This window comes from Palaemon carinicauda, chromosome 25, assembly GCF_036898095.1.
Source record: "Palaemon carinicauda isolate YSFRI2023 chromosome 25, ASM3689809v2, whole genome shotgun sequence".
NCBI lineage: Eukaryota > Metazoa > Arthropoda > Malacostraca > Decapoda > Palaemonidae > Palaemon > Palaemon carinicauda.
In genome coordinates, this window is record NC_090749.1 from 16,905,845 (window position 1) to 17,022,245 (window position 116,401).

The 116,401-nt window shown below is 43.1% G+C and overlaps 2 protein-coding genes and 1 pseudogene across 2 annotated transcripts; 1 reads left to right on the forward strand and 2 right to left on the reverse strand.

Moving 5' to 3' along the window:
* Positions 1-33,412: 33,412 nt before the first annotated feature.
* Positions 33,413-34,935, reverse strand: LOC137618894 (zinc finger protein 83-like; annotated as a pseudogene).
* Positions 34,936-37,725: 2,790 nt separating this feature from the next.
* Positions 37,726-108,457, reverse strand: LOC137618895 (uncharacterized). The gene is made up of 2 exons (XM_068349096.1): positions 108,408-108,457; positions 37,726-38,497 (listed from the first exon to the last, which is right to left on the reverse strand). Exon 2 carries the CDS (start codon positions 38,362-38,364, stop codon positions 37,726-37,728), a length of 639 nt encoding a protein of 212 aa, XP_068205197.1. The 5' UTR covers positions 38,365-38,497; positions 108,408-108,457.
* Positions 52,797-55,163, forward strand: LOC137618896 (uncharacterized). Its single transcript, XM_068349097.1, has 2 exons — positions 52,797-52,821; positions 54,847-55,163. The coding sequence occupies exons 1-2, from the start codon at positions 52,797-52,799 to the stop codon at positions 55,161-55,163; spliced, it is 342 nt and encodes a 113-aa protein (XP_068205198.1).
* Positions 108,458-116,401: the final 7,944 nt, after the last annotated feature.

Sequence of the window (116,401 nt, forward strand, 5' to 3'; positions counted from 1 at the left end):
TTTGAAGAATGCTAAACGTTATTAAGATTACACTGCTTCCTTATGATGGCAGAAATAAAAGAGGATAACATATCATAAGAAAAGAGCAAGAGACTTTTATATCAGAAGTGTTGTAGTGAAACATGAACGAAACAGAGTAGGAGTCATCGTCCTCAAAAGCACATCAGACAACACAACTAAAATAGTCTTTTGTGAGAAGGTTTTTGCTCTGAAAGATGCAGTTGGCGTTGAAGGATCTTGAGAATGATTGGCGTCAATATTGAGATGAAAGCAGAAGGGAAAGCGAGGGAAAGTCTCCCTCTGGGTCCTGACAAAATTTGCTTTCACTTCTCTGCTTTCTTTGCTCGATGGATTTTCTATTTTTGGCTATGAAACCCAAGAGAGCCTTTTCTGGAAGGAAGCTAGACATCCACTAAATCTAGAGTTTCCTTTGAAGTCTTCCGCAAGACTTATTGGAAAGACTTTTAATAGTCGTGAACGCATTTTCATTAGAGTTGATGTAATACTTGTTGAGGCCTCAACGTACTGCTGATATTTTCTTTGAGTAAATATTTGTGTAAAACAACTGACATTGTGGAAGTTTTCTTAGCCTGAGTTCCATCTGTAATAAATCAGGTCTTTTAAATTAGCCTCATTTGATAAAATCTTTTGCTTGTAATAATTAACACTATAAAATTCTATCTCTTGCAAGTTTACTTACTTTATTTTATCATTGTTATTATCCATATTATCATTACTAGTAGGGTAGTATTATAGAAGTTTTTCTAGAATTACAACAGACGCTAATAGTAATAGGAAAATCATGACATTTAGCAAACTACAAACTAAATAAAAAAAACTCTCAATAGTGTGACTGAAAACGGAAATTATTTGTGACTGATTAAATGGAAAAGTGACTACAAGTTATTCTTTTTAATCTATTTTCCCAATCGAGAAATCTATTTGAAAATAAGTTTCTGAAACGCTTTCACTCATAAGATATTGAATATAATCTTACAATCATTCATTGAGTTATTCCTTTGACTTTTCTGGTTACTTCATTACTCATTATCACCTCATGTCGTCTGCAAAGGTCATCTGAGTACTGACTGACTTTGTCCCAACGTCGCTTAATTTCCAGCATTGAGAGGTATTCTTTAGTTTCCTTAAGAAGGAATTATGTGGTGGGACTATTTTTAGTTATAATTTTCAGTCATTTAATGTATATATTAACGTCTTTGATATTAGACGATATTCTTCATTGGTTGAAGTTTTACAATTAAGGAGGATAAATCATATCCCAGATTTGATGGGCTGAAGTTTATCGTTTATTCAATTGAAGGGAAAAAATTTGCTTAACTTCTTTGCCTTCCAACCTTTTCGTTCAGTTTACTATGAGATTAAACGGTTTTGCGTTTCCTCAACCTCTATATTAATATCCAATCGGAACAAAGTAAGCAAATAGCAACAGGAGCAAAACAATGACAGTGACAACAGTATTTGAAATAACACTTCTGGATGATGAAATAAAGAAGCAAAAAACCGGATGTGTCACCGATCTCATCAAACGAAAAATAAACCAAAATTCTGACGTCTTTCTTAACACTGGGTCATTTTCTTCTTGGAAGCAGAAAGAAGATAAGATGTCCTTTAATGTAACCTTTCATCCAATGAGGCTCTTTTCTGTTGTTCTTTCACGATCTTAAGTCGAAAGTCATAAATGTAGAAAATATTAGTTGTCCAGATGGAAGGGAGATGGAGATTAAGTGAGATTCTTGATGGGATTTAGCCAGAAAACGACAGTTAAATATCAAATTATTCTTTACGAGTGAAAAGATCTCTCTCTCTCTCTCTCTATCTCTCTCTCTCTCTCTCTCTCTCTCTCTCTCTCTCTCTCTCTCTCTCTCTGCGTACTGTACCGTGAGTAAAATATGTTTCTACAAGACATTATATGCCAAGGAAAAGAGTGACTGGAGTCAGAGAGATCTTTCAAAATGGTTTATATAATTATATGTGTTATGGGAATAGAGGCATTGTCCAGTTACTCTAGAGAGAATCCCTATCACAGCAACAGGCCCAATTCAGATGATCTTCCTATTCTATAGGTAGTCAGTTGGGAAGGGCACCATCCACCCGTCGAGATACTACCGCTAGATAGTTATTGGGTCCTTTGACTGGCCAGACAGTAGCCTTATACATTGGGTCCCTCTATCTGGTTACAACTAATTTTTTCCCCTTTGCTTTCACATACGCCCATTCTTTTCTGTCCTCATTCACCTGACAACACTGAGATTACCAAAAATTTCTTCTTCTCTGAAATGGTTAACTACTGCAATGCAATTGTTCAGTGGCTATTTTCCTCTTGGTTAGAGTAGAAGAGACTCTTTAGCTATGGTAAGCAGCTCTTCTAGGAGGACATTCCAAAATCAAACCCTTGTTCTCTATTCCGGGGTAGTGCCATAGCCCCTGTACCATGGCTTCCACTGTCTTGGATTAGACCTCTCTTGCTTTAGACTACACTCGGGCACGCTGATCTATCTTATTTCTCTTCCTCTTGTTTTTTTTTTTTTTAATTTTTTTAACTTTTTATAGTTAATATATGAAAGATCTAATTTAATGCTGTTACTGTTCTTAGAATATTTTATTTCCATTGTATATTACTTCTCTTGCTTTTTAATCATATCCTACTTTTCTTTCCTCACGGGGCTATTTTTCCCTATTGGAGTCCTTGGGATTATAGCATCTTGCTTTTCCAACTAGGACTATAGATTAGCTTTCAATAATAATAATAATAATAATAATAATAATAATAATAATAATAATAATAATAAGGGTTGAATGTTACTTGACTGAGTGGTGCAGCACTTGGCTTAGGTACTGTAGGTCTATGATATTCCGATATCACTCTCCACCCATTTTACAAAATTGTATACAATATACACATGTACCATTATCCTTTGTGGTGATAATAAAGGTGTAAGTGACGCAGTCTCACCTTTATGAAGCTTTCATGTTATGATATTAAAATCTTTTCTTATCTACAGTTTTGCAATATTGTAAAATTGATTCCACTGAAAGAAAAGAAAGTATTGTACAGTTGGGGATGGTGGAGAAGGATTGGACTGGGTTGCTAACAAGAAATTAGCTGGCCTAGAGTATGCTGATGACGCTGTCCTTATTAGCAGAACACCACAGGATTTGTAAATCTTCCTTACCAGAATGCATGAAATATCACATATGGCTGGGTTTAACATAAGTAAAAGAAAGATAGATGATAATAACGTAATATGCAATGGAAGATGAGATATTGCTGGAAGGAGAAAGGATTAATGAGGTGGAATCATTTCAACATTTAGGAGCTATGATCTCTAATAAAGGATCTTTTGAAATTGAAATTAATGAAAGATTGAAAAAAGCAAATCAGACAACTACTAGGTTAAGTAAAATTTGGAAATCGAATCACCTGAAATTACAAATAAAAATCAGGTTATATATCAGTTCAATGAGTATGGTGTTATATGTATGGCAATGAAACAATATCCAACAGATTTTGTAGATTTGGAACAAAACCCTCCAAATAAGATTGGAGATTAAATGGCAGGACAGGATTAGAAATAAAACTATAATAGAGATTACTGAAATGTCATATGTGGAGGAAATCCTGGTGAAGGGTAGTTGGAGATGGTTTGGGCATGCTCTTCTCACTCCCCAGGAGATATTAGGTCACCAAACTTTCAACTGGGTTCCACAAGGCACTAGGAGAGTTAGAAGCGTGAAGTAGGAGTTGATAAATAGAAAGGTATTGATTTAAAAGCTCAAGATAAAGATGACTGGGGAAATCTAACCGAGGCCCTTTGCGTCCAAAGCGTAGATGATAATAACGTCCGAAGACGTTATTTTCACCGTAGAATTTAGAGCTAAATTCAAACTAACGAAAAATCTTAATTTTTCAAAATTTTGAAAAATATATATATTTTTATCCATATTTCTTGATAAAAATTAGATTTCGATGAAATCTAAGTCTATGCTATTGAAAATAGTACTAAGCTTTATTCATAATTTCTTTTTCCTTTTTAACCACGTGTTCTTGCTAAAAAACAGCTGATTTAGATTTTACCAACGAACATTTGCAATGTACCTATTTTAATATATCGTGTTTTAAAGGTGAACTGAGAATTATTTGTATAAAGTTTATACTAGTAGTGATTTTAAAGACTCATTAACTACATATTCTATAAAAAACAACATTTATTGAGCATAATTTAAGGGCTTATACAATAGGTATATTACAAGCAAGTTAACATGTGCAATTTTAGCAGTTTTAACTGTTATGAGGTGTCCATAGCATAGCGGAGTCCATGATTTTGGTTTTAGACACCAATCGTGATATATATATATATATATATATATATATATATATATATATATATATATATATATATATATATATATATATATATATACATATGAATATATATATATATATATATATATATATATATATATATATATATATAGATATAGATATAGATATATATATATATATATATATATATATATATATATATATATATATATATATATATATATATATATATATATATATATATATATATATATATATATATATATACATAGTTAATTATAATAAATATATAGGAAATATGGAAAAATTTAATATTGCTAGTGTTTGATAGTTATATTCAGCATTTAGACATGGTTTTTAATTTGATATTTTGACTTTAGGCTTGTTGACTCATAGATTCTTATTGCTCTTTCTGTCATGTCGTCTGCTTCTTGGGAAATTGTCCTCAAATTCGGAAAATCTGGTAAATTTAGGGGAGTTTGGTTTAATTAGTATGCTGCATTAATCCAAATCTTAGTGTTTTTGGTTACAGGAAAAACACTATGAAATCAATTACAGTGTAACTATTCGCTACAATAGTCTATATTAAACATGTTTTACATTAAGGGGAAGACTGCTAGGGAAAAAATTGCTTCTTATTTCTAAGAAAACTTGATGGTTAATAAATTGAGAGATCAAAGTAGTGAGCAGAGTTATAAGAGTGCAAAAGCCTAATAGTGTCACTAGATGGCTGATAGTATTTTTCAGGCAGCCCAAGGGAAAAAAACTTGGATATCTGGTTTCAAAGTTTGGATATATATATATATATATATATATATATATATATATATATATATATATATATATATATATGTGTGTGTGTATATATATATATATATACATATATATATATATATATATATATATATATATATATATATATAGATATATATATATATATATATATATATATATATATATATATATATATATATATATATATATATATATATATAATGTATATATATACACACATATATATGTATATATATATATATATTTATATATATATATATATATATATATATATATATATATTTATTTATTTATATATATATATATATATATATATATATATATATATATATATATATATGAGAGAGAGAGAGAGAGAGAGAGAGAGAGAGAGAGAGAGAGAGAGAGAGAGAGAGGGGTTGGGGGGAACTCGGGAAGGAAGAATTGAATAATGAGTAGATTATGAAATAGTATTTTAAATCATAATTTATCTTACCTTGCATATCGTTATGTATTTTAGAATGATATGATATTTATTGTCATCTCCAAGATGGCAATTTTAGGAGTATTAGAGTAGTCAGACATAAATCAGAGTTCTTTTTATTGGTTATCATCAAGGAGTATCAGACACATATTAGAGATGAGATTGTTCATCTTCGTGTGCATCAAACTTATATCAGAAATAATTCTATCATTCATCTCCATGTGCATTACAAACTTATATCAGAATTAATTTTATTTTTCCGCTTCATATGCATCAAATTTATAAAAAAAATATTATTTTTGATCTTCAGGAGCATCAAACTTAAATCTGAAATAATAATATTGTTCGTCTCCATGTGCATCAGATTTATATCATATAGACCATTTTATTGGTCAACTTTATGTGTACCAGATTTATATATATCCGAGTTCAGGTTATTTATCATAGATGGGTCATTTCCATATCGTAGCAGTGCTTGTCTGTCATCAAACATCTGATGTGAAGTAGTCCTGATATTGTATTAGTAGACAGGCGATTCCTGGTATTTGTCTTCATTCTCTTGTTAGACGAAAAAAAAAAAAAAACCTCACTGCTGCAGCACTAAAATAGGACAAACAACAGCAGTGGAAGCATGAATTCAGCTAGATCAGGAAAGAGAGGGGGTTCCATCCCCCATCTTAAATGTCTTCAGCTTCATCAAAAATTTGTTAGCGGTCATATTTCAATCATGCGTCAAAATGCGCTTGTTGACAGACTAAGTCCAAGATGGCGCTCTGAGAGAGAGAGAGAGAGAGAGAGAGAGAGAGAGAGAGAGAGAGAGAGAGAGAGAGAGAGAGAGAGGAGGGTAAATATTTAGATATGCACATACACAGATTCAACTCTTCCCACCCCATCCCCTTCTTAACTGTAACCCCTCTCACCAGGGTATGACTACTCTCTTTCTACCTGCTCTGTGTATGTGTGCATGAAACTGTGTAAACACACCTGCTTACCTATTATCTCAGAATTCTCAATGTAACTGGTGTCATCACAAAATAGTAAAATTAGTTACTTTTTCGACATTTGTGTTAATGCTTCTGTCATCCACTTTAGTTATTCCTTTTTATGAATTTTATCACATCTCCATGAGTTTTACTTTATATCTGTTCTCTTATAAATTTCAAATAAAATCAGAACACAAAATTGATAAATTATTTCTTTTTTAAAGTTAAACTTAAACTCGCTACTATATTGATGTAAATCTACTATGAAAGAACGCAACTTCCCTCCTTGAAAGCCTTGGCAACTCTGACTGAGACTCTGTGAGTCTGTGACTGTGCCTGGGAGTTTCTTATTACCAAAGCATTTATTACCTGAGGAAATGTGAGCAATTCAACTGATTACAAAAGGACTTGGAGCCACTTTAAATGTAAACAAACCAATGACACTTACTAAATTAAGTTTGATAGAAAATACATAGGCTATATTTTGAAGTTACTTCTGAGTTTTTTAATCGCTATTATGACTCATTCTATTATAAATGTTTATTTACACAAATTTGTCCAGAATTAAACCATGGGTTTAGTCAGGAGTTTAGGGAACCCATAGAACTCTGGCATAACAAGATCATGGTCAGCCTTCTCCTTTGTATATTTCCCGTCCTGAATAATTGGAGATTCTAGAAGGTTCCAGCAGATCCTTTTTCCCATTTAATACTGTAGTTGACTTACCAACTGGTCCAGGCTATCAGCAATCTTGACTAACTAATCTAGGTCTTCATACTCTCTATAAATTTAGGGTCATTATTAAATTTATAAAAGTTTCTTTTACCACTACAGAAAGTTACTGTGGATACAAAATATATTTCATCAGAATTTTTTTTACCCTTAATTGCTGTGTCCTGTCATTGGCCTTACAATCAGTTGGGCTGTATCACCAGGAAGGACCTAACCTGGGCCTTACAATTGCATAGGCTTTATCGTTAGGAAAAGCTTTAAGTCAACTGTTTTTTGTGTTATCGAGGGAGCAATTTAAATCGTGATGGGAAAGTCCTTATGTCATCTAGAATAATTGAACCCTACATTTTAGGGAAGAATTGATTATAACTGAATCAAAGCTATGCCCTTTCATAATAGTGTAGCACTGCCTTGCACCATTGACACTAATAAACTCTTTTGTAGGAAGTCTTTAGCGTATAGTGTCACACACTTTTTGCATTTGGCTTTTTGTTTCAACTTCCTTATTTACATCTTTCTGTTCACCTTCCAATAATATTCACTTAACAATACTACTCTAAGACTTCACCCTCTTGCACCATAAAAGACCAAATTTCATAAAGCTCAATGGGTCATGCTTGGATTTCGAGATGCCAAATACTCATGCAAAATTAACAATGGTTGCCTTAACTACTTGTTCTATATTTTTCATTACTTACATGCAAAGGAGTAATAGATGCTTACTTAAGTTGTAAAAGTTTTAAAGGTTTCTCATGAATGGCAGAGGCAAGGGACAGTGACATTCCCCTATCAAGCCGGACAGTGTCCTAGAGAATGACCATATATACATAAGATCAACACCAAAGTCCCCTCTCAACCCAAGCTAGGACTACGTAGGGACAGGCAATGGCTGCTGATGAATCAGCAGATAGACTTATAGGCTCCCCCAAATCCTCCATCCTTAGCTCATAAGGATGGTGAGGTTGCAGCGACCAATGGAACTAATCGAGTTCGAGTCTGACAATCACCTGGCAAGGGCATTACCAATAGGCCACCACAAAGCCCCTTGAGAAACTGAGGAGAAAAACATTATAATTAGCTGGACTAGATGCAAATTCCCGTGGTAAGTGACAAGAGAAAACATATTTCTCATCAATCAAGTAGAGAACATCAATATTAAATGTATATGATTATATGGCCTTTTGCTTGCCACAAGAATCTTTAACTCATTAAAGTTTACATGGTAATTTATTGTTTTTCTTAAGCTTAATAACATAGGTAGGCTATTCTAGAAGTTGCAAAATAGTCTTTCACTCATTTCAGGAAGCAACAGAAAACCTTCATGAACATTGATCCCGATACTCTATGCTGAGGTTTTCAAAAGCCATCTTGACCTACTGTACATAATATGATGTCAGTACCGTAGTGACACAGTGTAAGTACCTTTTATTTAGTCTCTTAATGTTGTTGATATACAATTTTGAACTGCCTTTTTTATCATTGTAATATTGGAATGAATTGACATGAATTGCAAAATATTGCACCTTCCTGATCTGGAATGGAAGTCAATCATTTTGATGCCTGGGAAGTATGTATTACAAGAATGGCCAAACCATAACTTCAAGTAAAATTATATAGTTGTTAATAAATGTGAAAGGTACTGACACATCCTTAAGAAGATAGAAATATAAAAAAAGGAAAAATTTTTATTTTCTCTAACTATAAAAACAAGCTCTTTATATAGGAGTATTATTTCTGCGATAGCTGAAACCTGCCGTTGAAGCTTTTGCGAGGTGTAGCCTACCTATCCTTCGCTAGTTAGCGGAAGGGGGTAGAGGGGTAGATCAATCACAACCCCCCACCCTTCACAAGCACTAGTAAACAAACATCACTTTGTAATTGTGGTAGAACTTTTGGGGGAAGGTGACAGCAGCACCAGTATGTGTAAAGAGCTTCAGGTTTCCATAATTAGGAAAAATACAAATTACAGGTATTCAAAATTTGTCCTTTGTTCCGGCACTATAAGCAAACCTTATTCTATTTACATAAAAAACTCACCCCTTGATGGGTGGAAGTGCCTAAAACCAACTATCTGGAGACTGTCCTGGAGTGCCACTCTGTGCCATACACGAGCCATTTAGAGGGCACCCTGGCACCTCGTAATCCTAAAGGGCAATCTGTGCTAGTATAGAATTTAGCAATGTGACTTGACCAGGTATTCATAAAATTGGAGCTAAGTCCCTCACTTAACCTAAACATTGCCTGACTCCACTTCCCTTGGAAAATGGGAACATAAATATATACACATGCACCAGTTTTACAAAGAGTATGGTATCCACCTGTAGTCTGAGGAGGTCAGCTTGCAGAGTTTCTCGGATGCTGAGCCCAAGAGAGGGGAGAATGAAATAGGAAGGGGCCAGTCACTCACACATTCATTCTAGACTTACTCGCAGGTAACATCTGCCCTCAACCAACTGCTACTTATCTTACAAGGGAGCCGAGGTGTTAATTGACTAGGTTTTGCACGGCCACCACAGGACCTAAGGTATAATGATACAGGCCGGAGATTCTCAAACCAGAAGGGCCCGAATCTACGATCTGCTACCACCGGATTTTGAGTCTTAGCTACGAGCTTGGGGACGAAACCGAGAGTCACTTGCCCCATCCCCATTTCAGAGAACAGAAAATGAAGCTTATTGAACCTCTTTGCAGAGGCTAAAGCTAGAGGGAAGACCGTCTTCAGGGTCAAGTTTTGATCTGAGGCTTGACGAAGAAGTTCATAAGGGGCTCCTCTCAGAAAACGTAGAACCTTGACTACGTTCCATGGAGGAAGGCTGACTGACTGAGGGCAAATGCACTTAAAATTCCGTATGAGAAGAGACAACTCCAAAGAAGGGGACCTCTACTCTCTACGTTCCTCCAGCCTAACCAGGGACTCTGCCGAGTTCAGCTGGTACTGCTAGGGTGCCACAGCCCAACCTCCCACATTATCCACCACAGATGAAGCTTCATAATGCAGAATCCCCTACTGCTGCTACCTCCGCGGTCATCTAAGGCACTGGAGGAAGCAGCAGGGCCAACCGGAACTGCGTCACAATCGCTCGCCATTCATTCCTATTTCTAGCATGCTCTCTTGCCTCTCTCACATCTATCCTCTTTTCACCCAGAGCTTTCTTCACACCATCCATCCACCCAAACCTTGGCCTTCCTCTTGTACTTCTCCCATCAATTCTTGCATTCATCACCTTCTTTAGCAGACAGCCATTTTCCATTCTCTCAACACGGTCAAACCACCTCAACACATTCATATCCGCTCTAGCCGCTAACTCATTTCTTACACCCGTTCTCTCCCTCACCACTTCGTTCCTAACCCTATCTACTCGAGATACACCAGCCATCCAGCCTAACCAGGGACTCAGCCGAGTTCAGCTGGTACTGCTAGGGTGCCACAGCCCAACCTCCCACATTATCCACCACAGATGAAGCTTCATAATGCAGAATCCCCTACTGCTGCTACCTCCGCGGTCATCTAAGGCACTGGAGGAAGCAGCAGGGCCAACCGGAACTGCGTCACAATCGCTCGCCATTCATTCCTATTTCTAGCACGCTCTCTTGCCTCTCTCACATCTATCCTCTTTTCACCCAGAGCTTTCTTCACACGATCCATCCACCCAAACCTTGGCCTTCCTCTTGTACTTCTCCCATCAATTCTTGCATTCATCACCTTCTTTAGCAGACAGCCATTTTCCATTCTCTCAACACGGCCAAACCACCTCAACACATTCATATCCGCTCTAGCCGCTAACTCATTTCTTACACCCGTTCTCTCCCTCACCACTTCGTTCCTAACCCTATCTACTCGAGATACACCAGCCATACTCCTTAGACACTTCATTTCAAACACATTCAATTTCTGTCTCTCCATCACTTTCATTCCCCACAACTCCGATCCATACATCACAGTTGGTACAATCACTTTCTAATATAGAACTCTCTTTACATTCATGCCCAACCCTCTATTTTTTACTACTCCCTTAACTGCCCCCAACACTTTGCAACCTTCATTCACTCTCTGACGTACATCTGCTTTCACTCCACCATTTACTGCAACAACAGACCCCAAGTACTTAAAATGATCCACCTCCTCAAGTAACTCTCCATTCAACATGACATTCAACCTTGCACCACCTTCCCTTCTCGTACATCTCATAACCTTACTCTTACCCACATTAACTCTCAACTTCCTTCTCTCACACACCCTTCCAATTCTGTCACTAGTCGGTCAAGCTTCTCTTCTGTGTCTGCTACCAGTACAGTATCATCCGCAAACAACAACTGATTTACCTCCCATTCATTTGCTGCCGACATCAAATAAAGTTTCCCTCCCCCCTGAGGTATAGTAAGAACTGTACTATCATTGGAATAGTGGCACTGAGAGGAGTGATACTCCGTCGATGACACCAACTAAAATAGGCAGACCTCTTTGCCTGATATACAGAACTGGGGCAGATGTCGCCCGGAGGTACACTGCCCTTCTCTTTGCAACTGGCTTCGAAAAGCCATTCTTCACGAGCTGTTGCTAGATAACTGCCAGGGCAGAGAGCAAAGCAATGGGATGGCGTGATGGAATCTCTCTACATGTGGTTTTTGAGTAGATCGGGAAGAGTGTTGAGCTCTCTTGGTGACTCTCTGAGCAGATGTAGAAGGTTGGGAAACTATTCTACATGATGCCACAGCAAAGCTGTTGATATTATCGACAGATTTTGATATGTCCTGACTTTGTTTAAGAGCCTCCTTACTAGGCAGAAGTGGGGAAAGAACGCATAGACGTCAATTTTGTCCCATGTATGTTGGAAGGCGTCTTGTTAGAACGCCTGGGGATCTGGTTAAGGGATGTAAACAGGTTGATTGTCCTTGAGCCTTCCAGAGTCAAGCTCTGTTGGCTATCTATTATCTCCGGGACCATTCGGTGCCAGCTATCTGAGTCCCCCTGCTTGAATTGTTCGACAGCCCATTTTTTTTTTATTCGGGATGATACTGACTGAAAGGCCACCAAATTGTTGTCCTCCCCTCTGAGGATTTCACAGCTAATTTTCTGAGGTACCATGAAAAGTTTGGGGGTGAGAAAGGCTGACCTTATTCCAGGAGGTTCTTGTGGCACTGTCGCTCCGATCTGTACCAAAAGTCCGGAAGCTGTGAGGCTTCGACAGGCGAGTGCCATTCAACCACATTCTTTCGATGCGTCAATGAAAATAAACAAAACAAGGGGAGGAGAGAGAAGGTCTACTCCTGTGAGCACGTTGGTGTCTGACTCCCACCACCCAGGTGTTTGCTGGGTCGAGGTGCTAAGGCCAAAAGGTGGAACTGTCGGATGATGATCGGTCGATCCTAGGGCAGCCTGTTTTACCGCTTGGACAAGGTCCAGGAATTAGTGGCGCCTTTCGAGAACGAGACTGTTCCTGATTGAACCCAACGGTCCTGTTTTTTTGGCTTAGGTGGAGTGCCAAGGAAAGGGAGGGCACACGATGATGTCGCCTCATGCCCTTCCTTGTGCTTGACTTCTATAAGGAAATGGGAGACGTCCACTTGTCTGTCTGAGTGATTGGTATGTGAAGGAAAAGCTACATTCATGTTGTTCCTCTCACAAAGTAGACCGACTGCGAATAGAGTGCAGGCAAGACGAGGTGTGCTAGAGGTAAAATGTAATCTACCTGTGTGCATCCTTCTACCTGTGCGCTGAGTGCACCAGCAAAGTAGAAGTCACATTTGCTCTGGACAAAGTCTCTGTTCTAGATGATGCTTCCTACATGCGCGAGTCTCGATGGGAAGACTCACCCAAGAGAGCACCAAACGTAGCAGAGGTGGGTCATGCATCTGCATCAGGCTGTCGAGCTTACCCACTCACGTCACTAGGTGGTAGGGTGACCCATGCTGCCCAAGATTCATCAGCAATATATCAGTTGGCATGCTCCCTGGATGTAGGGTCAGGGGAGGGTGAGAGACCATGAATGGAGCTATGTATCCCAGTTTGAGTACAGATCTCGACCAAGGTTCGGGCCCATGAAGAATCCATTTCTATCATTAAAGTAGCGGGCAACCTATGTCGGACATGGACCTTTGTTAGAGGCAGTAGTTCACCTACCACCTAGCTGGTGCTCGGTGAATGGATGCACAACTCTACACAACCTCCCTCGCAAGAATCGGGCTTGTGCTCATGCATAAGTGAAATGGACCAGAGCACTCTCGTATGACCTGCCTACTCCAGCGGCCAGGTTGGTAGCCTTATGCGCTCCTATAGGAGGAGGCATTTGCTCGTAAAAGGCTATTAATGCTGAAGGAGAAAGGTTGTACCGGCAACTTATCCGCGAGGAAAATTTTTCCCTTCCGACTTGGAAAATAGGATAGACTCTGATCTACCTGGTTAGCCAACTACCCAATAGGATAGCCAACACTTCTTAGGGATTGTTACTTTTGTTTCCCCCTGAAGGGTTGGCAAGTTCCACTGAGAGGAACAGAACCTTGACTCTCAAGTGAAAGGCCAATTCTCATTGGTTCCTTCTGAGGGGCCTAGAAATTGCCTAGCCAGTAAATATCTCAAGATGATTGATGTTGAGATGAGCATCTAGTTGCAAGTACTGTAATCAGTTGCAAACAACCATTTGCCAGCAATTACTCTGTAGGGGAGACTAAATCCTGTCCCCCAACTGCCTTCAATCCATTGGGAAATGGCCGTGTAATTATGCTTATAAATCGATAATACCAGAGTAACCAGTACTCCCTTGAAGAAGAGACCGATCGCCCACTACTACTTTCGAAAGGCAACATTGAGACAAATCTTCAATCCATTGTTGGACAGTTAATTCATGTATAAGTCCATCTACAAACCAGTAAAACGGACCGACAAGGTAGGATGAAAATATGAGCACCTCTCGATTGATTCGTTGCATCCAGAACTTGATTGGAGAACATTGATCAACGCTCACAATCAATACCTACTTCTTCCTATGACCTAGATCCCTTAGAAATGACGAATACGTTCGTATTTCGTTGCCTATGATTGGTAAGACTAGCAGAAGTTTTGAATGTGTCCTCCCAAGGGACAGATTTGTTTACGCAAAGTTTCGGAGTCTAAATATTTTAAATACAAAGATGGCCGATCCCAAGGTTAATTAGGAACTGACTGGAACGAAGGAAGAGTCTACTCGAGGGTAAACTGTTTATATCTGGCTACAGGAAGGTAGGGGGTTAATGCATAACCTGATTTCCTGTAAGGAAGATAACCATCAAAACTAATGATTTATTTAAACGAAGTTCTAATTGTACGAATGATACCTAGTCCTTGTCAGCAGAAAAGATCGCTTACCTGCATGCGGTTGTGCAAACATAACTTCTTTGCCTTTGGGGGAGTGTTGGAAAACAAGCCTGAGCCCACTTGCGTGAATAGTGTATGTGCGACGAATCAAAATATTATTATCCAAAGAAATTGATTGTCAACTTGCTGTAGCCTTGTCAACCTGTTCATGAGCATGTGTACGTTCAAGAAAAGTACATGCAGCTACCGGAGCAATCAAACTTATGTCGGTATTACATGTTTGTCTGCCTGCCATGTGGGCAGGAAAAGCATTCCCATAATTTATTACTTGCTTGCTCTTGTTTGTAAAGGTAAGCAAAAGGTGACACTATTCACTTGGGGATAGAGGCTTTCAGAAAATAAGCTTACAAATTTATTTCTCACCACCCCGTTGTATGAGTACTCCGAAGAGCACTCCATTCTGTAGGGAATACAAGCAAGAGCAAGTAACCTTGAAGGATTACGTTTCACGGAACTCAAAACTGATGGAATGCAGCAGCTGCAAGCGATCGGCAGTAATCTGTATATGCATCAATAACCCTGAGGTTTTGTCTTGGCGAGCGAGCAGGCGCAACAGAAAGTGTTGTGTACACCTGCTCAGGGAAGGGAGTTTCTCACGAAGCGCAGTCTCGCATGTTGCCCCAGATCGCAAAGAACACAAACACTAGGCCGGTTTGTCCAGGATTGCCAACGAACGCCAGCAAGTATCAGCGAGGGGTGGCGATTATCAGCGGGCACTGACGAGAGTTAGCGAGCGCTGACGGGTATCAGAAAGTGCTGGTGAGCATTAGTGAACACTAGCGAGTGTTAGTGAATACTACTGGGTATTAGGGAATGCTGGCGAGAGTTAGGGAACGTTGGTGAACGCTGCCGGGTGCTAGCGAACACTGCCTGACTCTAGCGAATGCTGCCGGACTCTAGCAAACGCTAGAGAGGAAAGAGTTGAATCTTACCTGTAAGGATGGATAGAGGTAATTTGGTAGCGCGCATTTGAGGCAACAGTAAGCTAAAGCTCTGTGCCCTACCGAAGTAGGGTCTTGCAAACTCACAATGGGTAGTAAGTAGCGCAACCCGAGTTGCTTGCAAACCTTCGTCAGGCAGATGAGCTTGCCCACCCACCTCGATAGAACTCAGTGGGCGGGTGCCCAGTACTGTGCATGAATTTTCAGCGAAACTGTCTTACCAAAGTACTCATGCTCAACTTAACCCCCACAGGGGGTTAGTAAGTACTGTAGCCTTATGTCTTCCCCTCAGAAGGGAACAAAAAACGCTGTGCTGAGCTTGAAGAATAAAAGTTTCTCCCTCGTAAGATATTCAAACCATGAGGCACAGTGTCTGAAGGGCTTGGCCTCACAAAGCTCTAAGGGCTTTGTTGTACCCAAAGGCACGATGTTGGCAATAACACCGAAGAGTTAACGCCTACGAGACTTGTCGTTGGGAGAGGCGGCAGCCGCAAGTGGCCTGCAGTTATCACCATCTGCGGTAAAGACCCCACAGGGAAGTTGCAAACAAAATTTGTTTTGTACCCTGAGAGTATGGCAGTGATGAGCAGGAACTACAAGCAGTCACCTAACTCCTTTGTTGCCAAGCTCCAAAGGTCTTTGTTCCAAAGAGCAGGAGCAAGGCATGGACAAACCCAGTTCTCGCTGAAGGAATTCCCTGAGGTGGGAACCACCAGGATAAGACAGTCTCTCTCCCAAAAACAGGAAAGGCGATCAACCCCTGTTGCTGCTGTCGGCAATTCTCCCCACAAGCGGTAAGATTGCTACATAGTGGCTGGTGGAGGGTAACTCTCCCCCAAAAGGGGAAATTGCCCAACACCTGGTGGAGGATAACTCTCCCTTGGAAGGGATTGTTGTCCAATACCTAGAGGCGAACCTCTGGGCGGTGTCTCTGCTTCCCCTCAACGAACTGAGCTCAAGTTGAAGCTTGACACCGAGTGCTGCCTGAAGTTCCCGGGTTCACCCCGAAGGGATCACTTCGACTGGAAAACTCTGAAGGGAACCTGTCTGTAACTGCAGAAGCTCTAGGAACGAAGGTGGGCAGAAGCAGAGAGTTTTGCAGTAAACTGTAATACTTGGAACCCTTCCTTAGTGGGGAGATCTTAAAGCCTCAAGTTAAGTAGGAGTTGCCGCAAGAGGCAATTGAATAGACTTCCCTCGGAGGTGGTAGGCATTGCTTTGCTAAGGGATGTCCGTTCGTCCAGGTTCCCCCAAGGGAAGTAATGGAGTTCACACAAATGGGAAGTCTTGATCACCACCTGAAAGAAAATACGAATCTTTTTAAAACTTTTAAGCCTGTTACTTTTAATTATAATCTGGTTAAAAGGTTTTGATGGGAGAGCAACACTACGCCTTTACTCTACTGAGCCGAAATAAAAAGTGACGATTGTTTGATAATGCTTGTGTGAGACCCCGCTGTCCCCCTTCGCTAACTAGCTGATGGTAGTTACCCTTCGTTAAAGCTTTAACGGCTGGTTTAAGCTGTCACCAAAATAATACTCCTATGTAAAGAGTGTAAGGTTAGTATATGGTCCTGGAACAAACAATCTAATTCTTACCAATGCAAGTATGAGTTTATAGAGCTTTATTTATTATATTTTGTAATAGTAGTGCAAGAGTTTTCTGAAAATAAAAGATATGTTGAACTTAACCTTGCAAAATTCCATAGTTATGTATAATATGGAAGAATATTGTATATGGTATTCTAAAATATGTCTGGTTTATGAGACGAAAGCCAAATTTAACCATATGTAACTCACGAAACAGTATTCTAACATTCAATGGCATAACACTGATCCTATGGCAATTTGATCTTTCCTTTTTTGTATATCAATTCAAGATTTAAAGATTGATCAGTAGAGACAGTTACTTGTTTACAGGTAGGCCTACTTGGAATATCAATACATCTTTTTCTATCTCTTCCCAACCTATTCTTTTTACTGACCTGACAGTTAAAAAATCTTTTTAATATTTCCTTTAATTTCAAGGAAGACATTGGGAGATTAATTAGTTATATTTGCTGAGTGAATTAATAACAGAAGAAATACTGTACAAATTCTTACAGTGTTACTTTTTTAATGATTCTGAAAATTCTAGTAAATACTGCCTTCCTAAAGAAGCATACACCCAGTGTAGTTTACAGTATTTCCTCTAAATATAAAGATTGAGTTTTTAAACATACTGTACATATATGTCTGATTGTAGTCGCCTGAAGAAAAGTTCCAGCTTTAGCTTGAAAAGCAGAATTTTACAAGTCTAAAGGCCCCAATAAGGAAATTAGCCGGGTAAAAGTAAACAATAAACAATAAAATAAGATAAAAATAAGAATTACAAGTAAACAACAAATAAACAATAAAGAGAGACTTATGTCAATCTGTTCGATATACAACGAATAGTCTGGCATATTCTTTCCACATACTCCTCTGTCCTCATACATCTGACAACACGGAGATTACCAAACAATTCATCCCTCAAGGGATTAACTGCTACACTGTAATTGTTCAGTGGCTACTTTCCTCTTGGTAAGGGTAGAAGAGATTCTTTAGCTATTGTAAGCAGTTCTTCTAGCAGAAGGGCACTCCAAAATCAAACTATTATTCTCTAATCTTTAGTAATGTCATAGCCTCTGTACCATGGTCTTCCAATGTCTTGGGTTAGAAGTCTCTTGATTGAGCGTACACTGTTCCATCTTATTTTTCTTCCCCTTGTTTTTTTTTTTAAGTTTTTATTATTTGTTTATGAAAGAATTGTTTTAATGTTGTTACTGTTCTTAAAATATTCTATTTTAATTGTTCATTACTTCCAATTCATTTCTTTATCTCTTTTCCTCTCTGGGTTATTTTTCCCTGTTGGAGCCCTTAGGCTTAGACCATCCTGCTTTTACAACTAGGGTTGCAGCTTAGCTAGTAATAATAATAATAATAATAATGATAATAATAATAATAATAGGGTAGCAAGTATTCAAGGGTTTTTACTTTCTCCTCTACTACCTAAAACCCGGAAAAAGTGCAGGCTGGTTGTATAACCGCGCTTTGGTTGGAGACGAGAGATTTGTGGCTGTGACAATGATTTGGGACTACTCCATAAACAGTGGGGCATTTTAAATTAAACAAGTTTCCATTTGATTATACAACTAAGTTTCAAATAAGATTATTATAGTGATCTTGCTGAAGTATATTTTCTTTGTGTACTTTAAACAAGAAATTGAATAAGTTGCAAATATCACTATTGTTTGGAAGACCAAATCGCACAAAATCTACACAGAAACTGACATGCGGTAAAACACACTTGGCTTGTATCAGAGTACAATATTGGTCAGTAGTTCATCACTTATTAGTAATTTCAGCTTTAATTACCCAAATTGATGTAGTTTAGGTCAGATATGTCATGAATTAAGTTTGATTTTAGTAGCTTTAAAAAGTTCATCGGACTTGGTCAACCTTTCTCCGACAAACTGAGGATATTAAGGCTTGCATGAAGTTGAAGACTTCCTTCTTTTGTAAGTATTTTGATAACTCGAGTTTGACAATTAACGCGGAATACCTAAGAAAGTATACGAAAAACTGATCTTGTAGGTCTAAGGCACAGGGTTTCCACATGTGATAGGACCATAAAAACAACCCTTAGAGAAAAGTATCAACAGTTTCTGGTTATTTAGTAACAAAATACATTACAGAATAATTAAACTGTACAGCAATTTAAAGCATTGCAGAATAAAAAAAAAATAACTAAAACTGATTGTAATGTGATCGAGCATCAAACAATAGAAAACCAGGATATAAATTTTCAATACACAGTAGTTCGAGTTATTACACTGAAATCTACAGAAATTTTCTAAATATTGGGCACAAAAAAAAGGAAAACTTAAAGGTTTTTGAATTTCTATCATTGGTCATACATTAGTTCTAGAGGGAGACGGGCCAATGGGATCCTTGGCAGAAGCAGAAACGTTCTACTGAAACACGACATTCACTAGCCTGTCCTTTGAAGGGATGCCCTTCAGACCCAAAGAAAACCACAAAACACGTAACGTGTTCTGGACGCCTGACTCCCCTTAACCGGATGCTCCAACCCTTTTTTAAATTTATATCATTGAGCATTCAATCTTGCTTGACCTCATCAAAGATTACAGATTCAATAAATAAGGAAAATTTGTCTGTTTTTACAAGCTAACTTCAACACGATCAGGTTACATATAAAAACCAAAACAAAATACTTTAATTTCTAGGAATAAACATCATCATCATTACCTCTTACGCCTATTGACGCAAAAGGCCTCCGTTTGATTTTGCCAGTCGTCTCTATCTTGGGTTTTTAGATCAATACTTCTCCATTCATTATGTAATTCATGTTTCATAGTCCTCAGCCATGTAAGCCTGAGTCTTACAACTCTTCTAGTGCCTTGTGGAGCCAAGGTGAAAGTTTGGTGAAATAATCTATCTTAGTGAGTGCAAAGAGCATGTCCAAGCCTTATAGTGTCAACAAATCACCTAAATTGTTTGCCAAGGTGGAGTAAACAGTGACACAAAGTATTATAAAGGAATCTTAATACAATCAAACTTTCACCCACTTGCCCCTGTGAGTTCAGAACTGCATGGCTTATGCCCTTCTTCTTCTCCTTTGAATACTTGTTTGTTAACTAACAATCTCTCAGATCTAGAAGTAAATATCTCAAATTCTAAATGCTTTTTTTATTGAGACCTTTTCATTTCATAATAAGGAAGTGTGAAAGGAACAAAAGTGTAAATAAAATACGAAAATTGTTATAAAGATTATTTATTAAATTGTAAAATGCATGTAAAAAATACAATATCTCAAATTAACAATCATTTGTTATGGTATAAGAATATTAATAAAATAAACTTCAGTTACACACAAACAAACATGGAAAAATTAGAACAAATATTCAAAGTCAATTTACAATTTTACAGACAAAAACATTCCTCTTTCTTTATAGTCCATCTGACAAAAATATCAATTTAAGAAGAACTTCAAAGTAATATAATGTTTTGCACTTGGGAAGTCTGAACTGTCCCTCTTAATTCAAATTGAAATGGAACCTATCTATCAGCAAGGACAAATTGGGTAAGAAAACTAGTGCCAAAGTTTGACACATTATCATTGCACAAGAAGAGTATGCAAGATAACTCACAGTGTCTTTTGCACCGCTAGCTTTGGCACAACCTGTCCCATGCTTGTCAGCCGGTCAAAGATGGTTCGGTTGGCTGGAAAGATCATTGATTAGTTTGAAAGGTATGAAATGATGATCATGAGTAGTCAGAATGGAGAAGTGCACAATATGTACACCTGATCACTCAGTCCACATAGTAATGTTAGAGTATCACTGTAATTTGGTGTTAGAGAAAATTCCGTATTAGGAAACACAGGGAATGAATAAGCAACAAAAGACACCAGTGGTGGGGACTCGAGGAGGACTTACTGGCTTGTCTGTATCAACATGGAGCTTAACCCCTTCACTACAAGGCCGCGGATCTGTCCTCAGCAGCTACATACAAGATTTGTCACTTACTCTGATACCTTACATTTGTATGTTCCTTTGTTTTTTATTTTTCAAAAGCTTGTGCTATTCTATATTGTATTTCACTCTAAACAAACAAAAATTCCTTCTATTCATTATGATGTTATTATAAGAAAGAATGTGAATAATTAGAGAGGTACAGTATAGTAGGCAGCAAAACTGGTGATACTTTTTTTTATTTTGGCTTCGGCCAAACGTTGTTCTTAAGTTGTCAATTAGTATTAAATCTTATATTTTACTCTGTAAACATGTGTATGAATGAGACATCGTTGGTCACTTGTCATGGGTAATTTTATCACTGAATAATGTTAGATTATGAAAAACTTTCATGCTAGAATGATATTTCAGAACAAATATAAATTATGTTACTGTAGCACGAATCCCTTTGTTAACGTAGCTCAATGAGTCAGTGAGAATAGTCTTTGAAATGTCTGTTGTCTGTCTGCTTATGACAAATTTGTAGATAATTTGTATTTTTCCTAACTATACAAACCTTAGCTATTTAATAGGGGTATTACTTTTAGTGTAGCTAAAATGACGAGCCATTAATTTTTAACGAGGGTTAACTATCCTCACCGCTAGTTAGCGGGGGTAGGGAGGGTAGTTTGTTACCGCTCCCCCTCACACACCTGTGATTGAGCTCACATTGCTTGGAGGTAGGACTTCACGGGGGATAGAGCTGGCGGGCAAGTTTGGTTAAATAGCTAAGGTTTGTATAGTTAGGAAAAATACAAATTATCTACGAATTTCTCATGTGTTCCATAACTGGAATACAAAACACTCAATTTAATAGGGGTGACTCACTAATAAGGAAGGGTGGACGTCCCAGCCAATATGGCTTTTGGCTTTACACGGAGCTCCTTATCTGAGTGTTAGCACTCAAGGAAAAAGGAGTCCCTGCGCCTCACTAAAACCTTGCTGTACATGGTTCGCGGTCTACGCAAGCTGTGTGTGAAGGCATGTAGAAGTGTGACTTGTCCTGGTAAAGTTATTCAGACTTCTCCAGATGGAAAAAGTGTGCATCAGGACTTTCTGAATACTACCTCGTCAGGGTATGGGGATGCAACAGTATTAATCTTAATACTAGGTACACAATGGAGCATGGTTTGCCTGCAGTGGTTTGAGGTCAGCTATGCAGAGAACCCAGAATGCTGCTTTCCCCAAGAGAGTGGAGAATGAAGAAAAGAATAAGGGCCAGTCAAACCTTTTTATTCATGAAGACTAAACCCCGGTAACAATGCCCTCAACCTTCTGCTACTTGTCAAATAAAGAGCTTGAGGTTTTAGACCAGCTGTTGTGCAGCCACCATAGGACCGATAGAGAACGTATCGAGTCTCCTGTGGGTCACGTCTTAAAGGTACTGGGATTTGAACGTGTTCTGACGCTTCCACACCCCAGCTTGAAGAACCTTCGTCACTGAGTAGTTTCTTTTGAAGGCAAGGGACGTAGCTATGCCCCTGACATCATGAGCTCTGGGGCGACATGCCGGAGGAGAGTCTGGATTCAGTGCATGGTCAATGAGCCTGCGAATCCACGCTGAGATGGTGATCATGGTGACCCTCCTCTTCGTCCTTCCTGTGCTGACGAATAGTGCAGGCAGACAAGGACGGGCTTTGGCTGTTTTCTTAAGGAACAGCCTCAAACTCCTTACTGGGCATAGTAAGAGATGGTCTGGGTCATCTGTTACAGTACGGAGACTAGAAATCCAGAAGGAGTCGAATCGAGGATCCGCTACTCCCAGATTCTGAGTCCTAGCAATAAACTCAGGGACGAAGCTGAACGTTACCTCTCCCCATCTCCTTGAATGGGCAATGTCGTATGGGAGACCATGAAGCTCACTGACTCGCTTGGCCAAGGCCAAAGCTGGCAGGAACGCCGTCTTCCAAGTCAGGTGGCGATCTGTTGCCTGGCGTAAAGGTTCAGGTCTCTTAAGAGACCTGAGAACTCGAAGCACGTTCCATGGGGGAGGTCTCACTTCTGACAGGGGGCAGGTGAGTTCATAACTCCGTATGAGTAGAGCAAGTTCTAGCGATGAGGAGAAGTCCATTCCTTTCAGCCTGAAGGCAAAAAGGCTTAACGCTGAGCGATACCCTTCCACTGCCAACACTGGTAGGCGCATTTCTTCACGCAATACACTAGGAACTCCGCTAGTGCTGGAATAGAGGCATCGAGTGGAGAGATACCTCTTCCATGACACCAACCACAGAAGACTTTCCACTTTGCCTGGTAGACTGCTGCTGATGATTTTTGCAGGTATCCAGACATCCTGATCGCAACTTGTTGCGAAAATCCTCTCTGAGAGAGGAGATGCTAGATAGTGTCCAGGCGTGAAGTCGTAGCGAAGATACGGCTTTGTGGAAGATGTTTACATGTGGCTGTTTGAGTAGATTGTGTCGTGGAGGGAGTTCTCTTGGAGGCTCCGTTAGGAGTTGCAGAAGGTCCAGAAACCATTCTGCGTGATGCCATAGTGGAGCTATAAGGGTCATTGAAAGATTGACCCATATGTTGGAAAGCATCTTGCCAGAGAGCCTTAGGGTCTGGGACTGGGGAACAGTATAGCGGGAGCATGAAGTTCAGGGCCATTGCGAAAAGGTCCACAGTCGGAAAACCCCACAAAGTCAGAACTTTGTTGGCTACTAGATGATCCAAAGACCACTCAGTACTCACTATCTGAGATGCTCTGCTCAGGTTGTCGGCGAGCACATTCCCATTTGCCGGGAATGAAACGTGCCGATAGTGGTATTGAGTGGATTTCGACCCATCTCAGTATCTCTACTGCTAGATGGGATAGTTGCTGCGAAAAAGTACCTCCTTGCTCGTTGATGTAAGCCACTACTGTGGTGTTGTCGCTCATCACAACCACTGAGTGGCTTGCCAGGAACTGTTGGAACTGTTGAAGGGCCAGAAGGATGGCCTTCAACTCTGGGAGATTTATGTGGAGCTACTTTTCTGACTCTCACCAAAGGCCTGAAGTCGTGTGGTGCAGCACCTGCCCCCCCCCCCCCAACCCTTTTTTTGAAGTGTCTGAGTACAGCATCAAATCCAGGGGGGAGGACAAGAAGGTTCACTCCCTTTCGTATATTCTCGTCTGTTACCTATCACTGAAGGTCCATCAGTTTCGCAGGTCCCATGGAGATCTAGATGTCTGGAGAGTCGTGGGCTTGATTCCACCGGGACTTGAGTCACCACTGGAGGGATCTCATCCTGAGGCGACCATTGGGGACTAGACGAGCAAGCGATGAAAGGTGACCGAAAAGACGTAACCACGATTAGGCTGGAAGCTTTTCTCATTTGAGAAAAGGTCTTGTGACCTTTCTCAGCCTTGTTATCCTGTCGTCTGATGGGAAGGCTTTGTGGAGATTGGTGTCTATAATCATGCCTAAGTATACCAGTCTCTGAGTAGGAAGCAGAGAGGACTTCTCGAGATTTACCATGATTCCCAGATCTTGGCAATTCTCAGAAGTTTGTCTCGGTGTTGAACAAGGGTTGACACCGAGTCTGCTAGGATTAGACAGTCATTCAGATAACGGAGGATATGGATGCCAACCCTGTGTGCCCAAGATGACACTAGGGTAAAGACTCTGGTGAAGACTAGTTGTGCTGTGGAAAAACCGAAGCAGAGCACCTTGAACTGGTGTATTCTGTTGTCAAGGCTGAATCTTAATTAAGTACTTCCTTGAAGATGGATGGACTGGGATCTGGAATTACGCGTCCTTTAGGTCCAGTGTGCACATGAAGTCTTGCGGTCTTACTGCTAGTCTGACCGTGTCTGCAGTCTTCATGCTGAACGGAGTTTGTTTGACAAACTTGTTCAGGGCTGAGAGGTTGATTACTGGTCTCCAGCCTCCAGACACCTTCTTTACAAGAAATAGTTGACTGAAGAAGCCTGGAGATCCGTCGAGGAACTTTTGAAGAGTGCCCTTTTTTAACAGGGTCTGGACTTCTGCCTGAAGGGCTTGCCCCCTTGCCGATCCCATGGCAAGGGAATTCAATGACACTGGATTCCTGATCAGGGGAGATACAGATCTTATGAACGGGACGCGATATCCTAGACTGATCACAGAGATTGTCCTGGAATTGACCCAGAGTTGCTTCCACCTGTCTGCGCAACTTTGCAGGCATCCCCCCACTGGTGGAAATGCAGGGGGCTGCCCATCCTAGCGTTTGCGGCCTCGGCTGCTCCCTCTGGGATTTTTCCCTCCCCTGGAGGACATTTGGCCTTTCCTGTCTCTCTTAGACACCATTATCTTCACTGCTGTTTTTATCATCGTCGTGGTCTTGGTTGGACGGGACTGCCGTGGTGCTGGAGGTTTATAGGGCTTTGATGTTAAAGCCCTAGGGAGGGGGAAGTCTTGATGAGACGTCCTCCACCTCTCTGCAGCAAGTTCCATATAATTAGGCTCAAACAGATAGGACCCCTCTATAGGAGGAATGTCTGAACCTATTTATCTCGACGCTTGGGACCTTCTGGTGGAACCTCTCAAACATTGCATCTCGACGTTTCAAGATGGTGTTTGCCCACAAGTTCGAGACTTGGTGGGCAAGAAACTCGATTGTGCGAGTGCCTGAGAGTAGGAAGGTTTCCATAGCTTTCCTGGTATGTTCTTTGGAAAAATCCTCAGATCGTATCAGGATACCTAAGGTCCCTAACCAGATATCCAGCCACAAAGCAGCTTGTATAGCATACTTTGTGACCTGATTAAGGATCTCGGTTGCCGGAAACGAGACCTGCCGGTAGGAGAGTCTCTCAAGAGGGATTCCCCTGGTTAGCTCTTCCAGAGAGTGGTGAAGAGGAAGAGCTGAACTGGGTTCCTCCAGGATCTCGAAGCACCTCCTCTGCTGAGGAGATGGGAGGAGCTTGTTTGTGGTACCAGCACAGAAGGAGGAGGCAAACTCAGAGAGCTATTGGGAGATCTTGTCTCTGGTACTCTTCACCCCTTGAGACCACGGCAGTGCTGCACTTGTCTTTGAGGCTTTCTGAGTACCAAAGACGCAGTCTTGGACCGTGTCTTTGTCCTCTCGAGGGGGTATCTCTGAGTTGGAAAACCCGTTGAGAACCCTCTTTAGAGACAGAACCTGCCAGAATGCGTGCTCTGACTCTTGCTGGTCTCCTCCTGCTGTAGGACTTGCAGCGAAGTCTCCTTCTAACCCCAAAGGCTCTTCTTGGGGCAAGTCACCGACATTCCCTGAGTGGCTGGCTGTCTCCATTCTAGCCCTAGTGGAGGACTTCGTCAGAGTTTTGTAGTCTTTGGATTCCTTCCCGGGAAGGAGGTAAGACTCCAACATCGAAGACCTTTGTGGCATTTCCCTTCTGATCTCATATTGTGGGGAACTCTCGTCGTGGAGAAAGATTTCCTCCACTGGTGCGATGGGGGAGTCTCTCTCTCTTCGAGTGGTTCCCTACGTGATGGGAGATCTTCGTCAGGGATGGGGAGTTTCTCTGAGAAAGAGGAGGAACTTACCTCGATGTTCTGCATGGAGAAAGCTTCGCCCTCGGTGAAGTGACCGAGTCAGAAACTCCTCTTTTCATCTTTAGAGGGGTAGAGGAAACCGTGGTTCTCTGCCTTAGGTCTAGAGCTATAGGTCAATCTGATGAGCAATCAGACACAACAGGCTTGAAAGCCTTTGTTACGGCTTTGACCAAGGCACTGAACCAGGGCTGCTGGCTGACAGACGCACTGTCAGACAGATTCCCTGAAGGGAAAAGGACCGACGGTTCCCTACGAGGAGTTACTGTGATAGGTGTGTCCGCCTTAGAAGGCAGTTTAGGGATCCTGAACCCCTTTGCATGAAAGTATTTCCCTTCTCCCACAGTGCTCGATGGTATACACTTGCGGGGAGGGGAATGAGGTGATGGCAACCCTGCCGGATGACGTATCTTTGTTCGTGCCTGTTGGTGCGAGCACTCGTGCGTGGGAGAATTTTGGCGCTCGCGTGCAGGAAAATATTGGCGCTCGCAGGCGGGAAAATGTTGGCGAGCGCGTGTGCGCGCAGGAGAGTATTGGCGCGCGCGTCCGTAGGAGAGAGATGGCGCGCGGGATCACGGCGCACGCGCGAATCTCTGTGAGTGAGTGCAGGAGATAGATGGCGCGCGGGTGAGCGCAAATGTTCTGGCGAGCACTGGTGCGCTGGTGAAAGTTGGAGCGTTGGAAAGGGTGGCAACGTGGTTGTCATCTCACCTACAGACTAATGCGCTGGGGAGTGATGCCGCGCAGGTATCTGTTGGTGCGCAAGATGGCGCGCAGGTGATGTATGGTGCACATGCTGGCGTGCAAGAGAGCGCTGGTGCGGGGGAGGGCGCTGGCGCGCAGGAGGGCATTGGCGCGCAGGTGAATGCTGGAACGTAGGTGAGCGCTGGTGCTCAGGAGAGTGCTGGTGCATAGGCAAGCATTGGCGCGCAGGTGAATGCTGGTGCATAGGTGAGTGCTGGCGCGTAGGCGAGCGTTGTTTCTTATGTATGACTCGAGTCCCACAAATGATCGTATATTGATTTTTTCGACACAGAAAAACCTCGATTTACTAGCACACTCATTTGTACCAGTTTCCAAGGTCGAAGAAACATTTGAATATTTAATTGAAAATGAAGTTTTTCCGGTGGAAATTCAAAGTGTGGTTGACTATTTTGAAGATACATGGATCGGGCGGCCGCATAGAAATAACCTTAGACGTGCTCCTTTCTTTAAACATGAATTATTGAAGTTTTGATTATTTCAAGGAAGAAATGCCCAAGACGAACAATGCAGTTGAGGGCTGGCATTACGGTTTTGAACAGCAATTAAATGCTTGTCATCCATCCATCTGGAAATTTATGCAAGGATTACAACGAGAACAAAGTGTACAATATTTGGGAGGTGTTGGTATTCCTGTGCGCAAAAAGAATTATCGTGACTGTGCAAAAAGGTTACAAACCATTGTAATAAATTATGACGAAGAGAGGCCTGATGAAGAATATCTACAAAGTGTAGCACCACATCATTTCATTTTGACTGATTAAATTTTAATACTGTATTTCATTCTGAATGATGATATTTTTATACATACAATAAAATTATAATTTTTGTAATTTTTCATTCCTTCATTTACAATAAATTTCTAACATTTGTGTTTGTCAACCCAAAAGGATATATTTTTCCTTGAAATACATGAAAATTTTTCCATCCAATTTTCTCGACAAAATAGATATTAGTTTTCAAGAAATATGGGATTCGAGAAAATGATAGTTCAAGAAATTTTTTTTCGAGCAATTAACTTTGAGAATTTGACTTTCGAGAAATTGCATTCGAGAAATTTACCTAAAATCACCGATGATGAACTTGGTTTCCCCATCGAAGGATGGTCAGGAACAGGGGAAACTAAGTCAGCAGCTACAGCTGTAGAGATTGGAGTGGCAGGGGAGATGGATGATGCCGTATGAGACACCTCTGACACAACAACGTCGACAAGAGTCAGGGGATCTACCTCTGACTGCAACGACGATTGCTTAACAGAAGCACCCATGCGGATGAACTGTAGCAGGGCCTCCTTGGAGGGCGAAGCCGTGAGCCCCAAGGAGGACCACATATTAAAAATTTGAGTTATTGACAAGGCCTCACGTGCGGGGGGGGGGGGGGGGGGAGGTGGTGTTGCTTCGCCAGGGGAAGCAACCTCATCTCTCGAGATCCTGGGTTGGTTGGAAATAACTTGGTCTACGCTACTACTCGACGGTCTCTCGTAAGAGACCGAGTAGGAGAGACGGAAGAAGAGGCCTTGGGTTTTTCTCCCTTCAAAGGAACTTTTGAAGGAGAAATATCCCGCTTGTACTTCTTCTTCCGCCATCGTGAAAACCTCTCCCACTGGGAGGAAGACCACTCCCTACACTTGTTGACACTATCAAACTGTTAACCTCTGCAAGTAGGACAAAGGACGTGAGGATCAGTCTCAACCGCCGACATATATGTTCAATAACGACGGCAGGAGAGTCCAGGCCAGGTGTGCATGGTCGCAGACGTTAACTTCACACACACTCTAAGAGAAAAAGAGAAAAAAGTGTTAATGGCGGCCATAAGTCGGCGAGGATGAAGAGCAGCAACGACCATTAACCATCCGAGCCGAAAGCAAAGTGAGCTCAATCAGAGGTGTGTGAGGGGGAGCGGTAGCAAACTACCCTCCCTACCCCCCGCTAACTAGCGGTGTGGGTAGTTAACCCTCGTTATGAATTATTGGCTCGTCATTTCAGCTACGCTGAAAGTAATTCCCCTATTAACCCTGGATAGGTACGGTGGGTCGTTTGCGACCCCGAGCGTAAAAAAAAAACAGGTTTTTCTCACGTGACTCACCCCCGTGACTGAATTTGTGGGTGATCGACCTGCAGGAGGTGTCTCCCCTACACGCTCTAGTAGTGTCCAGATGTGCATTGCTGTAGCTGTACTCCTTCCCCGATTTCTGAGACGCGTCGGGGTCGTTCGCGTCCGAGTTTACCCTTCTAGGGTAGTTTGCATAATTATCAAAGTTATTACGTATTATGAAATTGTCGTAGAATGGTGCAACTTGTATAGGTTATCAGTTGTGGAAAGTCTTGGTGGATTGTTTGGCTACCATGTGCATGTTTTTTTTTTTAGTTAAAATGTCGTTCATCACCACGAGGACCATTTTACCGCGAGTGCCCCTTTTTCATTTTTTTTTCATTTTTTTGCCAAGTCATTTTTCCGTAAGATATTGCCAAATAGTGTCGTAAAACTTTTGCTTGTTTAGTGTTGGAAAGTGTGTCTAGATGATCTGGCTACCCATGCATGACTTTGTTTTTGTCAGATACGACGTAGTTATTGGTATATTGGGTATTTAACTGCGGTTACCAATTTCTGTTTTTTTTCAATATTTGTAAAAATTACTACGTAGTAAGGAATTGCCGTATATTATTCATTTTTTTTTCATGTTTATGTGTTAGAAAGTGTGCCTTGATGGTTGGGCTAACACGTGCATGTCTTTTTTTTTATCTGAGATGTCGTATATTAGAATGTCGGGCATTTTACCGCGAGTGTCCCTTTTTCCTTTTTTTTCATTTTTTTGCCAAGTCATTTTTCCGTAAGATATTGCGAAATAGTGTCGTAAAACTTTTGCTTTTTTAGTGTTGGAAAGTGTGTCTAGATGATCTGGCTACCCATGCGTGATTTTGTTTTTGTCAGATACGACGTAGTTATTGGTATATTGGGTATTTAACTGCGGTTGCCAATTTCTGTTTTTTTTCAATATTTGTAAAAAATTACTACGTAGTAAGGAATTGCCGTATATTATTGATTTTTTTTTCATGTTTATGTGTTAGAATGTGTGCCTTGATGGTTGGGCTAACACGTGCATGTCTTTTTTTTTATCTGAGATGCCGTATATTAGAATGTTGGGCATTTTTCCGCGAGTGCCCCTTATTATTTGTTTTGCATTTTTTTGCTTAGTCATGTTACCGTAAGGAATTGGCAAGTAGTGTCGCAAAACTTATATTTTTATAGTGTTGGAAAGTGTTTTTAGATGATCTGGCTACCCATGCCTATTTTTTTTTTAGCCAGATATGGCGTATATATAAGTATGTGTTCGATTTTCCTGTGATTGCCATTTTTTCGTTTTTTCCCATTTCTTTCAAAATTACTACGTACTAAGGAACTATCACAGAGTAATATTTCATTTATATGTTTATTTGTCGGAAAATATGCCTTGATGGTTTGCCTAGCACGTGGCTGAAATTTTTTTTTTTCTGAAATGCCGTATATTAGAATGGCAATTTTTCCACGAGTGCCCCTTTTTATTTGTTTTGCATTTTTTTGCTTAGTCATGTTACCGTAAGGAATTGGCAAGTAGTGTCGCAAAACTTATAATTTTATAGTGTTGGAAAGTGTTTCTAGATGATCTGGCTACCCATGCCTATCTTCTTTTTTTAGCCAGATATGGCGTATATATAGGTATGTGTTCGATTTTCCTGTGATTGCCATTTTTTCGTTTTTTCCCAATTCTTTCAAAATTACTACGTACTAAGGAACTATCACAGAGTAATGATTCCTCTAGATGTTTATTTGTCGGAAAATTTTGTTTACTTTTTTTTTGATTGAATATCATCAAATTTTTTTAGCTAAAATATTGTTTTACATTTTTTTTTTCGATTTTATTTCCCTTCAAAAAAATTTTTTCGGGTCAGAATTTTAATTTTATATTCGTAAAATAATCGACAATTATCCAGCAACCCACCATACAATTTTTATGCATATCCAATAATAATTAGATTAGTAAATAACACCTTGAAATTGACATACCCTTCCTACATTTCAAGTGGCAGATTAGGGAGTCTGAGTCAGTGTGGTTGGCGGCCATTTTGTGGACATATCCGAAGCGTAAGCTGCCCTATCTATATATATTCTTGTTCCCTATAGAATTTGTGATATTTTGGTATATTTTTACCTGCATAAATATCATATTATATATTAAATATATGTATTTTTTTACGGAATTTCTAAGTACTCAAAAAATTACCTTTAGATATGGCCCCTGATATAAATGTAATTTACAAAATAATGAAGATTTTTTTACATATTTCTATTTTAGGATAACATATGTTTATTCCCTAAAAAAATTAGCCACTTCCTATTTCATTTGGGTACCCAAAAAAATTCATGAAATTTGGACAAATTTTTTTGGCCAAAAAAAGTTACCCTTTTTTTCTCATTTCAGATCTTCACCTCCATGGGTCTGACTTCATCCAAAATACATCAAGATGTGTCCTAAACATTCAAGAATCAATTCCTAAAAGGATTTGTGTATATATGTATAAACTTTTTTTTTATGAATTTTTATGTCAGGTCTTTTTTTTTTCTACTTAATTTTTTAAAATATTTATAATAAATAGTTTTTCTGCAGATGAGTAGTATTTATCTATACAGTTGTTTTAAGCATTCATTGAAGTTTTTTTTGGCAAAAGAAAAAAGGAGGTTACTGCAAAAACTGATTTTTCAAGAATTTTTTTTGGCGTCGGGGTCGTTCGCGTCCGAGTATACCCTTAAAGGGGTGTCCGAGGACCGTACCTATCCAGGGTTAAATAGCGTGGTTTGTATTCCAGTTACGGAACAAAGAAGGATTCAAATTGGGAAAGAGGGGGTCTAGATCGAGAAAAGTTTAAGCAGCTTCCTATAGTCTATAATGATAAGAATTTATGCATTTGGGGTATGATTTCTAAGTTATTAATTATTATTTGCTTATCTCATTTTGTGTATGAAACAAACGTTAGTTAGGATCGTGATTTCAAAACTTGCAATATATTATTACATGTCATAGCTTAGACGATAATGTCATAGCTTAGACTATAAGTCAATGCTACTTACATAATTCCAGTCTCCCAATGGGTTTCTTCACTTTGAGGAAAAATAAATAAATGAATAAATAAATAAGCGAGGTGGTGAGTTATTTTCACTATTAGAAATACAATTAATTCTAGTATTCTACTTTTACTTTACAAACATAAAATTATAATCAGGTCAGACATGATCAGTCACATGTGTTATGTGCAGATTTTATAGAAATACAATAACAACGTATCTCAAATTAATATAAAAATAAAAATATTAATAATAATAATAATAATAACAATGGTGATGATGATGATACGATGGCTCTGGAGTCTAGACCTATGCTATTGGTTTTATAACTCTTCAGCTTCTTCTGCTGTTGTGAATCAGTGAGGTCTTTCACCTCCTAGGATGGTTTTTCAATTTTTCTCCTTCACTGCATCATTAACCCTTCTATTAACAGTTGTTTTGTTGATGTTAAGAATATTGGCTATATCAATATTTTATAGAGAATGTAGTGAAACAAGCTTAACTAGAGTTACAGTTATCCTATATCTGTTGGGTAGCTCTAACCATATTTGACAGATGACTTGCTTGTGAGAGTGCCACTGTGAGGCTGCCAGTTGATGTCCGGTTAGACCTCACCCACAACTACATCTCCGATGCATTCTTTATACAGTATTAGATACATAACTATGGTGGCTATCATAATTAAAGATTATTGGATTAAATTTTCCATAATGATCTAGAGGATATTTTGATAAAAAATTAGCATAATTTCTCAAAAATCTTGCTTAATGAACTGTATCTTCCCCTGAGTGAAATTTCAAAATGCATTGTCCCCAGAACCTAGTCTCATTAGAAATGTGAAGAATGTCGAGCTGCCAGTTAGTGACTTTCAAACGATAATCACTGAATTCAGGTATCCCAGTTTTGTTGTATACTGTATAACAAGGAGGTGCAAAACTAGTTAACAAGAGATGACAACATCACAAGCAACTGAACATTGCCAAGGAACCATGGAAGATCTCATTCAGTCAAACATGTTTTACTTGCTTGATCAAAATTCCATTCAACTTGTTTTTAAACATCCCACAAAGAATCATTTGCAAAGGAACTGACTCAATTCCAGGTGATTAAACTAACAAAAGAGAGTACAACTAGAGTCTAGCAGGTATGGTAATTTAATAGCTTTGTAAAAGAACCCGACTTCCCCAATTCCTTAAAAATTTCCTAGGGCACAAATCTTCATATGATTTTTCACATGTGATTTCTAGTTAAAAGCCTTATTACAGAAATTGCTTTCAAATGGCTTCTCACTAGTATGAATGCAACGATGATCTGTAAGACTGCGTTTCTGAGAAAATGTTTTATCACAGAAACTGCATTTAAATGGCTTCTCCCTAGTATGAATTCTATGATGCTGTGTAAGATGAGAACTCTGAGAAAAGGCTTTGTTACAGAAACTGCACTTAAATGGCTTCTCCCCAGTATGGACTCTATGATGCATTCTGAGATGATGTCTCCGAGAAAATGCTTTGTCACAGAAACTGCATTTAAATGGCTTCTCCCCAGTATGAATTCTAAGATGCTCTGCAAGACTGTTTTTCCGAGAAAATGCTTTGTCACAGAAGCTGCATTTAAATGGCCTCTCCCCAGAGTGAATTTTATGATGCTGTGTGAGATGACCTATCTGAATAAATGTTTTGTCACAGAAACTGCATTTAAATGGCTTCTCCCCAGTATGAATTCTAAGATGCTCTAAGACTGTTTTTCAGAGAAAATGCTTTGTCACAGAAGTTGCATTTAAATGGTGTCTCCCCAGAGTGAATTTTATGATGCTGTGTGAGATGAACTCTCCGAGAAAATGCTTTGTTACAGAAACTGCATTTAAATGGCTTTCCCCCGGTATGAATTCTATGATGCTGTCTGAGATAACGTCTCAGAGAAAATGCTTTGTCACAGAAACTGCATTTAAATGGTTTTTCTCCAGTATGAATTCTATGATGCTCTCTGAGATAATGTCTCAGAGAAAATGCTTTGTCACAGAAACTGCATTTAAAAGGCTTCTCCCCAGTATGAATTTTATGATGCTCTGTAAGGTTGTCTTTCCGAGAAAATGCTTTGCCACAGAAGCTGCATTTAAACGGCTTCTCCCCGGTATGAATTCTATGATGCATTGTAAGATGACTTCTCTGAAAAAATGCTTTGTCACAGACACTGCACTTAAATGGCTTCTCCCCATTGTGAGTTCTTAAATGTATTTTGAGATTATTTTTCCAAAAAAACCCTTTGCCACATTCACTACACTTGAATGACCTCCTTCTAGTGTGAGTCCCATAATGTGCTCTAAGACCAATTTCGTTAGAAAATTTTTTGCCACATTCTTTGCATCTGAAATGGCCTCCAGTGGGAATTAGCTTGTGAGTGTTGGACGGTTTAACCCTGGATAGGTACGGTGGGTCGTTTGCGACCCCGAGCGTCAAAAAAAAACAGGTTTTTCACACGTGACTCACCCCTGTGACTGAATTTGTGGGTGATCGACCTGCAGGAGGTGTCTCCCCTACACGCTCTAGTAGTGTCCAGATGTGCATTTCTGTAGCTGTACTCCTTCCCCGATTTCTGAGACGCGTCGGGGTCGTTCGCGTCCGAGTTTACCCTTCTGAGGTAGTTTGCATAATTATCAAAGTTATTACGTATTATGAAATTGTCGTAGAATGGTGCAACTTGTATAGGTTATCAGTTGTGGAAAGTCTTGGTGGATTGTTTGGCTACCATGTGCATGTTTTTTTTTTTAGTTAAAATGTCGTTCATCACCACGAGGACCATTTTACCGCGAGTGCCCCTTTTTCATTTTTTTTCATTTTTTTGCCAAGTCATTTTTCCGTAAGATATTGCCAAATAGTGTCGTAAAACTTTTGCTTGTTTAGTGTTGGAAAGTGTGTCTAGATGATCTGGCTACCCATGCATGACTTTGTTTTTGTCAGATACGACGTAGTTATTGGTATATTGGGTATTTAACTGCGGTTACCAATTTCTGTATTTTTTTCAATATTTGTAAAAATTACTACGTAGTAAGGAATTGCCGTATATTATTCATTTTTTTTCATGTTTATGTGTTAGAAAGTGTGCCTTGATGGTTGGGCTAACACGTGCATATCTTTTTTTTTATCTGAGATGTCGTATATTAGAATGTCGGGCATTTTACAGCGAGTGTCCCTTTTTAATTTTTTTTCATTTTTTTGCCAAGTCATTTTTCCGTAAGATATTGCGAAATAGTGTCGTAAAACTTTTGCTTTTTTAATGTTGGAAAGTGTGTCTAGATGATCTGGCTACCCATGCGTGATTTTGTTTTTGTCAGATACGACGTAGTTATTGGTATATTGGGTATTTAACTGCGGTTGCCAATTTCTGTTTTTTTTTCAATATTTGTAAAAATTTACTACGTAGTAAGGAATTGCCGTATATTATTGATTTTTTTTTCATGTTTATGTGTTAGAAAGTGTGCCTTGATGGTTGGGCTAACACGTGCATGTCTTTTTTTTTTATCTGAGATGCCGTATATTAGAATGTTGGGCATTTTTCCGCAAGTGCCCCTTTTTATTTGTTTTGCATTTTTTTGCTTAGTCATGTTACCGTAAGGAATTGGCAAGTAGTGTCGCAAAACTTATATTTTTATAGTGTTGGAAAGTGTTTCTAGATGATCTGGCTACCCATGCCTATTTTTTTTTTAGCCAGATATGGGGTATATATAAGTATGTGTTCGATTTTCCTGTGATTGCCATTTTTTCGTTTTTTCCCATTTCTTTCAAAATTACTACGTACTAAGGAACTATCACAGAGTAATATTTCATTTATATGTTTATTTGTCGGAAAATATGCCTTGATGGTTTGCCTAGCACGTGGCTGAAATTTTTTTTTTCTGAAATGCCGTATATTAGAATGGCCATTTTTCCACGAGTGCCCCTTTTTATTTGTTTTGCATTTTTTTGCTTAGTCATGTTACCGTAAGGAATTGGCAAGTAGTGTCGCAAAACTTATATTTTTATAGTGTTGGAAAGTGTTTCTAGATGATCTGGCTACCCATGCCTATCTTTTTTTTAGCCAGATATGGCGTATATATAGGTATGTGTTCGATTTTCCGGTGATTGCCATTTTTTCGTTTTTTCCCAATTCTTTCAAAATTACTACGTACTAAGGAACTATCACAGAGTAATGATTCCTCTAGATGTTTATTTGTCGGAAAATTTTGTTTACTTTTTTTTTGATTGAATATCATCAAATTTTTTTAGCTAAAATATTGTTTTACATTTTTTTTTCGATTTTATTTCCCTTCAAAAAAAATTTTTTGGGTCAGAATTTTAATTTTATAGTCGTAAAATAATCGACAATTATCCAGCAACCCACCATACAATTTTTATGCATATCCAATAATAATTAGATTAGTAAATAACACCTTGAAATTGACATACCCTTCCTACATTTCAAGTGGCAGATTAGGGAGTCTGAGTCAGTGTGGTTGGCGGATATTTTGTGGACATATCCGAAGCGTAAGCTGCCCTATCTATATATATTCTTGTTCCCTATAGAATTTGTGATATTTTGGTATATTTTTACCTGCATAAATATCATATTATATATTAAATATATGTATTTTTTTACGAAATTTCCAAGTACTCAAAAAATTACCTTTAGATATGGCCCCTGATATAAATGTAATTTACAAAATAATGAAGATTTTTTTACATATTTCTATTTTAGGATAACATATGTTTATTCCCTAAAAAAATTAGCCACTTCCTATTTCATTTGGGTACCCAAAAAAATTCATGAAATTTGGACAATTTTTTTTGGCCAAAAAAAGTTACCCTTTTTTTCTCATTTCAGATCTTCACCTCCATGGGTCTGACTTCATCCAAAATACATCAAGATGTGTCCTAAACATTCAAGAATCAATTCCTAAAAGGATTTGTGTATATATGTATAAACTTTTTTTTTATGAATTTTTATGTCAGGTCTTTTTTTTTTCTACTTAATTTTTTAAAATATTTATAATAAATAGTTTTTCTGCAGATGAGTAGTATTTATCTTTACAGTTGTTTTAAGCATTCATTGAAGTTTTTTTTTGCAAAAGAAAAAAGGAGGTTACTGCAAAAACTGATTTTTCAAGAATTTTTTTTGGCGTCGGGGTCGTTCGCGTCCGAGTATACCCTTAAAGGGGTGTCCGAGGACCGTACCTATCCAGGGTTAAGTACTTCAATAAATTGTTTTTCTTCATAATCCCCACCCAATATCATACCAACATCAGTGTGAGATTTAGAATCACTTTTTTTACAAAGAGGTTTTTCAGAGCCACTATTTTCAATATCCTCCTCCTTATTCTGCAAACATTCTTTCCCTCTTCCTCTTCCCTTTCCTTTGTCCTCTTTCTTACTGGATCCCAACTGTATAACACAATCCTCTTTCACACCTGTCTTTACAATCTCCTCCTCCTCTTCATCGACTTCCCTTTTGCTGATTTGTAAATCCTCCTCACTCACTGATGCATCAGAGTGCAAAGGATATTTCATGTCACTTTCACTTGACTCAAATATTTCTAGCTCTACTCTGAATTCTGTCTCTTGCTCTGTTTTGAATTCTATTTCTGACTCTACTTTGAATTCTATTTCTGGCTCTGCTTTGAATTCTGGCTCTGCTTTGAATTCCATGTCTGGATCCATGAAAAGAGAGTCATCTTCAAATAGCCCGGCAATTTCAACCACATCATTATCTTCCAAATTCCCTGCAGTGTGTGAAAAGGATTCTTCCATTTCGCTTTTTATTGGAAATTCTAATGATTCAGAGTTTTTCATCCTCTCCTTACCACTGGATGACATCCTCTTCCTTTTTCCCAATCCTGTATCTTTTCTTCTTCCTTTTTCCCAGTCCTGTATCTTTTACAGATATCTTCAGTAGTTTACACAATCTTGTCACAGGAAGTGGATGATTATTTCCTTTGGTATGAAAAGTCTGAAATAACAGAGAACACCTATCATGGGAGTAGGGCAAAATTAAAATGTTGGAGTTTCTGAAATAAAATAACCAAGTAATTTGTATTTTTCCTATCTATAAAAACCTGAGTTCTTTAATTCGGGAGACTCACCGATTACATAATTGTTAGTCACCTTGAAACCAAATCTGGAAGGATCTGTAACTTCCCTAGAAGTGTTCCAGTCCTGATCTGTGAAGAAGCAAGCAGAGGCCACTATTGCCCCATATCTGTTTTAATAAGAGAAAGTGATAGGCCCTGGGTCATATATTATTATTATTATTATTACTATCCAAGCTACAACCCTAGTGGGAAAGGAAGATGCTACAAGCCCAGGGGCTCCAACAGGGAAAAATAACCCAGTGAGAAAAGGAAATAAGGAAATAAATAAATGAAGAGAACAAATTAACAATAAATCATTCTACAATAAGTAACAACGTCAAAACAGACATGTCATATATAAACTATTAACAACATCAAAAACAAATATGTCATAAATAAACTATAAAGACTCATGTCCGCCTGGTCAACAAAAAAGCATTTGCTCCAACTTTGAACTTTTGAAGTTCTACTGATTCAACCACCCGATTAGGAAGATCATTCCACAACTTGGTAACAGCTGGGATAAAACTTCTAGAGTACTGCGTAGTATTGAGGCTCGTGATGGAGAAGGCCTGGCTATTAGAATTAACTGCCTGCCTAGTATTATGAACAGGATAGAATTGTCCAGGAAGATCTGAATGTAAAGGATGGTCAGAGTTATGAAAAATCTTATGCAACTTGCATAATGAACTAATTGAATGACGGTGCCAGAGATTAATATCTAGATCAGGAATAAGAAATTTAATAGACCGTAAGTTTCTGTCCAACAAATTAAGATGAGAATCAGCAGCTGAAGACCAGACAGGAGAACAATACTCAAAACAAGGTAGAATGAAAGAATTAAAACACTTCTTCAGAATAGATTGATCACCGAAAATCTTGAAGGACTTTCTCAATAAGCCTATTTTTTGTGCAATTCAAGAAGACACAGACCTTATATGCTTCTCAATATAGAAAATAAATGATGATCCAGTCTTCTTTGCCATGAATGTTAATTATAAAAAGTTTTTTGCAAGGGATGAGGAAATGGCCCTTTGGCAGTGGGTGGCTTGTGTCGGTGCTCATTAAGACATGTATTTCAGTGTTTAAATCTTTCGGTATGTGTTGCTTCACTGGGGGCTCATATATCTGGCAGCAAAGGTGTAAATTTTCCAACAACGTGAAGTAGTAGGCACTGGCAATTGTCAGAGGAAATTGCAGGCAGAAAACATTCAGCACGGACGACCAACGGGTCACCATACATCATTTCAGCTGCCTAGACATCAAGGGTGTCCTTACGAATGGTCCTTAACCCCAGGAAGACCAGGGAAACTGAGTAAACTAGTTGGAGCCATTGCAGTGGATTAGTACTATTATTATCATTATTATTATTAATATTATTATGATTATAATTATTAATACTAGCTAAGCTACAACCCTAGTTGGAAAAGCAGGATGCTATAACCCCAAGGGCTCCAACAGGATAAAAAACAGCACAGTGAAGAAAGGAAATAAGGAAATAAATAAACTATATAAAAAGTAATGAAAAATTAAAATAAAATATTTTAAGAACAGTAACATTAAAAAATTTAAATATTTTAAGAATAGTAAGAACATTAAAAAAGATCTTTCATATATATGCATAAAAAGAGGCTTATGTCAGCCTATTAAACATAAAAACATTTGCTGCAACTTTGAACTTTTGAAGTTCTACCAATTTAATTACTCAATTAAGACGATTCTTCACAAAGCTGGAATAAAGCTTCTAGAATACTGTGTGGTATTGAGCTTTATTATGGAGTAGGCCTGACTATTACAATCAACTGCATACCTAGTAATACGAACTAGGTGCTACTATCCAGGAAGATCTGAATGTAAAGAATTGTCAGAATAATAAAAAATCTTATGGATCATATATAACAAACTAATTGAACGATGGTGAAGGAATTAACATCTAGATCAGGAATAAGATATTTAATAGACCGTAAGTTCCTGTCCATCAAATTTAGATAAAAATCAGCAGCTGAAGACCAGACAGGTGAACAATACTCGAAACAAGGTAAAATGAAAGAATTAAAACACTTCTTCAGAATAGATTCATCACCAAAAATTTTGAAAGACTTTCTCAATAAGCAAATTTTTTTTGTCCAATTGAAGAAGACACAGATCTAATGTGTTTCTCAAAAGTAAATTTGCTGTCAAAACAAAACAAATATGGAAATTTGTATTTTTTCTAGCAATACAAAACTGGAGCTCTTTACTATGGAGTATTTATTTTGGCGAAGCTGAAACCAGCCGATAGTCTTTTTGTCAGAGTGTAACTACCCAACCCTAATTAGCGGGAGAAGAGCGGGGTAGACATCTAAGGTCATTGACACCCATATCATATGTTATAATTAAGGAATAAAAGGAAATTCTATTTAAAAGAATAAAAGAAAAAATATCCTTATAGAAGTTAAATAGCTTTCAGAAGACCTGCTCCTGAAGTAAATGTAAAAGTACTGCTAGCATTGTACGATACATCATGTTAAAGAACCTTGGCAAGAATGAACCTGCCATCCTCACTTTGAGCCTCCGACAGATATTCATTTCTTAAGGTGCTAAAAGTGGGGCATTCTATCAACAAATGCCTCACTGTCAAGGGCACCAAACAATCATAGCAATATGTCTGGTGTTCTCTAGTCATCTGAAACTCATGTGTTAAACTTGTATAAACAATGCGGAGACGACGAGTAGGAGACGATAAAGAGAAGACTCCTACTACTCTCATCTTTTTTCCATCTAGACTCTCCCAATGCTGTTGCCAATTATTATAACACAAACTCTTAATGCTGTGTAAAAATATCATAGATTAATTTCAAAGTACTGCTGTGTACTTGTACTTTGATATACTTTATCCAAAATGTTATAGAGTCATTATTTCCAAGTTTGGTCAAAATCAGTTGAGTAGCTTTTGTGTAACATTTAAACCAAACTTCTTTTATGCTCCCTTTTAGAGATTTTATACCAGTAGCCTTTTGCTTAAGTTCCGACCTTTACACTAGAGGAAGTGCACCTCTACAATTAAAAACTTTACTATATACTCCAAACCCAACCTCAGCATCAGATTTGGAGCCATCAGTATATAAAAAAATCAATTCCCTATGTTCTGCAACACCTATCTATTTACCAAGGCCATTTCCCCAATTTTGCAGGATAACCAACATAAAAAAGCAACAAAATTTGGAATTTTCCTCTCTTCGCTCCTCCCAGACTGATGATGGATTCAGCCGAGTTTGGTTGGTATTTCTAGGGAGCCAAGGGCCACCCTCCTCCGTTACCCACCACAATGAAGTTTCATGTGCTGAATTTCGCCACTACTGCTACTACCTCAGCGATCACCAAGGCGACCAGAGGAAGCAGCTGGGCCTACCGGAAATGCATCATAATCGTTTGCCATTCATTCTTCTTTCTAGCACGCTCTTTTGCCTCTCTCACATCTATCCTCCTGTCACCCAGAGCTTTCTTCATTCCATCCATCCACCCAAACCTTGGCCTTCCTCTTGTACTTCTCCCATCAACTCTTGCATTCATCACTTTCTTCAGTAGACAGCCACTCTCCATTCTCTCTAAATGGCCAAACCATCTCAACACATTCATATCCACTTGAGCTACTAATTCTTTTCTTACATCCGTTCTCAACCTCAATACTTCGTTCCTAACCCTATCTAATCGAGACACACAAGCAATACTCCTCGAAACATCATCTTGAACACATTCAATTTCTGTCTCTTTGTAACTTTCATTCCACACAATTCCAATCCATACATCACAGTTGGTACAATCACTTTTCCATACAGGACTCTCTTTACATTCATTCCTAACCCTATATTCTTTACCAATCCCTTCACAGCCTCCAACACTTTACATCCCTCATCCACTCTCTAACATACATCTGCTTCCACTTCACCATTTGTAGCAACAACAGACCACAAGTGCTTAAACTGATCTACTTCCTCAAGATACTCTCCATTCAACATAACATTCAACCCCGCACTACCCTCCCTTCTCATGCCTCTCATAGCCTTACTCTTACCCACATTAACTCTCAACTTCCTTCTCTCAAATACTCTTCCAAACTCTATCACCAATCATCCAAGGTTTTCCTCCGAGTTTGCAACCAGTACAGTATCATCCGCAAACAACAACTGCTTTACCTCCCACTCATGATCACTCGTTTATCAGTTTCACTCCTCGACCATGCACTCGAGTATTCACCTCTCACCATTCCATCAATAAACAAATGGAACAACCATGGCAACATCAAACATCCCTGTCTCAGCCCCACTCTCAATGGAATCCACTCGCTAACTTTATTTCCTATCATAAAACATGCTTTACTGCCTTTATAGAAACTCTTTACTGCTTGTAACATCCTTCCACCAATTCCATATAACCTCATCACCTTCTACATCGCATCCCTATCAATTCTATCATACTCTTTCTCCAGATCAATAAACAAAACATACACCTCCTTGCCTTTTGCTAAATATTTCTTTCCTTACTGTAAAAATCTGATTCATACATCCCTACCTCTTCAAAAACTACCCTGTACTTCCAAGATTCCATCCTGTTTTATGCTTGATCCCATTAATTAGTACTCTACCATACACTTTTCCAACCACACTCATCACTCTAATATCTCATGAATTACAACACTCATGCACATCTCCCTTACCTTTATATGGTGGTACAATACATGCACAAACCCAATCTACTGGTACCATTGACAACAAAAAACACATATTAAACAATCTCAACAACCGTTCAAGTACAGTCCCACCCCCTGCCTTCAACATCTCAGCTCTCACACCATCCATACCAGGTGCTTTTCCTACTCTTGTTTCATCTAGTGCTCTCCTCACTTCCTCTCTTGTAATCTCTCTCATTCTCATCTCCCATCACTGGCACCTCAACACTTACAGCAGCAATTATATCGGCCTCCTTATCATCCTCAACATAGTTATTTTTTCAAAATATTCTGCTCTCCTTTTCCTTGCTTCATCTCCTTTCAACAGCCTTCCACTTTCATCTCTTACTGTCTCTTAAATTCTCAAACCAACCTTCCCCCACTCTCTTCACTTCTTTCCAAAACTTCTTATTCTCTTCATATGAATGACCCAATACTCATGTTCCATTAAAAAGAGACCTGGCTGTCAGTCATATTCCTTTTAGTACTAATAAAATATTTACAGAAAATATATCTCTGGTCATTTCCATGGAGGGGTTGGATATATCCTAAATGGAAGAACTATTTCTTGCTATATCAAGACTGTTTATCAATTGTTTTAACCCAAAGCCATAAGGTTGAGGAGATTTTGGGTGCTCAAAATATCTACAATGCCTTACAAGGTTTGCAGTCTAATACAGCTTCTCATGATATTCAATCATCCAAGAATTCCTTATCTTGTCTTCCAGGCCACAAAGAGATATGAAAGTTGATTACAAGTCCCCATACTTATTCCTGTTGAATTCAGGTTTCATGTACTTAGAATCCAAATCAACCAATCTCCAACATTTTAGCCAGTTTGGAAGTTTGCAATACTTGGCCATGATTAATGATAATTTTGTACATTTATACAAGTTTTCATATATATTCCTATAGAATTAAGAAGTTTTTGCAACATAAACCAATACCGAACAATAGAAGACTTTCAGTAAAGAACTAAAGGGAATTCTCCAACCTCGACATGGAGGCTTGGGATAGGTGGTTCTAAATGCTCCATTATGGTGTATAGAATCTGAAATATTCAATCAGCCTGGGGTGGCTGAGGAGTATATTTCCCACCCATGGCTAATATGTTTAGAAAAAAAACTTTTAAAAGATTCAGTCTGCAGACATTTTACTCTTGAACCTTTCAAGGGAGGAATCCATGTAAGCCCGCAATAAAATATTAATCCTAAAAATCTAGCTTCACATACACATTGGATCCATTGACCTTTGATGTATACCTCCGGGTCTGGATGTACTCCCTGGATATGACAAATATACAAAAACAGTTTTGCTTGTCAAAAACTTAAATCCATTCATATTTGCCCATTGAATAATTCTATCAATTTAGAGTTGTACTTTTCTCTCAACTGTCGAGATTCTAGATCCAGCAAATATTATGGAGAGATCATCTACAAATAATGTTGTGACAATATCTTGGTGAATAATGGTGGATATCCCATTAATGGCTCGTAAAAATAGGGTCACACTTAGCACACTATCCTGGGAAACTCCTTCCTGGCATTTCCTCTCTGATACAGTTTCCCCCACTATCACTTGAAAATAAACCTATGTGAAAAAAAATGATTGAATGAACAATGGTACCTCTCCTCTCAATCCCAATTCATGAATGGTTTTCAGTATACCATATCCCCATGCAGTATCATATACCTGTTTGGAAGCAAAGGGTTCACAGATAGAGGGTTCCAGTCGTATCAACACCTCAGTCGTTGGGTGCATTTTTCTCAATCCACACTGGATAGGTGATAAAATACCCTTCTTTTCCAGGTACCACATGTCTTGCATTGACCATCTTCACCATGATCTTACATAAGCAAGATGTCAATGCAATTGGTTGATAGTTTGCAGCTAAAAATTACAAATTTAGAAGTAATTTGTATTTTTCCTAACAATACAAACCTGTAACTATTTATAGGGTAATTACCTTTGGCAAAGCTGAGAGTTAACCACCTACCCACTAGTTAGCGGAGGGTGGAAGATAGTAGCTACCCTTCTCACACACCTGTGACTGTAATTTACTTAGGTTGGTGGTAGGACTTCAAGGGGGACAGGGCTGGCAGGCCAAATTTGTATAAATAGCTACAGGTTCATATCATAAGGAAAAATACAAATTACTTCCAAATTTGTCAATTGTTCCATAACTGGAATAAACACTGATGATATTTACAGGGGTTGACTCCTCCATTAGGAGAGTGGACATCCATGCCAAACTGGCTTTTAGGATTTGACCCGGTGATTCCCCTCTATGTTTGTTAGTACATAGTTAAAATCTTGCTATGCATGGTCTGTGACCTACACAAGCTGTGTCTTAGTGATACTAGCAATGGGACTGTCAAGGAATCCTCCAAGGTCACCAAGACATACCCAATACCACCTCGCCAGGGTATGGGGAAGCAACAATACTGACACAATAAAAAGATTACACAAGGGAACAATGATTTACCTGCAGTGATTGAGTTCAGCTATGCAGAGGAACCTGGATGCTGATTTCCCCAGGAGATGGAAGGATGAAGATAAGAAAGAGCCAGTCCTTCTTAATCATTCACTTACACTAAAACAGGTAACCAATGCCCTTAACCTGCTGCTACTTTTCCATCAAGGAACTTGAGATGTTAAAACAGTTATTGAGTAGCCACCACAGGATCGACAGAGACCGTACCGAGTCTCAAGTGGGTTACATCTTGCAGGTAGTGGGTAGTGAAGGTTGTTTGACGTTTCTACAAGGCTGCCTGTAGAGCCTGCGTCAAAGAGTAGATAAGTTTTAACGCCAGGGATGTAGCAATTCCCTTGACATCGAGTGCTCTGGTCAACGTGTTGAAGGAGGATTTGGATTCAGTGCGAGGTCCATGACCTTGCGAATCCAAGCAGATATGGTGTTCTTAGTGATCCTCCTCTCGACCATTCCCTAACTGATGAAGAGTGTTGACACTCAGGGCGAGGTCTCGTAGTTTTCTTGAGAAAGGCCTCCAGTTTCTTTTTGGCATAGTAACTGTTAATTTGGATCATTGGTTATACTGCAAAGGATTCCCAGATCGAAGGGTTCGAATTCTGAGATCTGAGCTGCTAGAAACGAGGGTGTCTCATGAGTATCGCCGACTCTTTTGGAGGAATTCAACACAAGCGGGAGACCTGTCATCTAGATCAGGAAACCTCTGGTGCTTGGAATCCTGGAATGAGGTCTCCTTTCCAGCTAAGGGTCAGTAGGCTCGAAACTCCGTATGAGGAGAGATGCCGACGTGGAGGTTAAGGTTAATTCCTTCCGGTCTGAAGGCGAGGCTCAAGGAATAGCGGTGGCCTTTCAATGCTGAGACTCAGAAATGCTTTCCTCCCGAGGGTAACCATGTAACACCCCTAATGCCGGCATAGTGGTATCAAGGGGAAGGATACATTTCAATGACACCAACTAACAGTCCACTTAGACTGGATTGCCCGAAGCCAAAGATCTATCCAGGTATCCAGACATTCTATTTGCAACTTGTTGTGAGAGAGACTCCCTGAGAGAGGAGGAGCAGGATAGTTTCCTGGCGCGAAGTCATAGCAAAGGTATTGTTTTGGGAATATTGGCATGTGACTGTCAAGAGTCGGTGAGGTGGTTCTCCGTCCGGAGTTGTGGATGAGTTGACTGGGAATGAAGAGTCTGACGGGCAAGGAAAATATCGCTGATGAGATGGGTCTGCTGGGCATGACGTCTTGCTGGCAAAACGAGTATGATGGCCTGTTCCCGAAGATCAAGGGCAGAAAATGGAAGAAGCCAATTCCCGTATGATCTCTCAGGATCTACGTCAGTAGGTGAGACGAGACTTCTAATGAGGCAGGACTGCTGATGATAAGGCTTGCTCTCTAGGGCAATGGCGGAGAATAGGTGAAATCAATTCCCATTAGAGGGACCCCTAAGGGGAGACAAACGAGGAAAAGGAAAGAAGATTCTCTCGCGGATGGGAAAGGCGGCCACCGTTTGCTGCTGCTGTCGACGATCCTTCCAGCAATCAGGAAAATTGCTGCATAGTGGCTGATGGAGGAACTACCTCCCCGGCAGGGGAGTGGATAAATACCCCTCTTTGCTGGAAGAATCCTCCGAAAGGGAGACCAACAAGAGAAGGAAGTGTTTTCCGCAGAAGGGAAAGACACGATCAACTTCTGCTGCCGTGGTCGGTTATTCTCTCCACAATGGAAGGGAGAGTTCCTTCACATAGAGGCAGTTCTCTTGGCAGCACTCTATGTTTCCCATCCTTGAGGTCTAGCCCAAGTTGAAGGCAAACATCGGGCATTGTACGAGAAACGGGTAGGAGCTCAAAACTGAGTTCCTTAGAAGAGGGGCGGTACCTCTTGCCCGCTGGAAGATTGCCCTACTCTCTGAGAGGTTTATAGAGGCGGGCCCGTTTGGACTCTGACCACAGCCTAGTGGCTGAGCGATACAGCAGGCCCCCCTTCCTTTCTTTAATGCATCTGGAGGGAAAAATCAATTTGGAGAAGAACTGAGCAGAGTGAGTCCTTGGATGAGATTCTCACTGGCAACCTCATTATCAAGACATTCTCTTACTCAGATCTCATAGAGACCCAAAAGGAAGGAAGATACCTGGTGCCGAAGGACCTGTGATCTGGCTATTCCTAATTAGGTTAGGATTTGAAGGAGACTGGTGCAGTCTTGTCGAACCTGCGGAAGTTTCTGTAGGCTGATAACCATGTCTATAAATATCCGTATTCGATACGACAGTTGGGTCTCTTCTAAGATTACTCCAGTACTCAGATCGCATTATACTCGAGATGTATTGGAGGAGCTTGAGACTCTTAGGATTAGCCAGTTGTCCGAAGTCTTCAGAGACGAGGCAGATCCTGAAAGGGAAGGTTGTCCTCAGGGTAGAAACCCCTGTTATTACCCTCGGTGTTTAGCTAAGTGAAACACCATTCCCTGACAGGACGGGATGAAGACAGCTGTCACTAAACGGAAACTAAGAGTATTATTCCTAGTGGTTGATCCTGCAGAGGAAGCCATGGGCTAAGTGTAGATGTGTTTTGCACAGGAGCTCCGTTCAGAACTAGTCCTGAGATATGTTTTAGCTATTAATTCTCACTTTAAATATTATTGAAAAGATATTAGTTAATCTTATGGAGAGACCAAAGTGGGAAGATACAGTGCACCATGTTTGCCCATAACATGGTCTGTCTCATATGTGAAACCACGAAAGGAGAAGGGAAAAAATGGATAGGTTCTATCATAAGAAGTGAGTGTACATAGTGACATGCACCACTGATAATGAAGTAAGAAACCTACAATGGTTATGCCCACACTGAGTAGATGAAGCCCGAACAACGAGGTTATATATATCAAAATTGAAGGAAGAACAGAGTATAAGAGAAGAGGCTTTGAGCGAACAATAGGCGAGAATTACTGAATTGGAAAACAAAGTTGTGGACCTTAGTGCACACGCAGCAAATTCCACCCAAAAACAGATCTTATTGAGAAAGTTCTTAATCTTCCTATGAATATGGAATCAATTGGGGATACACTTCAAACATTGATGGACACAAAATCAGAGAAAATGACATTCGCTGACAAAGTTAAGGAAAAAAAAAAACTAATGGTAATTAATTAAATCAACAAATACAACAACTAAAATTAAAACCAAAAATAATGATGTCTTGAGCCGCAGTGAAAATGATGTGGGCCAAGTGTGTGTGCGTGGCCGTTGCAAAGCCACGACCACCCAAAACAATATACCCAGCTACTGGCATTCTGTCGTTTCCTCCACCCTTCTTCATCTCTTTCTCACCATCATCATCATCATCACCACCAGCAAGTCCTGAGGCGACAGCACCGTGGGTGAAGGGGGCAGGCCTGGATAGCTGGAAGCCCTTAGCCCACGACTGCACTCAGGCGGCGAGTCTAAGATTCAGTCGCTCTCTAGTGACGGTGCCGTGACACCAGAGTTCGGCAGCTGGACCCGTGACTGGGCTGGCCTATTGAGGACACCGCAGCCCACCCCACATGGGGAGGCCCCTAGAAAAGGTGGGGTAAACATCGGACACGGCAAACCCGTCTGGTCAGCTCACCGCGGCTGGCGGACATCCCACTAATGCGGTCGAAATAACAAGAAAAAAATATTAACCTTAGGTGCGTGGAACATCCGCACCCTCCAAGACGTGACGAACACCAACCGCCCGGAACGACGTACAGCCCTCGTCTGCAAGGAGCTAGCCCGCTTCAATGTTGATGTGGCGGCTCTTAGCGAGACCAGACTACCCAAGAGGGCAACATCAGGGAAGCTGGAACAGGCTACACCATCTTCTGGAAAGGCAAGGCCCTAGAGGAGCCTCGCATCCACGGTGTCGGCTTCGCCATCCGTTCCCAGCTAGTGCAGCAGCACAACCTAGCTCCCAAGGCCATCAGTGAGCGCCTGATGACTGTCCGCATCCCCATCACGCGGGACAGACATCTCACCCTGATCTCTGTCTACGCCCCGACTATGACCTCAACCGATGATAACAAAGCTGCCTTCTACACCCAGCTCGACCGCACCATCCAGGCAGTGCCCGCCAATGACAAGCTCGTTGTGCTTGGCGACTTTAATGCCCGAGTAGGCAAAGACCATCGCCTGTGGGAGGGAACCATCGGCCGCCATGGCATTGGAAATTGCAACGCCTATGGCCAACTCCTACTGGGTCTGTGTGCAGAACACCAACTTGTGGTAACCAACACCATCTTCCAGTTACCAAAGCGACAAAAGGCCACATGGAGACACCCACGGTCTAAACACTGGCACACCCTGGACTACGTCCTGACCAGAGCCAGAGATCAAGGAGACGTCCGCATCACCCGATCCATGCCCGGAGCGGACGACTGCTGGACGGACCACAGACTCCTCATCTCCCGACTCTCCGTGACGACCCTACGACCACCCAGAAGGGCACCTGACAGCGTACCACACAAACGCTTTGATTGTAGTAAGCTCCGCAACCCACAGGTGGCACAGAACTACAAGGAGGCCTGCGAACAATACCTCGCAGACCCTGTGGGTCAGGCCACTGTTGAGCACCACTGGACCACCCTCAGAAACGCCATGGCCCGTGCCGCGGAGGAAACACTAAGCTACACCACCAAGAAACGGCAGGATTGGTTTGATGAGAATGATGCTACCATCTCTCTTCTCATTGAAACCAAACGACAAGCACGCCTGACTTTGGAAAACCAACCAACAGCAGCTAACAAATGTGCTCACAAGGTGGCTGAAGCTGGTTGCCAGAGAGGTATCCGTGAAGCCCAGAACATCTGGTGGCAAAGAAAAGCTGCAGAAATACAGAGTTTCGCTGACCAACGTGACCTGCGCAGATTCTATGCAGCAACAAAGGAAATATTCGGTCCCACACGGTCATCAGTGGGCAGCCTGAAGGACGCGGATGGGGCCACGACCATCACCGACAGCGAGGGCATCCTGGCCAGGTGGAGGTCTCACTTTGAGAACCTCCTCAATGACCAAGCAGACACCCCAGACGATCTCCTGCGAATGACCCCGCAGCATCCCGTCCGTCACTGGATGGCACTACCACCCTCCATCCATGACTTCAACAAGGCCCTGCAGCGCATGAAGCCCGGCAAAGCCCCAGGGCCAGACAACATCCCGTTGGAGCTCCTCACTCACGGTGGCCCCGGCTTGAGGAACCGTTTGATGCTCCTTATACTGAAAATATGGGAGACCAAGACCCCCCCCCCCAGTGACTTCCGCGATGCAAACATCACTACCATCTTCAAGAAGGGAGACAGGGAGAATTGTAACAACTACCGGGGAATATCACTACTAAGTATCGCGAGTAAGATTTTCGCTCGGATTCTCCTTGACCGCCTCCTTATTCTCGCAGAAGACATCCTGCCAGAGTCCCAGTGCGGCTTTCGACCTTCCCGCGGGACCATAGACATGATCTTCTGTGCGCGACAACTACAAGAGAAGAGCCTCGAACAACAACAGCCCATAATGTTCATCTTCTGGGATTTGAAAAAGGCCTTCGACAAAGTACCTCGACCTGCCATGTGGGCTGTCCTCAAAAGATATGGCTGTCCACCCGATTTTGTCAAGCTGGTGCGTGCCCTCCATGACGGAATGGTTGGGAGAGTCTGCCACCAGAACTCTCTTTCAGACCCATTCCCCATCAACGGCGGCCTGAAGCAGGGCTGTGTTCTGGCCCCGACGTGTTTCTCGCTATACACCGCAGCAATGCTCAACGAGACTCCTCCAGACACACCCTCAGTCGACCTACGCTTCCGCATGGATGGAGGCGCTTTCAACCTCGCTAGACTCCGCGCCAGAACCAAGACCACATTGTGTGCAGTACGAGAACTGCAGTATGCTGATGACAATGCCACCCCAGGTCAGACGGCAGAGGACCTGCAGTCGTTAGCTGATGCATACAACTCTGCCTACGAACGTTTTGGGATGCAAGTCAACTCAGACAAAACCAAGACCCTCGTCCAACATCCACCAGGACTGATGCTCCCCAACTTCAATACCACAGTGAATGACCAACCGTTAGAACAGGTGGACCAGTTCTCCTACCTAGGGAGCATCCTAACATCAACTCCCACAAGCAAAAAGGACGTGGAGAACAGGATCAGGGCAGCCCACTCCGCCTTTGGCCGACTCAACTGCCGCGTATTTAACAACCACGCACTGACAATAACCACCAAAATAATGGTGTTCAGGGCAGTAGTCCTCTCCACGCTCCTGTATGCATGTGAAACATGGACGCTATATAAAAACGATATTAAAAACCTAGAACGCTTCCAACAAATGAAACTGAGGCAGATCTTGAAAATCCCCTGGGAGAGCCACACCACCAACATTGAAGTCTTAGAACGTGCCTCGCTGACCAGCGTGGAGGCCCCATCATCCACCACCGCCTCCGCTGGATAGGACACGTGCATAGGATGGATCCATCTAGGCTCCCAAAGAAAATATTCCACGGAGAACTGACCCAGGGCACCAGACCACGAGGAGCCCCGAAAATGCGCTATAAAGATCAACTAAAGCGCACCCTGGCTCTAACTGACATCGATCCTTCCTCATGGGAAGAAACAGTCAGGGACAGAAAACCTGGAGGAGTACAGTACACCATGGCACCGTGGACTTCGAGGAGAGGAGGAGACAAAATGAGGAGGCTAGGAGAAGGAGGAGAGAGCGATTAGAACAGCCCCGCCCACCACCTACCCTCCCTTGTGAACACTGTCCGCGACTCTTCCACCACAGACTAGGACTTAACAGCCACATCAGACATAAGCACCCACCCCACAGATAGGAGGCTGATGGCTAACGACAGAACCCAATACTCGGACACGAGTGGTCGCCGACGACGACAATGATAAAGATGTAGTAGTAAAACCCTTCATTCAAAGGAATCCTTACCTGGACTAAATCCAAAACATAGAACAAAACATAAGCATGGTACTGAAGAAAAAGGCTGCAGGTGAGACTAACCACCATATGTTGAAATGTGATCCTGAAGTTAGAAAGGTTATTCAAGATAATGGTGACAAAGTTATGTTGTGATGAGGTACTTATGACATATTTGAAAGGTGCCATGTGATAACCTGCTACCACTATCAGAGGTATGGACAACTTGAAAAAGATTGCAAGTTTAAAATTGATAATAAAGTATGCAGAAAATGTTCAGAAAAAACATTCCACCAAGGAGAGCAACTCGCAAATCCAAAGTGTATTAACTGCACAAAGTTAAACAAACCAAACAATCACAGAGTAAATTCAAGAAATTGCAAAACTTTTGACTTGGAATTGAAAAGAAAAACAGAAAATACTGATCATGGATACTAAGGATGTTATAAACTGTGGCTATGTAAATATACAATATGTTGGTAATAAAACTATTCAAATTCGAGAATTGATAAAAGAGAAATACTTGCAAAAACTAGCATTATCTGAAACATGGTTGAATAACTTTGACAAGGCTAAGATCACTGAAATGATCCCCCCCCCCACACACATACACGCCTTCTTTTACATTCAGAGAGGGTAAGTCTGGTGAGTGGTGTCTAAATTCTTTTACTCACAAAGGTTGCTCAAATCACAAAATGTTAAACAGAACTAGTGTAACTAGCTTTGTGTGTGTGTATATATATATATATATATATATATATATATATATATATATATATATATATATATATATATATATATATATATATATATATATATAAACTTTACACAAAAGAAACAGAAAAAAATCCATTGTAAAAGTCTACAAAACTGCAGGAATGAATACTAGAATCTTCTTTGAAGAATTCAGTGCACTCACTGAGAGGATTTTCATGGAGAAAAATAAATTATTTTTTTGTGGAGACTTCAATCTTTGGATGGATGATGCATCAAATCTTGATGCTTTGGCATTTAGCGAGTAATTAGAATCATATCAATTGGTGAATAACGTCGGCTGTACATTCACTTTAACTGGGCAAACGTTGGACCTAGTTTTGAGTGATGGAATAAATGAAATTGTATCTGATATAAAAGTTGAAGAGAAATGTACCATCTTCCCAGTGCACAAACTTATTACGTTTAGTCTATCTCTACAGAAACATACAGTAGTAAAGAAAATAAACTTTAGACAGAAATCAAATTTTTCTCCTACTGTATTTATTGAAGAGGTTACAAATAAAATAAATGATGCTATTAACATTCCCTGTGACCATCCTAACCAACGTTTGTAAGGAGCTGTGTGTGTTAACTGCCTTACAGGCCCTTATACAGTGAGTACAAGTGAATATGATACAATGAATCCACTGATGGAAAAGTCTATAACTTAAAAAACAATCTTTTTGGTCTGACAGATAGAATTTGGTGAAAAAGAGGGAAAAAGACGTAAAGAAAGAAAGTAGAATCAGTTAAAAACTGAAAGTACATAGGTAGAATACAAAACTGCAATACACCAATACAACTACCTACTAAGAAGGAAAAAACATAAATACTATAAGAGAAAGATCCGCGACGCAGCAACAGACATAAATAAGTTATATCATCTCCTAAATGGTACAATGAGAAATGTAAACAAAAAGAAGTTACCTGATGGGTACAGTTACCAAGATCTAGTGAATAGTTTTCTATTATTCTTTAAAAACAAAATTGAAAACATAACGAGGTCATTCGTGAATATTCAACGTCAAATGCACAGATCAAATTATTGAGATTTAACAGCATAACACAAGACGATATCACCAGGATTATCAAGAGAGCAAAAAAAAAAAAAAAAAACCAACTGCGCAATTGATCCTATGCCAGTATATGAATTAACTCTAGAAGGGAACTTTTCTAGTCTAGCCAAAATAATTATGAGAATAGCAAATGCAAGCGATAATGAATGAAAATCTCCCGAATCTAAAAAAAATGGCTATAGTTACGCCGGTTCTGAAAAGTGCTCTGGATTACCAGGAATTAAGCTCATATAGACCTATTTCGAATCTATTCTTTATTTCAAAAGTGCTAGAATACATAATTTTTGAACAACTAGTCAGTCACTTAGAAGTAATAGAAGCTTTGCCAGACAACCTATCTGCTTGCAAAAAACTATACTCTACGGAGACAGCCATCTGTTCTGTTGTAAATATGCTTTATATGATGGATGAAAATAAATGTGGTATTCTAATATTACTCAATCTTCATGCTGCTTTTGATACAGTTGAGCATGAACTGCTACTAAATGATCTACGGTCCATCAGTGTTAAAGACAAAGCTTTTGGATACCTAAAAGACTACTTGGTTGGTAGAAATTACTGTGTGCAAATTGGAAACTTTTAGTCACCATATGAACCTTTAAACAGGGGGGTGCCTCAGGGAAGTGTACTTGGCCCTAACTTATTCTGCATCTATACTATAGGTCTATCAAAAATACTACAAAGGCATGGTGTGAAGTTCAAACTATTTTCAGGTGACACGCAATTTTACTTCTCCATAAATGATATAGACGACACTACTAAAACTCTAAACCAAATCTTTGATAGTGTTACGAGAATGGATGACAATTAAACAACTAAAATTAAATGGGAACAAATCTGAGTTCATTGTGTTTGAAAGAAAACCACTGTGAGAAGTTTGGGTGATATTCAAATAAACAAAATAATGACTCAGCGCCGATATCTAGTAAAGTTCATGACCTAGGTGTATTTCTTGACTGGAACTTGTCCTCCAATGCCGAAATAAATAATGTAGTAAAAACTGCTGGTTATCTTCTAACAAATATTGCTTTTCTAAAAATGTACCTTGATGATTATTCCGTACAGAAACTTGTGATAGACTGTGTAATTACCAGAATTGACTACTGTAACTTCATCTACTAAAATCTACCAAAAGTGCAACTTACAAAATTACAAAACATAATAAACAGAGGAACAAGATCCATAAATGTGTCCCAACTAAAGAAAGGATCACTCCTAATACTAATTGATCCACATTGGCTGCCATTTATAGCAAGAATTTAGTCTAAAATATGTACAATAACCACCAAGCTATCAGAACCAGTCGTCCAAAATATCTAAAAGAATTGTTACATCTTGTGCAGCCAACAAATTGTCCTGACCCGAGAACAGTTACAGATGGTTACAAACTATTAGAACCAAGATACATATCTATGGTAGGCTCTAGAGCCTTTAAATATGCGGCCCCGAGACTATACAATAGGCTCCTATGAGACATCTGAATAATTGAACATATTAAGGCTTAAAAGAGGAAACTGAAGACTTTCTTATTCTGTGTTTCGATAGTGATGACCTAACAGTAAGCGAGCAATAGGCATTGTGAAATGTTGAATGCTCCTGAAATCAACATCATAAAATGACCGTGGAGGTACTGTAGAGAGTAGGGTTTCCCCTGGTGTACAGGATCAGATAAGCATCCCTTAAAGTAAGTAAAGTAAAGTAACTGTTTGAATGATCACAAGTCTTCCCCTCGTATGACAGGGTTTGAATATCAAACTCATTCCACGAGGAGAGGCTAAGCTGGAGACTTCTGTAAGATGTGACCGAAGAATCACGGTCGTATCTTGATGAACCACATCTTCTCATGAGACTAGATGTTCTAATTGCTAGGATAAATAAAGACTGCAAGAGAGTATCTCTTGCGGGATGTGGACTCTCTGTGCTTGGCGAAAACATGAGTGGAGTATTTCAAGTTTGTAGGAGGGGTTTTACCATTACTGGAAAAACCTTGCTCTGGGATGAGAGGAAGATCTTCTTGAATAACTTGGGTTGAAGGGAGAGTTCTGGTTACGGATGAGAGTCATTGTCCGAGTTCACGAGCAAGGCCGAGTCTCATGAAGGGTTGGGCAAATACATTTCTTTGGGCAAGGATTTTTTAGATGGGTGCTGAATGTGCTCACACAAAGGTCTGAGGGCGTATAGGCCAACGAATATCGGGAGAATACAAGATGCTGGCAACCTCTGGTGTTCTTCTTGGGGATCCATCCCAGAGTCCACTGGAATTCTAGCAACTAATTTGCCATAGCGGTCACGTTAGACAGCATTGAATTCAACCTTCTAACACAATAATGAGGTGGTGTGGTAACCCCCTTGGGGTTGTACCTCCCAATGTAGGGGGAGGAACAGATTTAAGGGATCTGCCTTCTTTTGTAGAAGGAACAAAGTGAAGGTGAAGAACGTATGTTCATGAGGGATGAACGTCCCCAAACATGTCAGATTTGATGAAGAAACCTGGCAACATGACTGGGTTTTTCGAAGTTAGAAGGTGATGAAAACTTCGGGAACCGAAGAAACCCTGTTTGTGTTGATGAAGAGTGATGGGTTAGGCTCCCAAAAGTTGGAGGGCTAAAGAAGTAGCGTAAGCCCAAGAGAGGAGAGAAGAAGACCTTGAGCTAGCTTAGCCAAGAACACGAGCTAGTGAGCAGCGAACGGCAAGTAGGCGAACGTCAAGTTGACAAATGGAAAGCTGTTGCACGGCAAGACGGCAAACAATGAGTTGCCTAACGATGATTGGTGATCGATGTGATCAGTAAGAAGCTGGAGATCGTCTAGCCATTAAATCAGTGATTGGCGAGATAGCAAACAGCAAACTGGCAACCCGCGAGCAGGCGATTGGCATGGCGATTGGTGGTTGGTGATCGCTAAGCGAGCAGAGATCTGAAACGGTACATAGCGAGCTGTCAATAGACAGTTAGTGAGCTGAGGAACAGCAGTATGGTTCGATGATCAGTGAGTCGGCGATTGTTGAGCTGATGATTAGAGATTGGCAGGCTAGTTAGCTGGTGATTGGCGATCGGCAAGCTTCCTATTGGCGATCGGCAATCAGCAAGCTGGAGATCGACAATCGGCGAAAAAATGAGCAGGCGATCGGCAACCGGCGGTTGCTAAGCTTGCCATTGGCGATCGTTGAGCTTACAATCAGTGAGCTAGCAGGTTAGGCTGGCGATCAGCAAGCTGATGATAGGGAAGCTGTAAAATAGGCAAGCTGGTGGAAGGCAAGCTATCAAATGGTCTAGCTGTGAGCTGGCAGCCGGAGTGCTGTAGGCAGGCGATCACCAAGAGGAGACGTAAGAGGACGCTCGGGGAGATGCAGATTGACAATCGGTGAGCTGAAAAACAGCAGTAAGGTTTGAATATTGGTGAGTTAGTGATTGGCAAACTAGCAATCGGCGAGCTAACAATCGGAAATTGGTAAGCTGCCTATTGGTGATCAGCGAAAGAACAAGCAGTCATTCAGAGAGTTGGCGATGAGAAAACGACTAGTTGGGGATCGGCGGTTGGCGAGAAGCCGAACAGACGTCTCTTCACCAAAAGCAAAAGAGCATGTGCATCCTCCGCCGGCAAAAGAGGGCCGTAGGACCATCGTCCCAAGGAGAGAAGATTCGAAGCTGAAAATTTAAATTAAAAGCAGTTATTATTTCACCTAATTAATAAAGAAAACCATTGGGAAGCACAACCTAACCCGCAGAGGATCTACCGGCCGCCCATGTAAAGTGAGTGGCGTTGTCTGAGAGAAAAAGCAAGACCAAAGGCGTCCTCTGTGAAGGCCGCAAGCAGATTCCCCCTAAGAACACGTGAGGGGGAGGGCAACGTTAATATCCAAAAGGAGGAGTATCCAAACGATGATAACTCCCCTGCAGCTGCAATTGAGTCACTCTGAAGACCTCCACCTACAGGATGTCCGTTGTCCAAGGGAAGATGGTCGTAAAGGAAGGTTCTCTGCCCATGAAAATCTGCCGCACTACGCTGTTACATAAAAATCAACATTCACAGTAAAAAAAAAAAAAAAAAGATTAAAATATATATAAAAACAAAGAATATTTTCATATATACTTTAAAAAAGAAAAACATAAGATTAAAAAGTCAAAAGGTCGGTCAGCTGGAAAGAGGAAAAAGAAAACATCTCTCTTCCCAAACCAAAAGTAAAATGAATTACAGTCACAGTTGTTTGAGCGAGAGGGGTAGCTACTATCAATGCCGCCTCCCCTTACCCCTAGCAAGTGAGGAATCAAATTTTCTTTCAGTAATGAGAGCAATGTAAGAGTCTTACTTTCCTGATACAAAATTTAAAATTTTCTGATCTTCACAGCTCCTATACTGGTGACCAGGAGCTACTCAACACTTGCATCATGCATTTGAGAAATCATCAGCCCGGGCAGTGCTATCCTCATTTGCTCCAGTCACAAACTGACCATTCACCTTCAACACTGGTGGTGGGCAGGGGATAAATTTGCCTACTATCTTTTTCACTTTCCTCCACACAGAAGATGGTGGTGTTCTACTGTTGACTGAGTAAACAGAAGATACCCAAGACTGGCGCCTAGCTTCTTTCATTGCACAAAGGAAATGTGCTCTACATTTCTTGCATATAATTAGATTCTCCTCAGTGCGATATCTGTGCAATCAAGTTAAAGATCTTCTTGGGGCTCTGCGCAGGGCAGTTAGTTCTGAAGACCATCAAGGGACTGGTCGCCATTTGAATAACCCTGTTTTTGGGGAATTGAATAGACTCCTGCTGTATGAAGAGTTCCATTCAGTAAGTCTATGGCATCATCAACACTTTCAAACTGTTCTGCATTCCCTTCAATTTTGCTTAGCTCACGAAATCTATCTCAATCCACCTTGTCATGATTCCATTGTGGCGATCTATGTAAAGGTGGACCATTATTGGTGTTTATAATGATTGGTGAATGATCACTAGTATACCAATCATCTAATGTCCTCCAATCAAAATCCAGAAGGTAATTATAGCCTGTGATTGACAGGCAATTGCATTACAAGGTACCTGTCTCAACATGAAAGCGCATGGGCTTTCAAGTATTAAGGAGTCCTACATCATCATTCTCCACAACTGATATAATAATGTTATCCCTTGCATTTACCAAATCATCGCCCCATAAAGGATGGCTACCATTCAAATCTCTGGATAGGTCGAAACACAGCACCTTGAACTGGTATATCTTTCCTTCTAATGTGAATCTTAGGTACTTCTTTGAGGATGGATGCATGAGGATCTAGACATACTGTATTCATTCTTAAGGTCTAACAAAATCATGAAGTCCTGTGATCTGACGGCCTGTCTCACCATCTGTGTCTTCTCCATCTTGAACGAGGTCTGATGCACAACCTCGGTCAAGGTCGAGAGATTGATGACTGGTTTCCAGCCTCACGACACTTTTTCTGTAAGATATAAGGGACTGTAGAAACCTGGAAACCATTATGGGACCTCTTGGAAAGCATCCTTCCCTAGCCCGTGCAGGAATCTGACATGGTCGGATGGAGGGTCAGAGGAGGGTGAGAGCTGGTGAATGGGACAATGCATCCCTCTATTAGTATGGAAACCGACCATTCCTCGCCTCTGTGGAGCATCCATCTCTGCCATCTGCTCTTCAGGCATTTGACTACCGGTGGATTGGTTAGAGGAACGCCATCTCTAGCGGGATCATCCTCGTCTACTTCTAGTACATCCTTTGCCTCTCCTCAAGCACCTAGGTCGAAAGGGCTGTCTGAGGGCTTCAGTCTGCACTGCCTACTTCGTCTGGGAGCTCTTCTTCGACCCGTGAGCCTTATCCCAAGAAGATCTCTGTGATGAAGGTACTGAAGAGTGGGATCATGAGATCTCATACCTATAGAGGAAGGAGTCCTGGCTTGCCTTCCTTCATCTCTTGGCAACCGCCTCGGTATCCTACACCTTAAATAGGGAAGGATCATCCAAAGGGACATCACTTCCCTCTTCGGTACCTGCCACTGGAATTTTAAGAGTACCTTATTGTGGCACCTGAAAACCCATTTGATCCACTGGTTGACGATGTTCTTGGTTAGAAACTCGAAAATCTTACACCCCAAGAGTAGGAAGGCCTACAATGCTTCCTTCCTCTGAAGGATGGAGAGGTCTTCCTTCTTCACAAAATAACCTACCGTCCCAACCAGTAATCCAACCATGAAACTGATTGCAAGGAACAACTTGCAACCCTTTCCATGTTGGTGACGTCTCCCAAAGAAGAAGTGTACAGGCAAGGTTGCCAGTTTGGCCAAAGAAGAGTTATGCGATAGAGCCAAGATTGCTGGATCTAATAGTAGAGGAGATGGATCATCCTCTACTATCTCGTATTACTTCCTTTGCTGGACTTACAGAGACGGAAGTAACAACAGATTAGAGGGGCCGAGGTTTCTGACACTTGGGCGTAAGCCCTCTTCTTTGCCTCCTTCATTTCCCTCAATGTTTTGGTGGGTCTCGGCGTATTGCAGAAGAGGTCAAGGAATGTGTCCTTGCCTTTCGCTGGGACCTGATCAGGCTTCCCTATACTGTTGACCTTCCTTATGCAGGACAGGACTAGCAGAAAGAGGTGGTCTGCCTACACCTCTTCTAGGGACGAGATCTTGGGGCTGGGGAAGCCGGCAGCACTCTGCTGGAATGCTACGAGCTGTCGTATAAGGTTCTCCCTCCTCCGAGGTAACACCCAGAGCAGCCTGGGGAGGGTCGAGGTCATTGTTAGAGTTCTTATTAGGAGAGGACTGAGCCCTTGCACGAAGATCGTTGTCCTCCAGTCTTACGGAAACAGATGTTGAAGCCGCACAACGTTTCATTTAAGAATGACACTCATTCATAGAACGCCAATTCTTAGGTAATGTCTTGATGTCCTTCCTTTCTCGTGAATGGTTGTTAAAGTCCTCGAGAAAGAAAGAACTCTCCATCTCTTCTAACTTTTTGAGTCTTGTTCCTTAATAGGGAGCAGGAGGAACATTTGCCACCTTTGTAGAAGATTCAGGTCGCATCAACTCTAAAGGCGAAAGCCTATAGTTGTCTGTGAGAGTGATCTTCCTTGGAGACCTCAATCACTCAGGGGTAGTGTTTACCCTCTGATTCCTTTTCCTCCTCTGTGGCACAATTGGAATTAACTCCAGCCTCTCCAAGACCAGGTACTGGCTGGTAAGTATCTTGGTCTTCAGGCTGAGAATTGGGGGTGATAGGTGGTGGCTGTGTAGCCTCGCTACTGCGTCTGGGATCAGATGGGCAGTCATTCCCCTTGGATGACTCTAGCAGGATGATAGGAACACCCGGAGAAGGAACTTGCGGGGAACACATGGTTGGTCAAGAGACTGCCTGCTTCAGAAAGGTCCAGAAAGCAAGGGACATCTTTCGAGAAGGGCATCGTTCTCGATTGACCCCTATGCACCTGCTTCCTTGGCTTATGTGGAGTGCCAAGGAGAGGCAGGGGTTGAGAAGATGTCAGCTCATGTCCGTCCTGCTCATCTTCACTATGGAAGTGAGCGCCATCAACATGTCTTTCCGAACGATCAGCTTGTGAAGGGAAAACTACCCTTATTTGCAGGGGAAATCACTATTCCTCTTGCAAAGTAGACTGACTATAAGGAGAGCGATAGCAAGGTGACAGTTGATGAGGCACGTTTGAGCGCTCCTCCTCAGTTTGCATAGGCAAGATGCAGTCTACCTGTGTGCACTCATCTATCTGCGTGCTGCGGCGCATGCCAGTAGGGTAGAACTGGCCTTTGCTTTGGACGATGTTTCTTGCACGTGAATCCAGATAGGAAGACTTGCCAAAGAGAGCAATGCGCGTAGCAGAGGTAGCACGCACTCCTTCTTCAAGCAGATGAGCTTGTCCACCTACCTCATTAGGTGGTAGGGTGTGCAACACCACGCGAGACCTGCCTGCTAGAAGTTTTTCAACACGCCAACTCACTAGCGTGTCACGGAGGGAAACTCTCCAGTTCGCCTTGTGAACAAGAGGAGAAGGGCCCGGTGTCTTCCTTTCCTCTACGGGATATGAAGGACAGGTGGTTGCTGAGTCCTTGGGCACAGACATCAAAGAATGTTCTCCCTTGCGAGGAGAAAAACTAAGGCGCAAGCTCATGAGACCTTGGTCTTGCTTAGCCCTACGCTGTTCCCTACGGACACGACGACGAGGGAGAATGATCGCAAGCAATAGCCTCCAACCATCATCATACAGCTCTGAAAAGTTGTGCTCTGATGGACTAGAGCAGGGCATGGATGATTCCAAAGCCCTTCAGTGGAAACCCCGGAGGGAAACTACTCAGGAGAAGACCATCTCTCCTGTGGACAGGAGGGACGATCAACCACTTTTGCCTCTGACGGCAAATCTCCTCGCAACCAGGTGAAGGAAAGCCTTCCCTCGGAAGGAAAGACTACCCAACACCTGGTGGAGAACGACTCACCCTCGTAAGGGAAGGTTGTCCAAGACCTGGAAGCGGACCTCTAGGCAAGTCACTCGGTCTCCCTTCCGGAAGAGCAAACTCAGCCAGAAAATCTACTCCATGAACCGCCCTTAGGACGTACTGTAGTCGAAGTTTGTCGCCGGGTTCACCCACAAGGGATCCCTCAACTAGTCACTCCTGGGAGTGTTTGTCAGCAACTGTACCCGCCTGCCCGACAAAGCAGAGCGAACGTCTGGCCAAGCAGAAGCTGAAGTTAGGACAGCCGAGCACATGCGAGATTTAGTCCTTGACCTATGGAGTCTTCAAGCGGAAAATCGTAATCAATCCCCGGGAAAGATGTCTGCTACCATTGCATGCCTATGCCTATGCAAGACGTCCTGCAACCTTTCCTTGTAAGGGGAACCCGTTAACCCCAAGGATGGCCACAGTAGACGAACTGCTTCGTGAGAGAGAGACTCCCTTATGACGGCAGCCAATGCTACTTCGCTAAGAGGAAACAATGGAGGCCCACGTCACATGAGCACCACCCGTACTCATCCAATTCCCAGAGCAAGTTGAATGAGCAGAGTCATCATTGAGAGGTCAAGTCGACAGAGATTGATGGCGAGGATTTTTCCCCTTCGAGGCTGACCTCAAGGATGAAGGATCCCTCTTCGCCTTCTTCTTCCGTCACCTACTAAACCTCGATCAATGAGAGACCGACCACTCTCGACATACAGTACTTGACAAGGAGATTCCTGTGTGCAAGAGTGACCTTTACACACAGGGCAGACACCGTGAGTATCTATCTCCTCTGCCAACATGAAAGTGTCCCAACGGCATCCTTCATTGCTGGGAAAAACCTGCATACTTAAGGATCTCATGAGAAGTCGCACCGGAAAAAGAATAAGGATTTTTTTTTTTTGCCTTTAGACTAGTTATTTGTAATTCATTATATCACAATGTCTGTATTCCACTAAGCGGAACTAAAAAGTGACGGTTGTTTACAAGTGTTTGTGTGAACAGGGTAGTAAGTCTACCCCTGCTACCACCCTCCATTAACTAGTGGAGGGTACTTACACTTCACAAAAGCTTTAACGGCTGGTTTTCAGCTAGCACCGAAATAATACTCCCATGTAGAGAGCGTAAGGTTTGTATATACTGCCGGAACAAATCACTTTTATGCATACAAGAAAACAGTAGCAATGATGTCACTTAATTCTGAATTTCAGCTATCCTCATTATTATCATTATTATTATTATTATTATTATTATTATTATTATTATTATTATTATAGTTATTATTACTAGCCAAGCTACAACCCTAGTTGGTAAAGCTAAATACTATAAGCCCATGAGTTCTGACAGGGAAAAATAGCCCAGTGAGGAAAGGAAATAAGGAAATAAATAATCGATATAAGTAATGAAAAATTGAAATAAAATATTTCAAAAACATTACCAACCTTAAAACAGATATTTGATATATAAACTATAAAAGGACTTATGTAAGCCTGTTCAACATAAAAACATATGCTGCAAGTTTGAACTTTTGAAGATCTACTGATTCAACTACTCAATTAGGAAGATCATTCCACAACTTGGTCACAGTTGGAATAAAATTCTAGAGTACTGTATAGTACTAAGCCTCATGATTAGAATTAACTGCATACCTAGTATTACGAACAGGATGGAACTGTCCGGGAAGATCTGAATGTAAAGGATGGTGAGAATTATGAAAAATGATATTTTAATTTTAAAATAAATTTTTGAATATACTTACCCGGTGAATATATAGCTGCAACTCTGTTGCTCGACAGACAAACTCTACGGAAAAAACTCGCCAGCGATCGCTACACAGGTTGCGGGTGTGCCCAACAGCGCCATCTGTCGACCAGATACCCAGCTCTTATGTAAACAAAGACTCAATTTTCTCCTCGTCCCACTGCGTCTCTATTGGGGAGGAAGGGAGGGTCATTTAATTTATATATTCACCGGGTAAGTATATTCAAAAATTTATTTTATAATTAAAATATCATTTTTAAATATTTAACTTAGCCGGTGAATATATAGCTGATTCACACCCAGGATGGTGGGTAGAGACCAGTAATATATGTTTACATTTTATGAGCTAAGAGTTTTTTATTTCATTTTAGAAGTTATCAAAATAACAAAAACAAAATAAATAGGTACCTGGTAAGGAAGTCGACTTGAACAATTACTCTGCCTTTTAAGTACGTCTTCCTTACGGAGCCTCGCGATCCTCTTAGGATGCTGATCGACCCCTAGGAGCTGAAGTATCAAGGGTTGCAACCCATACAACAGGACCTCATCAAACCCCTAATCTAGGCGCTCTCAAGAAATGACTTTGACCACTCGCCAAATCAACCAGGATGCGAAAGGCTTCTTAGCCTTCCGGACAACCCATAAAAAAACAACATTTCAAGAGACAGATTAAAAGGATAAGGAATTAGGGAATTGTAGTGGTTGAGCCCTCACCCACTACTGCACTCGCTGCTACGAATGGTCCCAGTGTGTAGCAGTTCTCGTAAAGAGACTGGACATCTTTCAAGTAAAATGACGCGAACACTGACTTGCTTCTCCAATAGGTTGCGTCCATTATACTTTGCAGAGATATATTTTGCTGAAAGGCCACGGAAGTTGTTACAGCTCTAACTTCGTGCGTCTTCACCTTAAGCAAAGTTCGGTCTTCCTCACTCAGATGTGAATGAGCTTCTCGTATTAACAATCTGATAAAGTCTGACCAAGCATTCTTTGACATAGGCAAGGATGGTTTCTTAACTGAACACCATAAAGCTTCAGATTGGCCTCGTAAAGGTTTAGTACGCTTTAAATAGAACTTAAGAGCTCTAACAGGGCATAAGACTCTTTCTAGTTCATTGCCTACGATCTCCGATAAGCTGGGAATATCGAAAGAATTAGGCCAAGGCCGAGAAGGCAGCTCATTTTTGGCTAGAAAAACCAAGTTGCAGCGAACAAGTGGCTTTTTCCGACGAAAATCTGATGTTCTTGCTGAAGGCATGAATCTCACTGACTCTTATAGCCGAGGCTAAGCATACCAGGAAAAGAGTCTTAAGAGTGAGATCTTTCAGGGAGGCTGATTGTAACGGCTCCAACCTGTCTGACATGAGGAATCTTAGTACCACGTCTAAATTCCATCCAGGGGTAGCCAAACGACGCTCCTTGGTGGTCTCAAAAGACTTAAGGAGGTCTTGCAGATCTTTATGTTTGGAAAGATCTAAGCCTCTATGCCGGAAGACCGATGCTAACATGCTTCTGTAGCCCTTGATAGTGGGAGCTGAAAGGGATCGTCCTTTTCTCAGGTATAAGAGAAAATCAGCTATTTGAGCTACAGAGGTACTGGTCGAGGATACAGAAACTGACTTGCACCAGTCTCGGAAGACTTCCCACTTCGATTGGTAGACTCTAATGGAAGACGCTCTCCTTGCTCTAGCAATCGCACTGGCTGCTTCCTTCGAAAAGCCTCTAGCTCTCGAGAGTCTTTCGATAGTCTGAAGGCAGTCAGACGAAGAGCGTGGAGGCTTTGGAGTACCTTCTTTACGTGTGGCTGACGTAGAAGGTCTACCCTTAGAGGAAGACTTCTAGGAACGTCTACTAACCATCGAAGTATCTCGGTGAACCATTCTCTCGCGGGCCAGAGGGAAGCAACTAACGTCAACCTTGTCCCTTCGTGAGAGGCGAACTTCTGCAGTACCTTGTTGACAATCTTGAACGGTGGGAATGCGTAGAGATCCAGATGTGACCAATCTAGGAGGAAAGCATCTATATGTATTGCTGCTGGGTCCGGGACTGGAGAGCAATAAGAGCAATAAATTGGAAGCCTCTTGGTCAGCGAGGTTGCAAAGAGATCTATGGATGGTTTACCCCAAGTGGCCCAAAGTCTCTTGCACACATCCTTGTGGAGGGTCCATTCGGTTGGAATTACTTGCCCTTTCCGACTGAGACAATCTGCTATGACGTTCAAGTCGCCTTGGATGAACCTCGTTACTAGGGAGATGTCTTGACCTTTTGACCAGATGAGCAGGTCCCTTGCGATCTCGTATAACGTCAGTGAGTGGGTACCTCCTTGTTTGGAGATGTACGCCAAGGCCGTGGTGTTGTCCGAGTTAACTTCCACCACTTTGTCTCGAAGGAGAGACTTAAAGCTTTTCAAAGCCAGATGTACTGCCAACAGCTCCTTGCAGTTGATATGCATGCTCCTCTGACTCGAGTTCCACAGTCCTGAGCATTCCCGACCGTCTAGAGTCGCGCCCCAGCCCACGTCCGATGCGTCCGAGAAGAGAACGTGGTTGGGAGTCTGAACAGCCAGGGGAAGACCCTCTCTTAGGTTGATATTGTCCTTCCACCAAGTCAGACAAGACTTTATCTTTTCGGAAACCGGGATCGAGACCGCTTCTAGCGTCTTGTCCTTTTTCCAGTGAAAAGCTAGATGGTATTGAAGAGGACGGAGGTGTAGTCTTCCTAGTGACACAAATTGTTCCACGGATGACAGCGTCCCTACCAGACTCATCCACAGCCTGACTGAGCAGCGTTCCTTCTTCAGCATCTTCTGGATGGATAGCAGGGCTTGATCTATTCTGGGGGCTGATCGTCTTGTTGTTCAGCAACGTCCTCATCAGTGGGTTCCTCATCCGAAAACTGATGAGGAAACGGCAACGGAGTGGGCAACGTCTGGCTCGCTGAGTCCGGTCGCACTGGTGCATGCGTGACGGAGCCGGACGCAACATCATGGAACTGCTGCACAGTCTGTGAACTGTCAACAACCATGGGTGCGCGAGGAAGCACAGCGTCAACCCGAGACTGTCTAGACCGTCTGGGTTGTGCAGTCAACACCCTACCGGGTTGCTGAGGTTGACGCACTGCGTCAAAACAAGTCACCTCTGCTGGTTGTTGAACGTCCTGAACGTCAACAACCACCTCCGAGCGTCGCTTAACGTCAACGTGCGGCTGGCAACCCACACTGGGTCGCATCGGTGGAGGAACCACCTCAACTGGCAGACGCGAGTAGGTTACCTCAGCGTCAACAGGGCGCACAACCGACCGGTTGGAAGGTTGTTGGCCAGAAGGTTCGGCAGCAACCTTCTCCGCATTAAAGTCTTCTATCAAGGACGCAAGCTTGGACTGCATGTCTTGCAGCAAAGCCCATTTAGGGTCTACGGGAACAGGTGCGGCAACAGTCGGGGTTAGCGACTGAGGCGGTACCGCTTTCCATCCCTGAAAGTCTTGTTTATGCATGACATAATTGTACACAAACTTCAAAGGCTCGAAAACAGCTGTGAAGTTGACCTGTAAAAAACTTGGAGCATCTCCTGGCCAGGCGCCAGGGAGAGTCTACGAGATTTGAGAAGTCTATCTGGACAGAGGCATGAACTCCCAAGCCGAGAACTTCTCTCGTGTCATATCAGACTCTCGCTCTATAAGCCAGTTTAAAAGAAGGGAAAGCAAAGGCTGTATCCCCCAAACTCCTCCTGGTGATAAACCAGTCGCCTAGCCAACGTAAAGCTCTCTAGGAGAGCGAGAGAGCACTAGCTTAAAAACAACGGCTTCGAAGTAGCTAGGCCTAGTGTAAGCTCTGACGTTTAGGCGAATGAGGAGCAGCAGTTACAAAAAGATCCGGACAAAGATCCTTAAAAAAAAATCATCATGATTTAATTAAAGTCCATAGGGGGCTAAGCAGCTTTAGGCTCCTCTCCGTCTGACAGAGTCCTCAAGGGAATGTCAGTAGGAGGGGGAACAGCAACTTCCTCATCTACAGGAACCTTGTCCGATAAAAGCTGAGTCTCAAGCAAGGGAGAGACCTACCGTGGTGGCAATGCTTTACAAGCAGAGTCCACACTCACTGGTGCATAAGTAGCGGACCAGAACGCAACGTCATGTAACTGCTTGACAGTCTGTGAACTGTCAACAACTGAACTGTCAACCACAACAGGTGCGTGAGGACGCACAGCGTCCACTCGAGACTGCTTTGACTGCCTAGACTGAGCAGTCAAAACAACTCTAGAATGCGGAGGTTGACGCACAGCGTCAAAACAAGTCAACTCCGATTGTTAGCGAACGTCTTGAACGTCAACAGGAGCATCAGCAAGTGGCCTAACGTCCAAATGCGGCTGAAAATCCACACGAGACCGCATCGAGTGTGGTTCTAAACAACCTGACTGACGTGACTTAGCTACGCCAACGTCAACAGGAAGCACAAAGGAACGTTAGGTTGGCTGAAAGCCAGGATATCGATGAGATAAACGGCTAGACTCAACGGACTAATCGGCAGAATAGTCTTCCATAAGGGAGGCAAGCATATTCTGCATGTCTTGCCATACAACCCATTAAGGATCAACGGAAATGGTTGTGGTAAGAGACGAGGGTAACGTCTGTGACCGCAACACTTTGCCAACAAAAAAGACTCTCGGAGTCTGTTACGCTTTTGTTAGGCGGCGAGCAGTTATCCGATGACTGCATAGGGTCAGAGCTGTCCTAATGGCTGTAACCAGGACGCTGGACCTGTCCTGAAAGGACTGACTTTCGCTTAAGGGCTTCGAAACCTTGTGACAGGTTTCTTATGCGAAAAGCCTTCGGATGACGAGGAGAAAAAACGTCTCTCTCGTCTTATGGTAGGGGAGATCTTGGTAAGATACACCCGATACCATAGAGGGAAACGTCTGTTCGTTGATCAAGGCCTCTCGAACCCATAAGTCGTTCGACATTACTTCTCCCCTGGGCTTGGGAGCTTGCAAGAGGTCCCAGACTAGGTGAACGACAGGCACAAACAGACGAACCCTCGGACGCAACACTGTAACACTTTGCGCATATCACTTTATCACTTCGATTTTCTGTTTTGCACTTATTTCACTGAAATCGAAAATTTTACTGATTTCTTCCTGAAACACGCAATTCTACCTTTCATTAAAAGGTAGTAATTGCGAAATCAGTCGTATAATGCAAGCTCATTAATACCAGCAAAAAACAGAAAACATATTTTAAGATAAACAATTCAGTGGCTGGGAAAGAGACTAAACACTAGTTCATATAAACTACGTTTTCAATCTCTCACCGCACATAGCCTGGGGACGAGAATAAAAAACTAAAAACGTTTTATCCTTCCTCCCCGTACAGAGACTAGGGACGAGAGTAACTCGAGAACAACGTTACCCGCTTGAACGGAACGTTTTCTCTCGTCTCTCTCCCTCCGTCTCTCTCTCTCTCTCTCTCTTTCTCTCTTGATTTCGCACCTAAGAGAAGAGCCCAATTATATTTCGTCAAAAAAAACATGTTATTTGACTAAAGGAAAAAACTGAAAGGTTTTTCAAATAAAAAGTTCCTTTAAAATAGAATTTAAAACATTTAAGCTAAGAAAGAATGAACAAAACGTCAGAATCGATTTACTCTTACTGCAAAGTGAAACCGTGATACATTCTCTCTCTATCGTAACGATAGAGCGCATGTTGAACGTCCTGAACGTCAACAACTGCGTAGCATAAATAAACTAAACGTTAGTTCATCTTTGAAAACAGTACGAAGACTATCAAAGAAATTCTTTCATAAAATATTACATTTAAAAAGTTTTAAATCCTTAGCTCTTTAAAAGCTATTTACGATATAAAGGGCTCAACGTTGATTAACTTCGGTTTCCAAGTTAGGACCGCCTACTCTCAGGAAAGGTCGCATATAAACAAAACATTAAAATTTATTTTTATATGTTTATAATAGATGGAAAGTTAATCGAAGAGGCCTAATAAAGGCGGAGAGATATAAAATATATAGAGGAAAATCTATAAATAATTTATAACGTGATAAGATAATTACTAAAAGCCTAAACACACTTCCGTCTAAGGGAAGGGTCGGCCATTTAAAAGTGAAAGAAAGTCCATACTCTCTTTGTCACCATAATTAAATCTATCCAAAACGAGTTCAAGATTTAAGATGAAGATAAAACACCTGCATTGCGAAAGCTCAAAACCAGAATATAGTACTTCACCAATATGATGTGAAAAACTCCAGTTTAGCAACAGCGAGTAAAGTACGTCTTGTCGACACGTCGACAGAGAGAAAATTGAGTCTTTGTTTACATAAGAGCTGGGTATCTGGTCGACAGATGGCGCTGTTGGGCACACCCGCAACCTGTGTAGCGATCTCTGGCGAGTTTTTTCCGTAGAGTTTGTCTGTCGAGCAACAGAGTTGCAGCTATATATTCACCGGCTAAGTTAAATATTTATAAATCTTATGCAACATGCATAATGAACAAATTGAACACTAGTGCCACCAATTAATATCTAGTTCAGGAATAATTAATTTGATAGACTGCAAGTTCCTGTAAAACAAATTAAGATAACAAATTTGGAAGTACTTTGTATTTTTCCTAGTATACAAACCTGAAGCTATATATAGGGGTATTACTTTCGGCGTAGCTAAAAGACAAGCCGTGATAATTTTAGTGAGGGATAACTACCCCATCCGCTATTTAGCGGGTGGGGTGTTGGGTAGACTGGCTACCCCTCTTACTCACACCTCTCGGCTGAGTAGCCACTTTGCTTTATGGCTGGACTTCTCGAGGGACAGAGTGGTAGACCAATTTGTATAAATAGCTTCAAGTTTGTAAACTAGGAAAAATGTCAAATTCGTAGATAATTTGTATTTTTCCTAACTATACAAACCTTAGCTATTTACATGGGGTGATTACTTCGGCGCAGCCGATGACGAGCCATTAAGTTTTAACGAGGGTTTCCTACCCCACCGCTAGTTAGCGGGGGTGGGGGGGGGGTAGCTAGCTACCCCTCCCCCTCACACACACCGGAGAATACTCCACTTTACTCAGAGGTAGGACTTATCTTGCGGGACAGGGTTGGCGGGCACATAACTGTAAATAGCTAAGGTTTGTATAGATAGGAAAAATACAAATTATCTACGAATTTGTCATTTGTTCCGTAACTGAAATACAAACCATGCTATTTACATGGGGTGACTTAACCCTTAGGAAGGGTGGTAAGTCCCGGCCATACTGGCTTTGGCTTGCCCGGGGATTCCATATTCGAGCGATCAAGTACTCGGACAATAGGGAATCCCTGCTCCTCGCTGGCGGTTGTGAAACTACCGCGGCCTACGTAAGGTGTGTGCGAAGGTGAAAAGTGACTTGTCCCAGGCAGTTGCCCTGGAGTCCCTCAGAAGGGAATGCAGGCTAGGACTCTCCCAATACCACCTCGTCAGGGTATGGGGACATGACAGTATTACGCCTAATACTAGGAACACAAGAAGCATGGTCTACCTGCAGTGGTTTGAGGTCAGCTGTGCAGAGAACCCAGGATGCTGCTCTCTCCGTGGGAGGAGAGGATAAAGAAAAGGATAAGGGCCAGACAGATCTTTTCATTCATGCAGACTAACACCAGGTAACAATGCCCTCAACCTTCTGCTACTTGTCCATCAAGGAGCCTGAGGTTTAGACCAGTTGTTGTGAAGCCACCACAGGGCCGATAGAAACGTATCGAGCCTCCTGTGGGTCATGTCTTGCAGGTAAGGGGCTGAGAAGAAGGTCTGATGCTTCAACATCCCCGCTTATAGGACCTGCGTCACTGAAAGATGCTCCATGAAGGGCAGGGACGTATCTAAGCCCCTGACATCATGGGCTCTAGGGCGGTGAGACGGAGAAGGGTCAGGATTCAAGGCAAGGTGTAGCACACTGCGAATCCAGGCCGAGATGGTACTCCTGGAGACCGTTCTCCGAGTTACCCAGGATCCCTGAACGAGACTTGGACCTGGAGACGAACTGCAGCTGTACAGACAGTCCCCAACTTACGAACACAATAGGGACCGAGAGTCTGTTCGTAAGCTGGATTGTTCATAAGTCGTTAGTGTTAAATTTTGGTCTAGAGTAAGCGTAACCTAACTCAGATGTCTACGATTTTCAGCCGTAAAAGTCAACAAATAGCCCCATTTCATATAAAATAGGTTATTACAAATATTTTACTTTATCATATTACAGTAGTCTGTATAATACTGTAATGTTCAGTACAGTAGGTTGTTAGTCGTGGCGATCAATTTCTCATGAAACAAAAACACGGCTTTCGATTACAACAGCTGATTCTCTCTCTCTCTCTCTCTCTCTCTCTCTCTCTCTCTCTCTCTCTCTCTCGTGTTATAAAATACTTACATATAGATGAAGAAACTAAAATTAGTTTTCCTAGTGTCAATTAAATACGAAACGAAAAAATTATGCCGTGTCTACATCCATTTCAATCGTAGCTAAAAATATGGCATCCAATTTCATCAGCAAACCACTATTTTTTGGGAAACATCATTTTATTCTAGAAAATTGCTACTCTTTAAATAGTTAATTGCACATTAAGAAAGCGTTAACTTTTGTTTTTAAATTTTGGGTGTGTTTTAAAAATCGAGTATTGTTCACTTCTTTTTGTTTTACTTTATGCCGAGACTACATCCATTTCAATCGTAGCTAAAAATACGGCATCCGATTTCATCAGCAAACCACTATTTTTTGGGAAACATCATTTTATTCTAGAAAATTGCTACTCTTTAAATAGTTAATTGCACATTAAGAAAGCGTGTACTTTTGTTTTTAAATTTCGGGTGTGTTTTAAAAATCGAGTATTGTTCACTTCTTTTTGTTTTACTTTATGCCGAGTCTACATCCATTTCAATCGTAGCTAAAAATATGGCATCCGATTTCATAAGCAAACCACTATTTTTTGAGAAACATCATTTTATTCTAGAAAATTGCTACTCTTTAAATAGTTAATTGCACATTAAGAAAGCGTGTACTTTTGTTTTTAAATTTCGGGTGTGTTTTAAAAATCGAGTACTGTTGATTTCTTTTTGTATTACTTTATGCCGAGTCTACATCCATTTCAATCGTAGCTAAAAATACGGCATCCGATTTCATCAGCAAACCACTATTTTTTGGGAAACATCATTTTATTCTAGAAAATTGCTACTCTTTAAATAGTTAATTGCACATTAAGAAAGCGTGTACTTTTGTTTTTAAATTTCGGGTGTGTTTTAAAAATCGAGTATTGCTGATTTCTTTTTGTTTTACTTTATGCCGAGTCAGCATCCATTTCAATCGTAGCTAAAAATACGGCATCCGATTTCATCAGCAAACCACTATTTTTTGGGAAACATCATTTTATTCTAGAAAATTGCTACTCTTTAAATAGTTAATTGCACATTAAGAAAGCGTGTACTTTTGTTTTTAAATTTCGGGTATGTTTTAAAAATCGAGTATTGTTGATTTCTTTTTGTTTTACTTTTGGCTGTGTGATCAGATCAGCTGAAGTCTATCTGCTGCTCTTGAGAGCGTACGAATACACTAACAAAGTATCGTTTATACCATTTCTTAACTTATTCAAACCGTCTATACAGTTGATATTACATAAGCACCAATGTGTTATAACCCATCAATTTTTTTTGTTTATTACATTTAAAACAACACTCTCTCTCTCTCTCTCTCTCTCTCTCTGGGCTACTTTTCACTACCTCCCATTCCTTACCTCTCTCTAACAAATGATATCTTTGTTGCTCCTCAAAGTTTCATTTATATTGAAAATCAATCATGATTCAATTTTCCTTACTTTCTCCAATCTCGCACCATCTGTCACATCGAACGTTATAGCGGTAACTTAATTGTTCGACAACTTTAAAAATCGGGCTAGTACTTGCTTCTTCTCATACTTTTTATTTTAGATGGTTTCATAATTGAGGGGGGTACAAGTTGACTTATAACTGAAGTTAGGAAAAGTATTTTGGATATGGAATGGACAATCATCTTTAGTAACAGTTTAGAATTATCGTAAATTATCATTCTGTCATTAGCGGCACTTTGTTATTGATGATTAAACACGCCCCCCCCCCAAGAAAAAGTTTTCCTACTTTGCTACGTATGTAGGATTTTATAGATACGGTAAATAATATTTGTAATAACATATTTACTAAAAGCTTTTAATATCATTATTTATCACTTTCATCATGCACGTTTAATGCCTTCGTTTGTTTATTATGATGGAAGGTTTCCGTTTTAGGCGGCATCATAAAGTAAAACATTATATAAATTGCATTCATTTAATTTATTTGGAAGTCCTAAGAAAAATTAAGTAGAACATTGGTAATAACAAAATCAACATATAGTCAATACAAGTCGGGAGTGGCGCTAATTTCAAAATTTAAACTTGCGATGAAATCTACGGATGTTTGGACTTCCGTCAATTTGTGTTCGTATGTCCGGATGTTCGTAACATGGATGTTCGTATCTTGGGGAGCGTCTGTACTCTGAAGACACCAGCTCGGACCCTCTACCGGCAAGGTAGCAGATGGACTGAGTCATCTGCTACAGGACGGAGACTCGAACCCTGGAAGGAGTCGAAGCGGGTCCGGCACTCTCGGATTCTGAGTCTCGGCAACAAAGCTCAGGGACGAACCTGAATGTTACCTCCCCCTAACCCCCTGAATGGGCGAAGTCGTAAGAGAGACCATGTGACTCGCTTGGCTGAAGATAAGCTAGTAGGAACACTGTCTACCCCGAAAGGTGGTGGGCTGGGGACTTATGTAGTGGTTCGTCAGGGGGTCTCTTTAGAGACTCGAGGACTCGAACCACGTCCCAAGGAGGAGGTCTCACCTTTGACTGAGGGCAGGAGAGGACAAGGCTTCGCATGCAAAGGAAGAGTTCCAGTGGGGGGAGAAATGTTTGTCCCTAGAGCCAGGAGGCGAGACTTAAGGCTGAGGGATAGCCTTTCACAGTCGAAACTGAAAAGGCCCACTTATCCCGCAATCCCACTAGGGGCTCCGCTAATGCTGGAAGCGGCAACGTGTGGAGGGATGCCCTCTCCACGACACCGGTCACAGAAACTCGCCCTATCGCCTGGGAGACTACTGCGGAAGACTTGCGCAGGTGTCCAGGCCTCCTTTTCGCCACTTGTTGCGAAAATCCTCTCTCTTTGAGGAGATGCTGGATAGACTCCCGGCGGGAAGAGGAGCAAGCTACGGAGGCAACACATTGATGGTGTCCCACCGTTGCTGGAAGGCCTGCTACCAGAGGGCCTTGGGATCCGTGACCGGGGAGCAGTACAGCGGTAGCTTGCAGCTCAGTGCCGTAGCGAACCGGTCCACCGAGGGAGCCCCACCGAGGCAGGACTTGTAGGCTACTTGAGGATCCAAAGACCACTCGGAAAGTGGTGTCTGTGACACACTGCTCAAACTGTCGGCGGGCCCATTCCTTTGCCTGGAATCAAGCGAGCTGCCAAGGAGACCGAGGGGGACTCGGACCATCCCGGTATCTCTACCGCAGGACGGGATGGTTGTACTGAAAAGTACCTCCTTGTCTGGGCCAGAAACCATCACTGTGGTGTTGTTGATCCTCATAACCACAGAGTAGTCCGCCAGGCTAGGTGGAGCTACTGAAGAGCCAGAAACACGGTTTCCGTCTCTAGTAGGACTAGAGAAGGTTCTTCCTGGTTCTGACACCCGGCCAGAGGACCCGTGGATCAGAACGTGGGCCCCCCCTTTTCTTTGACGCGTCCGAAAACAGCATCAAGTTAGGGGGAAGGACGAGAAGGACCACTCCCTCTTGTAGGCCCTCGTCAGCTTCCCACCCCTATGGGTTCGTCTGTACTGGTTGTCCTCTAGGGGTCTCGGCGTCTGGGGAGACGTGCCCCCGACTCCCCCGCGCCCCGAGTCACCACTGGAGAGATCTCAACCTGGGGCGACTGTGGAAACCAGACGGGCCAGGGAGGAGAGACGTAACAACCTTGGGTTGGAGGGTCTTCTCGTGTGTAGAAAGGTCTCGCGACCTTCCTCTGCCTTGGTACCCCGACGTCTGAAGGGAAGGTTACGGGAGATAGGAGCCTAAGACCAGGCTCGGTATACCAGACTCTGAGAGTGCTGCGGGAAGGACTCCTCGAGGACCACCATGATCTTTAGAGCTTGGTAAAGTCCGAGGAGCTTGTCCCGAAGACGAAGAAGGGAAGCCTTCGAGTCTGCCAGGATCGGCCAGCCACCCAGGAAACGGAGTGGCCGGATGCCGATGCTAAGAGCCCGTGAAGAGATCCGAGAGGAAGTATCGGAGAACTGTTGAGGTGCCGTGGAGAGGCCGAAGCACAGCCCTTGAACTGGTATACCCGCCTTCCAGGCGGACTCCAAAGTACTTCCTTGAAGATGGGTGAACCAGGACCGGAAGTACGAGTCCTACCGGACCAGTGTACCCATTAAGACTTGTGGTCTCACCGCAAAGCTGACAGCGCCTGCTGTCGCTATGCTGAACGGAGACTGTTTCACAACCCTGTACAGAGTCGTGAAGGGAAGGAGACGATTACGGAGGCCTCGAAACCCATTGGCCACCTCTTGAAGGGGGCGCCTCTCCGACATGGACTGGACTTCCGCCCGGAGGGCCCGTCCCCTCACCGATCCCTACCCAGGGAGGAGGGAGGGGCTCGAAACCAACCGGGAGTCTTGAAGGAGACAAGCTCGGAGAGCTGGCCCTCGGCCTAGTTCTCTGGCGCTCCCCATTAACTGAGACCAGAGCAAGCTGCACTGGCGTAAGGGAGTCCTTGGGTGAGTAGAACTCAGTCCAGGACCGAATCCTCCCCTTACCGAAGAGGAATCTCTGAATCTGGGATCCCCTTGAGGTTTCTTCTGAGGGCCCGAACCTGCCAGAACGCAAGTTCCGATCCCTGGAGCTCCTCCTCCTGATGGACTGGCAGCAAGGTCTCCCATCCTCGGAGGCTCTTCCTAGGGAGGCTCGTAGACATGCCCCAAGGGTCCAACTGGATCCTGTCGGATCCTTGCGGAAGACAGGGCCTAGGATCCCTCCTAGGAGGGAAACAGGACCCAAGCGACGATAGGACCCTCAGGAAGAGGCGGGGATTCTCCCTATGGAGTGAAGGGGGAGAGGACCGGGTCTTCCGACCCTCCTGGGAATGGGCAAAGCTCGTCCGCCGGGAGGGGAGATGGAGTCTAAGGAGGGCTCATCGCCTGCGTAAGGACTCGCAAAGGGACAGGATAGTCCTTGGGGAAGATACCATGCCAGGGATTCCTCTCCCCCCCCCCCCTTCAGGGGGAGAGGAAGCTGTTACTGATTAGTGACCCCAGTCAGAAGGCACAGGCTCATCGCCTGCTTGAGCGCTCTGACGACAGCATCCCACCAGGGATGCCGACCAATCCTCGCGCTGACAGGGAGTCCCTCTGGAGAGAAGAGGATCGTTCGATCCTCTAAGGGAGATGACACATGAGGGTTCGCCGGTAAAGAATCTGCAGTGAAGGGAGAAGAGACCTTTGACCTGTCCGGAAACCTCCCCCCCCCCCTCCGGAGAGGGCGCTGCTCCGTGCTGCGGGAGAGGGAAACGCGGAGGTGGCCTGACCGCCATAAGCCCTGATGTAAACAGGGCGCTCGTGTCGGAGAACGGTGTGCCGATCACGCTGACGATCGCGCGAAAAGCACAGATCTGGGTAGCGCGTGAACAAAGCATGCGTAGCAGAATAACCGCGCCCGCATGCCCACGTACCTGCGTGAGCATGGGCGTATCGGCGACCGCGTGAACGATCCCCGCGTCTCCGCGCGTATGAAGATCGCTGGCGCTCGCACGTGAAAGATCGTGGGCGAGGGAAACCAACCCACGCGCGAACGATCTCGGCGAAAAAAGATCGCCGGCGCTAGCGCCATCGGCGATTGCATGTGGGAAACCATCCCACGCGCGGAAGAATAACGCTGAAGATCTTCGGTGCCTACGCGAGTACGAAGATTGTCGGCGCTAGCGCGAGAGAAAAACCGTAAGAGACAGTGAGCGGGGACCCATAGTGCCCACGTGCGAATGATCTCCAGCTATGTAAGACGATCGTCGGCGATTCGCGCGAGCACGGACGATCTCCGACGCCAACGCGTAAGCGAAGATTGTCGGCAATCGCACGCGAGAGAAGATAGTCGGCGATCACGAGCTGGAACCTCGGTGCCCGTGCGCGGACAATCTATGATGATCGCGAGCGGGAAACCGCGCGCTGACGATCCGTGCGATGATTCCGTGAGCCTCAATGGTCGCGCGCGGGAAACCATCCCACGAACGGAAGGATCTTTGGCGCTCACGTGTACTGTGAAGATCGTCGGCGCTCGCGCCAAATCGGAAGATTGGCGGTGAACGGCCGTCGACGATCGCGTGCGGAGAACCGCGCGATGGCCGCACAGAACGATCATCGGAGTTTAAGCGTACTAAGAAGATCGTCGGCGCTCGCGCTGGATCCGAAAATCGTCGGCTAACGGCCGTCGATGATCGCGTGCGGACGGCCTCTTTGTCACGCGCGGGAAACCATCCCACGCACAGACCGATCCTCAGCGCTACGCATACTAAGAAGATCGTTAGCGCTTGTGCGCCTAGCGCTGGATCTGAAGATTGCCAGCTAACGACCGTTGCCGGGCTGACGATCGCTAGCGGAAGGGCCTTGAAGGTCGCGCGCGGGATGGTTTCCCGCGCGCGGGATCATCAACGCTTACGCGTTAGCGCGAACAGAAGATCGTCGGCTAATGACCCTCGACGATCGCGAGATCGCGCGCGGGAAACCATCCCGCGCGCGGGCGATCATCAACGCTTATGCCCTAGCGCGAACAGAAGATCGTCGGCTAACGATCATCGACGATCGCGAGATCGCGGGCGGGAAATAATCCCGCACGCGGTCTTCAGCGCTTACGCGTGAGTGAAGATCGTAGGCTCCTGGACAACAGAAATGGTTGAAGGATCGCTAACTCGTAGATCAGGAACTGGGATGTGTCCCTAAAAGGGAGAGCATCCCCTGAAGAGGACCCGGAGGTCTACTTCAGTGCCGACGATCATCTGAGGGACTGCTAAATACTCTGAGGAGTGGTCTCTGTGAGGTACCTTTCCCGCTAACGGGAGAGGTGGCCTTCGTAGAAGAGACTTAGAGACACCGAAGGCTGAACTCCTGGTGAGCGCCAGTGCGCTATCTCAGGAACCCCAACGATGTGCGCAAATGCGCAGGGAACGTTGGTAGCAGCCTAACTGAATACTGGAACAGGGTGTCTCTAAGGCAGACTCAGGAACAGCAGGAACAGCAGTCGAGCGCTAGCGCGTAAGGGAACGTTGGCGCGCAGGTAATACCTGGCACTTAAGGGACTTACTCAGGGTGTGAGAAAGTCTCTCCTGCCCCGAAGGGAGGAGCCCGTTAGATAACGGGGGCGTGGGTGCCCAAGGCGCGTCTGCAGTCAGGAACGGATACAGGAGGCAACAGGAACACTGAGGGACGAGAGACCAAGGGTCTAACGTAACCTGAGTAGCGAGGCCCCGAGGGGATAGTTGCAAGACCCCGAAGGGTCAATGCAACGAGAAACCGAAGTTTCTCCGTCACTAGACACCGTGTAGAAGTGACTAAAGTTACGAGAGCCCGAGGGAACTGCGTAACTAAGATCCGAGACCCCGAAGGGTCAGGGAAAAAGAGAAACCGAAGTTTCCCTGACACTAACACCAAAGTGCTAGTGACTGAACAGCAAGCTGTTGACGACAGGAACAATCCTCCGAAGAGGAGTCTCTATGAGTGGTCTCTCTCGCAAACGAGAGAGGTGAGCACTTCGTAGAAGAGACTGGTGAAGGAGCCCCGAAAGGCCGTGAGATCAGCAGACGTAAACAAGAACAATCCTCCGAAGAGGAGTCTCTATGAGTGTCCTCTCACGCGAACGGGAGGGGACACTTCGTAGAAGAGATAAAAGGAGCGATCCTCCGAGGAGGCGGCCTTAGTGCGGCCTCCCTCGCGAACGAGAGAGGGCCGGATTGATCCTGCGGCTGCTCAGCCCCTTGAGCGTAGCTACAGAAGCGACCGCTCAGCCCCGAGAGCATAGTCGCTAGTACCATGGTCTAGCCTTGCAACTGCTCAGCCCCTTGAGCAAGTCACAAGGGCGGTCGCTCAGCCCCATGAGCATGGCCGCCAAGGACCAGGGAAAAGTAAAAGAGAAGTTAATTAACTACCCTGGAGGCGAACCTCCTTATCGTTCTAGGATACAATGAAGAGCTGGCAGTAGTCACGGGGGAACTTCTAAGAGAAGGGAACGCTCCTGACGAATGGCTTGAGAGACGGCGGCGAAGCCGACTGCCCAGGATAAAGAGGACAGCTCTGCTTCGAAGGCACACACAACAGGCACGAAGAAACAGCATCGTAAACTGGAAAATAAAACAGAATAATTATTTAACAGAAATTCCTCCGGGTGAAACTCCGAAGAGAAACCCCGAGGGAAAGAACATAAGAACGAAAGAAGGTATGCACCCCCCCTCCCTAATCCGGCATGCCCAGGTGAGGGGGGGGGGACGAAAGTTAACAAAACAGAATTATAACATGATAATTATGCAACTGACTTTGAATGTTCCAAGGATCACCGACCCCCGAAGGGACGTGAGCTCTGAGCTGAAAAGTTAAAACACAATTATATTCGTAAAAATAATTGAGACAAATAAGACGAAATAGCGACTCGGTTCTGAGAAGCTATCGTAGGCGTAGTACGGAGTAAGAGGTGAACGACCTCAAGAGAAGGGCCGGTCTCCACGAAAGGCAACCATGGTGGCCTAGGAATGAAAGGCCGTGATCACGAAAAGATCGTGGTGGCCTACAAAGCCGGCGAAACTCTAGTAGACGTACACAACACACACCGCACAACACCGAAAGCAAAGGAAACTTACTATTTTCTATACACAAAAATATATATAAACCTCAGTAATGTTTAAATATATAAGTATAAGAAAAGGTAAGTTAAAAGACAAAACATTAATGGCCGTCAAGTGAGGATAGGAGTGGAGACCTCCGATCACTATCCGAGCCAAAAGTAAAGTGGAGTATTCCCCGGTGTGTGTGAGGGGGAGGGGTAGCTAGCTACCCCTCCCTAGCCCCCCCCCCCCCCCCCCCCGCTAACTAGCGATGGGGTAGGAAACCTTCGTTACAACTTTATGGCTCGTCATCGGCTGCGCCGAAGTAATCACCCGATGTAAATAGAGTGGTTTGTATTTCAGTTACGGAACAAACTACGAATTACTTCCAAATTTGTTATTTGCTCCGGCGTAAATACAAACCTCCCGCTATTTATATGGGAGACTTACTCTTACGAGGGAGGAAGTCCTCACCAACTAGCCTTGGTCGTGACCTAGGGTGCTCTCTATTTCAATCTGTAATTGATAGTAGAAGGAACCCAAACCTTGCTAAAATCAAGGGTCGATATGAGTTAATGCACTGATACCGGCCTGCAGAATCCTGTGTTTGAGTGGAACTAGCAGGGCGGCTTGTCACTAACATAGGAACTCGAGTACAAAACCTATTGTTCTTAAGACTTAACAAATACCCTCCCTCAACAAGGTATTGGGGACGTAACAAAGTATTATTCTATACATAGGAGGCCCAAGGGAAATGAGTCCTACTTGCAGCAAGGTGAGGTCAGCTACGCTGAGGCTTGCGGAGCTGTTTTCCACAGAGGGGAGAAGGTGAAATGAAGAAAGGAACCATTCATTCTTCTCATTCACCCCAGACTAACCCAAGTAACCTCGGCCCTCAACCCTCTGCTACTTGTCCATCAAGGAGCCTGAGGTGTGTAGACCATTTGTTGTGCGACCACCACAGGACCAATGAAAAAGGTCTCCATGTTCATGTGAGTTACCTCTTTGAAGGTAGTGGTCCGTGAAGGTCGATTGATGCTTCCACATGCCCACTTACAGTATCTGTGCCACAGAGCAGTTTCTTGATCGCCCGGGACATAGCAACGCCACTGACGTTATGAACTCTGGGTCCTAGGATGGAAGAGGGTCTATATTGAAAGCAAACACAAGAGCCTTCCGATCCCGATCCTCTTGACCTTCCCCATGCTGGTCAACAATGCCGACACACTGGGGTGAGCTGGTGTTGTTCTCCTAAGGTAACACCACAGACTCCTCACTGGGTAAAACCTCAGTTAAAAGGGTCTTCGGTTACCGAAAGAAGACTTTCTATCCGGAATGGGCTGCGCCTAGGGTACAGCACACTTGGATTTTGAGTCTTGGTACAACTCAGGGACGCCGCGGAGAACTACTTCTCCCCATCTCCTACAGTAGGAGACATCAGAAGATGGATCATACAACCCACTAACTCTTGGTCAAAGCCCAAGTGAGTAGAAAGGCCGTCTTCCATGTAAGGAAACAATCTGTTGCCTGGCATAAAGGTTCGTAGAGAGGGGACTTCAGGGACTGAAGGACCCGAATTGCGTTCCCAGGAGGTTGAGATCTGACAGGGGACAAGTTATCACAAACTTTGTATAAGTGAAGGCATCTAAGGGAGAGAAAACCCATCCACGACATCAGTCACAAAGGACCGAACACTTCGCCTGGAAGACTGACACTAAAAAGTGTCTGAGGTGTCTAGACATCTTTTCCACAACTTGTTGCGAAAGGCCTTTCTGATAGAGGAGGTGTAGGACCGTTTCCAGGCGTGAAGTCGAAGCAAAGCTACTGCTTTCAAAAGTGTTGGCAAGTGGCTGCTTGGAAGATCGTGTCGTGGAGGAAGATCACTCGGAACTCCATCGGGAGCTGCAAAAGGTCCAGGAACCATTCTGTGTGATGCCATAGCAGAGCTATTGGAGTAACGGATAAGCTCTTGCTTATCCTGACTTGGCTGACGACTTTCTCACCAGACCGAATGGGGGAAAAAGCCTACACCTTCAAGCTTCCCCACCGAACTTGGAATATATCTTGTTAGAGGGCCTGGTTTTCCGGGACTGGGGAACGGTCGAGCGGGAGCCGGAAGTTCAGGGCTGTTGCGAGCATGACCACAGTCGCGGAACCCCACAAAGTTAAGACTGTTGGCTACAAGATAATTCAAAGACACTAGGAGCCCACTAAATGAGTGGTCCTGTACACATTATCTGCAAGCACATTCCTGTACCAGGAATGACGCGAGCGGATAGGGGCATCTAGCTGTCCTCTGTCCATCTGAGGCTTCCTACTGCCATATGGTTCTCTAGGAGAAATGAATGCTGGTACTTTTCTGAATTGGGCCAATGGACAAAGATGGAATGGTACGGCATATGGCTCCCCCTCCCTTCTTTTGATGCATCTGAAGAGAGCATCAGATCCAAAGGGGAGACGAGAAGATTGGCCTCTTTGCAGAAGCTCTCGTTTGCCACCCACCATCCGCGGTACGTCCAGCGGGGAGGTGGGGGGATTGCATAGCAATGAACATATCTCGAGGTGATGTCGTGGCGTGCAACTACTTGCCTGTTCTAGCAATGAAGGGGAGGAGCCTATCCTCCCTCCAACTGTCATCAATCTGGTGGGGGTTGGCTGAAAAGGACCCATACCAAATGGTAAACCAGTTAGTCAGTACATCTCACAGCTTATGTTATAAGAGAGAATCTCCATAGAGATCGCCTTCCGGACAAGAGACAGGTTGGTAATTACCGAACGCATCAAACCAACACCAAGAAGACATTGAGACATACCTTCAATCTATTGTTGGATGGGTAATAAGCCATAAGTCTCCTACGTAGTAGTATTATTATAATCACTATTATTATTACTTGCTAAGCTACAACACTAGTTGGAAAAGCAAGATGCCTCAAGACAAGGGGCTCCAATAGGGAAAATAGCCCAGTGAGGAAAGGAAAAAAGGAAAAATAAAATATTTTAAGAGCAGTATCAACATTAAAATAAATTTTTCCTATATAAACTATAAAAACTGGGATAAAACCAGAGGAAGAGAAATAAGATAAAATAATGTGCCCGAGTGTACCCTTAAGCAAGAGAACTCTAACCCAAGACAGTGGAAGACCATGGTACAGAGGTTATGGCACTACCCAAGACTAGAGAAACAATGGTTTGATTTTGGAGTGTCCTTTCCTAGAAGAGCTGCTTACCCCTCACCAAGAGGAAAGTAAACTCTGAAAAATTACGGTGCAGTAGTTAATTCCTTTGGTGAAGAGGAATTGTTTGGTAATCTCGAGTGTTGTCAGGTGTATGAGGACAAAGGAGAATCTGTAAAGAATAGGCCAGACTATTCGGTGTATGTGTAGGCAAAGGGAAAATGAACCGTAACTAGATAGAAGGATCCAATGTAGTACTGTCTGATCGGTCAAAGGACCCCGTACTCTCTAGCGGTAATATCTCAAAGGGTGGCTGGTGCCCTGGCCAACCTACTACCTATAAACAGTGAACTGTGAGCCTGACAAGCATGTGAGCCTGAGAAGCATATGAGCCTGACTTAAAATCGTGTCCGGAACTCAGTGGAGAATGTTGAAAACGTTCGTAGCATAAGTATTGAACGTTCCATACAAAGGGAACAGATACGCTTATGAGAAGTTTCTGATCAAAGTCATTATAGGAGACTAAGACTTCCAATCGGAAGAACGGAAGAAGTGCCTATAAGAAGACAGAACGCAAATGCCGTATGTCTGGATATAGGAAAGTAGCCAAGTAATGTACTGAGTCACCTGGTTTCAGTAAGGGATATAGCTATACAACTAAATAAAACGGAGTTCTAACTGCAAGATGTATATAGCCCTTATTGGCAGAAAGATCGCTTGCACGGATATGTACTTGCCCAACTGCGCTAGCGCATGCGTAATCTCTGCCTCCAGGATATGTTTGCAATGAATCTGGTTGCAGAAATAATGTATGTGTGAAGAACTGCAACATTAGTGACCAAGGAATTTTTTTATCATTGACTAACTAAAGTAATTTTTCTCAAACAAAATATACAGTTATAGAAGCGATCGCTTCTCCTTTGGCTTGCCCCTCCTCTTTATGGGAGGGGCTAGCCAGCGTTCATACACAACAAGGATGTCTGGTTCGCTGTGGGCCGGGCTTTAAGCGTTCGTAAACGTAATGAAAAGCTGCCCGCCCTGTTGCTATCATTCTAATATGTAAGCTAACACTGTTCCTTAAGGACTAATTACTTGAGACAATAACCCTGTACGGTTAGAATAAAAAGTCTCAGAAGCCTATTGTGTAAAACGATGGTCGTTGTACCCGAGGTACAACACAGGATACGGCTGACTAAATCAAACGGTAAAACCCGAGTTTATGACAATAACCTCACTGTTTTGTCTTGGATAGAGCGCATACTCCGGGAAGGCTTACCCGTTGAAGTTATGTAAAACTTCTCGGGAACGAGAGTCTTCCGAAAAGGGTTAATCTCGTATGTGGGGGTTTTCTTCTACAACACCAGATATTACATTGCCATCGACTGCTTGCTAAGGAATTGCCATCGAAAGCTTACTACCGTCTAATTCAGGCAAGGCCTGCAAGGGAAATTGAACTGGAATGTAAAAAATTTCCATTCCCCGCTAGCTTCCGTCCCAGCATTTGAGGGTTTCTCGATGACAAGAAAGGATCACAAGCCACCTACTAACCCAATCACTCGAAGTGGGATGGGGGAGGGAAGAAGACGGTGGTTCATTCGAAAACGAAATGCTGGTGCTGGCAAGAACAGCCTAGCTGACATAGTAATCAGCTGGGAGTGTAGAGTGATGAAAAAAGTCACGCTACGCTGGAAGATACATCCACCATCCCGTAGGGGGCGGGAGAAGGTCGACCATAGAGTTTTCAAAACAAACTCTGGATCGTGGGAATCTAGAGATTCGGTGCGACGAGAACCTAGGGTTTCTAAATTTATTTAGAGAATTCCTTTCTCCCGATCCTAAGGGATCATGAATCTATTTCGCGCGACCAAGGGATCGTGAATCTATTTCGCACGACCCTAAGGGATTGTTGTGATGAGAACCCGCAGGAACTCTGTCTCTGATTCCTGATGGATTCTTCAGGAATTGTGACGAGTGAACTCACAGGTTTATGCGACCAGAAGCATGATCAAAACCCAAAGGAACTATGTCATAGTTACCTGTATGGAGACGGATACCCTTAGGCAGCAGGTGTCCCTCAGGGTTTAGGAACCTCTGCAAGTTTATGAGCCTTCTGGCCTGTGGGAGACTTACTGGCGAGCAAGAGCAGCACAGGCCTATCCTTAGGGATAGGATCTGGGTGTTGTCGAGTGGGCAACTGCTGTCTCTGAGGCGATGGAGGCCTATGAGACTGGAGAGGCTGACTAATGTCTCTCCTTGCAGGAAGGGTAACTCTGCCGCCAAAAAAAGGAGATGGTACTTCATCCGAGGACGAGGTAGCCACCGAAGCGAGGCAAATTTGGTTCGGCGAGAATGGCAGACTGCGCTCTTGACTGAGACGTAGGAACGTCAAGTGCTGGCGCTTGAAGAGCGTCGCGTGACGCAGCGCACGGAAGAGGTGGGAAGCCCGGAGGGGGAGCAACAGAGGATCGCGAACCATGATCGCGTGCTCTATCAGAACTCACACGGCGAGGAATCTCATCACTAACTGCTGTTGGGCTGCAAGCGCCTGAGTGGTTAACATAGTGCTGATCGCGCTCCAACATAGTGCTGATTGCGTACGCCTAGTTTTGGTTGCGTGCGTGCAAACGCTCTATGGAACAAGAGTCCCAAGACTCTCTGTCATAAAAGTAAAACTCTTAGTGACTAGGTTCATGAGAACCATTAGGTTCAGCGTGATTGCGTCACCCCTAGAGGTCGCATGATGAAGAGAGAACTCCATGCTACGATAAACCAGAGGTTCAGCATAGCGCAATTCGCAAGAGCGCAAACGCTCTACACGACGAGAGTTCGAAAACTCTCTGTCATAAGAGTAAGACTCTTGATGACAAGGGTCACGAGAACTCAAAGGCTCAGCATGTTCTGTTTTGTGAGACCTAGAAGGGTTAGCGCAAAGAGAAACCGAATTTCCTCTGTCCCGAGACAACGAAATGTCAGCATGACTGAAGGTAAGAAAATCAGAAGGTTCAGCGTAGCGTTCGGCACGAGAGCCTAAAGGCTCAGCGATACTGATGTTACGAGCATAAACTGTGTTGCGAGATCCAGAAGGGTCAATACAACGGGAAACCAAAGTTTCCCTGTAGCAAGCCACCGAAGGTTCAGCGTGATTAATTGTATGAGAGCCTGAAGGCTCAGAGTAACTAAAACCCAAAGGTTCCAAGTCACGTGAACTCGAAAGTCCAACTCAACGGAGGCCCGAAGGACTCCTAAGGTCATGAGAACCCGAAGGATCAACATGACAATAACCCGAAGACTCACGATCACCACGAGGTGAACCAACAGGTTCAAAAAGACGTCGCCTCATGGCATGAGGAAAACGTCCACGATGGAGAGGGGTCACAACCCCATCTACCCTACAATCATCCGGAGAGGAACGCAGAGCAGACTCCTCCAGGGGGGGGGGGGGGGACTGGTCCAGCTCTAAAGATACCTCAGCCGCAGAGGGAAGTTTGTTTTCCCGAAGGAGAACGTCACTTAAGACATGGCTCTCGCTCCGCCCCTGGAGGAGAACGATAAGCGTAAGGGGGAACCTCTAATGCCCAGAGGCGGTCCTCTCTGGAGAACGACAGACTCGTTCCCCCGAAGGAGAAACTTGCTTCAGAGAAAGCTCTGCCACCGCCCCTGGTGGATCAGCAAACTCCTCGGCAACAAAAACAGACTCAAGGACTGACTAACGGGCTGCAGCGCCTGCGACTACCCACAGCTGTAACACAAAAGCTGAACATAAGTTTTCTCTCACGAATGCGAGGAGAGTTCTACTGAATGAAATCGCCTAGAACACGCTTTCTCCCAGCCCTATGGGAAACAAGCGTAGGCGTACTACATATACTGCTGAACAATCTCTAGAGAAGTCCTCCCGAAGGAAGACATAGCCTAAGACAAACTTTCTCCCAATTATATGGGAAAAAAGCGTAGGCGTAATAATCTCCCTCTCGCGAACGAGAGAGAAGTCCTCCCGAAGGAAAACATCGCCTAAGACAAGCTTTCTCCCAGCTCCATGGGAAAAAAGCATAAGCGTAATAGTCTCCCTCTCGCGAACGAGAGAAAAGTCCACCCGAAGGAGGACATTGCCTAAGACAAGCTTTCTCCCAGCTCTATGAGAAAATAGCATAGGCGTAACAATTGCTCTTGCAAACGAGAGAAGTTACCCCCCCAAAAGAGGAACAAGTCTTGGACTTGCATTTCCCCACTCAAGGGGAAGAAACACAGTCTTCGGCGACGAGATAGAAGAAGCAGATCTCATTGATCTGTCAGCAATTCTTCCCAAAAGAGGGATGGTTACTGAAAGGCTGAAGTGGGGAATTCTCCCTCGGAAGGGAGGGGGGAGCCCAACTCTAGGGAAGGTTAACACTCCCTCGTAAGGAAAGGTTCTCAAACCTCTGGAGGCGAACCTCCTGGCAGCATTCTATTCTTCCCATCAACAAGCTTTGTTCAAGTTGAAGGTCAGCAATGAGTGCTACCTCGTAATGTGGGAGAGCAGGACATAGACCGGAGCGGCCGAAGCCATCAGCCTTGCTTTCTACGTCCCTGCTATCTGTTAGAAAAGGAAATAAAAGTTGTGATGAATTACAATTCATAACTCTGCTGTATAACAGGAACTATTCGGGGAATAAATCACCTTGCTTTTAAGAGAATTCCTCAAAAGGGAGTGGAACTGTTATAAACTTTAACTTAAGTAGTGAAACAAACACACAAGTGTGTTGAGGACCAGCCGGCCACCCAACCAGGGGAGGGTGGCAAGGTAGGGGAGGTAGTATCAAAACAATGACAACTCCCTTACGGTGGAGTCTGCCAGATATGTTGTCAACGGTAATTAAAGTTACAAGTATTTAACAACATAAGAGTATGTTTCCATTTATACATAAATACATGCATATATATGTATAAGATAAAAACACACACAAGAGAAAAAAAAATAAATAAACAGAAAACAATCAAGGCAAGTCTTTGCCGGAGAGAAAGGCAGCATGTCTGTCCTCTACCAAGTCATAAAGCAAAGTGGTTAATCAGCCAAGAGGTGTGAGGGGTAGCCAGTCTACCCCAACTCCCACCTGCTAACTAGCAGATGGGAGTAGTTATCCCTCACTAAAATTACCATGGCTCGTCTTTCAGCTACGCTGGAAGTAATACCCATATAAATAGTGGAGGGTTTGTATTTACGCCGGAACAAGTAAGAAGTTAAACTAATTGGCCCACATAACTTGTAATCACTTACAGGTTGATGCTTCAACTCATCAATATTTGATGATGTCATCATGACTCGCCATTCAAATTAAGGATGTTATTATCCAGATTGAAGCAAAAAGCACCCATATCAAATTTCTCATTGAATCATATAAATATCAGGAGCCTTTGTATACTAGTGGCCAGTTCCTCCAGCATGGATTAAAAAACGGATTTTGAGCAAAGCGAAAAATCTATTTTTGGGTTATATGGCCCTGTCATCCTGATGGAAGGTTCCTTTAGGCAGCTTTCTAAGGGATATTTAGCTACAGTGATACTCCAGGGAATTTACCATAGGTCTCCAGAATCTAGCCTATTCTTCTAACTCCTGACGCGAGTATCCTTAATATAACTTTAAGGATATTGCATAATATCAGGGGACGTATTTTTTGATATGACACATGGCAATCTTCACCCCGAATAGATTTTACTCTTTGAGGGGGATGAGTGGCGAAATGAAAGGGAGCCGTTATCAAGGTACCCGGTGGATCCCCTCCCTGAACTACTACGGCGCCCTATTCCTTGTTGCATTTAAGCAGAAATAGCTGCAGATAGAATAGGACGACATGGCCATATCACCCAAAAATAGATTGTAGTCGTGATGGAAGTTTACCAGAGAATTACTTGAAAGTACTATATCTGTTGGTTTGTATAAGTGCCTTTACTTTGAACGAGTTCATTATATGGTCTCCTAGACCTTCTATATGACATTACCGTTATTTGTCATATCCACTAAGTTTGGAACTAACTTAGGGCTTCCTGCCCCCTGCAGGGAAAATATCGACTTCGACTATAAGGGTTAAAAGTTTGTATTTCTCTAGGAACATGAGAGAAACTTCTTGAGATTACCAGGTTGTTCTTTTAGAAATTTTACTGACAAGATTCTACTTTTAGGAAAATAAAAGGCTCTGGACAATTTTATTCGTACTTCTAAGGGCGAAGAATACGCAGATACATTATTTAGTTTTTTATTTTCATAGACAAAATATAAAAACAATTTGCAATGTATCACCTGAAAGAATCTATCCTGCATATATGAACATCTTGGTATATATATATTTTATAACCAGTAAAGGAAGGATCTACATATATCAATTCATTGGTAAATGCCTCTCAAGTTTGTGAAATTAAATTGTTTGATTTCACTTAGATGTTGGATATGCTTCAACACTGTGTACAAATGTTCACACGACACTGGTGTTATTGGCTAGATTCAGCACCTATATAGAAAAGTCCACAAATCACCATAATGATTTCACTAAAAGGTATTACACTCAAAGGTGCTAACACCTGTTCACCCAATACACTATTAAGTCCTAAAAGTCCACTGTTCATCGCAGCACTAGACGACAGGTTTTATAAGACTATCTGCCACCACCACAAAGTGTTTTATCTCGAGCACTTGCTTCGCATAATTTCTATAGAAGACTCTAGATGATTTCCAACCCGTATATGAGCGGAGTCTATCAAAGTCCATGTGTTGAAAGAAGTTCAACGAAGAAGCAACTTTTCTAGGATCGTGACCTGCGGGTGTACTGTCAGGATCTGCTCTGCGAATAAAGTAGGTGAGTTTTGCCCTCAGTTGTTTTAGAGATAGGTTCGATCCTTATGTTTCACCTCGGAAGAGCTGTCCCTCCTTGAAGTCTGAAGTTCTTCGAAGATAGACCTTAAGACACTCTACAGGACATAGAGAGACATCTTCCTTCAGAGGGCAGATTCTCAAAGGACCACACCTTTTGGTGGGCAGCTCGTTTTTGGCAAGAAAGGTAGGATCGGGACAAATTTCAGTTCTCCCTCTTCTGTGAACTAAATATTACCTTCGTTCCTGGATAAGGCCACTATTTCCCTAACTCTAGCCCCTGAGGCTATAGCGAACAGGAATATCACTTTTTGTGTTAGATCCTTTAGGGTACAATCCTCATTGTTGAAATTCGAAGCATATTGCAAGACTTTGTCCAAAGACCATGATATGGGTTTCGGAGGGGTTGCTGGTTTGAGTCTAGCGCATGCTTTCGGAATCCTATTGAAGATTTCACTTGAAAGGTCCACCTGCAAGGGGTAAAGAAGAGGTCTAGTCAGAGCTGACTTACACGCTGTTATTGTGGTGGAAGCTAGGCCTTCTTCATGAAGGTAGATGAAGAAGGAGAGGCAGAAATCTATTGATATTTCTGTCGGTTTCATTGTTTTCACGAAGGAAACCCATTTCTTCCAAGACGATTCGTATTGTCTTCTAGTTGACTTTGACTTGTATTCTTCTATCAAGTCGATGTTGTCTTTTGAGATCCTGAACCTTTTCTTGGCCGCTAAGGCGAGAAAATCATGAGATGTAGGTTTTTGGTTCTCAAGAATGAAGCATAGACAGTCGACTTCTGAACCAGTTGGGATAGGACTGGGTTCGGTAGAGGGAATAGCTTCAGTGTCGGTTCTAGAACTAGAGGGAACCAATTGCTTCTGGACCATTTGGGGGCCACTACTGCTGCTGTTCCTCTGAAGGATCTTAGCTTGTTGAGAACCTTCAGCAGGAGGTTGGTTGGTGGGAACAGATAGATGTGATTCAATCCGTTCCAATCGAGAGACATGGCGTTTATCACTTCTGCCCGAGGATCCTCGTAAGGGGCTACATATCGAGGTAGTTTCTTGTTGTCGCTCGTTGCGAAGAGGTCGATCTGCAGTTCCGGGACTTTTTCCAAGATGAAGGAGAATGAGTCTGCGTCTAGGGACCATTCTGTCTCTATCGGCTTTCGCCTGGATAGAGCATCCGCCGTTACATTGCGGAATACCCTTGCAGGTGAACTGTTGATAAGTGCCATCTCTTCCTCCTTGCCAGATGGAAGATGGCTAACATCACGTGATTGATGAGGACCTTCAGCAGGAGGTTGTTTGGTGGGAACAGATAGATGTGATTCCATCTGTTCCAGTCGAGAGACATGGCGTCTATCGGTTCTACACGAGGATCCTCGTAAGGGCCTACATATCGAGGTAGTTTCTTGTTGTCGCTCGTTGCGAAGAGGTCGATCTGCAGTTCAAGGACTTTTTCCAAGATGAAGGAGAATGAGTCTGCATCTAGGGACCATTCTGTCTCTATCGGCTTTCGCCTGGATAGAGCATCCACCGTTACATTGTGGAACCCATGCAGGTGAACTGCAGATAAGTGTCATCTCTTCTTCCTTGCCAGGTGGAAGATGGTTAACATCACGTGATTGATGTGAGGTGATTTTGAGCCTTGTCGGTTCAGACATTTCACTATTACCTCGCTGTCCAAGACCAGTCTGATGTGAGCTGATCTGCGAGGGGATAGTCTCTTCAACGTTAGGAAGACTGCCATAGCTTCCAGGATGTTGATGTGAAAGGTTTTGAACTGGTGTGACCAATTCCCCTGCACTTTCCTTTGATGGGAATGGCCTCCCCATCCTTCCGGTGAGGCATCTATGTGAATTGCAACTGAAGGTTGAGGTGGTTTTAAGGGAATTGTTCTTGACAGGCTCTTGACTGTTGACCATGGCCTTAGGAGCATCCGCAGTAGGGTCGGTGTCAATCTTTATTGATCTCTTCGAGCCTTTGATGCGTATCTTCTCCAGACTCCTGCCGTATCTTTTAGTTGTGCTTTTAGCACTGGGTCTGTAACTGTTGCAAACTGGAGAGAGCCCAGTACTCTTTCCTGTTGGCGTCTTGAAATCTTCTTGAGTTTCAGTAGTCTCTTGACAGATCCCACTATCTCTCTCCTCTTCTTAGGTGGAATGGATACACGATGTGACTAAAAGTTCCAATGGATTCCTAACCATTGAAACTCCTGAGCTGGAGAAAGGCGAGACTTCTTGTGGTTGATCTTGAGGCCTAGGTGTTCTAGGAACTGAATCACCTTTGTGGCTGCCTGCAGACAAGCTGACTTGAATGCTTCCCACACCAGCCAGTCATCCAGGTATGCCGCTACCTGAATGCCTTCTAAGCGCAGCTGTTGGACGACTGTATCCGCAAGTTTTGTGAATATCCTTGGGGCTATGTTTAGCCCGAATGGCATGACTATGAAGGCATATTTTGTCTTCTGTAGCCTGAATCCTAGGTAGGAGGAGAGAGGGCGGCTGACTGGTAGGTGCCAATAAACATCCGCCAGGTTTATCGAGAATGTGTACGCCCCTTTCGGTAACAGGGTCCTTATGTGTTGCAGGGTAAGCATCCGGACCTTGTTGTTCTCGATGAACTTGTTGAGTGGAGACAAGTCTAGAATGACTCTGAGTTTCTCCGAGTCCTTCTTAGGAACACAAAACAGCCTTCCCTGGAATTTGATGGACTTCGTTTTCCTTATAACCTTTTTGTTCAAGAGTTCTGAGGTATATTCTTCCAATAAGAAGGTGGAGTGTTGGAAACATTGAGGAAAAAGGGGGTGGAATTTTGCTCCATTTCCAACCGAGTCCATTCTTGATTAGGCTGTGGGCCCAGGGATCGAAGGTCCAACGATCCCGAAAGTGGAAGAAGCTTCCTCCTACCTGTGTTCCTGAGGATTTACCTCCTTGACCACATCCTCCTCTACCCCTTGAGGGGTTCCTTGAAGAGCCTCTTCTTGAGCCTCTACCTCTGGGGCAAAAGGTAGTTTTATGCCTCTCAAAGCCTGGATTGAACACCGGCGATTGAGCTACGAGCTGCTGGGGAACCCTCTGGAAGGTGGTTTGCGGCTGAGCTACCATTTGGGGCACTGTGGTCATGGTTGGATGCTGTGCAGGCTTGCGTGGCTTCTTTGTTTTCCTGTTTTTCGGTTGGGGACCAGCATCTGAGGATGATTTCCTCTTGGAAGACTTCTGGAGAAAGTTCCTATTCTCCGTGGCGGCTTTTGCGATGACCTCCTGAACCACTTATTTTGGGGAGAGGTCCTTGCCCCAAATACATGAAGTGATCAGCTTCCTGGGCTCGTGTTTGACCGTTGCTGCTGCAAACACATGCTCTCTACAGGCCCTCCTGGACCTGACAAAAGCGTACATGTCCTTGACAAGGGTACCCATGCGAGTCTTGGCTAGGATCATGTACAAATCTGGGGTATTGGAAAGGCCTGCACACATTTCCATGCAGTTCTGAAGAGACGGAGAAGAAGCTAGTCTCTCTTTTGTCTCAAAAGATGTTCTGGCAGTTTTGGAAGGTTCTCATTGAACTGTTGACCTGCTATCTCCGGATCATGTTTAGAGACTGAAAAGGTTAGATGAACCTCGTTCCATTCCTTCTCACAGGTAGGTATGGCTAGAGATAATGTTCTGCGTTCCTCTAGAACTGGGCATGGTTTGCCCGCGTCAACTGCTTTCAACACACAGTCGAGGTCTTTGACCAAAAAGGGGAAAGCTCTGGAGGAAGGAACAATGAAGGTAGGATGCTTTTTGCTCAATGCTGAAACCTTGGAGCTGGTGTAACCGGCTTTCTTTAGGGTCTTGAACAAGAGAGCCTGTGACTTGTCATGCTCCAAGTTCATGACCTCTTTTGGTTCCGTCTCGTCACGAGATGCTGGTTCATCCCACATAACAATCAGGGTATGCCGATAGGTTGGGCCAGAATTGGAGATATTCAAGGGGTTGGCCCCCAACTTCTCGGAGTTGTACAACTTCCCATCCGTCATGGGCATATGCTCCGCATACCTCCAGGGGTTGGTTTCGGAGCATTGTGATAAGTCAAGAGACCTTAATACGCTTATGAGAGCCTTTGAAAGAGCCAGGGCATTTCACTTCTCTTACTTCCTTGTTCGTCTCTTTGAGATCTTGCTTAATCTCCTGTTGTTCCTTGCGAAACGCTTCCATCAACTGCTGAAGTTGGCCTAGGAGCACCTCGCTCCTGGCTATCAACGGCTTAAGATGGGGAGTTGGGGCTGAAGAAGTTGACGTTACAGGTTGACATGCCGTCACAGAAAACTAAGGGTCTTCAGTTATCGTAGATATGGATCCTTCTTCCTACGTTGAACCACTTCTTTTTCAGGATCTTCTTGCAGAAGGTCCTTTTCGGTGTCAGTAGACACCTCCGGCATCTGTTCCTTGTGGATGTCCATGCCTTCGAGTGCCTTATTAATGTCCGCCTCTATCGTCAGCTGGATGAAGGGAGGCTTGACCTGTACCAGGGGCACAACCACGGCGGATTGGGCCTTAGGGAACAGAAGGCATCTCATAGCTTCATTAGGCAGGTACGGTCCCGGAGAGTTCTTTTGGAACCCTCTTACCCACCTCCGAAGAGTTTCTCTTGCTGTATCCCTTGACTCAGTAGTCTCAGGGATTCTCGGTCATCAGAGCCGAGCAGACGGTGCAACTCTTCGGGTCCCAATACCTCAGGGTTCCAGTTGCACATCGTGTGCCCACAAAAGAGGCTGCACACTTCACCTTAGGCTCCTCCTGTAAGGAAAGAAAGAGTGAAATGAGTATAGGGTTATTTATATCATTGATATATATATATATATATATACAAATGCTTAGCAATATTATTTATTACTTACTATTATTTACGATAGCTTAGAATAGTAATCTAGAAAAGAATTAGGAAAGACACATATCTATGTTTCCTCTCCAGGCAATTGCTGTGAACTCCTACATTATTATTTTTTATTTCCTTATTAGGGAAAATACAGAGTGGAATAACTCTCGTACGTAGAGCTGGAGTCAGTGAATATCAACACTAACTCCTCCACTTGTAGAATATTAATACTGAATGGTAATAATTGCTGTCCCAATGATCTAGGATTCACCTGGATGTTGAAGGAATACTTCAGCTCAACATCTTAATCGGTCTCAACATTGGACTGTGTAAAGATACACAGAGTATGCTGGAAATTTTATACTACTGTATCATTATATACTGTAATTTTCTAACTGCTGTATTATTATACTGCAGCAATACTGGCTACTGTATTGTCTTATACTGTAGTTTTACTGGTATACTACCGGGTTAGGCTAGTAACTGGCGGCACTAGCTGACAGGGGGAGAGAAGGAATGGGAAGAAGGACTCCCGTATTATTATAGTTTAGTACAATAATTCTTCCCAGAATGAAAAATCAAAATGGAAAGGGAGGAATACCTTGATTCTAGCTTCCAAACAGCCACAAATTCTGTTGCCGGCTGTACTGCCAGTTACAAGGTTTGTGGGTGGCAGCCGAAGAGAGGACTGAGGAATTCTCAACAGCATAATGTGTTTCCCACTAGCAACCGTCAGGGCCGGCTCAACCTTTCCCGGAGTTTTTCTTCTGTTAGGGAGTTGGTCGAGGCGGTAACCTAACTGCCGTTTGTAGGAACCCGGCCGGTAACCAAATCAGCCCGGCAAGCGGGTATGATTATAGAATACCGGCCAAAAGATATTTGTGACGGCTAGGCCGGCACTAAAGGACAGTAGGGGGAGGGAAAGGGTCTTATATATTACAGAGGAGAAAGGTTGCGGCAAGTATACCTCCTACTTTTGGCTGTAAATCTAGGAAGCCTAGCTTCCTATACCATCGCCGTCATTGGCGACAAGGGAATAACAATTACCCTGCTGGTGACATTGCCGGATATAAGACATGTCTTCTAGTCCACAAGTGAGAAAGGTGGCCGCAATTCTGCTGCCCACTTTTGATTGTAGACTAGGGAAGCCTAGCTTCCTTTGCTGACAACGCCGAAGCCGGCAGAGGAACAACTATTCCTCTATCGACAACATTGTCGGCTACAAGACAACACACCCTGAGTTACTGTCATACGTCAAGGCCGGGATACTCGCCGGCAAAGAGGATCGACAGTAAAACACTATTCAAGTCAAGCCAGAGTTAACTACTCGTTGGCAATGACGGAAGACAGGGTTCTCGCCTGGGATGGCGGCACTCAGGGGGGAAGAAGGGTTTATTCTCTTTTCTCTAAAAGAGAAACGTATCAAGTTATACCAATAGTTCTAGGGGATATATAATATCCCCAACCGAATTAATAGAAATGATACTAAAGGTTAAACGAGGGATTAACGTTACTAAAGTATACTAAAACGGGTTAGGCTAGCCTAACTCGAGTGGGGCTCTCGGCTACGAGTGATACCACCGAGGCCATATCGTATACGAGAAACGTTATATTTGGAAGAGGAAATATTATGTCTGTAATGCTATCTTCACTAGTATAATTTTGCCTAGCTAGCTAAAAAATTCTTTACCCCTAAATACCGGGAACGTCGCACTACTACAATGAGCCCTCACTACTTCGCGGTTCGACCATCGAGGATTCACCACTTCGCGGATTTTTTTCATAACGCATGTATATAAACATATCGCGGATTTTCCGAAAATTTCGAAAATACTGCGATATATGAAGACCCCAAATACGTATTTCGTTAATTCCATTAATACTGTAATTAGTAATATCTGCTCTTACTGATGGTTCATTGCATTACATATGACTTATAATTCAGTACAGAAAGAAATAAAACACGAAAAGAGAATGTGATCATACGATAATTCAGTATACAGTACGTAGTAAAATTAAATCGAACATGAAACGCAAATTAGATGCAGTCATACCGTATTTGAATGGTGTAAGGCTGCTGATGGCTACTACTACAAATGTAATGGATGTGCATCTTTTCCATGAATCTTTTGTATGTATACGTACGTAGTACTGCATCCAATAATATTCTTTGTTGCAAAAATCACATCTCGAATAAGCGTACATATCCTACAACAAAACAAGCATAAAATAGCGTACGTAAAGCTGTATACGTAGTACCTTGTATTTGAATTGGTAACTACTACGTAGCATGTAAGACGGATTGTGATTGGTTCAAGTGCTGGTACATGACGAATCAGAACCCAAGTTTTGAAATCTAGCCTGTGATTGGTGTTTTGAACGCTTCTCCAACCTGCAGCATCTTTTCGCGGCCACTTCGTTCGCCGCTCTCTCGCCGGGTAGATGCTGCTACGTTATTGTGAACTTTAATCTGTGCTGTGCGTGACTGTTTTAAGTTGAACTTTTTGTTGAACTTTCTGTTTAACCCCTACTGTACAATGGCTCCCAAGCATTCTGCTTCTGCTAAGGCTGGTAGTGAGCCTAAACGCCACCGAAAGATGATGACGTTTGCTGAGAAGGTGAAGCTTCTCGATATGGTTAAAGAAAGCAGAAGTTACACGGCCGCAGCCCGCCATTTTGGAGTGAACGAATCCACCGTTCGCTACATCAATAAGGACGAGGCGAACATTAGAAAGACGGCTACCATCACCTTTAGCAGATCAGCGAAGCGAGTCGTTACCACGCGTAATAAAACGATCGTACGTACAGAAGGTGCTTTAGCAGTCTGGATTGCCAACTGCCGGAAGAAGAACATAGCCTTGGATACGAACACCATCCGAACCAAGGCTTTGGGCTTGTATGAGAATTTTGCGGAAAAGGAACCTCAAGACGACGATGGCGAAGTTACAATCCTCGTGGGGATCGAACCAGGTTCTGTTGAATTGATTAATGAAATGGGGACTCTTCGACTGAAAACCAAAATGAAACAATTGGAAATATAGAAAGAAATCTCGCAAAAGAAAACATAATTTTATTTACAACTAGTCAAAGGTGAATGTTTCTTGATTGAGTACTTAGGAAGCACTGAACTAAACAAAGAAAATCATTTGATTAAACTACACTCCAGCAAATAGGGGAACAGTCAAGATGGTAGAAAAATAATACAAAAAGAATATACTACTCTTCTCAGCTGCTCTCGACGGTTGATAGTGACGGAGATATTTCAGGTCTGGCGTTTCGTCGTTGGTAATGAGGGCGGGAGGCAACTCGTTAGGACATCTCAGACAAAGCTGGTTACATCTGCATTCTGGTCCTTACGCCTTCTCTTCTTTACTGAGCTTGTTCTCCCTCTCTCTCTCTCTCTCTCTCTCTCTCTCTCTCGGGCTTCCTCCTCTTCTCTCTTTCGTACTCTCCTTTCTCTCGATCACGTGGAAGTTTATATATCCCTGTATGGGAGGGGTTAACTATGGACAGTTCCATATAAGGAAATTTTCTCGTTTCTTCATCCTCATTGGTGTTCCTTAAAACCGCTGATAACACCTAGGCGAACGCTCTGCTGGTGTAATCAAATTCCATAACGTTGACTCCTTCAGCTAATGTATATCCTTCGGCGACAAACACTGTTCTTCTTCTCCTATGGTTTCCTTGGTCCGCTATAGACAGGGGATCGTTGTGCTCAAAGACCTCCAGCCTAGGCACATATCTTGACGATGACAGCTTCAATAAACAATAGCAGGACCTTATCTCTCTCTCTCTCTCTGCTTCTCTAAGAGTAGAAAAATCACATGTTTTAACATTCTTTCCTATATTATTCTATCTACCCATGAGGATTCGAACGTAGGTAATAGAGGCAGTGATGATGAGCTTAGCATGAGTGTAGCTGAGGAAACTGACTTTACAAATGTTGATGATGTGAGCAGAGATGATGATGTAGCTGTCAAAAGAAGTGATGTACAGAATAGTGTTTCAGAAACTAGCTTATTGAATAAGGATGAACTAGTTAAGATGCAGAGGGAAGATGAAACACTAACTAGAATTTTTTAATGTAAATTGGATGATGAACCTGAAAATGTTTGTAAGGAAACATTTAGTTTAAAAGACGAACTTTTGTGTCGCTATGTTCGTCCTAAGACAGGTAGCAAAGAGGAGGTCATAGAGCAATTAGTAACTCCTAGGAAACTAAAAACGTACTTCTGGCCTAAAATGAAAAGCGATGTGAAGAGATATGTTTTAAGTTGTCACGAATGTCAAATGGCTGGCAAACCTAATCAAGTAATTCCCCGGGCCCCGTTATGTAATATCCCATCGGTAGGAGAACCTTTTGAGAATGTCGTAATTGATATCGTAGGCCCTTTGCCCAGAAGTAAGGGAGGGAATATCTATCTATTAACAATCACTGATAGACTAACACGATATCCAGAAGCAATACCTGTAAGAAATTGCAATGCAAAAACTGTAGTTAAATGCTTGCTGAACTATTTCTCTAAATTTGGACTTCCTTGCGTTATACAGAGTGATAATGGTAGCAATTTTGTATCAAAGTATTTCAGAGATCAAATGAAAGAGTTAGGGATTAAACTTGTACCACCCTACCACCCTGAATCACAAGGAATTGTTGAACGTTTTCATCAAACGTTGAAAAGTTGCTTAAGGAAGTTGTGTAATAATTTCGAACATGATTGGGAAGAAAAGTTACCTTTTGTCTTGTTGGCTTTACGATTAACTCCTAATGACACCACGGGATTTAGTCCTTTTGACTTGTTGTTCGGTCACACCGCTAAAGGACCTTTAGAAAGTTTAAAGTGTAAGTTAATGCAAGAAGAAGGTAGAAAGGATTACATACAGAATATCGAAAATCACAAAGAGGATTTAAGGAAAGCCTGGCAGATGGCAAAAGAAAATGAGAGCAACCGTCAAGGGGAAACTAAAAGAAAATACGATCTTAAGGCTAAAGACAGAATTTTCCATGTGGGTGATAAAGTCTTAGTATTAGTCCAGAAAGAAGGTCCCTCATTATCTTATAAGTTCGAAGGTCCATTTCCTATCATAGAAAAAAAGGGAAATTTGAATTACTTAATTGATATGGGTAAGCGTAGAGCTAAGTGGTTGCACATCAACTTGCTAAAGAAATATAATGAACGTCCAATGCCAGTTGTAACAGTGTCGCAGAGAGAAATTACTTTTGAGAAGAACTCTGATGTTCTTAATAATTTCACGTTGTTTAATTCTAGCTTAGAGGAAGAAAAAACAAGGGAATTATTCAATGTGTTTTCAAATTATCCAGAAACTGTTAGTGATAAATTGGGTTTGACTAATCTTTTAGAACACGATATTGAGTTGCAGGACACAAAACCCATTAGACAAAGCCCTTATCGTCTAAGCCCAGAAAAAGCAAATTTAGTTCGACAGGAAATTAAGTATATGCTAGACAATTGTTTGATTGTTCCTAGCGAAAGTGACTGGTGTTCTCCAATAGTTCTTGTTAAGAAGGAAGATGGATCAGATAGGCTGTGTATTGATTTTAGAAAAGTGAATAGTGTTACGAAACAAAGTAATTTTCCTCTCCCCAGGATAGAAGATTGTTTAGATAAAATAGGAAATGCTAAGTTTATTTCTAAACTTGATTTGGCCAAAGGTTATTGGCAAGTACCTTTAAGTAGTCGAGCACAGAAAATATCTGCTTTCATAACACCTTTCGGTAGTTATGAACCCAAAGTTATGGCTTTTGGTCTACGAAATGCAGCGAGTACTTTTCAAAGATTAATGAATAGAGTTTTAAATGGAATTGATAACTGTGTTGTGTATTTGGATGATCTTGTAATATTTTCAGATACGTGGGAACAACATTTACGCATTTTAGCTAAAGTATGATCAGCACTTGAAAAAGCAAAACTTGTTTTAAATCTGAAGAAATGTGAATTCGGAAAAACCTCGATCACATATTTGGGTCATAAGGTAGGTCTAGGTAAGATTTGTCCAAAAGATGGGAACATAGAAGCTATCATCAACTTCCCAATTCCTACCAGTAAAAAACAGGCAATGAGATTCATCGGAATGATTTCATATTTCCGCCGATTTGTTCCTAATTTTTCAGAAATAAGTGCTCCAATAACTAATCTTTTCAAGAAAGGACGAAGTTTTGTATTTGATAATGACTGTATCGAAGCTTTCAATAAGTTAAAGGCCATAATGATTCACGAGCCCGTGCTAATGTTGCCCGATTTTAGCAAGGAATTTAATTTAGCGATAGATGTAAGTGATATTGGAATAGGAGGAGTTCTGTTGCAAGAAGTGAATGGGATCAAGCACCCTCTAGCTTATTATTCGAAGAAGTTACATAAAGCACAGCAAAATTATTCAACTATTGGGAAGGAATTGTTTAGTTTAGTATCAACCTTGCAACATTTTGAGATTTATGTACGTAGTGGTCATGTTTTAACTGTGTATACTGGTCACAATCCATTAGTTTACTTAGATAGATTTAAGAATAAGAATAAACGTCTCATGCATTGGAGTTTAGAATTACAAGATTATGATTTAAAGATAGTTCATATAAAGGGAAAGAATAATGTAATAGTCGACAGTCTTTCTAGAGACTTTTCAGAATGATATGGACGTTTGTTTTCTTACTGTTTTTTTTTCTTCTATCAACACGTAAGAGTGTGTTTTGGTTTTAGCTACATGATACGAGAGTAATGAAGTAATTGTCTCTCAGTTTAGGGATAAGGGATTTTCTCTTTGGATAATTTTGTTTAAAAAAAAAAAAAAGATAAAATCAGTAGATTTTCCTTTTTTTTTTTAGGGGGACGTGTCATGGGTAGATAGAATAATATAGGAAAGAATGTTAAAACATGTGATTTTTCTACTCTTAGAGAAGCAGAGAGAGAGAGAGAGATAAGGTCCCGCTATTGTTTATTGAAGCTGTCATCGTCAAGATATGTGCCTAGGCTGGAGGTCTTTGAGCACAACGATCCCCTGTCTATAGCGGACAAAGGAAACCATAGGAGAAGAAGAACAGTGTTTGTCGCCGAAGGATATACATTAGCTGAAGGAGTCAACGTTATGGAATTTGATTACACCAGCAGAGCGTTCGCCTAGGTGTTATCAGCGGTTTTAAGGAACCCCAATGAGGATGAAGAAACGAGAAAATTTCCTTATATGGAACTGTCCATAGTTAACCCATCCCATACAGGGATATATAAACTTCCACGCGATCGAGAGAAAGGAGAGTACGAAAGAGAGAAGAGGAGGAAGCCCGAGAGAGAGAGAGAGGGAGAACAAGCTCAGTAAAGAAGAGAAGGCGTAAGGACCAGAATGCAGATGTAGCCAGCTTTGTCCGAGATGTCCTAACGAGTTGCCTCCCGCCCTCATTACCAACGACGAAACGCCAGACCTGAAATATCTCCGTCCCTGTCAACCGTCGAGAGCAGCTGAGAAGAGTAGTATATTCTTTTTGTATTATTTATCTACCATCTTGACTGTTCCCCTATTTGCTGGAGTGTAGTTTAATCAAATGATTTTCTTTGTTTAGTTCAGTGCTTCCTAAGTACTCAATCAAGAAACATTCACCTTTGACTAGTTGTAAATAAAATTATGTTTTCTTTTGCGAGTTTTCTTTCTATATTTCCAATTGTTTCATTTTGGTTTTCAGTCGAAGAGTCCCCATTTCATTAATCAATTCAACAGAACCTGGTTCGATCCCCACGAGGATCGTAACAGTTAGGGACGGAGATATTTCAGGTCTGGCGTTTCGTCGTTGGTAATGAGGGCAGGAGGCAACTCGTTAGGACATCTCGGACAAAGCTGGTTACATCTGCATTCTGGTCCTTACGCCTTCTCTTCTTTACTGAGCTTGTTCTCCCTCTCTCTCTCTCTCTCTCTCTCTCTCTCTCGGGCTTCCTCCTCTTCTCTCTTTCGTACTCTCCTTTCTCTCGATCACGTGGAAGTTTATATATCCCTGTATGGGAGGGGTTAACTATGGACAGTTCCATATAAGGAAATTTTCTTGTTTCTTCATCCTCATTGGTGTTCCTTAAAACCGCTGATAACACCTAGGCGAACGCTCTGCTGGTGTAATCAAATTCCATAACGTTGACTCCTTCAGCTAATGTATATCCTTCGACGATAAACACTGTTCTTCTTCTCCTATGGTTTCCTTGGTCCGCTATAGACAGGGGATCGTTGTGCTCAAAGACCTCCAGACTAGGCACATATCTTGACGATGACAGCTTCAATAAACAATAGCGGGACCTTATCTCTCTCTCTCTCTCTCTGCTTCTCTAAGAGTAGAAAAATCACATGTTTTAACATTCTTTCCTATATTATTCTATCTACCCATGACAGGTGACCATGCTGAAGAAGAAGATGATGTAGATGAAACTCAACCAGGGACATCCACTGATTCACAGCCTCAAAAACAAAGTTTTTCCGCCAGCAAAGGATGGTTCGCGAAGTTTCAGAAACGCTTCGGCCTGAAAAGCGTTTCCCTGCATGGCGAGGCTGCTTCCGCTGACACTTACCGCTGCTGAAACTTACACGAACGAGACGTTCGAGAACATTAACGCTGAAGGTGGATACAAGCCAGAACAAGTGTTTAATATGGATGAGACCGGCTTGTTTTGGAAGAGAATGCCGTCGCAAACTTTCCTGTTTAAAGAAGAAGCCAAAGCCTCTGGCTATAAAGCATTCAAAGATCGCGTAACCCTCGTGATCTGTGGCAATGCTGCTGGATTTTTGCTAAAGCCGGGGCTTATTTACAAGTCGAAAAATCCTCGTGCTTTGAAAAATAAAAATAAGAATCTCCTTCCCGTGTACTGGATGCATAATCAAAAAGCATGGATTACGAAGATGCTGACCTCCAACTGGTTCCAACAGTGTTTTATCCCGCAAGTCAGCAAATATCTCGTAGAGAAGGGCTTGCCTTTCAAGATCCTTCTCCTTATAGATAACGCTGGTGGACACGCAACTGATCTGTCGCGTGAGGGCATTCAGGTTGAGTTCCTGCCACCCAACACCACGTCATTAATTCAACCGATGGACCAGGGGGTTATCAGGGCGTTCAAGGCCCTCTACACGAAGAATACCTTGGCGGACCTCGTTGCGTGTGTGGATGCTGCCCAAGAAGATGAAGATGAAACTTTCAATTTGAAGGCGTACTGGCGGAAGTACACAATAGCCACTTGCCTGCAGAACATCCAGAAGGCACTGCAAGAAATGAAACCTGCTACTGTCAATGCGAGCTGGAAGAAGTTGTGGCCCCAGATTGTTTACGATGACGAGGGATTTACACCATCTGAGATTCAACACTCTGCAATACGCAAATCTGTGCAGTTGGCTGCGATAATTGGAGGTGACGGGTTTGGCGACATGACGACTGAAGATGTCGACGAGTTGTTGGACTGCCATTCCCAGCCGCTAACTGACGCAGACCTAGAAGACCTGATGAAATCGGCCAGTGAAGAAGACAGTGAAACACAGGAAGAGACCCAAGAAAATGTTGAAGAAACGGGCTTAACATTAGAACGGCTTGCCAAGTTCTGCAACCATGTGAAGGAGGTGAAAGAAATGTCGCAAGAGTGGGACGAAAATATGGTTCGGTCTATGCAATTCTGCAACAAGATTGATGACATCATGACTCCCTACAGGATGCTCTTCGAGCGAAAAAAGAAGCAGCGGAAGAAACTTCCGATCACAATGTTCTTCCAGCCTCGCAAAAAAGAGCCAGTTCCTCCTGCTACTACGCCTTCGGAAGAAATTGAAGAAGTGTCCCAGTAAGAAGTTGAAGAGGTGTCCCAGGAAAAGACACCTCCGTCTGAAGAGACGTAAAATACTATCATTGGCTGCACAGTAGAAGACATCATCAGCTTCATCATCATCATTTCTACTGTACAGCAAATTCATCGCCATCATCATTCAAGTTTTTCTTCAACTTCTTTCGTGGTGAGTACAGTAACAATCTTTATTTTTTTTTATACATGTTTTACTTTAGTATTCTAACATTTTAATATTTGTGCCTGTTTTAGTTTAGTATGCATTAAGTTAAAGGGAAGGTTTTAAAAGTCTGAATATACATGTTATAACCTATCATATTTTTTTGTTTAAAATTTACATTTACGTACGTAAAACAACTCTCTCTCTCTCTCTCTCTCTCTCTCTCTCTCTCTCTCTCTCTCTCTCTCTCTCTCTCTCTCTCGTTAATTGTTTTCCTGCTTTGCTACGTATGTACTGTGTGATTTTATATAGATACGGTAAATAATATTTGTAATAACATATTTTCTAAAAGCTTTTACTGTAATATCATTATTTATCACTTTCATCATGCGCGTTAAATCCCTTCGTTTGTTTATTACGATCGAAGATGGAGCGTACTTTATGATGCCGCCGTTTCAGGTGGCGTCATAAAGAAAAACATTTCATTTGGAAGTCCTAAGAAAAATTAAGTAAAACATTGGTAATAACAAAATCAACATACTGTATAATCAATATAATCGATGCAAAAACTAACCTATACACAGATGTGTAAATGCGTTTGTTTCTTCATTATGATTAGAGATAAACGTAAACAAAACATTGGTTGCCATTTTTTATCGTGCTTTTTGGCATGTTTAGGAAACGCATGATATAAAATCGCCTTTATTATTTGTGCCTGTTTTAGTTTAGGGTACTGTAGTACATGCATTAAGTGTTCTGTACATTAAAGGGTAGTTTGTTAACAGTACTACATACAAGGGAAGGTTTTAAAAGTCTGAATATACATGTTAAATAAATACGTAAATATGGTGTCACTACCTATCGCGGTCGGGTCTGGAACCTATCTACCGCGATAAGCGAGGGCTCACTGTAACTAACGAAAGCATTTATGGCGTGCGACAGCGGTCTTAAAAAGGCCGCCTCCAGGGATGGCAGTGCTCCCCTTAACACACCTAAATTATGGTAATTTATCTGTGATAAGGGAGCTAAAAATTATACACAGGAAAGATTAAATAATCAACTTTGAAGAGGATGAAGATTCTGGAGATTGCATGATAATATTCCTTAAAAACAGTAACAACACAGAGAGAAACGTGGGAGGGCACCATGCTTATATGCTATGTTGAAAGGAATAAGGCGCCGTAGTAGTACAGGGAGGGGATCCACCGGGTACCTTGATAACGGCTCCCCTTCATTTCGCCACTCTTCCCTCTCAAAGAGTAAAATCTATTCGGGGTGAAGATTGCCATACGTCGTATCAAAGAATACGTCCCCTGATATTATACGATATCCTTAAAGTTATATTAAGGATACTCGTGCCAGGAGTTAGAATTCTGGAGACCTATGGTTAATTCTCCGGGAGTATCACTGTAGCTAAATATCCCTTAGAAAGCTGCCTAAAGGAACCTTCCGTCAGGACGACATGGCTGAGCCCAAAAATGGACATTAACTAACCTAAACTTTCCCCCCTAACCTACAAGCTGTGTACTTACCTACTTACCTAATGGGGAAGGGGGGCTGGGGCTAACGCCCCCCTTACACTGCCGTTTTTCAAGTTAGCCATAATAATACATACAGGTGTCCGCTATAATACATACACCCACAATACTGTATTTTGATAGATATTGTTTATGATTAGAGAATGTGGTAGGTTTGTAGATTGGTAGACAAACCCTTCCTCATGGACTAAATTGCTCTATCAAAAAGATATTTGTTGACATAAGATGGTCCCTTATAAAATGTACTTACATTAATGCGTCATTTAGTAATTAGTTCAGAGCTTGGGTATATATATATGTACACTTTAATATGGCTGTTTTGGCATTCTAATTTAAGCAATCTTGTGCTTACCAATTGACTGTCATCCAAGCACCTCTTCCCATAAATGCTTTGTTGTTCTGTAAAAAAAAAAAAAAAAATATTTTAGTTATTAGTCGGCAAAGTTAAGGGGAGTGGGTTGCAGGTCCAGGTAAATTAGGCCACAACAATTTCGGATATGGGTTCTGAGTATAGTTAGCAGTAGGGTGAGCCTATACAGCATGCCATGATTTAGACGATATTTTATATCTACATAAGAGGAGCATACAGTACTTGTAAACTCAAGTAATAAAAGTTTTCATTGGTGGGAGAGAGTTAAGTTACTATCGTCGAGGAAGCGCTTTGAGCTGAAAGCCACAGGGAAGAAATTACTTAAATTTATGGTCTCTACAAACTCCTATAAAAATCTATATTATCGTTGTAACAGTTAAAACATTGAATGCATTTACAATATCTACAAGCTTCGTAAAGTGAACTTTGGTGACAACGTTGGCTGAAGATTTGCTATCGTAACCTCGTCGATCGGCTCAACAACAAGACAACGGACAACCATTTTATCAACAAACATTCAGAATTTTGGAGGCGTTTGGTCCTACCATATATCTATTTCCTTTATCACTTTCAAGAATTATTCGTATATTTTATATAAAAATACTTGTATATTTTATATAAAAATACGTGTATATTTTGATATATTATAGTAATCTTTATACCTAAATAGAAACAATATCTTTTGAAAACTAATGAATATGACAAATTTGGAGATAATACGTATTTTTCCTAACCATACAAACCTTACCTATTTACATAGGATATTACTTTCGGCGTAGCTGAAATGGCGAGGGTTAACTAACCCCTAGCTAGTTAGCGAGGGGGTAGGGGAGGGGTAGCTAGCTACCGCCCCCCCCCCACACACACACACACCGGTGAACTGATTCATTTCGCTTAGAGGTAGGACTTCACGGGGGACAGGGCTGGCGGCAAGTATGTGTAAATAGCTAAGGTTTGTATGGTTAGGAAAAATACAAATTATCTCCGAATTTGTCATTTGTTCCGTAACCGAAATACAAACCACGCTATTTACATAGGGTGACTTAACCCTTAGGTAGGGTGGTAAGTCCCAGCCTTACTGGGTTTGGCTTTGCCCGGGAACTCAGAATCCGAGTGTGTAGCACTCAAGATAAGGAGCTCCTGCACCTCGCAAGTTCCTTGCGTGCGGCCTACATAAGCTTGTGTGTGAAGGAATGAAGTGTGACTCGTCCTAGGAAGTCGACCTGAAGTCCTTAGATTGAATTCTAGGCTAGGACGTTCCCAATACCACCTCGTCAGGGTATGGGGGACGCGACAGTATTATTCAATACTAGGAACACAAGGAAGCATGGTTTACCTGCAGTGGTTTGAGGTCAGCTATGCAGAGAACCCAGGATGCTGCCTTCCCCAAGAGAGGGGAGGATGAAGAAAAGAGTAAGGGCCAGGCATACTTTTTCGTTCATGCAGACTAAAACCGGGTAACAATGCCCTCAACCTTCTGCTACTTGTCCATTAAGGAGCCTGAGTTTAGACCAGCTGTTTTGTAGCCACCACAGGGCCGATAGAACGTATCGAGCCCCCTGTGGGTCATATCCTGCAGGTAGTGGGCTGTGAAGGTCGTTTGACACTTCCAGAACCCAGCCTGTAGAACCTGCATCACTGAGAATTTTCTCTTGAATGTCAGGGACATAGCGATGCCTCTGACATCGTGTGCTCTAGGGCGACATGACGGATGAGGGTCTGGATTCAGGGAGTGGTGGATGACCCTGTGAATCCAAGCTGAGATGGTGTACTTCATGACCCTCCTCTTCGTCCTTCGTGTGCCCAAAAACAGGGCTTGCACTCGAGGACGAACTGCCGCTGTTCTGTTAAGATAGAGCCTCAGCCTCCTTACTGGGCACAGTAGGGGATGGTCTGAGTCATCTGTTACAGAACAGAGACTTGAAATCCTGAAGGAGTCGAACCGTGGGTCCGGAACTCTAGGATTTTGAGTCTTAGCAAGAAACTCCGGGACGAACCCGTACGTTACTTCCCCCTCATCCCCTTGAATGGGCGATGTCGTACGAGAGACCATGAAGTTCACTGACTCGCTGGGCTGAGGCCAGAGCGAGCAGAAACACAGTCTTCCAAGTCAGGTGACGATCAGAAGCCTGGCGTAATGGTTCAAACGGAGGTCTCTTAAAAGACCTGAGGACACGAACCACGTTCCATGGAGGAGGTCTCACTTCCGACTAAGGGCAGGTAAGGTCGTAGCTTCGTATAAGTAGTGAAAGTTCCAGCGAGGAGGAAATGTCCATTCCTTTCAGCCTGAAGGCCAGGCTTAAGGCTGAGCGATACCCTTTCAACGCCGAGACCGAAAGGCGCATTTCTTCCCGCACATATACAAGAAACTGCTATTGCTGGAATAGTGGCATTGAGAGGAGAGATACCCCTTCCATGACACCAACCACAGAAGACTCGCCACTTCACCTGGTAGACTCCTGCAGATGACTTTCACAGGTGTCGAGACATCCTTCCCGCAACTTATTGGGAAAAATCTCTCTCTGTGAGGAGATGCTGGATAGTCTCCAGGCATTAAGCCGAAGCGATGCTACGGCTTCGTGGAAGATGTTGCATTGTGGTTGCTTGAGTAGTTCGTGTCGTGGAGGAAGTTCTCTCGGGAGTTTCGTCAAGAGCTGCTGAAGGTCCGGGAACCACCCTGTATGATGCCATAGCGGAGCTATTAAGGTCATTGACAGGTTGACCGATAGTCTGGTCTTGTTGAGCACCATTCTTATCAGACAGAACGGTGGGAAGGCGTAAATGTCTATGTTGTCCCATTGTTGTTGGAAGGCATCTTGCCAGAGTGCCTTGGGGTCCAGGACTGGGGAACAGTACAGCGGAAGCTTGAAGTTCAAGTCTGTCGTGAACAGGTCCATCGTCGGGGAACCCCACAACGTCAGGACTTTGTTGGCTACTAGAGGATCCAAAGACCACTCGGTACTCACTATCTGCAATGCTCTGCTCAGACTGTCGGCGAGCACATTCCTCTTGCCCGGAATGACGCGAGCCGGAAGTGGAATCGAGTGGACTTCGGTCCATCTTAGTATCTCTACTGCAAGATGGGATAGTTGCTATTAAAAGGTACCTCCCTGCTTGTTGATGCAAGCCACTACCGTGGTGTTGTCGCTCACGATCATCATGGAGAGATCTGCCAGGATCTGTTGGAATTGTTGAAGTGCCAGATATATGGCCTTCATTCTAGCAGATTTATGTGGAGGCACTTTTCTGATTCTGACCAAAGGCCTGAGATCATGCGGTTCAGAACGTGCACCCCCCCCCCTTCTTTTGAAGCATCCGAAACGGCATCAAATCCGGGGGGAGGACAAGAAGATCCACTCCCTTTCGAAGGTTTCTTTCCGTCACCCACCACTGAAGGTCCGTCCGTTCCGCAGGACCCATAGGGACCAAGATGTCCGGGGAATCGTGGCCTTGATTCCACCGGGACTCTAGCTGCCATTGCAGGGATCTCACCCTGAGGCGGCCTTTTGGAACCAGACGGGCCAAGGAGGAAGGGTGCACCAGGAGACGTAACCACGATCGGGCTGAAAGCTCTTCTCGTCTGAGGAAAAGGATCTGTGTTCCTCCTCAGCCTTGCTATCTTGTTGCCTGATGGAAAGGCTTGTGGAGATTGGTGTCCAAAATCATGCCTAGATACACCAGTTGTTGAGATGGAAGCAGAGAAGACTTCTCGGGATCTACCATGATCCCTAGGTCTTGGCGAAGTCCCAGAAGCTTGTCTCGGTGTCGAAGAAGGGTTGACTCCGAGTCTGCCAGGATCAGCCAGTCGTCCAGATAGCGGAGGAGACAGAAGCCGATCCTGCGTGCCCACGAAGATAACAGGGTGAACACTCTGGTGAATGCCTGGGGTGCTGTGGGGAGACAGAAACACAGCACCTTGAACCGGTAGATCTTGTTGTCTAGGCTGACAACAAGACGGATGGATTGGGATCTGGAAGTACGCGTCCTTCAGATCCAGTGTACACATGAAGTCTCGCGGTCTTACTGCAAGTCTGATTGTGTCTGCTGTCTCCATGCTGAACGGGGTTTGTTTGACAAACTTGCTCAGAGATGAGTGGTCACTGACGGGTCTCCAGCCTCCAGACGCCTTCTTTACGAGAAGGAGTCAAGTGAAGGAGCCTGGGGAGCCGTCGACGACCTCCTGGAGAGCATCCTTCTTGAGCATAGTCTCAAATTCTGTCCGAAGGGCTAGCCCCTTTACAGATCCCATGGCATCGGAGCTCAACGCCACTGGATTCACTGTCAAGGGAGGAAGAGATGTTATGAACGGGACGCGATATTCCCGACTGATCACGGAGATCGTCCAGGAACCGGACCCTAGTTGCCGCCACCTGAATGCGAAACTTGCAGGCATCCCCCCACTGGTGGATATGCAGGGGGATTGCCAATCCTAGTGCTTGCTGCCTCGGCTGCTCTTCTAGGATTCTTGCCTTCCCGGGAGGACTTTCCGCCCTTCTTGTCTTTGACAGGAAAGGGCTACTGCTTGGTCACGTACGTCTTTGCTGCCGCTGCTGGTTTCATCGTCTTGGATTGGCGAGGTTGTCGAAGTGCTGGAGGTTTGTAGGGCTTAGATGTGAGACCCTTTGGAGAAGAGAATCGTGGTTCGATTTCCTCCACCTCTTAGCTGCCTGTCCCACATCCTTAGGCTCAAACAGACTCTTTCCTAAGATGGAAGAGTGTCTGAGCTTGCAGGCATCCACGGCTGGGACCTCCGAGTGGAACCTCTCGGCCAATGCATCACGTCGTTTCAAGATCGAGTTTGCCCACAAGTTCGAAACTTGGTGGGCCAGAAACTCGATGGTACGTGTGCCCGAGAAGAGGAAGGTCTCAAGGGCTTTCCTGATGCTCTCCTTGGACAGATCCTCGGGTCGCAGCAGGACGCCCAGAGACCCTAGCTAGACATCCAGCCACGAAATGGCCTGTATGGCACACATTGTGACCTTCTCCTGACTCAGGATCTTTGTTGCCAAGAATGTCACCTGCCGGCTTAAGAGTCTCTCAAGAGAGACTCCCCTGGTAAGCTCTTCCACGGAGTGGTGCTCTGGATCACGCTGTTCTCTTCCTGGTGAACTGGCAGCAAAGTCTCCTGTCCCCAAAGGCTCTACTCAGGGGAACTCTTAGAGTCCTTCAATTCCCTCCTAGGAGGGATACGAAATTCTAACAAAGAAGTCTAAGGACTCTTCTCTCTTTAACACGGGACGATACTCCTGCTCGAGGAGGGGTTTCTCCCATGGTTGGGAGAAGGTCTCACCTTGGAGAGGGAGCGTGCTGGCATTCGAGCGATGGGAAAAAAACCCAGGGGTCGCGCGTGAGAGATGCTGGCGATCGCGCGATGGGAAAAAACCCCAGGGGGCGCGCGAGGGAGACTGTTGAAGAACATTCTCGCGCGGGGGCGCAAGCATGCTGGCGCGCGGGTGAGACATCTTAGTGTGAGCAGGAATCAGATTGACGTGCAGGAACGGAATGAAGAGCCCATGAAAAAATGTCAGCGCGTGCGCGTAGGAGGTTGTTGGCGCTTGAAGATCGTCGGTGCTTGTGCGCGAAAGAAGATTGACGGCGCTTCGTGCTCGCAAGAAGATCGTCGGAGTTTGCGCGCGAAAGAAGACCGTCGGTGCTTGCACGTAAAAGAAGATCGTCGGCGCTTGCGCGCAAAAGAAGATCGTCGGCGCTTGCGCGCAAAAGCAGATCGTCGGCGCTTGCGCGTGTAAGAAGATCGTTGGCGCGGGGAACCACCGGAGCCTGCGCGCGGACGATCGTCGGATCTTACGTGCGTAGGAAGTTTGTCAGCGCTAGCGCGTCAAAGAAGATTGTTCGCCAAGATCGTCGGCGCTTGAAGAAGATCGAAGCGCTCGAAGATCGAAGGCGCTCGAAGATCGTCGGCGCTTGCGCGTGTAAGAGGATTGTCAGCGTTCGCTCACGAAAAAAGATCGTCGGGCAAGATGATCGTCGGCGCTTGCTCGCGAAAGAAGATCGTCGGCGCTTGCACGCGAAAGAAGATCGTCAGCGCTAGCGTGCAAAAGAAGAACGTCGGCGCTAATGCGTGAACGAAGATCGTCAGCGCTTGCGAGCGAAAGAAGATCGTCAGCGCTAGCGCTTAAACAGCGCTCGCTCGCGAAGGAAGATCGTCGGCGCTTGAAGATCGGTGGCGCTTGCGCGCGTAAGAAGATCGTCGGCGCTTGCGTGCGGAAGAAGATTGTCAGCACTAGCGCGCAAAAGAAGATCGTCGGCGCTAGCGCGCATACGAAGATCATTGGCGTAAGATGATCATCAGCGAGCACGAGCGCACTAAGATGAAAGGATAGCTGGCAGGAGGATCCGGAACTGGGACGATCAGACTGGAACAGGATTCCTCTGGATGGAATTCTCAGGAACAGCAGGAACAGCAGGAGCACAGGAGAACGTTGGCGCGCAGGAGATACCAGGCACTTAAGGGACTTACTCACAGAGTGAGAAAGCCGCTAGCCCCGAAGGGACCGGTGCCTGTTGGATAACGGGGTACGAAGGCGCCCACAGCGACAGCAGTCAGGAACGGAGACAGCAGGTCAGCAGGTCTAGGAGATGGCGAACTGCGTAGAGGTCCGGAACAGCCGACTGGTCTGAACAGGAACAGTCCTCCGAAGAGGAGTCTCTATGAGTGTCTTCTCTCGCGAACGAGAGAGGTGAAAACATCCTAGAAGAGACTAGAAGACACTGATGATGGCACCCCTTAGGGACGTTGGATCAGCAAGCTGGCCTATAAGGAGCAATCCTCCGAAGAGGAGTCCTTATAAGTGGCTTCCCTCGCGAACGAGAGAGGTCACAAGATAGATCCTGCAGCTGCTCAGCCCCTTGAGCATAGCTGCAGGTGCGACCGATCAGACCAAAGAGCATGATCGCACGAAATTCCATGGTCCGGCCTTGCAACCGCTCAGCCCCTTGAGCATGGTTACAAAAGCGGTCGCTCAGTACCAAGAGCATAACCGCCCGATGACCAGGAAAAACCCTCCAGGAATTATTAAGGTAAGAGAAGTTCCCCCCCTGAAGGGGAAAAAACTCATACCTGGAAAGGGAATCTCCCTCGGAAGAGAAGTTACCTACCCCTGGAGGCGAACCTCCTGAGCGTTCTAAGATGAACTAAAGAGCTGACAGTTGTCACGGGAGAACTTCTAGGAGAAGGGAACACGCCCATGACGAAGTCCTAGAGAGGCGGCAGCAACACCATACTCCCCAAGCACAAAAAAGGACAGCTCTGCTTCGTTGGCACATTAGGCAAACGAAGAAACTAGATCGTTAACTGTGAAAATAAAATAAATAATTAGTTAACAAAAATTCCCCCGGGGGAACTCCGAAGAGGAACCTCGAGGGAAAAGAACATAAGAATTACACACCAGGTATGCGCCCTCCTCCCCCACTGACATTCACGGGGAAGGGGGGAGGGCGGAGAACTGTAACAAAAACAGAATTATAACAATTATAATTATGTAATTCATCTAAGAATGTTCACAAATAGTAAGAACGATTGAACCCCAAAGGGAAGCGTTCTTCACAAAAGCTGAAAAGTTAACAAATACAACTAGATTTCATTAAAAATAATTGAGACAAAATAAACGGAATAGCAACTCAACCCGCAACAGGAAAGAAGCTTCAGTAATAGTACGTAGTAGTAGTAAAAGGGTGAACGACCTCGAGTAGAGAGAGAGAGACCGTAGTCAAACTAAACTCCCACGTTCCCTTCGCTGATAGTCCAAGTTCCCCGCAGGGGAGGAGGAACAGCGGAGAAAACCGATGAATGAATAAAGTCCAGCGATGACGATTCCCCACGGCGACCGAAAATCGGAAGCCGAAGGAACGACCACCGAAGGACCAAGGGAGAGATCACGCCCCACAAAGTGCAACCGCGGTGTCCTGGAACTACGCGGTGACGTTGTCGTACACTACACACACACAGCACAAACACT

Excerpts from the sequence above, each read along its gene's own strand:
- LOC137618895 (XM_068349096.1), bottom strand. The coding sequence starts at position 38,364 with ATGTCATCCAGTGGTAAGGAGAGGATGAAAAACTCTGAATCATTAGAA.
- LOC137618896 (XM_068349097.1), top strand. The coding sequence starts at position 52,797 with ATGGTACTGAAGAAAAAGGCTGCAG. Across the intron at positions 52,822-54,846 it reads ACTGAAGAAAAAGGCTGCAG|TGCTAGAATACATAATTTTT; the intron begins GTGAGACTAACC and ends TTATTTCAAAAG.